The sequence below is a fragment of the Balaenoptera acutorostrata genome, chromosome 19, assembly GCF_949987535.1.
Source record: "Balaenoptera acutorostrata chromosome 19, mBalAcu1.1, whole genome shotgun sequence".
Classification (NCBI taxonomy): Eukaryota; Metazoa; Chordata; class Mammalia; order Artiodactyla; family Balaenopteridae; genus Balaenoptera; species Balaenoptera acutorostrata.
The window spans coordinates 10,827,735-10,971,913 of record NC_080082.1 but is presented as its reverse complement, the minus strand read 5'-3'; the positions used below and the strand labels follow the sequence as shown (position 1 = coordinate 10,971,913).

The 144,179-nt window shown below is 40.9% G+C and overlaps 1 protein-coding gene, 1 long non-coding RNA gene and 1 other non-coding gene across 3 annotated transcripts; 2 read left to right on the top strand and 1 right to left on the bottom strand.

The window, feature by feature from the left end:
* Nucleotides 1–27,708: 27,708 nt before the first annotated feature.
* LOC114237996 (U6 spliceosomal RNA) lies at nucleotides 27,709–27,815 on the top strand. The gene has a single exon (XR_003623441.1). It is a non-coding gene; the product is annotated as a U6 spliceosomal RNA (small nuclear RNA).
* A 31,337-nt stretch (nucleotides 27,816–59,152) lies between these two features.
* ADAMTS18 (ADAM metallopeptidase with thrombospondin type 1 motif 18) lies at nucleotides 59,153–140,243 on the bottom strand. The gene is made up of 20 exons (XM_028166621.2): nucleotides 140,089–140,243; nucleotides 137,322–137,515; nucleotides 136,965–137,048; nucleotides 135,260–135,419; nucleotides 132,520–132,625; nucleotides 129,024–129,161; nucleotides 126,824–126,977; nucleotides 121,636–121,731; nucleotides 117,478–117,626; nucleotides 111,312–111,484; nucleotides 107,343–107,473; nucleotides 106,395–106,518; nucleotides 105,418–105,662; nucleotides 87,712–87,853; nucleotides 84,963–85,089; nucleotides 81,543–81,747; nucleotides 78,980–79,165; nucleotides 72,843–73,055; nucleotides 67,017–67,164; nucleotides 59,153–61,669 (listed from the first exon to the last, which is right to left on the bottom strand). The coding sequence occupies exons 1-20, from the start codon at nucleotides 140,135–140,137 to the stop codon at nucleotides 61,554–61,556; spliced, it is 2,940 nt and encodes a 979-aa protein (XP_028022422.1). The 5' UTR covers nucleotides 140,138–140,243; the 3' UTR covers nucleotides 59,153–61,553.
* On the top strand, nucleotides 61,443–68,095 carry LOC114237993 (uncharacterized). The gene is made up of 3 exons (XR_003623440.2): nucleotides 61,443–61,514; nucleotides 67,029–67,153; nucleotides 67,912–68,095. It is a non-coding gene; the product is annotated as an uncharacterized LOC114237993 (long non-coding RNA).
* Nucleotides 140,244–144,179: the final 3,936 nt, after the last annotated feature.

The following is a 144,179-nucleotide window of genomic DNA, read 5'->3' as shown; positions in this document are numbered from 1 at the left end:
GCAGCTTCAGGAAGGAGCTTATGAGAAAGCTCTTTCAGCAGTACAGCTGTCAGGAGCCATCCAAGACATATAAAAGCATGTGTACACATAGAGCTGAAGGATTGGGGTTGGGAGTGGAGCTGGAGATGGGGGAAGAAGCAAAATAAAGTCCTTATGAATATGTAGTAGAAGCAAAATAAAGTACTTATGAATATGTAGTCTGGGAGATCCTTAGCAGGAGGATGTTAACAGCTAGCATTTGGAGAAAATTATTATCAGCAAAATGCTACATTTTTTTGCAAAGGGACATGCGGCCACTTAGAAAAACAATGACTAAGAATAAAATCTAAAGTCCTTACCAAGGCCTCAAAGACCCTGCAACATCCACTTCCTTCCTGCCTTCTGGACTCCTTTTCTAACCTCTCTGCCTCTGTCCACTCAGCTCCAATTACCTCATGGAGGCTGACAATGCTCTTGCCTCAGGGCCTTTGCACTTGCTCTTCCTGCTTCTTCCTTGATGACTAATGACATCTGCGCCAGCTTTATCCCTAAGTGTTACATATTTTTGATATTACAAATATTCTTTTTTTTAATATATTTTTAAATTTTTGGCTCCGTTGCGTCTTCGTTGCTGTGCGCAGGCTTCTCATTGCGGTGGCTTCTCTCGTTGTGGAGCACGGGCTCTAGGCGCGTGGGCTTCAGTAGTTGTGGCTCGTGAGCTCCAGAGCACAGGCTCAGTAGTTGTGGCGCACGGGCTTAGTTGCTTCGCGGCATGTGGGACCTTCCCAGACCAGGGCTCGAACCCGTGTCCCCTGCACTGGCAGGCGGATTCTTAACCACTGTGCTACCAGGGAAGCCTGATATTACAAATATTTTTATTAATTTCAATGTCAAATTGTTAGTTCCTAGAGACATAGAAATATATTTTTTGTATGTTGATCTTGTATCAGCTTACTAAACGTAGAGTTTTAAGAGTTTTTTGGTGGATTTCATAGAATCCTCTCTATAGACATGTGCATTTGAGACAATGTATATCATGCTATTTTTGGTGCAAGGTTCTATAAATGTCAATTAAGTCAAGTTGGTTAATGATGTTGTTTGAGTCTTATATCTTTCTTGGTTTTTCTGTGTGCTTTTTCTATGTATTATTGAGAGAGGAGTGTTTATGTTACTGAACCAGGTTCATTTTGTGTAAACCTGAGATGCAGGGGTTTGCAGCAAAGAGAGGGTTCATTCGCGAGACAGCCAAGTGGGGAGACAGGAGAGCAAATCTCAAATCTGCCGCCCTGAAGGCAAGGGGCTTGGGGTATTTATAGGATAAAGAATAGAGAAGCTGGGCAGTCTGAGGTGTGGGGTGAGTGAGGAAAGGTGATTAGAAAAAGGTGTGGCAGTCGTGGTTCTGCGCGCATGCAGCTAGGCTACAGGCCTCTGTATGTTCTGAGGGTGGAGTTTTCTGTCCTCTAAGGTTACTGAGAGGAGAGTTGCGCATGCCCAGTTGAAGGGTCAGCGGTCCTATCCAGTCTGAACCAGCTCAGCTTCAACTAGATGCAGCTGATTCCAAGTTCCTGGAAAACAACTTGGGCAAGCATTTTATTGTTGAGGCTGCTTGCTGCTTGAAGGACCTGCAAGTCTTAAAATGACCTTGATTAGTGAAGTCAGGTGAAATGGAGTTAACCCATGGTTTAAATATTTGACTGCAGTGGTGGGTTTGCCAATTCCTTTGCGGTTCTATTACTTTTATATTCATGCATTTTCAAGCTCTGTTATTAGTACGATGAAGGTTTAGGGTTGTGTGCATTTGGTGAATTTTTCATTGTAACTCTTTATCTTTATAAAATGACCCTCTTTGTCATTGGTATATTCTTTTCTCTAAAATCTACTTTGATATCTTTTCCCATACTTTTCATTTAAAATTATTTGTATCTCAGTATTTAGTGTGAATTTCTTGTAGGCACCCTAAAGTTGGGTCTCGCTTTTTTGTCCAATCTGATAGTCTCTGTCTTCAATAGCATGTTTAGACTATTTACGTTTACTGAGATTGTTTTTATGCTTGGATTTAAATTCACCATCTTGTTCTTTTTTCTTTTTTTATAAATTAGTCTCGTCTAGTTTTTGTTATTTTTTCCTTCTTTTTGTAACTTCTTCTGGATTGTGTATTTCTTTATTCCGTGTTATCTCCAATGTCAGTATATTAGTTATTTTAAGGATTGTTTAGGGTACATAATTGAAATCTTTAGGTTATCTCAATCTGTTCAAGTGGTATACTTTTTTTTTTTTAATATGGACATATTTTAGCTCTACATTTTAGAGAGAAAGAAAGCTGAGATTCAGAGAAGTGACTTGTCTGTGGCCAGAAAACTTGGTTAGGGGTAAAATAGGAATTCTAGTTTACTGACTTTAGATTCAGTGCTTTTTCCACAGTGTAATGCTAGGATGAGTGTCAATGCACTTTCTTTGGAGAATACCAAGTCACCATACTTACAAATTATACGTATTAGCACCAATGGGAAAAATTGGGGATTATTCTTTTCTTTATTGGGAAAATATAAGTTTTAAACATCCAATAGAAAAGCCCTAAAATTTCCCCTGTAGACCACTTGGATAGGCATCACACAAAGCATCAGGTAAATAATTAGAGATAAACCTGTGAGCCAGCTTTTAGTTGAGACCCTGGAGTGGAATTTGGCTTCCTTTGGCTTCTCACATTAGTCACTGTGGGAGAGTGATTCACATCCCATAAATCACATTCTGCCTGTGGCTGGTAGGGTTGTCTGAAATTGTATTTACTCATATTATTCTATGTGCCAGGATTAAGGAATATCAGACTGTCAGCATGATGGGTACCTCTGTCTAGGCCTGGTTATGTAAAAATTGAATGCAAGATGCATATTTACTTCTTGAATTTGTAACATTAGGATTGCACAGTTCATCTGTTAATATACTCAGTTTTGGGGAGATCAGATTTTATGTTCCCTGGATCATCACAGGAACAAAGAAAAGAGTCTATTAATAATACAAATACATTAATATTACTTTTAAACACAAGTGTGACATAAATAGGAAACAATATTTATTAAATTCAAAATAAATTTTTGAATTCCCACAATTCTCTCAGATAGGGTTTCCTTATTATAATTGCACTTACGTCCAGATTTATTTCAGGTATTATATATTTATACAAGATTCAAATGAAATGCTCTTCTGGGTATTTACACACAATTATTTTTTTAATAAATTTATTTTATTTATTTATTGGCTGTGTTAGGTCTTTGCTGCTGCATGCAGGCTTTCTCTAGCTGCGACAAACAGGGGCTACTCTTCATTGCGGTGCACGGGCTTCTCATTGTGGTGGCTTCTCTTTGTTGCAGAGCACGGGCTCTAGGCCCGCAGGCTCAGTAGTTGTGGCATGCAGGCTCAGTAGTTGTGGCGCATGGGCTTAGTTGCTCTGCGGCACGTGGGATCTTCCTGGACCAGGGCTCGAACCCGTGTCCCCTGCATTGGCAGGCGGATTCTTAACCACGGCGCCACCAGGGAAGTCCCCACACCATTATTTTTTGTTAAGATTCATGAGCTCTAAATAGCAGATACTTACTCTCTGAACCTAGAAGACAGGTCATAAATGTAATCAGCTGTTATCATTAGTTTGATTTCTGATTTTTCTCTGTTTGAAGAAAATAAAGAGTAGAATTCTTAGGTTGAAACAAAGTTTATCAAACCAGGAATTTATGTACGTGTGTGTGTGTATGTATGTATATAGTATGTATGTATTCATTTATTTTTCCAGAACTTGTTTTTAAAGAATATTAGTGATGCCAAAATGCCTGGATTTCTTTCCTATATTTATAAGAACGTTATATAGAAATATATATTTCTGAAAATAAAACTTTTGGACTAACATTTATATAACCAGAAGAATTTTTAGACTTAGTTATTAAGGCATTTGACAATATCTAATCAGCTTCTCCTAGAAGTTTACATTGTATTGGGGGGAAGAAAAAGGAATAACTGTCATCTGGTGGTTTCCACTGTAAATGCACAAAAACGACTGTGTGTGTGCAGGCAAATGATCGTCACAAATGTAGGCCTCTGAAGACAGTGTAAAGACGAGTTCCTGTGCTGGGTGTGTGATAGTGGAGAGTGGAGAGGTAAACAGTGAAAATGAGAGGACCGAAAAACGAGCCCACTTAGCCTAGTCCCATCACTCTTTGCTGTATAGCTGTGCAACTTCCAGACCAAATGCAGTTCTTTTCAGCCTTTCCCATATGGTTTAATAAAAAAAAGAAATTTCTCCAGCCTTCTGCAGTGCAAGCATCTATTGGAATAGATGTTTACCTGGCATTTTCACTCTCTTTTCTTTAAAAGAGATTTTTAGTGCTCCTTGCATTTCAGTTTCAGGAAATTGCTTTATTTCCGTGTGGCGGCTCTCTACCACACTAGACTCGATGATGGCGTGTTATTGCCCTGCACGTCCACTGCAGGTAACCATGATGAGTCCCATCCTGGGCATGGCTTGACTTCATTTCCTAAAATGTGCTTTAGGCAGGCCGATCATTTGGGTGAATGATAACACAAAAACTCTATAAAACTGAGTTAAAAATGTGTGCTCAAGAAAATCAAGATTGTAGGGTGAAATTTTGTAAAGGATTAGTAGTAAAAGATTGGGTTTGATTGAGATGTTCATTCATTTATTCAGAAATATTTCTGAATGCCCTCCATGTCCCAGGCACTGTATTATGCTTGGTTATAAGTTGGCAAATTAAAAAAAACAACATGACCCCTGGGAACTCAACATTTAATCTGGGAGGGAATCAATAAACAAGTGGACAAGTAAACATTTAAATTCTGTATTATAATGCAATTATAGTAGATGAGTGCTATGGTAGAGCATCATTTAGTTGGGCTCCTATTCAGAAATTAAGGTTATGAAAGTCCCTCAAGGAATTAGTATTTAAACCCAGACTCAATGATAGATATGACCAGTTTACCCTGTGAAAATTCGGTGATACCACTCTAGGGAAAGGAAATAACGTGAGCAGAAGTCTGAAGATGGACAAAACTGAGCATATTTGAGAAAGGGAACAGGGAGCCAGTGTGCTGAGGAGGAGACAGAACTGAAGTCAGGGAAGATGTCGTTTGGATCATTTAGGGCCTTTTAAATCATATAAGGTGTTCAGAGTACAGATAAAAAATAGTTCAATATTTTAATTCCGTTTCTTTACTAATTGGTATCCTGTTACTCAGTATAAATTATTGAACAAATACAAATTACTGAATAATATATTAACTACTTTATACCTACTTTAGTCCTGAAAACAAATGATCTCAGACCATCCAGTGGAAAAGTACAAGCATTGTGATAGGGCTGACATGCTGAGGGAAATGATAATGACTTTGAAATGACATAGACTAAGGTTAAGTGGTGGAAGCAGATTTAGAACTCAATTCATGTTTAACCTTTGACATGATTCTGTTAAGCATCAATGGATTGAAAAACCTGGATGTATTGATGTATCACGATAAAAGATGATGAAACACACTGTATGACAAGCAGGATTTAGGAATGGATAATGTAATGGAGGTGGAACAGTTTTCCAGTTTGGTTGTCTATACTTCCTAAAGAAGACGGAAATGAGTAGAAACTTAAAATATCATGAGATGTGGTAACCCATATATATGTCAAGAATGTTAAAATTAAGAGCTGGACCAAAATTGCCCCCAGTTATGTGAAGCATTTCCTTTACTACAGTAGCTTGTGGAAAGGCATGCAGGATAGGTCAATATTGTGGGTAGAGTTGTCACCTAAAGCATTTTTTATAATGATTTGTCTGCCCTACTTTCAACCTCAAAATGTATTTTTCTCTTTATGAGTTGCCTTTTCATGTCTTCCAACCCCTTGGGCTCTTCCCTCCTTTTGAGTTCTTTCGACAGAGTGCTGTCTAATATATCCCCCTTCATGCAGTAATTCACTATTTTAAAAATAATTTCTATGCAGAACATATAATAACATACTGCCTTTCAAATAGTGAAACTGTATCAGTAGAAAGAAGTATTTACATTAGTAACTACAATGCAGGAAAAAAGAGTTGTAGTTGGTGCTACAGAAATTAAAAACATCTGCAGGGCTTCCCTGGTGGCACAGTGGTTAAGAATCCGCCTGCCAATGCAGGGGACACGGGTTCGAGCCCTGGTCCAGGAAGATCCCACATGCTGCGGAGCAACTAAGCCCGTGCGCCACGACTACTGAGCCTGTGTTCTAGAGCCTGCGAGCCACAACTTCTGAAGCCCGCACGCCTAGAGCCCGTGCTCTGCAACAAGAGAAGACACCGCAGTGAGAAGCCTGTGCACTGCAATGAAGAGTAGCCTGCACTTGCCGCAACTAGAGAAAGCCCATGCACAGCAACGGAGACCCAGTGCAGCCAAAAATAAACAAATAAAAATAAATAAATAAATATATTATAAAAACATCTGCGGAGGGAATTCAGAAGAGAAAGTGCAACATTTAGTTGGGAGGAAGGATGAACACAATTACAGAAGCGGCGGAACTTGAAGTGATACTTGAAGAGTGGGCGTTATTGTGCAGGTCGGGAAAGGAGGTCCAGGTGAAGGAATACGGTGAGCGGAGGAGAGGCGGGCACGCGCACATCCTCAGGAGAACAGGGTGATGCCGCCGACTGATGGTTTGGACACAAGCCAGTGTTCTCCAGCTTGCTCACTTACTTGGTTCATCCTGCTTGGCACCAAGTGACTCTTGGTTATTATCAGAAATAACCCACCTAGTAAGATAAAAATATGTATCCTGATATGGCTCATTTATGTTTGTTTTACTGTGGGAGCCAGGTTTCCTGTGATTCACACTCTCGTGTAGTTCACTCCCACGTTGCACCAGGGTTGGTCTCCGGGTAAATATGATACAGAAGACAGGATGGAAAGCAGCTTCTGAGCTGAGGTTATAGGATACTGCTGCTTCTGGCTTGGTTGTTTGCTTGCTCCCTCTTGGGTCGCTTACTCAAGGGAGAGTCAGCTGCCATGTGATGAGTAGCCCTATGGAGCGGTCTGCATAGTGAGGAACTGAGGCCTGCAGCCAGTAGTCACCTGAGTGGTCTTTGTAGGAGATCCCGAAACCCCAGTGAAACCTTCAGACGAGCGAGTCCTGGCCGCCATCTTCAAGGCAACCCCATGGGAGACCCTGAGCCAGGACCACCAGCTAAAGCGCTTCTGGATTCTCGTCCTCAGAAACTGTTGGTGAATGGTTTTTGTATTAAGCTGCTGGGTTTCGGGGTAATTTTGTTAAGCATCATCAGTAGATAACTAATACTTTTCCCAACACCTAGAATAATGGCTTTTAAAAATTTTTAGTTCTAAATACATAATTTTTATATAGAACTCAAATTATCTTTAAAGAACTTTTAAAAATATTAATTTGCAGCTATTCAATGTACTGTTGACTTATTCCCTTCTCAAGTTAGTCCCTGACATTCAAATATCGATATGTTGGCTGCAGGTTAAGATTTAATTTTCAGCAGCTAGCTCCATTCCATATAAAAGGCTATGATTCTATTTTGTTTATTATATGTGACTTTTATTTTAGTCTCCAGAAGCAAATTAGAAAAAAATGTTCATGAAAGTGTTGATTCTTCAATGCAAAATTCGTAGATAGACACGTAAACATAATCAGGAGACTTAATTTTTAAAATTTTATCTTTAGTTTTTATTACATTTAAAAGCTCCTGTCATGAGGATATCTGATTTAAGAACTTAACATTTGTACAGGATCACAGTGAAATGGAGGCTTAAGGTATTATTTTGCATAAGTCTTGATCAATCCTTTAATTTTTAAAAAGGCATTATTTTCTGAGAGTTTAAGGTTCCCAGCAAAACTGAGGGGAAGGTACAGAGATTTTCCATATACCTCTACCCCCATGCATGCATAGCCTTCACCATTATCAACATCCACCCATTAGATGGTATATTTGTCTTAATTGATGAGCCTATATTGATACATCATAATTATCCAAATACATAATTTACATGAAGGTTCGTTCTTGGTGTTGTACAGTCTATGGATTTGGACAAGTGTATAAGGACATGTTTCCATCATTATGGTATCATACAGAGTATTTTCACTACCCTGTTAATCCCCTGTTCTCTGCCTCTTCATCCTTTCCCCACCCCCAACTCCTACAACCAGTGATGTCTCTGCTGTCTCCATAGTTTTGCCCTCGCCAGAATGCCATATAGTTGGAATCATACAGTATGTAGCATTCTCAGATTGGCTTCTTTCACTTAAGACTCTTGATATGTCGCGTTTTGTTTAGTGCTAAATAATGTTCTATTGTCTAGACACAGTTTATTTATCCACATCTACTGAAGGACATCTTGGTTATTTCCAAGTCTTGACCATTATGGATAAAGCTGCTATAAACATCCATGTTTATAGCAGGTTTTTGTGTGGTCTTAAGTTTTCAACTCCTTTGGAGGAAGACCAAAAAGTGTGACTGATGGATTGGATTGTAAGTGTATGTTCAGTTTTGTAAGAAGCTGCCACACTGTCTTCCTAAGTGGCGGTACCAGTTTATACTCCCGTCAGCAGTGAACGAGCGTTCCTGTTGCTTCAATCGTCACTGGCATCTGCTGTTGTCAATGTTCTGGATTTTCACCATTATAATAGATGTGTAGTTGTATTTTGTTGTTCTTGTAGTTTGCGTTTCCCTTACTACATATAATGTGGAACATCTTTTATATGCTTATTGACCACCTTTATGTCTTCTTTGGTGAGGTGTCTGTTAAGGTCTTTGGCCCATTTTTTAAAACACATTGTCATTAAGTTTTAAGAGTTCTTTGTGTAGTTTGGATAACAGTCTTTTATCAGCTGTATCTTTGATAAATATTTTCTTCTAGTCTGTGGCTTGCCTTCTCATTCTTTTGACATTGTCACAGAGCAGACATTTTTAACTTTAAGAAAGTCTAGCTTATCAGTTATTTCTTCCAACCCTTTAAGTATTGAGATAACGGATACAAATGTGTTTTTTATAAGTTACTCACATAACTTAATGTAGAAGACAGACCCTAAAGTGATCCCCAGTGATTCCCAACCTCTGATGTTCATGCCTTTGTGAAATCCCCACTCCTTGAGTGTAGGAGAGCCTGTGATGGTATTCTTACCAGTAGAATACAGCAAACATGATGGGCTGGCATTCCTGTGATTATATTAGGTTACATAAGACTCTGTCATATCCTACTGGAGCTACAGACTCCCCCTGTGAACCTGATGAAAAGAGTGGCCATTTAGAGAAGCCCCGTGGAAAGGACCTGCAGGAGGCTTCTAGGGCCCGTGGGCCCACATGACCTGCAGTCACCTCCAGCTAGCAGCCTGCAGGAAGCCGGGCCCTCACTTGTAAAGCTATATTCGCTATTTCAAAATAAAATTACTTCAAAATGAATAATTACAATGACAAATCAGAACAAATCTTTTTTTTCCTTCCCTGAAACTGGATGACAATCATTTCTCTAACTTATTGGCACCTGTTAAATTATTTTTACATGTAGGAAAATGAAAGGGAAGTGGGAAAGCAGGACCATTTGCTCTTGGTGGTCACTCATGCATTTTCTTGCAAACAGAAGTGGTCCTGCACGGTGATCAGTCCCCCTGTGGTAAACGCCTGGGCCCGTTTCAACGTGGGGCAGCCCGCTGGCTTCTGTTCTGCAGGGAGGATTGGCTGCCATCCGTGTACCAGTTTTCCTCCTGCGTTAGCTCCAGTCTCAATATATGGGCATACGAAGAACGGCTGCATTCAACAAAGTCACGACGTGTGATCATCTAATTCAGTATGATTTACACTGTGACGTGAACCTCAAACTTTTTTCAGTCTGTACCAGGTCATTCACTGACTTGTCCTGGCAAAAGTAGACAAGAAGCAACTTCAGATGCTTCAGTCCACATTCTCTGCTTTTGTGAAACATCCAACTTAAATATATCCTGAATGGGAAGACTTCTCTCATCTCTACGACATCTCTCTAATAATATTCTGCATGTTTTCTTGTTATTTTCTGTCTACATATTTCCCTGTCACATGACACAGCATATCCTTCAGGGCAGGAATATGTTTCCTTTTGCATTCTCAGCCTACAGTCTAAGCTTCTCCACCAATTATTCAGTTGCTACTGCCAGGTGCTAAATTTTTCATGCATTGTTTCATTTGGTTCCCCTCATAACTTTGTATTTTAGGTAATAATATTATCTCCAGTCTACAGATGAGGAAACAAGCTTAACATGTCGTTTAAAGCACCTGGCATTGGAAAGGCAGTTGGAAAAGATTTTTTAAAAAGGATAAACAGAAAGCAAATGAAAGATAAGTTATTTTTTAAAAAAAGAAAATAGAAATAATATGACACAGGAGAATTTTGAGGGGAAAATATTCAGTGAACAAAACATGTTTAGGGCCCTGACCTAGGCTCTGACAAGATTACAGATATATTAAGTGTGATCTGATAGTGAAGGAAGCACATTGCTTCCCCAGATACCCGATAGGGACAGAAGTGTGGACTGAGGGGAACAATGAGAGCTACTGGACCTCACAGAAGGGACGGCCATTGATGGTGACAGGGGCCACATGCTGAGATTTGATAGGTTAGTATAGTAGTAGTAGTATATATTTTGACTAGGCAGAGAGTGAGAAGAAAATTCTTCTAGACCTGGAAAACTGGGTGACCAAGAGTGGGAAAATGAGAAAATATATTGTGGCAGATTTCAAAAAAAATTTTTTTTTGGATGAAGTAGAAAAGAATACTTTTATTTGCCAGGCAAAGGGGGCCACAGCGGGCTCATGCCCTCAAAACTGTGTATCCCCCCCAAAATTTAAAAGTAAATAAAATAATGCAGAAATGAAGGCCGAATAGAGGAGGAAATCTCTGTGCCTTTCTCTCCTCTTGAAAGTCAGCCTCATGACCCTAATCTCCCCAGTCTGAAATCCAGCACCATTTTTACACCAAGTATGTTAATTTGCTTCATTTGTTGAGATGACTAAATAGCTGAGGTAAATACACACTTCCGAACTGAATGAGACCAAATTTCCAAAGTTCTCCTCATCCTTCTGAGTCATTTTATTTTAGTGACATACGTGCATGGTTCATTTGGCTGCTAAATATCCAAGTAGGGTTTATATGTGCATTTATCCAAGTGCCCACCACAGGCCACTCAGCACAGCGGGATCCTAGTAAGCGATTGTTGAGAGCCCTGGAGGTGAGGTTGGGGAAGGGGGATTAGGTGGGAGCGGCTGAATCGGTGGCTCCTTCTTGGTGGGAGCAGGAAGGGCTTGTTGAGAGCACAGCTGGGAAGCAGGGCACAGGAGTCCAGGTCGTCTGTGTTTTCTCATCTCGTCACGAGCAGCCACTGAAAGGTCTCTTGAGCAGTGGAGCAGTCATGAGCGGATCCACTGTTTGAAAAATTGAACTGAGCAGGAGATTGAAGGAGGAAAGATGGTACTGGAGTCTAATCTAATAGTTTAGGAGGAGGCAACAGGAATAGGAAGAGATGACAATACTGAGATCTGAAGAACAGGGGTAGAAGTTCAATTCTAATTCCTTCTTTGAGACGCTCTGGAGTGTGAAAATTGAGTCACTGTGTTCCTTTGATTGTTGGCCTCCAACAGGAACGTCCTGTTGCTCTATCTGGGTGGAAGGCGTGTTGGGTTGGTTATTGGCGTAGTGCCATCGGTCTGGTGGAGCTCAGCACCTGATTCCTCCTCACGTTAGGGAGAGTGTAGCGTACACAGAGGGAGGTGCTCAAGCTCTGCTCAGACCACCTGGGCTCAGATCCTTGCCTTCCCACCTGTACCTGCGAGTTCACTGCTGACCCTCCCTGGTCCCCCGATTCAAGTGCACACGAGGTTAGCAGGGCTGCGAGTGCAGCGTGGCCCCCGTGGGGATTCAGGGATTTCTGTGAAGCCCCGAGCGCAGTGTCTGACCCACAGGAAGCGCTCGTGCCCACTCGCTAGTGTGCAAACTTCTCAGGGCACGTGGTTCCTAAACTCTGATCACCACATTCAGTGAACAAACCAAGGAGTATACGTCCTGCTTGATAGGGTCTGCCTGTGTGTATCATGTTCTTCAATACTGGGCTCGCAATTATTTTTACAATGGGACCTATTAAGCTTATTTTCTTATGAACAAAATTGGTATGTTTTGCCCCTTTTCAGTGAACAAAATAGAAGATTCACTTTTGAACTGTCTTTTGAAGAAGAGGAAAATTTCCACACAATGGAACTATAAATTTGAGTGAAATACACTCTGGAATTTACAATAGATGGCAGACCATGTTCTTCGTCTTTCTGAAGGTGTAAAGTTGTAGTTAATTGCTTTGTTCTCAATTTTAAACAGCAAAGAGTTCATTAATAATACGCTTGAGTGGCAGTTTGCAAAGGCTCTAAAACCTCTCAATGTAGTTTCATTGCCAAAGAGGTAATTCTTCTGAATGCTCATTATTCCCATGCATTTTAAAATATTTAAAAATACCCTACAGAGACAGATAAAAATAATCTCTGAATTGCTTTTGAATAGAGCTGTATATTTCAATGAGAAGCCTACTATTTTGGTTTCCTATGACACTTGCATCCTTTATCTAGATATAGTTCTTAAAAATGCAGGGTTTTACTATGAAATTACTACATCCTAACTGTAAGAGGTAAATTTTCAAAAATTTTGGTTTACATACTATATGTGTGTTTATGTGTATGTTTGTATATATATATATATATATATGTATATACGTATATATGGATAGAGGGTCTATTTACTTCAGATCTGGCAGCTAGTTGTTCATTGCACATATCAATCATTAAATCTCTGCAAGATCTATTGGGTGGGCCAAAAAGTGCCTTCAGTTTTTTAAGTAAAAATAAAAGACACATTTTTCATTTTCACCAAGAACTTTATTGAACAACATATTCACCCTTTTGTTCCACTACCTTCTGCCATTTTTCAGGCAACTTCATAATTCCATCTTCCCGAAACTTTTTATCTTTTTGAGCAAACAACTTTTCCAGGTGCCTTTTATAGTCTTCCAGGGAATTGAAATTTTTTCCATTAAGAGAATTTTGTGAAGACCGAAATAAATGGAAATCCGAAGGTGCAATGTCTGGTGAATAAGACAGATGAAGCAGAACTTCCCAGCAAAACTGCAATAGTTTTTGCCTGGTCACCAAAGAAACATGTGGTCTTGTGTTATCCTGATGGAAGATCATGCATTTTCTGTTGACTAATTCTGGACACTTATCGTTGAGTTCCGTTTTCAGTGGTCTAGTTGGGAGCAGTACTTGTTGGAATTAATCATTTGGTTTTCTGGAAGGAGCTCATAATAAAGGACTCTCTTCCAATCCCACCATATACACAACATCACCTTCTTTGGATGAACACCTGCCTTTGGTGTGGTTGGTGGTGGTCCATTTCACTTGCCTCACGATCTCTTCCGTTCCACATTGTTGTATAGTATCCACTTTTCATCGCCCGTCACAATTTGTTTTAAAAAACGGAACGTTTTCATTACATTTCAGTAGAGAATCGCATGTGGAAATACGGTCAAGAAGGTTTTTTTTCGCTTAACTTATGTGGAACTCAAACATCAAAGCGATTAACATAACCAAGCTGGTGCAAATGATTTTCAACGCTTGATTTGGATATTTTGAGTATATCAGCTCTCTCCCACGTGGTATAATGTTGATTGTTCTCAATTATTGTTTTGATTTGATCGCTATCAACTTCAGCTGGTCTACCCGACTGTGGAGCATCGTCCAGCGAGAAATCTCAAGCACGAAACTTTGCAAACCACTTTTGACACATTTGATCAGTCACAGTACCTTCTCCATACACTGCACAAATCTTTTTGTGTATTTCAGTTGCTTTTTTACCTTTCTTCCAATAATATGCCGAAAATGTTGCTTTTTTCCTTCCATCTTCAATATTAAAATGTCTACACAAAAATGCACCAATTTTGATGTCTTTTTTAAAATGCATGCTGATATGACGGCTGTCACATACAATCTAACAAAATTGTTTCAAATGAAGTGAAAGACAACTAAGTGCTACTAGAGCCATCTTACGGAAAAAACCAAATGAACCTTTTGGCCCACCCAATACTTTAGTATCCTAAATTCTTTTGGATTACAAATTTCATCAAACATTTAAAAATACTTAAATGTGTATTTAGTATGCTACTATCGTTCAAGTAAAGATACAATAAATATACATCATTTCTCGCCCCCTCCTGTAGCCGAAATTCAGCTCTGTACCCCGATACTGAATTGAATCTTGGAAACAGAGTTTTTGGTTAAGTAGAAAAGAATAGCTTTATTGCTTTGCCAGGCAAAGGGGGCCACAGTGGGCTAATGCCCTCAAAACTGTGTGTCCCAACCTGGAGGTGGTAGTGAGGAGTTTTGTAGTAATGGTTCAAAGAGGAGGGCATGATCAGCTCGTGGATATTCTTCTGATTGGTCAGTGGTGAGGTAAGTGAGAGTCAGCATCATCAACCTTCTGGTTCCAATTGGTCTGCGGTCTACATGCTTGTGGGCAGCATACAGTTAACTCCTCCCAGCTGGTGGGCGTGTCAGTATCTGCAAAACAGCTCAAAGATATTATTTATATGCCTTAAGGGGGAACCAGGACCCTGCCTCAAGGCTGCACTATTGTTTCTTGACTGTTCCTCCCTTGTCTCCTCATCCCCTCGCTTCCCTGATTACCAACTGTTTGAACCTGCCCTTTGAAATTCAGGGAAGGTCATAGAGGCTGAAGCCCATTCCCTGAAAATAAGAAATGGGGGACACAGAAAGACTTTTATGCCTAGGAGCCCCACAGGGTCCTGCTCAGTTTCATTCCTACCAAAGCCAGCACAAATAACCCAATGAAAACCACAATCATCTGAGGTAAGTATAATTCTTTGGGACACCCCAGCACCAAATGATTGAGATTTTCAAGGCACTAACTCAACCTGGCCATGTTGTATTATCATTTTTTTTTAAAGGCAGGTTCTGTATACAAAGAACTTTCACATATAACAGGGTGATCAGAATCCTTATTTTAGTGGCCACAGGTTCAGCAGATAATAGTATGTATTGCTTATGTATTTATTTGCTGCAGATTTAAGCAGCAAATAAATACATAAGCAAAGCAAACAAATCAAGGCATGAAGAGAACAGCTGTTTTACTAACTCAGCCCCCCTGCCCTGGGAGTCCATAGAGGCAGCAGTAACTAAGGTTTGTTCCACTTAAGTTACCAAAAATCCCATTTTCCTCTGGGTTCTTCAAATCCTACAATTTCCCACCCAAGCAATTAGAAATCATACATGAAAGCACAATTCAGAGAGAAGAAACAATAAATCGCTTAGCTTGTTTCTGAAGTTGAATGTAATTTAATCTTATGGTTTGTCTTTGAGAAATTACACAATGGAAACATTTATTTTAGGTGACATTCCAATGTCCGTGCCATGAGAACCAGGATTTTGCACTGGGAAGTGGCCAGTACTTGAGTTCTTTTTTTTTTTGGCCACGCCGTGTGGCTTGTAGGATCTTAGTTCCCTGACCAGGGATTGAACCCTGGGCCCATGGCAGTGAAAGCACTGAGTCCTAACCACTGGACCACCAGGGAATTTCCAGTACTTGAGTTCTGAACATAGCATTTGAATTACAATTTGACCACTAAGAAATCTACCTTTCTGGGCTGCACTGTCTTCTTTTAATTAGGTTTCCTTGATGAGTAAATTGCTTGAGAAAATGGTTTGTAAATTTAAAACACTGTGCAAGGATTAGTCACTATTATTTCTCCTTTTTTTGTAATTTCAAACTCTTGGGGAGCCATCTTGTAAGCTCAACCTGAGTGTGATCTGTCATCACTTGAGATTTAAGTATCATGTCAGTACTAAAATTATTAACAGTGCCACTGGTATAGAAGTAAAAATTAACATTTCCATCAAAGAGCTGTCATATCTGAAAGTACAGCATGAGTCATCACTGTTTGATGAGATTCTTTTTAGAAGCCAGGCTTAGAGACGGCAGGTTTTCTTTTCACTCCTGTAACTCCTTTTGTTTGGTGTAAGGTAAATAACCATTTAGAGATACACTGTAGAGTATACAGGAAAATTAAAGGATGGTTGTACTACATAATCCCTAAAATCCGTAGAAAAGAAAGTTCTTTGCAAAAAATATCTTCCCCATCGGGGTGGGTGCTCCAGAGTTACCATTTGTAGTGATAGCATGACAATTAATTTTATAGAACAAAAACCGTGTTGTATTCTTTCTCTTCTTGGACTGGTATCATCTAACTGACGTTATTGCCTCCAAAATAATTGGACAGTTCACTGTTGGCACTTTCAGGGAATAGATGGTGGAAATGAGAGCCGTGCTCTTTTCTGATTTTCATCAGATTCTCAGCAAAAAATCTTTACCTTACTCCGTCCTCATGTTTTTATTCTTCCTGTCATCCAAAACAAAAACAACTACTTGAAAGAAAACTCCGTACTTTAAAGATTATACTCTTTTCCAGTATAATATCTATAGCTATTCCATTTCCCTAAATCATTACGTATATATGTAACATTTAGGATCTAGAAGGAGGAAAGAAGGATTGAGAAATAAATAGGTCTTCTCTCAGATTTCTCTGAAAACAGAGAACCTACTTTCCTTGCTAATTCACACAGATAGGCTTGGTCTGGCTTCATTTGCCACTCTGTACCCCATGGAGAAGGGATGCAGTTACAGCAGCACAGAGATGATTATGTGATCCTTCCAAAGAAGGAGAACTGGGACACACTGTGGTGTGCAGCATAAAGGGATGGGATTTTCTCCATACTGTAATAAGGTGTGAATGGTTTGTGACCTTTCCTCCTATTCCATAAAACCTCATGTTGAAACACTAAGGACATGGGAAAGGTATACCCTTTAAAATTAAGTAGAATTTAATACACACTTCATACATATTTACTTATTTATAAATATTTTAAAAAGTTAAATTAGAGAAGAGGAATTCTGTTTTACTAGCTGGGTTTCACCTATGTTGATCATATATTTATTCTCACTCAAAACATCGTGGTAGCTCTGTGCATGTGTGTGTGTGTCTGTGTCTGTCTGTCTTTCTCTGTCTGTCTCCATCTCCATCTCTGACTTGCAGAAGTTAGAAGCACATATGACACATGTAATCAGGTAATTTCTCAGTGACCTGGAACAGGTAATGGCACACGGCCCCCTGGGCTGCTTCTCTGCAACTCCATTCACTACGGTTATCGTGGGTTTCCTTTGTCAGTTGGGATGATTTGGGCTGTAGGTAAGACAATATCCTCACTACAGTAACACCCAATGCAGTGAGAAGGTTGTTTTCTGCCCTAACGATTGTCGGAGGGGTTGCCGGCTTCAGGCTAGGTGGTGACACCCTCACTGACGTCTTTGAGGACCTTGGTGCTTCCCGTGTCTCTCCTCTGTCTTTGCTTTTGCACACAGCCTCCCTTCCTGTGTTGCGTGATGGCTACAGGGATTCCAGGTACCACGTAGAAAAGACAAGAATGAGCAGAGAAGAAAGGAATATCCTCTCTTGCATCTTTTCAATTTAGGTTTTTTTTTGTTTTTTGTTTTTTGGTTTTTTTTTGGCTGTGTTGGGTCTTCGTTTCTGTGTGAGAGCTTTCCCTAGTTGCGGCAAGCGGGGGCCACTCTTCATCGCAGTGTGCGGGCCTCTCACTATCGCGGCCTCTCTTGTTGGGAGCACAGGCTCCAGATGCACAGGCTCAGTAGTTGTGGCTCACGGGCCTAGTTGCTCTGCAGCATGTGGGATCTTCCCAGACCAGGGCTCAAGCCTGTGTCCCCTGCATTGGCAGGCAGACTCTCAACCACTGTGCCACCGGGGAAGCCCTCAATTTAGGTTTCAATGACTCTTGCCAAAGTCAGCCCTGTACAGCCCTTGCCCGTGGCATCTTGCACTGCCTCTCGGGGCGCCTGAGAGACAGCATTTCACCTGCATCGTGTCAGCATCTGCCATCCCTGCTCTAAGCAGAGGGTTTGCAGCATTTCCAAACAACTGTTGCCTTTTACCGTGGCAGCGTTTGCCTGCCTGCCTGCCTGCCTGGTTTGACATTAAAAACTTATCTCCTCAGAAAAAATTTATTTTTGTTAGTATTCTGGCAACAAGGTTGTGTAGATATGGGGAAACTTATTTTTCACATAAACCCTATTACTTTTATTTTATTTATTTATTTTTAAAAATATATTTATTTATTTTTGGCTGCATTGGGTCTTTGTTGTTGTGTGCGGGCTTTCTCTAGTTGTGGTGAGCGGGCGCTACTCTTTGTTGTGGTGCGCGGGCTTCTCATTGCGGTGGCTTCTCTTGTTGCGGAGAATGGGCTCTAGCCGCGTGAGCTTCAGTAGTTGTGGTGCACGGACTCAGTAGTTGTGGCGCACAGGCTTCAGTAGTTGTGGCATGTGGGCTCAGTAGTTGTGGCTCGCAAGCTCTTGAGCACAGGCTCAGTAGTTGTGGAGCACGGGCTTAGCTGTTCCGCGGCACGTGTGCTCTTCCTGGACCAGGGCTCGAACCCGTGTCCCCTGCATTGGCAGGTGGATTCTTAATCACTGCACCACCAGGGAAGCCCAACCCTATTATTATTATTTTTTAACTTCAGAGAGAAGTTGCACCACGGTTATAATAATTATAGGCAACAGTCTTTGGTTGCTGTCAAGAATGACTGATGAATGCTAAAATTCAGAATGCTCTTTGATTCTGAGATGGAGTTTTTTTTAATGTGGTTTTCCCTGGTTTCCAGTGGTTCACAAGGGCCTCTGCTTAATTCTCCATGCTCATTTCTCCCCATTTTCTCTTCCCCTTTACGTTCTAAACCTTACAACCTGGATTTACCTTGTTAGCTGCTCAACACTCTCCATCCTCTGTGTATGTTTTTGGCTCTGCGTGGACTACATTCTCCCCATTTCTTACCTCATTGTCTTCTATGGTTGTTCAGATCTCAGCTGAGATGTCACTGCCTCTGTGAAGCTTTCCTGATTCCTTTAAGGTTTTTTTCCTCTTTCTCATTCTGGTACAGTCAGTCATTTTACTTTCCTTATCTACTTTTCATACACAGTTGTTTCATTTTACCTTTATTATTTCTAAGTAGTTTTAATGACAAATATTAATTAGAATTTTTTAGAATCCTTAATTCCTAGTTAAAACTAAGAAGTAAGCTATTGTGGACTGTTACACTAGCAGTCTGCAGATTGGGATATTTATAAAAACATTTCATGACTTCTAGAATCTGTCATTCCTCAGAGTAAATTTTTCAGTGTGGCACAAAACAATTTTTCAGTGTCTTTTCCAATAATCCCAAATATCTTTAGTTCTTCCGTAAAAGGAGGCCCAAAGGGGATAAACCTATGCTCAGTAATTAATGCTTCAGTATTTTATCTTATTTGGAAATGATCTAGATATTCAGTGAATGTGCATCATTTATCTCAGTGTAACCTTAAGGTTTCAAGTTACCAAAAATTTTTGGAAACTATTTTTAAGTAGACATACTATGAAGCAAAATTATTGTTGAACTGTTAACTTATAAACTTTTATCTTACATCTCTTTGATTCACTTGTTCTTAACAATTATGTTTATATTAGTCATTGAATTTTTATGAGACATTAAACAGGTAACCATCATCTTAAGCTATCTTTCTTGCTGACAAAGTTTGTAACAGAGATAACATGAACTTATATTACCAAACCCAGGTTTGGCTGCTCACTGCTCAAAAGCCAGTAATTGAGAAGCAAGTGTCAGTAAAAAGAAAAGCTGCTTTAATCGGCAGTCTGAGGGGAATGTGGACCCATGTCCTGAGACCAACTCTGAAGATCCTGCTCTGCCATGACAATTTTTAAAGGGGAAAGAATTCTCAGTGAATTGTCAAGGCAGGAGGTTGGATTCTGCATCATTCTCTATTGCTGGCTGATTCTTCAGATGTTATCTTGCCTGTGTGCTCTGCCTGCAAGATTATTAAGGGGGCTGTTGGGGGTAGAGAGCTAGACATTCTTTAACTACTTAATTCTTCATTCTTACTTCCTTTTATTTAGGAAAAGAATGAACAGGTCAGGCAAGGCATGGTGTGCATTCAGGAAAGCATAAGTCAGGAGTTAGGTTTAACTGCCTAGTGATCTCATTCCTATAATTAGGTTCTTTTAAGGTTAGAGGGAAACAGAAATTGGCAAACCGGAAAGGGGCAGAAGAGCTGCTTTCAGTTTCCCACTGTCAAACATCATTCCATTTCTATGGGATTAGGGACAAAGTTACACCCTCTGTAACTTTTTCTTGATGACATTGGGCACCATATTCTCAGAGTGGAAGATGTAGACATGACTGTGTAGCATCTCTTTGCTGATAATCTTAGTTGCCTGCTTACATATATGGGCAGAGCAAGCTACAATTATCTTGTTGCTCATGAAGATATAGATTATTATGAGCCCTAATGTTAATCCCATTCTTTTGAGGCCAGTTCTTGGAATTGTGCTAGCCATAGATTCAGTACTGCTCAAGATGGAGCAGCTTATGTCATGGCTATGGTCTGGTCATCATACAGTTAGCTTTTTTCCTCTGGTAGTAGTTATAGTATCTGTAAAACAACTCAGGAATGTGCATCAGACACTGAGCCTGTGAATCTATTGTCCTAATCATTAACTGCTCAAGTCTGCTCTTTTGTGACTCTGAGAGACCTGGGAGATCTTCAGGTTTTCTACAAACAAGAGGCAGGGGACGTAGAGGGGCTTTTGTATGTGTGGAGCCCTGCAAGGTTCTGCTCAGCTCTGTGACCAAATGCAAGTTTGTGTGCCCGATGCACAGTGAGGCCGAACAACTGAAACGTCAGAGTTTGGAGCAGAGAAATGTCTGTTGCAGTGCCCAGTAATGGGAATGGGTGGCTTGTGCTCAAAAAACCCGAACGCTCTAGTTTTGGGGGAGAAGTTTTTAATAGGCAAAATTTGGGGCAAGGGCTGCAGGGTGTGTGACTTGCTTCTGATTGGTTGGTGGTGAGGTAACAGGGTGGTGATCCAGGAATTTTGGGCTCAGCCTGAAGTTACCATCCTCCACCAGAGTGGGGAGCCTTAGTTCCTGCAGAAGAACTCAAAGATATTGTTATGTATATTCCTTGAGGAGGAACCAGGACCCTGCCGCAAGGCTGCACTATTGTTTCTTGACTGCTGCTCTTCCCTTGTTTCTGCACTCCCTCATGTCCCTGATTAGCAACTGTTTGAATCTGCCCTTTGGAACTCGGGGAAGGACAAGGAGGCTGAAGCCTTTTTCCTGCAAATAGGAAACAGGGCACATAGAAAAGATTTGTACCAGGGAGGGCCCCGCAGGGTCTTTTTTTTTTTTTTTTTTTTAACTTTTGGGTTTATTTATTTATTTATTTATTTATTTATGGCTGTGTTGGGTCTTCGTTTCTGTGCGAGGGCTTTCTCTAGTTGCGGCAAGTGGGGGCCACTTTTCATCGCGGTGCGTGGGCCTCTCACTATCGCGGCCTCTCTTGTTGCGAAGCACAGGCTCCAGACGCGCAGGCTCAGTAATTGTGGCTCACGGGCCTAGTTGCTCCGCGGCATGTGGGATCCTCCCAGACCAGGGCTCGAACCCGTGTCCCCTGCATTGGCAGGCAGATTCTCAACCACTGCGCCACCAGGGAAGCCCCCCCCCCCCGACCCCGCATGGTCTTGCTTCATTTCAGTTCCACTTATTTGACTTTTAGTAAACCTAGGTAGAATAAAAGTATTATATTTAATGCTGATAATTCTAAAGACATGCATGTTTTAATTCAATCAACAAACTAGCTTTTATTTACTGAAGATTATCCTAGATCATGTGAACTTCTAAAATATTTGGGTTAGTTTCTATATTTCTGAGGGTATACTTGATTTTTTTATAAACGCTTGTTTGTCTTTCAGCCAATTAAATTGAGCTGTTTACAAATTAATTTTAGTAATACCATCCAGAGGTACAAAAAAATCACAGATTTTGTAACATACATACATAAACACACAGACAAATGAAAACAGATATCTTATAGCTTTAGTTTTAAAATTTTAGCCATGAGACAGGTACAATAATGCAAAAACCACTAGTTTATAAAAAAAAAAAAAAAAAAGAAAGTTGGTTCTAAATTGTTTCTGGCAGAGGGAATGAGTTATCTGCTCAGATGGCTAAAGCTTTTTACTGATATATGTGGAACAGAAACTTAAGATTTTTCACTTGCTTAATTTCCAAATAGCCTTCCCCCCTTTTTTACCCTTCTGATAAGAATTACCTTCCTGAAGTTTGCATTTCAAAGAGATGGCCTAGATAAGAGTGCTTGGAGAAATGTGGTAGAACATTTACAACTCAAAGGCACAGAGAAAGAATGCAAGTTCCTCCAAGAAGGACTTTTCCCCCCTAAGGCCAGAATTTTTACAATATCTACAAGCCTTTGAGGTGAATAAGGGAGGTTTGGGGATTGGTAACAGGATAGGTGGGCATTGAATTGCTTTCAGAGCTGCATTTCTGTTATTGTAAAGTCTCAGTTTGTAAGACAAGGGGAGTTGTTTTTAATTCCTCAAAGAATTGGGTTGCAACCTGGATGAGTTCAAAAGCTCCCCCTCCTTCCCATTCTAACTACTTATATTTAAGTTGCTTCTTTATATCAGCGAGAGGATCTTCAGCTAAGATGGAAATCAAAAGATTGCCATGTTATAGATTTAGAGCTTTGTCTTTGGAATATTTGTTGTTGTTGTTTGTTTGTTTGTTTTTCCTTTGCATACATTTAGCTTAGGAGAGAAGACTTTTAAAAAAGTTCCTATCAGGCTCTTCTGCAAGTTTTCCCCGGATCACATCTGCAGGCTCCAGAGTGAGTGGGGTTTAAAGTAGACTATAGCTCTGATATCTTCCAGAATTTGGCAAGGTTTTCCATTAATTTTAATTTTCCCCTCTGGTAACAGTTTACCAGGGAATCCCTTGGAGTCCCATAAACTCTGAGCAGCTCATATGGGAGGATAGATATGGGCTTGTCTGTTAGGCCACTAACTTGGACACTTAGTTAGGCCGCTGACTTGGACTTTTGTTTATGGTCTTGTAGTTTCTTCAAAGTGGAAAAGCAATTCAGATAGAGGATTCGTAGACTCTGAATATTCAGGTAAAGGAGGATAGAGGAGTGTAGCAGGAGTCATGTAAGTCTGAGACTTTTGCTGTAGGTACCTCTTGTGTCTTTAGTTTTTTATTAGCCTTTTGCAGTGAATCTTTCAATGAAGCTACTTTGGAGTATTGAAGGCTTTTGGAGCTTTCTGCATGCCAGTTAAAGTAGGTATCCCATACTGTTTGTTTGATTTGGGAGCCATTCCTTTCAAGTGTCCTTTTTAGATGAAAGGTCTTGTCTAGTGAGAACATTCCCTATAACGGCAATTATAATCCTAGGTTGTCTCAGTAAGATTTTGCCATTTTTATAAATATCTACAGCTTCCAGGACCACAGTTCTTAGATATAAAAGAAGCAGTTGTGCCAGACACTGGCATGCTCAATTCTTTGAAACTTGAGGACCCTGTTTGTCTAGCTAAGACTTAAGTCTCTCCTAAGACAAATTAGTACCCAAGAGAAATGTGCCACTGAGTTGGGGATTGTGTGGTGTTTTGCACTGTGCCTCATGGCATGGACATTTTCATGAGGTTTGCCAGCAACCTATTGTCAATCCAACCTATTCCATGACCGACTTATTCTAGCTAGCACAGGAGCCTTAGAGTTTGGTGGCAAGTGCTATAATAGCTTTTATGTGCTCGCTCCATGCCCACCAATTTTGTGGCTTTGGCTTCCAAGATTCCCACTAACAATAGATTTATTATTCCTTTACCTCGTGTACCCATCAATAGAAATCGACAGTTAACAAGGAAACAGAACTGTGCACACCAGCAGTAGCCCAGGAGATGGTACTGTGGACTGGCCAAGAGAAGGCTTTAGGTGCTCACTACCAATAGTTCCCAAAGTGGAACTACGGACTAAAGGAGCAGCACCCAACAAATGGGGACTGTGGGCCAACCAAAGGCTGGGGACTCAGGTTCTGGCTGGAACTGTCTGCCAGCTGAAGCCCTGGAGTAGGATCACATGCTAACTAGTGGCTAAGGACTCATGCTGTGTTAGAGCCACCTGTCAGTCTAGACTGACTCGTTAACCGTGGACTGCAATGCCAGTTAAATCAGGAGCTCAACACACAGAGACCAGAGCTTAGTTCTAAGAGGAACTTACCCACGGCCCTTGGAGACAGCAAAAAAAAAACCAGAGCTCAAAAGGTTCACAGGTACCAATGCCTGCATTTCTTCTTGTCCTTAAAGCTGTCACAAGTCTCCAGATCCCATCAATGCCACTCAACTGTTTAAAAAAAGTTCAACTGAATACATTTAAAAATCTTATTGGCTTTATTTAATGATTCTTGAGTCAGGTAGCATCCAATCTAGCAGACAGAACGGAGCTCCGGGGAGCTGTATGAAATGAAAGACTTTTATAGGCAGAAGGGAATGGGAACAAGGAAGTTACACTAGACAAAAAAGCTGGTTATCGCAAGGTCAGTTTCCTTTGGGGGGTAGTAGGGGTCTATCAGGACGTTACCTAACTAGTGCTTATCAGGCGATTCCTGATTGACTGGTTTAAGAGTCCATTTCTGGGAGAGCCAAAACTGTAATTAAGTCTTAGTCTGGTGATGTGGAGCTTAGCATAAGCAACTCCATTTGAGCTTGTTGTTTTTACAGTCTGGTAGTGAGTAAAGATCACAATCCATCTGGCTTAATTCTTTCAAGTTCAGTGATTCAACTTGCATTTGTTGAGTCTCTGCCACATCCCTGGCACGTTATTAGTCATTGGGAAAATAACAGAAAGTGTTTTAGTCACAAGTTCTGCTCTCAAGGAACTTACAGACTCACTTGAGGGAGAAGACTTATACAGTTAACAGTAGCAAACATAAAACAGTATGCATCTGTGGGGCAGGAAGGATCGTTTTTCCTCTACCCTTGTAGGTTCTTGGCTGAGACACGCCCTGTAATAAAAGACAGATTAACAGGAGAAAAACAAGGAGAAGTTTAATAACATGTATACCTCCTGTATACATGGGAGATAAACTGAGTAACTCTTCTAAATGGCCCAAGTCACGGCCTTAAATACCATCTCCAGCTAAATACAAAAGAAGATGTTGGGGGAAGGGGAGGCCAGTTATTGGAGGGGATCAGGAAAAGCACAGGAAACAAAGGTGAAGTTGTGCGGATTTAAGTCATTGCCTTCTCCACTGATAAGAGTTTCTGGAGCTTGAGAGTCAGCCTTCTTTTCCTGGTACAGAGAGGGGTCTCTCACTTTTACAAATGGAGATGTCCCTTATAAATGTCAATGTCCCTTATGAAAGGATAAGCTCTCAGAGCATCTTCTATGGATGCCAAAACTCGGCTTCTTTGCACTGGTGGCATATCAAATCTCGGAGACAGAGTTTTGGGTGAAGTAGAAAAGAATAGCTTTATTGCTTTGCCAGGCAAAGGGGGACACAGTGGGCTTGTGCCCTCAAAAACTGTGTGTCTCAACCCGAGAGGATTTGGTGAGGAGTTTTATAGCAGTGGTTCAAGGGTGGGGTTGTTGATAAGGGTCAGGGTGCGTGCAGGGCCTGCACTCCTTTAATCTGGCCTCAGGTGGTCTCCTGATGAGCTTCTGTGGTTCTCAAGGTTATCAAACTGTGAACTTCTCTGGAATGAAGAATGCTTCATCAGCAAGTTAACATCTTCCATTTGTTGGGGGTATTAGTTCTGTAGAAGAGCTCAAAGATACTGTTATGTGTATCCCTTGAGGCAGGACCAGGACCCTGCCCCAAGGCTGCACTATTGTTTCTTGACCGCTCCTCCCTTGTTTCTGTATCCCTTCCCTTCCGTGATTAGCAACTGTTTGAACCTGCCCCTTGGAACTCAGGGAAGGACATGGAAGCTGAAGCCCATTCTGTACAAACAAGAAACGAGGGACACAGAAACGCTTCTGTGCCCAGGAGCCCCACTGGGTCCTGCTCAGTTTCACTATGTCTGCTCTTTCTTAAAAATAACCAGCTGAAAATAATCAGTATGCCAAAGAGGCATATTTTGAGGTGGTATGTTTTGCTCCCCTTCACTGTTAGGAGGAAGCGGGGCCAATGGAAAGAGTATCCAGCCAGGAATCAGGTGTTTCCTTTTCTAACTCACTCAGTCCTGGTTCATTGTGTGACCGTGCTGGGGAAAGATTACTAAAACAAGATCTTCTGCCAACCCACAAAACCTCTCTGCAAAAAGTAGAAGAGGAAGAAGACAGCTTTATTACTGAATAAGCATTAAACTAGAATGTGATGCACATCGCAGGCACTCCACTAAAGAACAGACCAAAAGCGGATAAACAATGACTCATCCTCAACCGGCAGGCTTGACAGCACCATTTGTCCCACATAGGTTATCCTAAATTCATCTGGTAATTGGAGTGACCATCTGTGTTAGCTAGTATGATTTATCCAAAGGAAAAATCAAATGACAGTAGGTCATTTTGGAACAAGGCACCTGCCAAATCAGGCTCTGACCCTTTCACAGAAAATGCGAGATAGAGGTGCTGTCTTCCTTAATGATGACATTTCAAAGAGATGGTTCCTAGGTCCTTGAGAAAGACACTCCTGGGTCATAAAGGTGGTAAGAGGCTTATTTAGCTGTTAGTAAGGTTTATATGCATTTCAAAGAAACAGAGATAGAGCCAACAAGTTTTCTAAAGTAGATGCTGAAAGAAGAGGCAGGTGAAGCCTCTTCCCTTATTTTCAACAGGAAGAACTGAGCCTCTTATTTTTAATTCATATTTGCTCTTACAACCTTTCATCGGTCACTTCATTTTTGGCCACTTTTTCCTCCAACGTAGAAAAAAGGGGGAGATCTATATCAGCATTCATAAACTACCTGCCCACCAAGTTTGAGAACTAGTGAAGTACCACAATGAAGAGCTTCTGAAGTCTTGTACTTTTTCATGTTTCTTCTTGCCATAGACTTAATGATAACAGCAACAATAATAATAATAAAAATGGCAGCCTTTGAAGGAAGAAAAATTTAGGTCCAAGCCTGAGATCCTCACAACTAAAAATGTGACCCAGGAAAAAATATTTTCCTGATTTCCAATTACCTCACCTGTAAGTAGAGATTGAGATACAGGTTTTCTTTTTTTCTTTGTTTTTTTTATTTTGAGATAGAGGTTTAAATAAAGTTACTGTAAGGATGAAATAAGGTAGTGTCAATTTACCTCCCTTCCTTATTAAGGGGATCACTATTTCATGATATGCAGTCTATATATTAATGGGAATGATAAGCATTTCTGTTTATTCACCCTGAATTGAAGCTTTGAATGCTAAATATGTCTGTCAGAATGTAATACTCCTTTTTTTTTTTTTTTTGACGTTTTGGGTAGTTCCTTTATTTATTTATTTTTAAATTTTTAATTGAAGTATAGTTGATTTACAATATCATGTAAGTTTCAGGTATACAGCACAGCGATTCAGATTCTTTTCCCTTATAGGTCAGAATGCAACACTCTTTATCCATGGCTGAGGTCAGTGTTTCACCAAAGTGTGGTACTCATATCACCTGTCATCCATATGTTCCAGGTGACCCATTTAATAACACTGAATCACATGGTGGGGTATTATTCATTGCTCAGAATTGTTCAGAATAGTTAAATATATTAAAAACTTACTTTGGTGCTTGCTTCAGCAGCACATATACTAAAATTGGAATGATACAGAGAAGATTAGCATGGCCCCTGCACAAGGATGACATGCAAATTTGTGAAGTGTTTCATATTTTTAGAAGATGTGGTGCGTATATACAATGGAATATTACTCAGCCATATAAAAGAATGAAATAATGCCATCTGCAGCAACATGGATGGACCCAGAGATTATCATACTGAGTGAAGTAAGTCAGACAGAGAAAGACAAATATCATATGATATCACTTATATGTGGAATCTAAAAATAGGGTACAAATGAACGTAGCTACAAAACAGAAATAGAGTTACAAATGTAGAAAACAAACTTATGGTTACCGGGGGTAAGGGGCGGGAGGGATAAATTGGGAGATTGGGATTGACATATACACACTACTATATATAAAATAGATAAGTAATAAGGACCTACTGTATGGCAGAGGGAACTCTACTCAATACTCTGTAATGACTTATATGGGAAAAGAATCTAAAAAAGAGTGGATATAGGTATATATATATGACTGATTCACTTTGCTGTACACCTGAAACTAATACAACATTGTAAATCAACTATACTCCAATAAAAATTTTTTTAAAAAACTCTTACTTTGGTTGAAAATGCCTAAAATACATCTCTAAAATGTCTAATGCCCCCTCCTCTTTCAGTAAAGCCTTTGACAAGCAACTATGTTTTTCTAGAACTTAATATTTGTTTAGTTTTTCCTCAATTTATTTTTGCACTTTCCTTCTAAAGACAAATGGTGCTAGGTTTTCAAGTATGATAGTAATAAAAAGATTCTTCTTAAGTATATTTAAGTTAAAAAAATGAGTTTATTTAAAGAAATATTTAAAATAGAATGAGTGGCTTCTACACAGTTATGACCACTGTAGACATGCCTGAAAATCAGCATTTCCCATACTTCAGGGATGGTAAACAGAAACCATAGCCTTAAACTCTCATAATCAAAGAGGAAGATGAGTAGATGGAAACTCTGAAAACAGAAGCCAGAACCAATCTTGTCATGGCATAAATGTGAATACTTTATATTCTGGCTGAAAGACCAGGGTCAGTATACAGAAAATTTAGTAGAAGTTTCTATGAAAGAGAGCTGGATGACATTGTATAAAAATGTTTATGAACCTTTTCAAAACACATGTATGCTTCTTTAAATGCATTGATACAACTCTGGTGTACAGAACAAGAAGATCATGGTTCTGCTGATAAACTCAGTTTGAGATGGATATTAACAAAATAAAGTGTATCCAAATAAGTAGGAGAAGTATGATAAAGATTTTGAAACCTGTGTCATGAGAGCTGAGGCTGAAGAACCTAAGAAAATTAACTCTGATGAACATGGATAGTGAAATCCTCTTTGTACTTCTCAATGTGGGTCACACGAAAAAGGAGCCAGACAGATGAGGACTTGCTAACAAATAATGTCCAACAGTAGAATCAGCATCCACTTTGGGTAGAGTGAGAGCTCCATCACCAGAGGTAATCAAACAGGTTAGGCAGTAGCTGATGAGTGTGCAGTCACAGATGTGTGCAGTTCTGGGGAGGTGAACATAACAGGCCTGTTTGGGGTGTGTTGTGTTGAGGGGCAGGGTTAGAAAGGGAGTTATTAAGTGAAAAATAACTGCTATGTTTAGGCTATCTACCAGTATTTTGGACCACATGTTTCAGCGTATGAAGAACTTCTCAAATTTACTCTTAAATGTGTAGAATCGCTTAATTCCCACTCCAAACAACAACAACAACAACAACAAAATCTTCATATAACGTTGATGCTTCAGAATCATGCCTCTCATCCAGGGTCTTCAAAGACCAGAAGGAAAGCTAGGAGCACAAGCCAGTTTGCAAAGTACAATGGCAGAGATATGTGTAGGGGAAGATGGACCCAGAGCATGTTTTGCGGTAATTATGGGCTCTGCTGACAGCCAGCTCGCTTTTCCTTCGTGTGTTCATGCCTTCCACAAGCCGAGTTTGGGGCTTCAGGTGAAAAACGCCCAGCCCCTGTAGCTTCCAGCCTAGAACTTTGAACATTTGAAGGTTGCAAAACGTGACTCTAACCAGGAGATGGCAGCATCTACCTAGAGATGCGCCAAACGGCGGCTGCTGCCTCACAGCACCGTGGAATGTGTTCAAGGAACACTAGAGGGCGCTACGTTCTCACCGCTGGTCAGAGAGGGGGCTGGTTCAGAGCACCTCCTTGTAGGGAACAGTCCTCCCCAAGTCTCCACCCTACACCTATTCGCAGAGAGGGTCCTGTGGCTGTCTGCATAGGTGTGACTATCACTCACTCACACACACACACACACACACACACACACTCAATTTCCAAGCTGACACAGGACCACTGAGCTACCAAATCTCAAGGTTCAGAGGGAGCTGTCATCTCTTCTTTACCTACTCTTTTACACTTTGGCAGTCACAGGAAGTGTTCTACATTAAATACCTGTTGCAGTGGCAGGATTTATTAGACTCCTAGGTCAACCAGGGCACCAGATGGACAGAAGTTGTATCCAGTAGGAAACAACAGCAAATAAGGAGCTAGGACTCTGCGTGCTTCTGTGCGGTGAATGTATGTATCCAATGAGATTTTAGACATATATACAGTTTAATTTTGTGAGAGAAGTAACTGTATCCCCCCCTTTAAACTTTGGGCAGCTGATTGTCAGTGTTGTTTCTTAGCCACTTCTGCATTGTCATAAACTACCTCGTGGTGGAAAAGAGGTTCAATCCCAAATTTACCTGATTGCAAACACTCTGTTCTTTCTACAGCCTCTTTCTACGGTTTCCCCTGCAACACGGGGACAACAAGAAATATTCAATTCCCTGAAAGGAATTTAGTGTCACTTGTGATTGTTTTCCCTTTTCCAAATAGAATGCAGTTGAATTAAACAAAGACTTTTGCCAAGTGCTAAATAGAGACTTTTCTACCAAAGGCAAGTTCTAGTTCAGTGGAATGTAATGTGGGCTTCTGCTTCACGTGAATTCACAGGAACGTTGCATAATACGCAATTTTCTGTGATCACAGTAGCATCTGAAAAGCCCAACTGCTATACAAATGTTAAGGCAAGGCTAAATGAAAATTGCTCTGCTTGTGTCCTAAAATGTTAATCAGTCAAATCAACTGCATATTCTCAAGTTAAGGTGAGATGTGAATGAACACTGACCCAAATGTCTTTTTCACGCAAGCTACTGAGCATGGCAAGGCTGTTATGATCTCCACAATGCATTCATCCAGTAAATCGATATGAGCCTAACATGGCATTAATAAAAGAATGACATTCTAAACAATAGAATGTGGTAATTTTCCTCTACTCTGCCTTGGTCAGACCACTCCTGGTGGTACCAAGTTCTTGTTGTAACATTTTGGCAAGAGGAAAATTGTCAAGAGAAGAGAGACTGGATGGTCAGATCCTACTCTAGGCCATACCTCTCCAGGGCCCTCAGCTATTTCTTAGTCTGTAGGCTGAAGAGGAGATGTTTAAGGGGAGCATAGCACCTGTATTCAAATATGCAAACATGCAGGGGATGTTTTGGGAGCTCTCAGTGAATCAGATGTAAGCCTATAAACAGAAGATAGAAATAGAGGCAGAGTGTATCTCATTTAAAGGAAAACACTGGCACACGTACCACTGTCCTGCAGTGGAATAGGTGACCTGGTGAGGGCATCAGTAAACACTTGATGGACTGATGAGACACACAAGCAGAAAATTCTTCCCACGCATGGCATGTGCTAAACCAAAGCTGGGAGCACAATAACGGCTGAGGCAGGCTCTGTGCTTGCTTTGTTGAGCCTTCAGTCAGATGGGAAAACAGGCATTACAGCCATAGGGGTGTGAAATGTACTATAATAGGAGAAAGAACAGAGTGCTAGGGAACCTGGCAGAGAAGCACCTAATCCCATCTCAGGGGAGTTGGAGAGGAATCCCCACAGAAAGGTTGTCTAATTAGAGACCTGAATAGCAAATAGGAGCTAGTTGGATAAAGAGAATGGGAGAAAGAGAGAAATTTCCTATGGAAATAACCCACCTTCCCCAAAACAAAGGTTCCTGTGACTTCCTATATGTATGTGAACCTTTCCAAAACACCTAGAAAAATGTCTTATTTCATCTGTTATCTACTGCTATCCAACAGACCACCTCAAAATGCTGTGTCTTGAAACCATGACTATTTGTTTGCTCATGGTTCTGCCGTTTAGGCTGGGCTCAGCTGGGTGGTTCTTCTCTTGGCTTGTCTGGGATCCGTCATGGGGCTGCTGTCACCTGTTAGCTCAGCCTGGGTGGGTTGGTGGCATTTGGTGTTAGCATTCTCTGGGGGCACTTTGGATCTTCTCCACATGGCTTTATATTCTCCAGTAGGAACGACTGAATTTTTTAATATTGTGGGCTCAGGCCAGCATTTCCAAAGAGCAAAAGAGGACATTTCAAGGCATCTTGGGAACTGGGTTGTAGAATTAACATAGCATCACTTCCACCACATTCTATTGTTCAAAGCAAATTTAAGGCTAAAGAATGAGGAACTAGAATCCTACTTTTGTTGGGAGGCATTGCAAAATACTGTGATCATGTTTTTCAACCGACCAGTATCATGCTGAGAAAACCCAAAGTAGAGTCGATTAAAGGTGAATCCGGAAACATGAAGTCTGAGCTCAGTCTTTAACGATAAGATTTTATTAAGCAGAACAGAAGAGAGCGCAGCATAGCAGGGGGAGGCTGGAGAGCATGGCTGGACTGTTGGGAGAAGTTCACAGGGTTGGGTATCAGAGTCGGGGGAGTAATTGCAGGAAAAGATACAGCAGGAGAAAAGCATCCTCACCTCTCAGCAGTGTCCCACAATGCAGTGGGGTGCCTATGGAGTGATCCATAAATATTGATCCTATTTTGAGAAGCATTAAGATCACGAAGGGCCCTGTATGATCAAGGTAGGAGCTCAGCAAGATAACAGTTACATAAGGAGATTTAGACCATAAGTCTTGTTTTTGTACATCTGAAGAGTCATTTCACAGACCCTGCATGAAGCAGCCTCAGAATTATTTCATTCCTATCGATTTGGTTGCAACCTTAATTACTAGGACTTGCTGTGTCTCCTAGTTTGATTATTTCTGTGAGCCCTGCTTGTTTTGGTCATGTTACTTCACTAGGAGTAGAGGAAAAATGCTGTTTTCTTAGCTGGCTGCAAAAACTCCACTGGGTTTCCTCGTGGACACAAACCAGTGAGTCTGAGGACCGTTAGGAAAGCACGTGGACTTCAGCACGTGAGGGCAGAAGCCATCTAAACCGACACACACCTGCTGACAGTTGGATCTCCGGGGGATTCCCGCACCCCCACCCCCCCCCATTTATCTTTAATTGGTAGGGAGAAAACATTTTATTGCTGAACAGCCAGTGAGAGGAAGAACTGAAGAGCAAGCAACTTTCTGGCAAAGCCGAGAGAGGGATGAATCAGATCACCGAAGGTCATACGATAGCCAAATGATCTAAGCCACTGCGGATGGATTGCAAACATTTCCTCACATTTTTGGTTGCTCTGTGGGCAGGAACAAAGCATGATTTAAAATTAAAACGCAAACTCTCTCTTTTGAGCAAATCCTTCTGTCATTTTGAGGTGGGCTGGCAACCACGTAGCCTATATGCTGAGAAAGTCTTTTGAGAATCAAGTAGAGACACGTTCTAGAAGCAGTGGCAGGCATAACAAGTGTCTTCCGCTTCCTAAACATCCCCCGTTGTTCCTTTCAACCCGAAGGAGCATCTTTCGAAATACAAACCAAGAATCCAGCCGTTCTTAATAGTTATCAGTTGGCATTCATGTTGTTTGGTCAGCCTTAATGCTGGCAAAAACTATTCCTTTGTTTTGCTTTGGGGAGAAGTGGAGGCTTTTAGAGGTGGCAGGAATAAAAACCTGTTGACTCAACGCATTTTGTGTTAGGTTAGCTCGAAATGAAGTGCCCCTGGGCCCTGGGTTGCCTATGTTTTGTTAAGATAGGAAGGATTCCCTCAGGGACAGACAGGCCTGGGGTTAATTATGCTGCTGGGTGAATTCATCACTAAATCTTTTTTTTTTTTTTTTTTTTTTTTTAACCAACAAAGACAAATTGCCTCATATGTTTTAAAAGGCCCTAAAAAAATTAGGTGAGTGAATCTAACATCCAGCCAACACATGAACCCAGAGTCAGCAAATGGCAGCCCGCCAGAGAGAGTCTTCATTGTTGGTTTGTATAGACAAAGATGAGAACAGGCAGCCATTCTCGGGCATGCAGTTCACGTGAGCTTTCACATACCGTGATCTTCGCTACAGGCATTGAGAGGAGGGGTATTATTATTGCCTTCGTGTGTAAGCGAGGAAATGGTGAACATCAGCATCGTGGATGCAAAAGCTTGGGTCTTGCAGACACACAGCTCTGAGCCCCGATTCTGTATCCACCAGTCATTTGCTGCGAGCATGACGTTGAGATGTAAAAATCTCTTTGATACTCAGTCTCCTCATGTTTATAGTGGGGATGATAATACCTACCTCCTAGGCTTGTGACAGCAGAATTCGTTCACGTTACACACTCACAACATACAGTACGTGCAAGTCAAAAGTGCTTGTTTTGGGGCTTCCCTGGTGGCGCAGTGGTTGAGAGTCTGCCTGCTGATGCAGGAGACGCGGGTTCGAGCCCTGGTCTGGGAAGATCCCACATGCCGCGGAGCAACTAGGCCCGTGAGCCACAATTACTGAGCCTGCGCATCTGGAGCCTGTGCTCCGCAACAAGAGAGGCCGCGATGGTGAGAGGCCCGCTCACCGCGATGAAGAGTGGCCCCCGCTTGCCGCAACTAGAGAAAGCCCTCGCACAGAAACGAAGACCCAACACAGCCATAAATAAATAAATAAATAAAATTAAAAAGACAAACCACTGTGAGCAGAGTATCCTTAAAAAACAAACAAACAAACAAACAAACCGACCTTGATAAAAAGTGCTTATTTTGCCAGGTGGTTAATAAGCAGTGGACCCAGACTATCTGTGTTCAAACTCTAGCTCTGCTCTCTACCGAAATCATCAACGGAAGAACTAGTTTAGCTTCTCTGTGCCACATTTCCTTGTTTAGAAAATGTGGGCAATTATAACAGCTGTCCCAGTGGTTTTCTGTGAAGCTTAAAGCTGATAATGATAGGAAAAGTCAATAATAGGCACTTAGATGATGAGGATGATGGTAGTGATTCTCTTATCCCTCAGATGATTTGTCCAGGGTCACATAGCATGTGACCCTGGTCCAGAGCCAGGGTCCAATCTTAGGAATTCTAGCTTTCAGTTGTAAGGTTTTTCTGTTGTGACACAGGGGCACAGAATTAAGCCCAAGGATGGGAAACAATTTGAAATCCCAAGAGATGAGATTTCTGTGGTGGTAGAAAAGACTTGAGCAACTTTCAAGAGATGACACAAGTGTGGGAAGGCTGGGCTAATGCCTTCCTTATGGCCAGGATGGGACCTCTCAGGCTCTGTTGTGGGAGGCTCAGGAATGAGGTTATACTGCAAGACCTACATCGTTTCTCTAGTCTGTGCACAAATTGCGTTGGACATGGGACTGAATTATGGAGCTGTTGGATCCGGATTGCAGTCTTCAGCTCAAGTTTGAGAGAGGGATCTCTGCAGTGGTCACAGGAAAACCATAATTCCTTTATTATTTCTCCCTTTGTCCCCATGGCTTCCTCTTTTTGGGGAAATATCTGGCGGTAGTCATTTATACCTGTAGTAAAAAGTATCTTATCCTGTATCCTTCAGTCATTCAGTCACTTTCTGTGTACTACTACTTGCCTGAGGTCAAAGGGCCAATATAGTACGTTTCAATGTCCTTATCTGTAAAACTGGTCATATGAGTATCTATCCCTTAAGATCTTGTTCAAGAGCATATAAGATAATATAGGTAAAACACTTAACTCTTATTGATGAGTTGCTATTTTACTACTTATTGAAAACTCTATTAGAAACACATTAGGGCTACAGCAGCAAGAGAGGGATTTGGTCTTCTGGTTATTGGCTGAAGGTCTGGGTTTCAGCCCTGACTCTGCCACTGATGACTAGTGTGACCTATTCAAAGTCACTTTTTCTCTCAGACTCTCTTCTTCTTATCTGTAAAATTAGGATATTGGAAAAGGTCAACCTTGAAAGGTTATTTTCCAAGAAACATTAGTCTCATGAGATTGTCCTTAGAATGAAAAGGGGTTCAGTGGGCATATAAGTTTGGGGGAGTTTGTATCTTAGATTCCTCTCCTAGAAATCATCAGTACACATTACCATAGTAAAGACCCTGCAGTGAAGGAGTCCGATAGTAAAGAAACCTGTCTGATTGGGTTTAAACTGAAGTTTCCCAAAGCCATTTGATCACCAGACCTTTTTCCCTTTATAAAAGCAAATTACTTTCCCATGGATTATTCTTTGGGACATACTGAACCAGGTAATCTCCTAAGAGCCTTTTCAACTTTGACGATCTTTTCCCTCTGCCAACATCACCTACGTTTGATGTTTCTTTCTTTAGCTGCAGCACCAGGTATAAGTCAGGATGCTTTCCTTGTTGATACACAGGTCACATCTGTCAATCCCAAACCATGTGGCATGGACAACTGACAAGTCTATATTTACACAGAGCTGCATGGGTAAAATACACACCCATCAGTGTGTCCACAAAGACGATGAGAATATGAAAAATCTAAAAATGCATTTCACAACTTTCTATTGCTGCCAAAACTGTTTGGTTTTTATTTAAAAAATTTTTTTTCACTGTTCTCTGGGCAGCCTTTTCTTTCAAATTGTGTCCCAGTTTTCTCACCCAAATGGAAAGAAAAGCTTGGACCCAGAGCCTTTCATTGCCTTCTGAGTAGCTGAGCCAAATCAGAGTGATGGCCTGGAAACCACAAAGTTCGGATTCCATTTCTGCCTGTGCCATGAACTTGGCCTTGATTTGGAGCAAGTCACCTGTCCAGTCAAATCCTGCATTTTTCCATGTAGAAGGTGGAGGGAACTGAGCTAGATTGGTCTCTGTGTTCTTGCCCAACACGAGATGCGGTTTCTTCTAGAGAAATGGTATCTGAAGGCAGCTTTTTGGTCCAGCAGTCCCAGTTTGTTCCTGCAGCCTCCTGTAGTAGCCATCTGATCTGTATGGTTTACATTAGCCTTCCTGCACCAATAAGCAATAGCAGGGGATGGGAAGAGTTCAAGTCCTTCTGGCTCTTTAATTTAAAAAAAATTTTCTTTTTAATTTTAAAATTTTTATTGGAATATAGTTGATTTACAATGTTGTGTTAGTTTCAGGTATACAGCAAAGTGAATCAGTTATACATATATCCACTCTTTTTTAGATTCTTTTCCCATAGAGGTCATTCCTCTGGCTCTTTTAAAAGGGGCTGTACTTCACCCGCTTCATGCCATTGCCTGTATGGTGTCCTCTTCATTCTTGGGGAAAATGCTCTGTCTATTAGGACAGCCTGTGTCCACTAGATCAATGGCCTGGATTGTAGGGATTTGGGTGTTTTTTTTCTTTTTTTATATTATAGCAAAAGAAATACTAATGCAAACCCTAAATTAAGTTATGTGAAGGATTTTACTTAAATCCACAAAAGCAATGAGAACCAGACCTGGGCTTGCAAGGAGGGCCAGACACAAAGGCTTAGGTTAAGGCACGAGGATCAGCTTCAGTTTTGAGGTTAAAGATTGTTCCTTCTTTTGCGGCTCTGTCAGGCTCTTGACATCACTTAAGCATAATTGATTCGGGGGGGACTGAATCCTGTGAATGTGCACGCTGGCTTCTGTTTCTCCAAAACTGTGCTTTCAAGGAGCTCAAATTCCCTGAACTACTGAGCACAGAGATCCTCTCCCCAGAAAAGGCCTGAAATGTTGGTTTTGTGCCCCTCTCCTTGCTCCGTAGGTGATCAGCTAATTAAGACCTAGTTGGGGCTTGTCTGGATCCCCCCAGGAACTTCCAGTGGGGGGATATTCATACAATTGCAGGTGGAGGAGCATCAAAGACCTGGGCTGTCTCTGGGTTGGCTCAGTGACTTTACTACCCTGTGATCGTGGACCAGGCATTGAACCCCTCCTGGCCCTGCTCAGCTTCCTTTTCTGGGCAGTGGGGTACATAATCCCTGCCATGAACCTCTCATGGGGCAGCTCTGCTGGGACCCTCTTCCTTCTTCCCCAGTTTGCTCTGTAATATCTGTGGAACATCTTGACTTTGTCTTGACCTTGTTGTCTGGTGTTGAACAGACTTGGCAAAGGCTGGCCCCTCTTCTGGCAACAACCTTCCTCTTTTGCTTGGTGACTGTGTACTCATTCTTCCAGACTCAAATCGAGTGTTTTCTCCCCAGGTAGTTTTTCTTGATGTTTCAGGATAGATTTTCCTTCTCTGTGCTCCCCTCTCACACCCTGTATTTACATTTGTCATAGCACTTAGGAAACCCGAAGTCCCCACCCCCAAGATGATCACAGACCTGTGCTTCTTCTACAATTGTATGTTTCCAGCATCCCATCCCCTTTAGGGTGGTTAATGCTATTCTAGGCATATGATAGTTGGTGAATGGAAGTGAAGAAGCTATCTCATTTTTACACACCGGTGGTGGAAAAGGTCTTTCTAGTGAGTTGAGTGAAGGAAAAAAATCTTGGTCTGTTATGAGCCAAGATACTTTACATATTGTACCTCATTTAACCTCTTCCAAATTCTGATGATGTATATGGTAACAGTGTAATTTGAAAGAGGAAAAAATGGGATCTCAGAGAGTTTAAGTAACTTACTCTGTTAGTTGGATCCTTTGGGAAGGAGCTACTGAGATGGAATTAGTAGTTCTAGTGGTTCTGTGTGTGTGTGTGTGTGTGTGTGTGTGTGTGTGTGTAGGGCTGGGGGATGGGGCAGGGGCTTTGACAAAGTGTGGGCCAATTCAACAGGGAGCTCCAGAGCAATGATTGCTCATTAGGGATGTCCCACGTTGAGCAGAAATAGTCATCCTCCAGTATCCCCACTGTGCTCAAAGGCTGATGTGAGTAATGAGGGTAGTGCAACTGAAAGTTCTCAGCTAACTGTACTCCCTGCCATATTGAATCTAGATGTCCCAACAAAGCCATAATTTGCAAGTGGGTCATTCTGACTTTAAAGCCCCCCCTTTTTTTTTTTTTACTACACTACACTTCTGAAATTTAAGGGGCCTCCTGTTACATATCCTGAAATAAAGTTTCATAAATCAACTGGATGACCAACATTAACACAATACCAACATAAATATGACACTTGAGTTTAAGCTCCTGTGTAAAACAAGAGAAAAGGTGACCTGCTCATTCACAATCTTGCTTCCATTACTTTATTTCCTCTCTCTTGAAACTGTGTCTTGGCAGGACCTACAGGGATTGTATAATATACTGAATGATTAAAAGTTATTAGAACTCCACATGATTGAACCTACTGATTAAGCAACTGTATGGACATCTAAATCACTTAACAGGCCTCTCATGGTCGCCAAGTGTTGTAACCCTGGGCTGGAAAGGCAAGGGATTTGTACAAGCTGGAATGCTTCTCATGCTTCCTCTACCAGGGCTTGGTCCGAGCCAAGTCTTGATTAACCATGACCTCATCTTCATCACAGACATCCTGGGACTGCAGCCTTCCCACCACCTTTTTCCATGGCCACAGGAGGGCCATCAGAGTGAGATGGCACATGATCTAGTACAGTGTGAACTCTCTGGAGTATTCAGAAAACTACAAACCAACGCAAAACCTCTTCTTTCAATCCAGTGCTTTAAAAGAGCTGCAGAATAAGTTATCAACAGGAGAGAGTGAGTTGGGTTCAGCTTTCCCTCAGATGATTCCTTTGCTCAGTTTGGTAAAGCCAGGTCTAGAAATGGTAGTATTGATAAAGTTTCGATCACTCTACTTGTCAGACCCCAACCTACAGTTAATGAGTACCTCTGGGGTTAGAGCTCAGAATCATTACTTTATTACTGATCTGTTTGAGCTCATCTCAAGAGAATGAGCAGACTAGTGGCAGGCCCTAGAGTCTTGAACCCCATCCAAGTCTTCACTGATCTTAAAAATTCTAGTCCCAAGGTTGACCAGTTGTTTAGTGGGAGAGACAAGCCTAACACCCAGTCCAGTAGTCCATTAGAGTTACAGGGAGTCATAGAGCTCTTCAAATCAACATGTAGGTTGCTGGCTCAGCTGGTGGTGAGCTTCCCATCCCTGGAGATAATCAAGCAGATGTAGGAAGGTTATCAGTTAAGTAGGCTGTAGATAAGAGTCTTGAAGAGGGAAGCAGGTGGGAATCCATAAATTCTCTTGCAACTTCTCTGAAAGTCAGCCTCTCATAAAGGTAGACACAGACAATCCAGTAGGAAAAAAAAAATCACTGTAATTCAAGGCTAATATCATATCTGCCAACACCTTTCTTCAGATCATGCTCTTGTGTCTAGGCATTCACCTTCTAACTCTCAAATCCAGTTGCATCAATTTTTTGCTAAAGTCAACAACAATCCCCTCTTACAGCTCTCTATGGTCCACCCTGACTACAAAATCTTTCCAATCTGATCATCCCCTTTCCTTCTGGACCCCATCCCTTACCAGTCCCCCTCTTATCTCAGAGCATGACATAAACTTGGATGCCACCTATATTAACTACATATTACAGTGTAACAAATTACCCCCAAATTTAGTGGTTTTCACTAAGAAACATGTATTATCTCACAGGAATTTAGAAGTGGTCAGCTGTGTGGTTCTGGTTTGAGGTCTCTCATGAGGTTTCAGGAAAGATGTTAGGCAGGTCTCAGTAATCTGAATGCTGGGCTGGGGAATCTGCTTCCAAGATGGCTCACTCACATGGTTCTGGTTGTTGTCAGGAGGCCTCAGGTCTTCTTCATGGGGTCACCTCCATGGTGCTGCTTGAGCATCATTACAACATGGTGACGGACTTCCCTCAGAGTGTGAACTCCGAGAGGGACCAAGACAGACAAAAAAATATTCTGTATGGCCTAGCCTTGGAAACACACACAATCATTTTGGCAATATTTTATAGGTTACACAGGTTGGCGTTTTTTTTTGTCCTTCAGTACAAGAAGGGACTACAGAAGGGCATGAATACCAGGTGACAGAGATCACTGGGGGCTTTCTTGGGGGCTGGCTGCCACACTCATAACTCTGAGCATGCTGTTCCTTTTGCCTTGATTTCCCTTGCCTCTTCTCTACCTATTACTCTTCTAGCCATCCTTCTAGATGCATCTCAAATCCCATCCCATTTGTGAAATCTTCTCTGAATCCATTAAACAGAACTAAAATTTTTCTTTTCTGTTTTCCCAAAGCACTTTGTACATACTGTTATGTTATCTCTTATAAAAAGATGTGTTTTATTGTAAAGTACAGTTTTATCTCTCCACTAAGAGATATATAAAAGATGAGGCCAAGAGGTATGTAAAAGAAAGGGCCATATCTTATCTAGCGTTTCTAATATTGAGTTAAGTTTTGGCAAATAACAGGTATTTATGGAACATATCAATGAATTAGTATCATTTTCTTCATCTTATCATCTCTAACCTACTTTCAGGGGCCAAAATTAATACAAATGAATTAAAGTATAAAATACTACCTAAGGCAAAGTAAAAGGCACCAAGTGTTATTTTTTTACTTAAACCCTAAACCTAAGTATAATTTTAATAGGCAACAACTTTCTGTAGGGAAAAGTTGAGACAAAATGGAAATTAACTGTTACAGCAGGAAAAAGCCTTTAAAGTTATGTTGTCCAAATTTCTCCTTTTGCAAATTGGAAAAATTGAGGCCTGATTTTAACACATATTTTTCCACACGCATTTTTACACACATTTTAACTAGAAAAGAGGGTTAACTAACCTTGATAAAAAGAGAATTAAATCTCTTGAGTAGATCTGGTTTTTATTCTTTTATCTGTTTCATAATCCAAATTCTCTAATTTCATCCCCATAAGTCACCTTAAAGAACAGAAACAGAGTGAATTAAATTGAATGAGTCAAAAAGGATAGATAAAGCAGATATTAACTCCAAAATATTAAGAGAAAACTCAGGCATTTGGTGCCAGGCATAGGTAGAAAAGAACTCTTTAAAAAGAGAAAAAAAAAAAAAAAAAAGAAAGAGAAAGCTTGGTGGAGGCCCCATTCACCTCTGTCTGAGCTCCAATATTCTCTGTTCTTGATATAGACTCCTAACTCCCAGAATGGGGTGGTTCTTCTCTGGAGAAAGAAAAATAAATACAATGGCAGAGGCTAAGTACTGAAGATCAGTATTCAACAATAGAGGCAGATTCAAGATGGCAGTGTTGGAAGATGTGGAGTTAGTGTCTCCCCACAACTAGGGCGCCTGCCGGCCACTGGTGGGGGACTCTAACCTCCAAGGAGACAGGAGGAACCCCAGAGTGAACCGGTAGGACGTAGAGTGACCGAGGGGGGAGGAGAAGTGGAGACCAGACAAGAGCGGCACCCCTGAGGCCGGGGAGATCAGGAGAGGCAGGTGGGAGGGGGCCTCCAGACCCCAGACCAGAGGAGTAGGAGAAGAGAGGAGAGGAGGGTGTTTGCTCTGCCCACTCAAGCCCAGGAAGCCTGCTGGGCTCCCAGGTGAGGTCCCCTGCCCTCTGAGACCAGGGGTGGGGGTCACGCCTGGGCCCCTTCTGTTCCTTGAGCCTAAGCCCCACCCCGCACAACCCCCAGGGCCTTTTCCAGCCCTGTAGGTCCTGAGCATTGGCCCCACCCACCACCCAAACCTCGCTCTTGCTTAGGCTGGCCCTCCACAGCCAAGGCCTCCCTCCCCACTTTTTTTTTTTCTTTTCCCTCCTCCTCTTTTTTACTATTGTGGTACTGATGTAACTTCCAGTTGTTTATTCCTCTATATTTTTATTTTTACATTCTTTCTAACATATCTGTTAGTTTCCTAGTCTAATTTTATTTTTTGTTTATTGTTCTTTTTCTTTTTTTTTTTTTTTTGCCACCCCACAACGCTTGTGGGATCTTGGTTTGAGAGCCCGGGGTCGGGCGGAAGCTCCTGCGGTCGGAGCTCCAAGTCTGAACCACTGGACTAACAGAGAACCTCAGACCCCAGGGAATATTCATTGGAGTGAGGTCTCACAGAGGTCCTCATTTCAGCACCAAGACCCAGCTCTACCCAATAGCCTACAAACTCCAGTGTTGGAAGCCTCAGACGAAACAACCAGTAAAACAGGAACACAATCCCACTCATTAAAAAAAAGAAAATGAGATGGCAAAAAATATGTCACAGATGAAGGAACAAGGTAAAATCCTACAAGACCAAATAAATGAAGAGGAAATAGGCAATCTACCTGAAAAAGAATTCAGAGTAATGATAGTGAAGATGATCCAGAATCTCGGAAATAGAATGGAAGCATGGATTGAGAAAATACAAGAAATGTTTAACAAAGATCTAGAAGAACTAAAGAACAAACATACAGAGATGAACAACACAATAACTGAAATGAGAAATACACTAGAAGGAATCAATAACAGAATAACTGAGGCAGAAGAATGAATAAGTGAGCTGGAAGACAAAATGGTGGAAATAACTCCTGAGGAGCAGAATAAAGAAAAAAGAGTTAAAAGAATTGAAGACAATATCAGAGACCTCTGGGACAACACTAAATGCACCAACATTCGAATTATAGGGGTCCCAGAAGAAGAAGAGAAAAAGAAAGGGTCTGTGAAAAAAAGAGATTATAGTTGAAAACTTCCCTAACATGGGAAAGGAAATAGTCACCCAATTCCAGGAAGCACAGAGAGTCCCATACAGGATAAACCCTAGGAAAAACACACCAAGACACATATTAATCAAACTAACAAAAATTAAATTCAAAGAAAAAATATTAAAAGCAGCAAGGGGAAAAGAAAAAATAACATATAAAGGAATCCCCATAAGGTTATCAGCTGATTTTTTTTAAAGGATTTGTTTATTTATTTATTTATTTATTTTTGGCTGTGTTGGGTCTTCGTTTCTGTGCGAGGGCTTTCTATAGTTGCGGCAAGCGGGGGCCACTCTTCATCGTGATGCACGGACCTCTCACTGTCGTGGCCTCTCTTGTTGCGGAGCACAGGCTCCAGATGCGCAGGCTCAGTAGTTGTGGCTCACGGGCCTAGTTGCTCTGTGGCATGTGGGATCTTCCCAGACCAGGGCTCGAACCCGTGTCCCCTGCATTGGCAGGCAGATTCTCAACCGCTGCACCACCAGGGAAGCCCCTATCAGCTGATTTTTAAGTGGAAACTCTGCAGGCCAGAAGGGAGTGGCAGGATATACTTACAGTGATGAAAGAGAAACACTTACAACCAAGATTACTCTACCCAGCAAGGATCTCATTCAGATTCGATAGAGAAGTCAAAAGCTTTTCAGACAAGCACAAGCTAAGAGAATTCAGCACCACCAAACCAGCTTTACAACAAATGCTAAAGAAACTTCTCTAAGCAGGAAACACAAGAGAAGAAAAAGACCCACAAAAACAAACCCAAAACAATTAAGAAAATGGTAATAGTAATAATTGGTAAATGGTAATAATTTGACATTAACAAATTAAGGAATAAAAACCATATGATCATCTCAATAGATGCAGAAAAAGCTTTTCACAAAATTCAACACCCATTTATGATAAAAAACTTTCCAGAAAATGGGCATAGAGGGAACCTACCTCAACATAATAAAGGCCATATATGACAAACCCACAGCAAGCATCATACTCAATGGTGAAAAACTGAAAGCATTTCCAGTAAGATCAGGAACAACACAAGGATGTCCACTCTCACCACTCTTATTCAACATAGTTTTGGAAGTCCTAGCCATGGCAATCAGAAGAAAAAGAAATAAAAGGAATACAAATTGGAAAAGAAAAAGTAAAACTGTCACTGTTTGCCGATGACATTATACTATACATAGAAAATCCTAAAGATGCCACCAGCAAACTACTAGAACTAATCAATGAATTTGGTAAGGTTGCAGGATACAAAATTAATGCACAGAAATCTCTGGCATTCCTATACACCAACAGTGAAAAATCAGAAAGAGAAATTAAGGAAACACTCCCATTTACCATTGCAACAAAAAGAATAAAATACCTAGGAATAAACCTGCCTAAGGAGGCAAAAGACTTGTACTCAGAAAACTATAAAACACTGAGGAAAGAAATCAAAGATGACATAAACAGATGGAGAAAGATGCCATCTTCTTGGATTGGAAGAATCAATATTGTGAAAATGACTATACTACCCAAAGCAATCTACAGATTCAGTGCAATCCCTATCAAATTGCCAATGGCATTTTTCACAGTACTAGAACAAAAAGTTTCACAATTTGTATGGAAACACAAAAGGCCCCGATTAGCCAAAGCAATCTTGAGAAAGAAAAATGGAGCTGGAAGAATCAGGCTCCCTGACTTCAGACTCTACTACAAAGCTACAGTAATCAAGACAGTATGGTACTGGCACAAAAACAGAAATATAGATCAATGGTACAGGATAGAATGCCCAGAGATAAACCCATGCACATATGGGCACCTACTTCATGACAAAGGAGGCAAGAGTATACAATGGAGAAAAGACAGCCTCTTCAATAAGTGGTGCTGGGAAAACTGGACAGCTACATGTAAAAGAATGAAATTAGAACACTCCCTAACACCATACACAAAAATAAACTCAAAATGGATTAAAGACCTAAATGTAAGGCCAGACACCATCAAACTCTTAGAGGAAAACATAGGCAGAACACTGTATGACATAAATCACAGCAAGATCGTTTTTGATCCACCTCCTAGAGAAATGGAAATAAAAACAAAAACAAACAAATGGGACCTAATCAAACTTAAAAGCTTTTGCACAGCAAAGGAAACCATAAACAAGACCAAAAGACAACCCTCAGAATGGGAGAAAATATTTGCAAACGAATCAATGGACAAAGGATTAATCTCCAAAATATATAAACAGCTCATGCAGCTCAATATTAAAAAAACAAACAACCCAATCCAAAAATGGGCAGAAGACCTACACATTTCTCCAAAGAAGACATACAGATGGCCAAAAGGCACATGAAAAGGTGCTCAACATCACTAATTATTAGAGAAATGCAAATCAAATCTACAATGAGGTATCACCTCATGCCGGTCAGAATGGCCATTATCAAAAAACTAGAAACAATAAATGCTGGAAAGGGTGTGGTGAAAAGGGAACCCTCCTACACTGTTGGTGCAGCCACTGTGGAAAACAGTATGGAGGTTCCTTAAAAAACTAAAAATAGAACTACCATATGACCCAGCAATCCCACTACTGGACATATACCCTGAGAAAGCCATAATTCAAAAAGAGACATGTACCACAGTGTTCACTGTAGCACTATTTACAATAGCGAGGACATGGAAGCAACCTAAATGTCCACCGACAGATGAATGGATAAAGAAGATGTGGCACATATATACAATGGAATATTACTCAGCCATAAAAAGAAACGAAATTGAGTTATTTGTAGCGAGGTGGATGGACCTAGAGTGTGTCCTACAGAGTGAAGTAAGTCAGAAAGAGAAAAACAAATACCGTATGCTAACACATATATATGGAATCTAAAAAAAAAAATGGTACTGATGAACCTATTTGCAGGGCAGGAATAAAGAGGTAGACATAGAGAATGGACTTGATGACATGGGGTGGGAGGGTGAAGCTGGGGCCAAGTGAGAGTAGCATCGACATATATACACTACCGAATGTAAGATAGTTGGCTGGTGGGAAACAGTAGGATAGCACAGGGAGATCAGCTCGGTGCTTTGCAATGACTTAGAGAGGTAGGATATGGAGGATGGAAGGGAGGCTCAAGAGGAAGGGGATATGGGGACATGTGTATGCATATGGCTGATTCGCTTTGTTGTGCAACAGAAACTAACACGGTATTGAGAAGCAATTATACTCCAGTAAAGATCTATTTAAAACAAAAAATTCAACAGTAAAACTGACTTCCTTTTAGGAGTAGGGAATCTAGGGAATTGGAAAGAGGACAGAGAGAGAACACTAACTTTTCAAATTCAATCTTGAATTTAAGCTGTATTTTTTTTTTTTTCTCAGTAGAGCAGGGCTCATTTATGCCCCTGTCTCATTCCTCTGTGACCTTCACCAACCAAAAGTGGTTTGAGTAGTTCTATTGTCAAGAGTTACGCCAATATCAGTGTGAGTTTTCAGATGTTCTTGGGTGAGAAGGAAAGTAGGTAATTGTGGAGCCAGAGAACTCTACTGCCTGTTGCACCAAACCCACCAATAGGGTGTAGGCAGGATGTTTGCTGCTAGCATCATAGCAACAGTGACATACATCTAAAAAGGTTTGATTTGAGTTTTCCAACAAGTTCCCTGAGGACCATCTTCCCCCATCCTCATTGTGTCCCATGTCACTGAGGCAACTAATAACTCAGCACAGATGTTTTCAATCTTTGCTTTTTGAGCCCACGCAGGGCAGATAAATAAATTTCTTCAGCAATTGCACTTTTGGGCCACTTACACAATAGGCTGAAGTCATTCTTAGATTTTCAGTGAGACTGGAAACCATTGTAAAATTATGGAAGATTCAAGGGCTTGGAAGAGCCCTTAAATGTCTCATCTACAATGTTGTTGGAATTGGATCAATGGTTCCAAGTCCTGCTGAATATAAAAATAATCTGGGGAACTTGCAGGCTCTATCCCAAATCAGTGGAATCAGAATCTCTGGAGGTGAGGCATGGGCATAATCTTTTTTACATTCTCTCCACATTGCTGTAATGTACATTCAGGGTTGAGAATCACAAGACCGAATGATATCCTGGGTTCAATAAGGGTATGAGAATAAATGAAGTTCATGCAGAGAATTAATGCAGAGTAAAACCTAAACCCCAGATTTTCTGGCTTCCAATGTGGTCTTCTTTTCAGTGCACCATAGCAATGCACTTAGTAATTAATGCACTTAGTAATGTCTGCTTAATCAATTCAGGGAAGAGAGACAGTAAATCTTAAGATCTCTGTCTTTAAGTAATGAAACTCAGGGCTTCAGGATCCTCAGTCACTAGAATATTGGGTTCCATTACTTGTTGTTGAGAATTGGGCTGAATTTATTATTTTTGAGAGGCAGCAGAGCTCTTAGAAAGCATGTTGGGACTGCAAGTCAGGTAAAATCAGTTTCTAGTATTGGCCTTGTCAGTCTTGTTTGTTTTCAGTGACAGTTACTCCATGTGTAGGTGTATTTTTGATGTGTTTGTGTGGAGAAGTGAGCTCAGCGTCCCCCTACTTTACCACCTTGATCTCTCCTCACAAGGTCAAGTTAGTTGTGCTTCTCTACTATCAACAAACTACCAGAAAAAGAAATTTAAAAAACAATTCTATATTCACAATAGCATCAAAAGCAATAAAATACTTTGGAATAAATTTAACCAAGGAGTTAAAATATCTATGTACTGAAAACGGTAAGAAATTGATCAAAGAAATTGAAGACACAAATAGAAAGATATCCCATGTTCATGGATTCAAAGAATTAATATTGTTACAAATGTCTGTGCTACCCAAAGTGATCTATAGATTCATTGCAATCCCTATCCAAACTCCAATGGCATTTTTTCCCCACAGAAATAGAAAAAAAATCCTAATATTCATATGGAACCACAAAAAACCTGAAAGAGCCAAACCAATCTTGACAAAAAAGAACAAAGCTGGAGTCATCAGTTTCTGATTTCAAATTGTATCACAAAACCATAATAATCTCAACTGGTTCGTGTTCAGGTTTGCTGCTTCTTCCTTTTGCCTTGTCAAACTTGCTTCTTAGCCCCTCTAGTAAATTTTTTTTTGTTTCAGTTAGTGGACTTTTTAAACTCCAGAATTTTTGTTTCTTTTGTTTGTTTTTTAATAATTTCAACCTCTTTATTGACATTCTCTATTTGGACCATTGTTCTCATACTTTACCATCACTCTTACACTTTTGTTTAGTTCTTCAGGCATGATTTTCTTTCATTTTTGAAATATTTGAAATAGCTGATTTATAGCCTTTTTAAAAATTAAGGCTAATATCTGAGCTTCCTCATGGAAAGGAAAGGAAAGAAAGGAAAAGAAAAGAAACTTCTTTGCTATTTGCTTCTCCACACTTGTCTCCCTTCAACAATGTGCCTGTTTATGTTTACTCTCAAGATCGTTAGGCAAGTGCTTTTCCTATTTTATCCAAAAGTTTTTTGATTGAGACTTGGTCTCTAGAAGACTTAAACCATCATCCTGTAAGTGGAAGTCACAGGGCAATTTTTAAACAAATCTTATTATTGGCTTGTATTTTTAAAAAATTGGCCCCTCTCTTTCCTAAGTGGAAAGATTTTACTACCTGAGACAGACTTACATTCTAAACCCAGCAATATCATGTTTTGCTCTGTGACCTTAAGAGAATTATTTACCTTTATCGAACCTCAGTTTCCTCATCCTTAAAAGGGAGGAAATGAGAATAAGGGATTTGATGTGAGAATTAAAGGAGAGAATGCAGAAACAGAGCATAGGACAATATCTGGCACATGATTGGGGTTTGGTAATTATCAGCCCACTTTTCTCTGTGCGGCAGTAAAGGCTTTGGAGAGGAATTGAACTAGCTGGTGATGATTATCTGGCTACTGCATTTGAAGGCAGTAAAACCAACATCTGAATTATCTGAGTTGATAAGATTATCTAGATCACTGCTAAATCTCTCTGCCACTTTGTACTGGGGATACCGAGACACCTAACTCCCGAACGTAATCTTCTGAAAAGCAGTTTTTTTACAGGGTAACTCTGAAAGACGCTTTGTGCTAGGAACAATACCCGGAGTGTGCCTTCCAGATAGACAATATGGTACAGAAACACATTAATCTTCCCCCCAATCCTATTTCATGTCTTCCGGACCTTGCAGAGGGGAGATGGGTGGAAACAATTGATCCATTGAGAATCGCAGGCCGACCTCCAACTCAGACCTCTACCTGGGTGAGTAAGTTTGGATGGAGAACAAGTGCCCTGGCCCCAGCCAAAGGTGGTTTCCTGCTCCTTGACTGAGGCTGGCTGCAGTTCAGTTATGAGATCTTGCTAGCAAGGCTCCCCCTGGAAAAGACGTTAAAAGTGCCCACCCAGTCAGGATTTAATTAATAATCACACAGGAACCAACTTCCTCCCACTCTGGGAAAAGGAGGAGTTGGGCAGCTGGCCATTCCCAGGCTGCCAGCTCTCAGACTTTTGAGATCCTCAGCCGTGCACCTGTGCCAGGATGCTGTCAGCTGAGGGTCAGATGATCCAGGGCCTCAAGAAATCTTGGCCATGAATAAACCTGCTTCTCAAGTTATTTCCTGGAAAGCTTCAAAATCACAGAACTCTTCTTTTACCCTTTAAATCTCCTTTGCTGTTGCAAGAGCATCTGTTGCCTTCTTCACGATTCTGTCTTCTTTTTCTTGATTGTCATTTTTATAGGTACCATTTGTTGGGTATTACGATGGGTCAGGATCTCCCATTTAGTGAACAGTACCTTACTGAGCATTCAAACAATTCCAGTTATTGTAGTTACTCCTGACTAGGTTAGTCACCAATGAATGAATGACATATGGGTTGAGGGTTTGTGCAGGGTTGAGTCAGGGAATACATTTCCAGTGGTTTTCTGTGCTTGCAGGCAAAGTGGGTGCTGGCAGTGACAGCATGATCTTAAGAAAAATAAATGCAGGTGCTGGCTTTGGGAGTAAAATCACACCACAGACCGGTGTGCAAGAAATTGATTAAGGGTTCCAAGCACATATGGCTAGAATACCATGTAGTTTCTGCTACAACTATATGCTTGTTCTGCTTAGTGCTTATCATGATTGTAATTTTATGTTTGTCTATGAGATGGCTTGGTTAATTAATTTATTAAAAAAAATTTTTTTTTTGCCTGCGTTGGGTCTTCATTGCTGAGTGTGGGCTTTTTCTCTAGTTATAGCAAGCAGGAGCTACTCTTCGTTGAGGCGTGCGGGTTTCTCATTGCAGTGGCTTCTCTTGTTGCAGAGCACAGGCTCTAGGCGCACGGGCTTCAGTAGTTGCAGCAGGTGGGCCCCTAGAGTGCGTGAGCTTCAGTAGTTGTGGCTCGCGGGCTCTAGAGCGCAGGCTCACTAGTTGTGCACGGACTTAGTTGCTCTGCACCATGTGGGATCTTCCCAGACCAGGGCTTGAACCCATGTCTCCTGCATTGGCAGGTGAATTCTTAACTACTGCACCACCAGGGGAGTCCCGATGCCTTGGTTAATAGCTGTACTCATCCATGAATATAAACCCAAAGAGGGCAGAACTCTGTCTATTTTTCCTCAACCTTGTAGTATCCAGCACAAGTGGTGCTAACTTTTGTTGAATAAATGATTCAGTGTCTGTTCCTAGATGATGAAATTAAGGATCAAAGAAATGAAGTGATATTGCCACTAACGAGATGGGTTCTCAGAGGGGATTCAGGATATGAATTTGAGGTTTGTGTAGATGCAAATTTCTTGCTCTCAATCAACATAATAGTGTCTCCATGAATCTAATGCCATCGTATAAAATGTCTGTGAGCCTTATATCTTATGAAAAACTAGGGGAGTTAATAATAATTATTTTACATTGTTGTTTTAAGATTCAGATAACTACAGAAATTGACATTACTATATGGAAAATACCAAGTACATTCCTTGCACATAGCAGATGTGCATTAATGTTAGTTATTATTATTATCATCATCACATCATCTTTGCCTCTCCCTGCTGTTCCCACTCTAGTATCTTATTACATTGTTATTTTTGGTTTTCCAAGTAGGTCCTAGGAAAATTTTATGAAAATAAGTGAAACGTTTACATTTCATCAAACCACTCTTAAAACATTAAAAAAAATCTGTTTCATAGAATGCACATGATATTAAAGAATACTGGGTCCAAAACACCTTCCCTCAGGTATACCTCTTTTCCTCTTTTAATGTGTGGGATAGGAAGAAGGGAGTAAGATCAAATTAGGTTTTTCTTCCTTCCACCCTCTCCAACTCCAACCTTATCATAATTTTGGGGGGATGGAAGTGGCTAGAAATGCCAGATGTAGCTGCTCCTGCCAAAGTCTTAAAGAGTAGATTGAATGAGTAAGGCATAATGCCAAGGGTAGCCCCTATCCTCCCAACTGTTTTCTACAACTGGATTTCAGAACTTTAAAAATGCTTCCCACCTTACTCTTATCCAGCAGAAACAGACTAGCTCCTGACAGGTCCTTATCCTTCAGTGACATCCCAATAAAAATGAAGGGTTGACTTCCAAGCTGCTTAATTTCCTCATACTATCCAAGCAGGGGCAGGAGGTTTTAACTATGATTGCTTCAATTGTTCTATGTTTATTAACAGATCAAATACAGTAAATCAAACTACTCTTTTAACTTAGCATATGTGGCCATTTTAAACATAATTGATTCATGATAACATTTGGGTCAAAACATGCTTACTATCTGTGTCCTAAATATTGATACTGTGAATGTTTCTCCTTTTTGAAAGAGTATAAGGGAATCCATTTAGAAAATGTTTAAAACAAGCGCTAACATTGAGCTTTTCATCTCAGTCATCAAGTGAAATAACCACAAAAAAGAACTTTAGAAACAATATGATTTAGTGCTCTTTTTTCTGGCCCTGCAGAGTTGTCTTTCATAGATAATTTCAATTCTATAGTAAAAACGCTATTTAATTTTCTGAATCCCTAACACCTAGACTACAAGTTTGAAGAGGCAGAGACTATGTCTGTCTTGTTACCCTGTGTATCATCCATTCAAGAAATGGTAGGTAATGACAATACCATACTAAACAAGATAGAAAAATCCCCTACCCTCATGGACCTTACATTCTAATTATATCTTCAGTACCAAGGACAGTGGCTGAAAGTTACCCTGGTCTGGTTGAGTGAAACAGCAAATAGATGAAGTTGCCCCTTCTGTAAACAAAATTGGTTTGGGGCACTCTTTTTTTTTTTTTTTTTTTATTATTAATTTTTTTTGGCTGTGTTGGGTCTTCGTTTCTGCGCAAGGGCTTCCTCTAGTTGTGGCAAGTGGGGGCCACTCTTCATCGCGGTGCGTGGGCCTCTCACTATCGCGGCCTCTCTTGTTGCGGAGCACAGGCTCCAGATGCGCAGGCTCAGTAGTTGTGGCTCACGGGCCCAGTTGCTCCGTGGCATGTGGGATCTTCCCAGACCAGGGCTCGAACCCGTGTCCCCTGCACTAGCAGGCAGATTCTCAACCACTGCGCCACCAGGGAAGCCCCTGGGGCACTCTTGAACCAAGTAAATGGGGTATGAACAGTACAGGAAGAATTAGTGCTACACAGCAAAATTCCTATGTGATCATAAGCGTGAGCAAAGACGGTCCTCATTTCAAGCATATTCTTATTTAAACAGAATTTTATATCTCAATAAAGAGGTATAATCTACATGCCATAAAATCGCCCATTTAAAGTGTCCAATCCAATGTACTTTAGTATATTTACAAAGTTTTGTCACCTGCAACATCCTTAGTAATTCATGGCTCAAAGCAAAGCAGTAGTTCAGTTCCCTGAAGATACCAGCCTTTTGGAAAGAAAATGGGTCAGATATTTTAAAAAATTTGTTCTTTCATGAAGTCCCCTTTGCCCTGCAGAGAGGAAGTATGACAACATCTTTATGCTTCTTATGGTCTCAGAGTATTTCTTTTGAGGAAGGGGAACTTAATACCACAGATATCATATGAACTCAGCAGTTTTTCTTACTAGGTTTCTATTTGAAACTCACTACTCATTACAATTCCCTGAAGTCTCCAGAGTAATTGTCAATAAAAGCATTTACTTATCAAGTGAAAAATCAAATATTTTATAATACAGTGAAAAGGATACTTGTATGAAAATTATTGTATCTGATTTTACTCTTGGACTTACCATTAACTCACTGGGTAATTTTAGGAAAGGCCCTCAAATATTTGGGTCTCAGTTTCTACATTTGTGAGGGAGAGAGAATGAAATGATAACTAAATTCTCTTCCAGTTCATAAATATTATACATTAATTTGCAAGTGGGCCACTGCTTAATTATAATTGGGTGATTTTATTATTTTAGAAGAGGACCCCGCCTTCTACATCTGCATGATCCTGATTTGCATTATGTGATATTGACAATAATACAGGCTGAAAACAAGCATTTTCAAATGCTGAGTGGGGTGAATGTAAAAGTGAGGAATTTAAAAAAAATCTTAGGACTATATGACCTTGGACCATTGCCTGATTTCTGTGTGGATGAGCATCTCATATTTTTAAGAATCCGTCCCTTTGGGTCAGGAACAAGATCTGTTTCTATGCTTGGATCTTGCATTGCAGTAAATGCTCAATAAATGCTTGTTGAAGGATGAATATGTTTTAGATAGCAAAAATGCATGAGAAAACGTTAGTTTAGGTAGAGCGAACTACAAGAGAGTACATGTGATTTAAATATAGATGCCAAATAATGGCATCCATTCTTTTTAAAAATTAATTAATTAATTAATTAACTTATGGCTGTGTTGGGTCTTTGTTTCTGTGCGAGGGCTTTCTCTAGTTGCGGCAAGCGGGGGCCACTCTTCATCGCGGTGCGCGGGCCTCTCACTTTCGCGGCCTCTCTTGTTGCGGAGCACAGGCTCCAGACGCGCAGGCTCAGTAGTTGTGGCTCACGGGCCTAGTTGCTCCGCGGCATGTGGGATCTTCCCAGACCAGGGCTCGAACCCGTGTCCCCTGCATTGGCAGGCAGATTCTCAACCACTACGCCACCAGGGAAGCCCAGTACATGTGATTTTATGTCAGAGAGATTTTAGTGTGAAAACAAATACTAACTTCCGCGAAAATGTGAAGTCTGCCGACCTATCTGCATGTAATAAAAGCTCTGGATAATGTGGGCATCATAACAAAGGCAGAAATTCACTGTATACAGTAACAATGACTCTTTTATTGCTTTAAAATGATGCAGATATATAAATAGACAGACATGTTCATTTTAAATATCTGGAACCAATCTTAAAAATAAAAACCCATAAATTAATAAAATTAGCCATTAAACAAGAAAAATAAGAGGCCCAGAAAAGCACAAACCGTGGAATTAAAATGTTTATTCTTTAGCATGGCCCCAAACCATCCTCCTAGCAGCTCTTCCCTATATTATGAAAGATGTTGTTTCTTTTGTCTTCTGTTGGACAAAAGCTGAAGTTACCATTTTCACTCAGTCGAGTCAGCCAATGCATTTTTTGCAGTTTGTAAGGAAGTGACAGTTGGCCTAATTCCTAAAAACGATTGATTCACCTCTTGGCACCTAATGACCGGGCAGGAAACAGAACGGAAGCCTTCGTTCTGCCTTGACTCTGGATCTCAGGAGTACAACTGTTTTCATGCACTGTGTGTTTCTTCACACACACACACAAGAGCGCTGGGAGTGATTTGCCAAAAGACACTTTCCGATGGGGATTTCACTGGCTTCTCTATGGTAGGCCCTCCCTCCCCCACCATTTTTAAGAAAATAAACGACAGTACACTAGCTCTTGCATGTGGGTGCTTGACTGAGAGAAATGGCTAATTTCCCTCAATACTGTTCCACTGCCCGCCAAACCCCTCTGTAGGCTACTGACATGTTTGGGAATGAGAAGAGAGAAAAAGGTGAGCAGGTGGTCCCTGCCTGCAAATCCTTTTCTTGACACACGATTTACCGCACAAGAGTTTTCCAGGTGAAACATACATGCGAAGAATGAGAATAGGCCAAAGGCCCTCCATTCTCAGCTGAGTTTGGCCCAGACCACTGCAGAGCTGCACTGCAGGGCCTGGTACCTAGGGGACTTCCTTGCCTGCATAAGGCAGACAGACCCAAGGCACTTCTTTATTTGCCCTAGACCAGTGGTTCCAAACCCAGCTGTTCCTCAAAGAAACCTCAATGCCTTTTTAAAAATATTAATTAATTAGTTAATTTATGGCTGCGTTGGGTCTTCGTTGCTGCGCGCAGGCTTTCTCTAGTCGCAGCGAGTGGGGGCTACTCTTCATTGTGGTGCGTGGGCTTCTCACTGCGGTCGCTTCTCTTGTTGCAGAGCACGGGCTGTAGGCGTGCGGGCTTCAGTAGTTGTGGCATGTGGGCTCAGTAGTTGTGGTGCACAGGCTTAGTTGCTCCACAGCATGTGGGATTATCCCGGACCAGGGCTCGAACCCATGTCCCCTGCATTGGCAGGCAGATTCTTAACCACTGCACCACCAGGGAAGTCCAACCTGAATGCCTTTTAAAATGTAAATGCCCAGGTCTTACCCCCAGGTTACTTAATTAAATTTCTGGAATGAGGCCTGGGAAGTTCTATGTAAAACATCCTTAGGTGATGGTAATGTAGCTAATGATTTAGAAATTATTGTCCTGAGACTTATTCTAGATACAACTTGGCTTTCAAAGGGGATGGGGCAGGGGAGAGAGGACCCTCTTTCCAAGAAATGGGAGATACTATGCCCCTTGGTATATGAAATGGAAATCTGCAAGAATGGTAGACTACCTAGACCTTCTGCCAAGTGGGGGGCTGCCCCATCCTTCTTCCTGTGTTCCGGCCACATGAAAGAAGAGAGAGGAGAAGTCAGAGAGAGAAACAGGTCTGGGCCTTGTCTCTGGCAGGAACAGCTCCTGGCCCTGGTTCACCTTGAAAGGCCATTTCCTCCAGGGCTCTGATTGTTAACACAGAGAAAGGGCTACCCTTTGTACTGCACACCAGTTTTAGTTAAGTCTGTTAGCCACGGGGATGGAGGATTCAGGCGTACCAAGTGTTCATTTAGAGTAGTGCTTTCCAACATGGCGTATGGACCTTCTGGTGCAACACCAGGTAATGTCAGGTGATGTCCTAACCTGTATGAGGCAGAGGCGGCCTAAATCAAGATGCCAAGGCGATGGAAGGAAGAAGAGAAGAGGGGAATAAGGAAACGGGGGGGGGGGGGGGTGGGGGGGGGAGAAATGGCCTACAGGATTTCCTTTTCCTAGACCTTGGTGCCCTTTCTCATCCCAGTTAGCATGCTGGGAACAATCCAGGAACATCATTTGTCCATTTTACCAACCAACAATTGTATAAATTATTTTTTGTTATTGAATGACCTGGTTATGAACTCAGCTGTGTCCCTTATGAAACAGAGTTTAGGAAAACACTTAGAAATACTTTGCAAGTATCTCTTCATAGTGTTCAGAGAGGATGCTGGCTGTGTACACGGGCAAGGCAGTTTGCCATTGTTTTGCAGAAACTAAGAAATAACTGGATACATTTAGAAAAATACATTCTGGATATTTCTCCTAATGACTTCTTTGTGCACAAAAATTTGTTGAACAAAAGTCAAGTATGATTCTCAATGTCTAATTCTATCTGCATAGGCACAGTTAAATGGATAGAATTTGCCTTTTCTATGTACGAATATGAGTTGGCATTCAAGACCAAAATAAACAGAGAACTTTATCTTAAGCTTAATGATGCTAAACTGAATATTCCTGAGGAACTAGGAACAGTCACTTGTTCTCAGTGAGAAATTTTTCTTAGATATGAATTGTGTGAGCCAGTTGTAGTGACTATATTTTGTTTTTAATTAAAATAAATTTAAATGTTACTATTCAGTGGGCTTTTATTTGTCTTCATTTATGGGAAATAATATAAATTTTCCATTTACAGGAGTTATAAAAAGTTTACTTCTTTTTTTTTTTTTTTAAATATTTATTTATTTATTTATTTTATTTATGGCTGTGTTGGGTCTTCGTTACTGTGCGAGGGCTTTCTCCAGCTGTGGCAAACGGGGACCACTCCTCATCGCGGTGCGCGGGCCTCTCACCATCGCGGCCTCTCCTGTTGTGGAGCACAGGCTCCAGACGCGCAGGCTCAGTAATTGTGGCTCACGGGCGTAGTTGCTCCGCGGCATGTGGGATCTTCCCAGACCAGGGCTCGAACCCGTGTCCCCTGCATTGGCAGGCAGATTCTCAACCACTGCGCCACCAGGGAAGCCCAAAAGTTTACTTCTTAAACAGTATTTTCTTTAGATCACATCACTTTTAATTAAATAGATAAATTTAAATAACACATTTAGTAGAGGTGTTCTGTGCTTACAGGGAAACTCAAGATTATAGTAAATGAATGACAGCAGTTCAAGAATCACTTCCTCCTGTGGTACGTTCCGGAGGACGAAGGTAAAAATCACCCAGATACAGGGGTGACTGAGGAGGTATTCAGAGCCTCAGCAGCAGTGGCGACCACAGAGGAGCTGAGGACTTAAGATCTTACGGGAAAGATAAGGTAAGGCAGACGATACATGGAATCTGCATACAAATTTTTAGTTTCCAAAATAACCCCACATAGGACATACGTAAGTGGCCTTTTCTATCAGTATATCACGTTTTGCAGTAATGGGTTCTATGCAGTTAATTCCATAAACTACCTCTTGCATGATGCACACTGCTGGGACAGCATCCTTCCCCACAGTTGGCACATAGAATCCATGCCAAGGGCACTGCTCCTCACTCTCTCTCTCCATCCTAATGGACTTGGCATATTGCAGGCTCCCGACACTGAGGTCCTGTTGCCCAGGAAACACTACCATCCCAGAGGGAAACAGTTATTAAAGAATAAAGACTTATGCAACAAGTCTTAAGGTATCTTTTTTTGGCCACTCTGCACGGCATGTGGGATCTTAGTTCCCCGACCAGGGTTTGAACCTGCGCCCCCTGCAGTAGAAGCGCGGAGTCTTAACCACTGGACCGCCAGGGAAGTCCCAACAAGTCTTTAAGCATCCTTTATTGAAAAGACAGGCTAAGTGGGAATGTATTGCCTCCCATCTCCAATTCCCCACCTTAAGTCATCCCAGCTCTCCCCATAATTCTTCATTGTTAAATCATTTATTGTCAAACCCTCTTCACGTGTGTCTCAAGGGCCATAACAGAATTCTAAGGCCTAGATGGACTTCTCTTTTTCTTTCTCTCTCTCTCTCTTTTTAAAAATCTTTCCCAGGGTGATGCAGCACAGTGACAAAATAATAACCTTTTAAGTCTGACAGACCTGGATTTGAATCCTGACCCATCACTCACTGACCATGTGCCCTTGGGCCAAATATGTGATCTCTGTGAATCTCAGAGTCCCCATCTGCAAAGGGAAGATAATAGTATCTTCCTAACTAGGCTGTTGTGAGGAATAAATAAGATAACATATGGTTGCTTTTATTAATAATATTTTATTAACAAAAGGTAGTAGAAGGGTAACTTATCTGCCATCTATTCCATTTTTCATTATCAACCATAATTTTTATGTCTGCCAAATAGCAATAATTCACTTAAAAATCCTCTTAAATATATTTTAAAAATAGCATGCATAAGTTTTATACATACATATATATATATATATATATATATATATATATATATATATATATATATATATATATATATATATAATTGTATCTCACACATGTAGGAAAATACTGTTTATTCAGGTCATTTGGACTTACTTTGCCCAGATAGTTTTATTTTTCTCTGGTCTGAAGATTCAAAATTTCAAAAACCTGAGAGCAATTTGCTTTTTAATTTATTACTTAGTTTTTTTTTCTTTGCCCCCTCCTTTCCCTTCCCTCTCTTTCTTTCTGCAAAAAGATTTTCAAGTAGGGAAAAAAAAAAGAGATGCAACTACATTTATGGTTTATCTAACTTGGATGATTTCCATAAATAAATGATTACATGACTATTAAGAGTAGAAAAAAAATAATTCAGTATCTCCATAAGATGGTAAATGTCATGTATTTCATCCCAGCATTTGATGGTTTGTAATTTTCTCATACACAAACAAGAAAAATGATTAATTAATATCTTACCCCCAAACTTTTCTCAACTTTTTGAGAAATTACTCTGAATTCTTAATCAACATTTATACACTTATATCACCTTGGTAATCACTGGCTTCTCACTAATTTATTCAAGAACTTAACAAGTTTCAAAGACAAAGAAACAGAACACTTTATTATAAAACTTATAAAATAATTAAATATTACACATATATTTTGACTTTTCTCTATAACCCATGTTTGTTTATTCAACATTTTTCCTCAGAATTAATATCACTTAGCGAAGCAAGTGAGAACACATAAGAATAGGCTATTAATTAATAAATTAATTTTCCATAAAATAATAAAATGATAATTATATAAAGAAACAACTTGCAGTTTTTCAGAGGGCAAGGGGGTGGTGATGTGGCACTATATATATATATTTTAATGATAAAATGGCCATTATTCTCGGCCAAGCCAAGGAGATTGAGAGAATATTCTAATCATTATTTCTCTGAGATCTGAGAATGCATGAGTCTAATTAGAACGGAACAAAGGATGCTCTCAATTTAACGAACCACTGTCTAGTTGGTTGTGCTGAGCTGGCAAATCCCTGTTTGAATTGAGACTTTTTAAAGCAGTAAAATTGGGTTACATTCATCAAAGACATTGAGGAATAGAGTAGAATTATATAAATATGCCCTTAATAACCACATCTCAAAAAATTACAGAAGGACACAGTCTTGTAAGTTACTTTGGTTTTGGCAAAATAGTGTGGTATTTTTCCAGTTGAGCACAATTTTAAGCTCATTAGTGCCTACCAACAGCTGGCTTCTGAATACTGAAAATATGATCTGAAAGATTATAAAACACTCTTATTCGTTGAAGGGTCTTGGCATATCATGATTTATTAATATTCACATAGCAAGAAGACAGATGGATTTTTCTATTGCTACTGTGACTTTTTTCTTGTTAACTAAATCCTAGGGCAAATTTAAACATGTCAGTTGGTAGGAAAAAAACCACAAGTGGCCTTTAATTTTCCAAGCATCTCTGATAATATGTAGGGAGCATTATAAATGATGTTTTCCTCTCCTTCAAAACAGGGCTGTTTTGCTATTTAGCTCCTCTTAGATTTTTACCAGAAATGAACATCTCACCAATTGTGATTCCCAAAGAGCAGACTTGAGGCTCCTGAGTACTTGTTCGACTAGCACCAAAAATTATGAGGTTGATACAGTGTGTAGGGCAACAGTGTTTTGTGTGTTTTTTTTTTTCCTTTTTTTCAGAGTGTGAATTTCAATTAAGTGGCGATCTTAACTATAGTTCATGTTGCCCTGTTTTCAGAATATTCCTTTTCAAGTTGTGAATTTTAGTCTTGGAGACTCTCTATAAGCAGAATATACTTTAAACAAAATAATAAAAAACAACACACACACACACACACACACACACACACACCAAATAAACAGGACATGAAGCTTGCTAGTCCAGCAGCAAGCACAATCACGAGCACCATTTGGCGTTTGTATAACTTCTGGTTTGGGGTGTCCACAGTTCGGTCAAACTGTGAGCTCCAAGGAAGTTAGGCAGCGTGTTCCGTCCACGTTTGATTGCTCCAAGTCTTAGTCTTTGACTTGAAGTCTTAAAGGGCCTTTTCAAAACTGAAGTCTCGGTCATGGAACCCTCTGAGGTTCACAGGGGGGTCTGTCCCAAAGTTAACAAGAGTCTCACTTTGTCAAAATTTGTCCTATCTCATTGTAAGTCATCACTTCTTGCGTGTAACAGTGCAAATCAAAGCTGTTCTATCTTTGTTTTATGTTTTTGTAAATCAGATTTGTCATCGCTTCCCATGTTCAAGTGCTTCTGAGTACCATGTGCGTTGGGGAACTGAAAAAGGAGCCTGTCTGTACTTGAGAGAGGGCCCCTCCAACACTGCGGTCAGCTCACACGTGGTCTGCAGTGTTCAGCTTTCGATGGAAATGTGGCTGGTCTCTCCGGAGGTTGGGAGGTAAGACCCTGGCCCTTCCGGGCTGGAAGGGTGTCAAGATCAGCTCTTCCTTGTGCATGACTTGCAGCATTGTTTGCCGTAAAATTTGTGGTTGCAGACACCATGCTGAGGAACAAGATGACACCAGCCGAAGAAATCTACACAGGATGGATCCTCTAAGGCGAGAGAACACATTCAGCACGTTAGGATAGGTTCTTAGCCTTTTTCTTAAGGTCAGGGCCTAGAGAACAAAGACTTGGGGTTGACTTGCCTTGTGCCCCTGAGTGGTTCTTACATTATACATTAGGACTTTGGTGGGAGGGTGGGGAAAGCAGGATTAAGACACCTAAAGGGACCATAGCCATTAACAAAATGTAAACAGGTGGGGGGAAAGTGGGTGTTTAAAAAAAGTCATGTCCAGCCTGAGATTAATGTCAGATCCTCCCAAATAACCCGGGGACTACCATTTTGCCTCCAAGGGACGTACCCTAGAACAGCGCATTAGGGATACCCTGAGGATGTTGTTAAACCACTAGTTCTGCTTCAGAAGGTCTGGGGTGAAGACTGAGATTTTTTATTTCTAACAAGCACCCCAGGGTTGCTGCTGCTAATCCAGGCATGTTACTTTGGGGAGCAATGAACCTAATATATTGGGAGTCAGGAAACCTGGATTTAAGGCCCAGCTGCGACATTCTGTGTGGGTGTAAATAAAATCTCATGGCCAATTTGCAAATAAGTGAATTTAAGTCAGCATCAATCTTTTCAAACTTCTTTAGTTCTTTAAGAGAACAGACGTGATTATCTATTGGAAGCAGAACAGTGGGCATCAAAGGGTTTTACCCAAAAGGGCCTCAGGAGATACAGAAAGCACAGGAAGGTGTATGTAAATTTTTCTTTATATAAACATAAATGCATGTTTTAGGAGTTAGGGTTCAGCCATTCTACTGGATTCTCAAGGATTTTTGACTTCAGAAATATTTAGGGTCTACCCTATGCTCTCATTCATAGCTGGAATTTTTTTCTCTATGAAAGCCTTAAGTCACCCTCAACTCACCCCAAACCACCCTCTGCCCACAGGCACCCAATCATGTCCCTTCCCAATTCATCCTTCAGTGGCTCCCGAGTGCCTTCAGACATGGCATGAAAGGTTGCCGCTCTTCTGTGTTTCCTGCTGCTCCCAATTTGTATCCTGTCTTCCTGCGATTCAGAACTGCCTACACTTCCTTCTTGCCTTCCTTAAGACTTGGTTCCTCTGCCTAAAACTCCCTTTTACACACACACTTCACCCCTGTCTCATAGTAGCTCCAGTGATCCTTTTAAAACAGAAATCCATTCATGTCATGTCTCTGCCCCCTAACTCTGCCACTGGATCCCATCCACCCAGAGCGAAAGGTACGGTCCTTACAATGACTGATGAGGCCCTAGGATCTGGTTCGCCTAAGACACCTGAGACACTTCCCCTCCATTTCCCTTAAGTCTTTGCTCAGAGGTCACTGATCAGTAAGGCCTTCTCTGACCACCCTATAAAAATAGCAAGCCCTTTGGCCTCCCTGGAAGGACTCTCTATTCCCTCCCTTGCTTTATTTTTCTACACTGGATTTACTGGCATTTATCATATTATGTTTACTAACTATCTGGGTCCTCTCTAGAGTGCAAGAACCTTGAGCAGAGATTTTATCTACTTTTTTTCACTTTGTTCCCAACATCTAGTGTCTTCTGAGTAGCTACTCAAAAAATATTTGTTGAAAAAATAAATTCCCTGTACCTCTCATGGCTGAAACAACCAATTGAAACCATACTAAGTGTCAACTTGGGTGTAAGGATGAAATGGAGTTGTTATTTTCTTTCCAATAAGTCCTGGATATATTTTGGAGGTAGAGTCTAAAGGATTTACTGAAAGGTTGGTAAAGGGTATGAGAAAAAGAAGAATCAAGAATGACTCTAGGATTTTGACCTGAGCATGTAGAAGAATGGGATCATGTTTACTGAAATGGGGACCTCTATAGGGGTGGAGGTAGGGCACCAGGAGACTGGTTTAGGATGTATTGTTAGAGATATAAGCTAGACATGAGATGAAGACTTTGCCTATGTGTCTATTTATACATCTTCAAGTTCAATTATTTTTTAATATATACTTGTACAGTGTCTTATACCCCATTAGCATGTATCCTAATCAATCAGAATGTGTGTCTGGATCAGTTTCTATTTAGATGGTAGAGATTATCTTCTTGATGCAGTGGAAATACTGGAGGATAAGAACAGACCACTAAAAGCATGGTCCTAACTGCACTGTTTATTATCACTTACCCCTCTCGAGATAAGAATGGAATTTTGACAGGTATCTGCAGCTTGTGCTATAAGCTAAACGTAAGTCCCGAAGCAGACGTGAGGGTCCTCACTATGCTATCAGTCAGTATAAGTGCTGTGTTGGGTTATAGTTATCATGATCATTACTAGTAGCTTGTTATTCGAGCTTCTATGATGAGTCAGGTATTTTATTTACACTATTAAGGACGACCCTAGAGTGAGCTTCACATCTTACATGCAAACAACTGACAAATATTTTTGGCTTCGTCTTCAAAATACACCCAGCATCCAGCCACTCCCACTCCTGCGACTGCCCCAGTGGAAACTCGTCCCCTCGCTGGACTGTTGGAGCTGCCTTCTGCAAAGAGCAGACAAGCCCTCGTTCTGTTCTCGGTCCCCTCCCCTCTTCTCAGTATAAGTGCCAGTGATCCTCCAAGTCAGATCCTCCTGCACCTCTGCTCTAAGTTCTCTGTTGCCTTCCATCTAACTCACAGTTTTATCTGAGGTCCTTATAATAACTTACAAGGCCTCCAGGACCACTTTTAGCTCATGGCTTAACCCCCCTTCACTGTATTCATCCTACTCCAGGTGTCTTGCTGTCCTGCCTTGATCAGATTTACATATTCCTGCCTCAGGGCCTTTGCATTTGCTGTTCCCTCTGCCAGGAACACTCTCCTTCTAGATGCATACATAGCTCACCTTCCTTTAGGTCATCTTTAGGTCTCTGTTTAAATATCGCATCATCAAAATTGAAACCTCTTCCCTGTGTCACCACGGGAATGCTTACTGCCCACTCACAGTTCCTGAAAACTCAGGGCCGAAAATACACTCAAATCACTTCCCCCAGTGCGCATCCAGCCAGCAACATAAGAAGGAAGACTTCTGGGCAGTAGTGTATGCATGCCACCCTCCCTACCTTGGGGACAGGAATGGGAGAACTGAGAGGAAATCTCCAACTTAGTAAGACTATAGCCCACGTTTTTGGCCAGGAAGAAACACCTGGGCTTGTGTCCTTCCTATTTGCCTTCGCATTTTACTCCTCTTTCTAAAAGGAGACCTGACTCAGTCAAGAGGCATGGAGAGAAGTCCCTCTTCTAGGAAGCCTTTTCCCACATCCTCCCTTTTCACTTCGCACCATCCCTGCAAACCAGCTAGAGCTCACCGCCGTCACAACGCTACGGATGTTCCACCTGTTTTATTTGCTGTGGTGTCTTTCTCCTCTTTTGAGACACTGAGCTCCCTGTGGCTTAAGAACAAGACCCTGCCATGTTCTTTTATCCCTAGAAGAGTGCTAAAGGTAAAACAATAGTACTTAACACACAGTCTTTTATTTATACATTCCTGCATTTGTTCATTTAACACATGTTGAGCACCTCCCGTGTGCCATGGGGTGATGGGTGCACAAAATAATAAACATCAATAGCCTTCCCACCGCCTTGCCCCTAGCGTGCCTCTCGACTCTCCCCACCTCACAGCCCTGCCTAGGAAATACGTACTCTTGAGTATTTTCAGGATTGGCCTTTGGCCTTTCTTGAAAGTACTGAGGGGGCATGCCCTTTATTTGTGGCCTTCCAGACTGAGTCTCTGTATGTGTGGCTTTGTCTGTGGCCAACTGACTAAAGCGTGAAAGTGAAAAATCACCGATGATGAGGAAAGGAGTCGTCAGTCTGGGAGTATATGACCACTTGCTTCTTCCCCTATAAGCTTTCTGCTGAGAAAGGCTGCAGGTCTGTAGAATTCTGGCATTGCCTTAGAGGTGATCTGGCTCTGAACAAGTGCTATATTATTGGTTTTCTTATCTTGTGCAAACCTCAGATAAGAAAGGAGAAAGAGCAGAGGAGAGAAAATTGATGCCTGGAGCTAAGGCTATAAGAAGGAGATAAACAACAACATCAATTTAGAGACGGGAAGTGGTCTGGACAGTGAAGAGGAAGTGAGTAACAGGCCTGAACCTGATTCACCACAAATTGGAAAACCTGGGGTAAAAAAACTGGACAGTTTTCAAAACGCTGTGATTGGATAAAGAGAAAACTCAGCAGGTACACGATGGAAAATGATTCTTGGGCACAAGGAAATCTGATTAGGCTGAAGAAATATTTCCTGGTGTTTGTCAGGTTACTTTAAAATAAGATGAACTAGTGAAGAACAATATGGTTCACTCAGACAAGTGAATTTCCCATGTTTCCATCAGCACTCACTGTACTTCATTTGACCTAACTTGAACGAAAAAAAACCATTCAAGGTGTAGTGCTAGGATAATGCATATTCACTGCAATTGTAATTTATCTGTCGCCTCAATTAAAATGTAAGCTCCTAGAGGGCAATTCTTGTTCACTCTTGCATTCCCGTGGATCAGTATAATCTCCGGCATATGGTGGTTACTTTGTTCAACTTTCTTTTTCTTTTTTTAAAGGTAATTTTTATTTGATATTGGAGTATAGTTGATTGATTTACTATGTTGTGTTAGTTTCAGGTGTACAGCAAAGTGATTCAGTTATACATATATCCATGCTTTTTCAGATTCTTTTCCCATATAGGATATTACAGAATATTGAGTAGAGGTCCCTGTGCTATACAGTATGTCCTTATTGGTTATCTATTTTACATATAGTCGTGTGTACATGTTCATCCCAAACTCCTAATTTATCCCTCCCTCCCCACGTTTCCCCTTTGGTAACCATAAGTTTGTTTTCAAAGTCTGCGAGTCTGTTTCTGTTTTGTAAATAAGTTCATTTGTCTCATTTTTAAGATTCCACATATAAGTGATATCATATGATACTTCTCTTTCTCTGTCTGACTTACTTTACTTATTATGATGAGCTCTAGGTCCATCCAGGTTGCTGCAAATGGCATTATTTTATTCTTTTTTATGGCTCTGGCACATGGTGGTTACTTTTTTCAACTTCAATTTAGTTTAAGAAAAGGGCCTTGCAACATTACCATTCCGTCCTTTCAAAGTAAAAATTAATGGCTAAAAAAGCCATTAATTGTAGAATTAAATGTTCCTTGCACACGCATGCAAACAAGATCATTCTGAGCAGGAACTTTCCCGGATTTGTGCCGTGCACACCTCTCAGGAGTGCTCTTCACATAGACTTTGATGTGAGTGGACCCCCTAGAGTTGTGCAGTGCATAAGCCGCACAATCAAATATGGTAGGCTTGTGAAAAATATTCCAAAGAGCAGTAAAACTGACTGGCACGTGGGGGTCCTTTACCTCTCTTTCCAGGAGCTGGACAAAAGTTTGTATTACAGGCTCGTAGCACTGGAGGTTTCTGCCGGAGCAGACAACTGGAGGAAGGCCGGCCCTGCTGAACACAGTGGACTGATCGGGTCTGGACCCCTCCTCCACAGGTCACCGTGCACTGCAGAAAAGGGAAAAGAGGAAGGAGTCAGGAACAATCGGGATGGTGTCCTGTCTGATGTCAGTGACATCAAATAAAAGGAATCCCCATGCTTCATGACATTGCCAAGACGCCTGTCCATAAAATAGGGATTGTCCAGAGCCAGGCACAATGTGCTCGTGGCCCACTGAGTCTCTTCTAACACGTGGGAGCCATGTGATCTGATTAGAAGGCTCTTAAGCAAATGCTATCTATCTCCCCCAAGAGTGTGTGTCTCCTAGTTAAGTGACTCATAAAGAAGAGAGCTTCCAGAAATACAGAAGCTGCTGTAAGAATGCAGAAACAAATAGAGACACATCTAGGCAATTCATCACAGTATTTAAAGAATTCCAGGCAATCTCTGCAGCTACGATAGTGGAGGGGATAGTTCAAAACTTGGACGGCAAGAGAAATAACTCTCTGGGACAGCTTTGGAATCATGCCCTCTGTGCCCAGCCGAATTCTGAGTTAGCATGGTGGATATGGTGCTTCCTAGAAGTCAATTATTTCACTGTCCAACTAAAGTTAAAAAAAAAAAAAAAAAAAAAGACTAATAAGGACTGTCAAGTTATTTTTTTCCAGGCACACATATAAAGATATTTGTGCCTGGAAAACAAGAAAATATTATCAGGGAAAAAGATAGCCCTTTAAATAGATTTTTATATGTATTTTGCTTTTTAAAAATTCACTACATTATCCTTATTATTTTTCTTATTTTATTGTGGACAGGTGAGGACTTCATCTCGGACAAGCATCACTATATGGATTGGCATATGAGAGGAAAAACTATGCTGAGGTAAAAAGAGTATGAGTTTCGGAATTAGCCCCAAATTCAAATATAGCTGTATTATCGTTATCAAATCATTTAAACCAGAAGTTGGCAAACTTTTTTTGTAAAGAGCAAGATAGTAAATATTTTTATTTGATTTACAATATTATATTAGTCTCAGGTGTACAACAGAGTGATGCAAAATTTTTATAGATTATATTCCGTTTATAGTTATTATAAAATATTGGTTATATCCCCTGTGCTGTAAACTATGTCATTGTAGCTTATTTATTATATATACAGTAGTTTGTACCTTTTAATGCCCCTCCCACTCTGTTACTGGTTTGTTCTCTCTATATGTTTTACATTCCACATATAAGTGATAACAAACAGTATTTGTCCTTCTCTATCTGACTTCCTTCACTAAGCATAATACCTTCCTGGTCCATTGATGTTGCTGCAAATGGCATTATTTCCTTCTTTTTTATGGCTGAGTAGTAGTCCATTATATACATGTACCACATCTTCTTTATCCACTCATCTGTTGATAGGTACTTAGTTTGCTTTCATATCTTGGTTATTGTAAATAATGCTGTTATGAAAATTAGGGTGCATCTATCTTTTTGAATTAGTGTTTTCATTTTCTTTGGTTACATACCCAGGAGTTGAACTGCTGGGTCATATGGTAGTTCTATTTTTAGTGTTTTGAGGAATGTCCATACTGTTTTCCACAGTGTCTGTACCAATTTACATTCCCACCAACAGTGTATAGGGGTTCACTTTTCTCCACATCCTTGCCAAGATTTGTTATTTGTGTTCTTTTTGATGATAGCCATACTAAGAGGTGTGAGGTAACATCTCACTGTGGTTTTTTTTTTTTTTTAATAAATTTATTTATTTTTGGCTGCATTGGGTCTTCATTGCTGTGCGTGGCCGGGCTTTCTCTAGTTGCGGGGCGAGCGGGGGCTACTCTTCAGTGTGGGCTTCTCATCACAGTGGCTTCTCTTGTTGCAGAGCATGGGCTCTAGGCACGCGGGCTCAGTAGTTGTGGCACGCGGGCTCTAGAGCGCAGGCTCAGTAGTTGTGGTGCATGGGCTTAGTTGCTCTGCGGCATGTGGGATCTGCCCGGACCAGGGCTTGAACCCATGTCCCCTGCATTGGCAGGCAGATTCTTAACCACTGTGCCACCAGGGAAGCCCCTCACTGTGGTTTTGATTTGCATTTCTCTGATGATCAGTGATGTTGAGCATCTTTTCATGTACTCTTTGGCCATCTGCATGTCCTCTTTGGAAAAATGTTTATTCAGTTCTTCTGCCCATTTTTGATTGGGTTGTTTTGGTTTTTGATATTGATTTGTATGAGTTGTTTATATGTTTTGGATATTATCGCCTTATTAGTCACATCATTTGCAAATATTTCCTCCCAGTCAGTAGGTTGTCATTTCATTTTGTCTATGGTTTCCTTTTATGTGAAAAGTTTTTAAGTTTAATTAGATCCTACGTGTTTATTTTTGCTTTAGTTTCCTTTGCCTGAGGAGGCAGATCCAAAAAAACATTGCTACAATTTATGTAAAAGAATGTTCTGCCTATGTTTTCTTCTAGGAGTTTTATGGTTTCTGGTCTTACATTTAGGTCTTTAATCCATTTTGAGTTTATTTTTGTATATGGTATGAGAAAATGTACTAATTTCATTCTTTTACATGCAGTGGTACCGTTTTCCCAGTACCACTAATTGAAGAGACTGTTTTCTCCACTGTATAGTCTTGCCTCCTTCATTGTAGATTAATTGACCTTAAGTGCATGGGTTTAATTCTGGGCTCTCTATTCAGTCCCATTAATCCATGTGTCTGTTTTTGTGCCAGTATCATACTGTTTAGATTACCATAGTTTTTTAGTATAGTCTGAAGTCAGGGAGCATGATACCTCCACTTCTGTTCTTCTTTCTCAAGATTGTTTTGGGTCTTTTGTGTTTCCAAACAAATTTTAAGATTATTTGTTCCAGTTCTGTGAAAAATGCTATTGGTATTTTGATAGGGATTGCACTGAATATGTAGATTGCCTTGGGTAGTATGATCATTTTAACAATATTAATTATATTAATTCTTCCAATCCACAAACACAGTATATCTTTCCATCTGTTTGTGACCTCTTCAATTTCTTTGATCAGTGTCTTATAGTTTTATGAGTACAGGTCTTTTACCTCCTCGGGTAGGTTTATTCCTAGGTATTTTATTCTTTTTGATGTAATTGTAAATGGGATTGTTTAATTTCTCTGACAGGTTGTTATTAGTGTGTGGATATATAACAGATTTCTGTACCTTAATTTTGTATCTTACAGCTTTACCAAATCCGTTGATGAGCTGCAGTAGTTTTTTGGTGGTGCATCTTTAGGATTCTCTATATATTAGTATCATGTCACCCACAAACAGTGACAGCTTTACTTCTTCTTTTCCAATTTGGATTCCTTTTATTGCCCTGCCTTGTGCAGAGGCTGCTGACCGCTGGTTGGTGAGGCTGTGTCACAAGGTGGCTGGCTGCAGAACCCTGGGGTTAGTGCTGGCTGGCTGGCGAGCAGGATCAGGGTCCAGGAGATCCCAGGGCTGACGCCCACCTACTGGTGCATTCAGCCAGGTCCTGGGGCTAGTGCCAGCCCAGTGGCAGGCAAAGTCAGGTCCTGGGGTCTGGCTGCAGAGTCCAGCAGTCCCAGAGGCAGTGTCTAAATATTGGTGGGTAAAGCCATTTTCTGACACAGCTGCTGTGGGTCTGGCATGTCTCACAGCTTGTGTTGGCCTACTGATGAGTTGGGCTGGATCCCAGGGCAGCCGGCAGCCAAGGTATCTCAGAGCTGGTGTTGGCCTGCTGGTGGGTGGGCTGGGTCCTGCCATGGCTGCCGTTGTCCTGAGGCTGCTGTCCACCCGCTGGTGGGTGAGGCTGGTTCTGAGGCTAGAGCAGGCTCACTGGTAGGCTGGACTTGGGCCCAGGGAGTCTTAAGGCAGCCTCTTTGCTGGTGGGTGGGGCAGTATCTGCACCCAGTTAAATTGCTTGGCCTGAGGCGTCCCAGTACTGGTGCCTTTAGGCTGGTAGGCAGGGCTGGATCCCTAGGCTAATCAGCTAGAGGGAGGTTACAAAATGGCGCTTGCCAGCACTAGTGTCCATGTGGTAGAATGAGCTCCCCAAATGCCTGATGCCAGTGTCTGTATCCAGGGTTTGTTCCAGTTGCTTCCTTCTTCTCCAGGAGACTCTCCAAGATCAGCAGGTAGGTCTGACTCAAGCTCCTTTCTAAGCATTGCTTATGCCCTAGGTCTCAGAGCATGTGAGATTCTGTGTGCACCCTTTAAGAGCGGTGTCTCTGTTTCCCACAGTGCTCCGGAACTCCTGAAAGTAGGCTCCACTGGCCTCCAAGGCCAAACGTTCTGAAGGCTCACCTTCCTGGTGCAGATCCCTCGCTCCCTGGGGACAAGCTCTGCAACTGTAACTATTCTCCCATTTGTGAATCACCCACCTTGGGGTATACTGGGATTCTGCCTCTCCTACTCATCTTCACTGTGGCTCCTTCTTTATATCTTTAGTTGTAGAAGATCTTTTCTGGTAGGTTCCGGTCTTTGTCGTCAATTGTCGTTCTGTAAATAGTTGTTATTTTGGTGTGCCCATGAGAGGGGGTGAACTCCTACTCTTTCATCTGGTGAACTTGCCTCTCACAGTAGTAAATATTTTAGGCTTTATGGGCCATACGATTTTTGTTGCAGTTACTCAACTCTGCCTTTGTAGCACTAAAGCAGCCATGAACAACACAAACAAACAAATGAATATGGCTGTGTGCTAATAAAAGTTTATTCAGGCAGCAGTTGGGGGAGATAATTTGCCCACTGGCAATTATTTGCTGATCCCTGATCTAAATGATTTTACATGAATCAATTTCCAAATCTGTTAAAAGAGTAAAATAATGATAAAAATTTTAAAAAGGAATTCATAGCAATAGGCATAGCACCTAGTATGAGCCTAGCCAATTAGAGATATGCACTCATGCTAATTTCCTGATCCTTCCTCCATGTTTTAGTTCCCAGAGCCTCCCAAATACATACCCAAACCTACCTGGCTCCTGTGTTGCATGATGAGGTGGGTAGCACCTCTCAAGCCAGTGGGGTCTCTGAAGAGCTATGTAACTCCCATTGGTTGTAACAACGCACAGACCAAAACACAGCTTTGGATTCCTGAGGGCATATTATGCTCTAAGACTTAGCATCACATACCAATCCTAGCCCAAAGCAATGTGTCTAAAGTTGCTTCCAAGTCTTTCGAGGAAAAGGGTGTCTCTAACATCTGAGTTTAAAAGCTGGGTGTCTTTGGCTGAAATGCCTAAGTCACTGAGCTGTACCTGCCTCAAAATAGGGACAATAATACCCACTGATAAGACTGTTTCCAGGATGAAGGGAGGGAGTACAGGATGCGTGTACAGTCCGTAGCATAGAAAGGGCTTGACAAATGTTAGCTATTATATTATTCAGAAACATGACATAAAAACCAAATGAGTCAAGACTCTGAGCAGCATTTTGAAAATATAGAAGACTCTAGTGATGGTTTTAACATCACCAATAACTGTGAACATTAGCACTAAGTGACAGCCCTGGGACTAAGTACTTTATATTATTTACTCATTAAAAAACTAAAAGAGAAAACAAAAACCCCAGCTCTGCAAGATATTATTATCTCAATTTTCTAGATGTGAAATGGAGGCTCACAGATGATGGAATCTGCCCAGGGCCGCACGGGCAGTAGAGCTGGCCAAGGAGCTCAGGTTGTTTGGACAGGTCTGTAACAGCAGCAGTTGTAAACTGCCTCCTTTTTTTGAATCTCTCCTAAATGTAGACCCCCCTCAATCTGTGTGCGCTCACCTGTTGCCATGGCGATGAATACCACCCAGCTGCCATACTGTACACTGGACGGGCTGGACACGCCCCTCGGTTGCAGGTTTCTTCCAAGTCCAGGTTTGGTTTCTTAATATTGCGGCACCGTCGCTCAGGGAGGGTTATCAGCTTGCCCTGGAAGGCCTTCTCGCTGCATTTCATTTCCCTCTTCCTCACCCCCAAACCACAGCTAGCGGAACACTAGGGGCCAAGAAAAGAGGCGTCAGTGTGCAGGCTCCACCGTTACGTCTGCTGAGCGGATGCGTTCTGACCTAAGGATGCACCATCCACGTGTAATCAGAGGGATGGGACTGCGGCAGGTCAACCACGCCACACCAGGATCCCGAAAGCACTGCACCCGGTCCCTCATGCTACAGAGGCCAGAGAATCGGAGTCCCTTTCCCAAGGTCACAGAATTCATCAGTACCATAAAACGAAATGAGGCCCTGCCCAGCAGGACCACGAGATGCCACATGGAGGGAGTGAGACCAAGTCCGCGAGAAAGACAAGATTGGCAGAGGATGTGATCAGGGTCTCTGTGTAGTGACTGGATGTCCAGGAATACCTGAGGCCTCTCTGCAGAGTCAGGGGGTCTGTGTGCCAAGGAAGCAGGGCAGGGAGACTGGGGTTGGAGGCAGTGCAGGGGAAGAACCATCAGGTAACAAGTAACTTCCCTTCATTTTTACCCTGCCTCTCTCTTGGCTGAGATACAACCTGCAGCTGTGGTATGGCAGGAAAAACAAAAAGAGAAGGAGGGAGGCTGATGAAAAGTATGAGAAAACCTGTTTTTGTTTTAAACAGTATTATGGAAGACTGTATGAAGCCTTGATGAACTGAATAAATCAGTAAGAATTGGCATCAGTGTAACCATCATAAATAATGAAGGATAGGGATCGGATCAAGATGGCAGAGGAGCAGGGTGTGGAGTTCACCTTCTGCCACAAATACATCAAAGATACACCTGCACGTGGAATGATTCTCACAGAACATCTACTGAACCCTGGTAGGAGACCTCAGACTTTCAAAAGGGTAAGAAAATCTCCACATAACTGGGTAGGACAAAAGAAAAAAGGAAAAAAAAAAAAAAGAGAGAAAGGAACTGGGACAGGATCTGTGCCCCTGGGAGGAAACTGTGCAAGGGGAAAGCTTTATTGCACCCTGGGAAGTCCCCTCACTGGCAGGGAGATCAACCCGGACAGAGGGGAAGCTTTGGAGCCTTGGAGGAGCACAGCAACCAGTCTGTAGAGGGCAAAGAGGAGAGAGACCTGCATGGAGGGTTGGCACCACTGCCCGGCACCCCCTAGCCTGAGATGCTTCTCCGCTGAGGCAGGCAGGGGCTGGGTGCTGAGGCTCGGGGTTTGGAGGTCAGACCCAGGGAGACGACTGGGGTTGGCTGCTTGGAGACACCCTGAGGGGGCTAGGGCATGGTATGCCCCAGTTGAGGGAGTACAGAAAGAAGCCTGGGCCCATCAGAGAGGCAAGGCACTATTGTTGGGGGGGGGCGTGTGCTAGGAGAGGGGCAGGACTGCCATAGGAGCCTCTTTCTCTGTGAGTGCACTCTCCAGCAGCAAAGTCCTGGAGGGGAAAGTCTGCAACCTAGGTTACTCTACCCAGCAAGATTATCACTTCGAATAGAAGGGGAGAGAAAGAATTTCTCAGACAAGCAAAAACTAAAAGAATACAGCAGTACTAAACCTATCCTAAAAGAAATACTGAAAGGTCTTTTCTAAATAGGAAGGAAGATATAGGAAGGAGGAAATCACAAATGGAAAGTAAATCACTTAAATAATTCAATATACAGATCAAAAGGAAAAAAAAACTATCTGTGAAAGCAACGATAAACACAAGGAACAGCAAAAGGATAAACATGAAGATGTAAAAAAGGACATTAAAATCATAAAATGTGGGGAAAGAGTAAGAAAATGTAGATGCTTTTTTTTTTTTAGAATGTGTTAGAGCCTATTTGACGATCAGTCTAAAGCAAGCAGATATAGGAAGGGGTTAACATACTTGAAAAACAGGGCAACCACAAATCAAAAACATACAATAGATTCACAAAAACCAAAAAGAAGAAAACACAAGCATAAAATAAAAGGAAATCATTAAATCACAAAAAGAAAAACAACAAAGAAGAAACAGAATTAACTGGAAAACAAGGTTTAAAATGGCAATAAATACGTATGTATCAATAATTACCTTAAATGTCAATGGACTGAATGCTCCAATCAAAAGACATAGAGTGGCAGACTGGATTGAAATACAAGAGACCCACCTTAGGGCAAAGGACACAAATAGATTGAAAATGAGGGGATGGAAGAAGATACTTCAAACAAACAGCAACGACAAGAAAGCGGGAGTCACAATACTTGTATCAGACGAAATAGACTTTTTCTTTATGGCCTCTGTTTTAAAGAAGGACACTATATAATGATAAGAGGATCAATACAAGAAGAGGATTTTACACTCCTCAACATATATGCACCTAATACAGGAGCACCAAAATACATAAATACTAACAGACATAAAGTCTCCAACTATTATTGTATTCCTGTCAATCTCTCCCTTTAACACCCAACTCACATCAATGGACATATTTTCTAGACAGAAAATCAATAAGACAACAGAGATCCTAAATGATACAATAGAACAGTTACACTTAATTGATATTTTCGGGACATTACATCCAAAAAAAAAAACACCAAAAAACCAGAATACACATTCTTTTCAAGTGCACATGGAACATTCTCTAGGATTGACCACATACTAGGGCACAAAACTAACCTCAACACATTTAACAGTATAGAAATTATTTCAAGCATCTTCTCTGACGACTGCAGTGGCATGAAACTAGAAATCAACCATAGGAAAGGAAATGAGAAAAAAACCGATTACATGGAGACTAAACTATGTGCTACTAGAAAAACCAATGGGTCAAACAAGGAAGTCAAAAAGAAACTAAAAAATACCTTGAAACAAATGAAATGAAAACACAACCATACAATATCTATGGGATGCAGCAAAATCAGTTCTTACAGGGAAGTTCCAAGCAATACATGCCTTCCTCAAAACAACAAGAAAAATCTCAAACAACCTAACCTACTACCTGAAATAATTAGAAAAAGGAGAGTAAATTAGAAAAAGGAGAGTAAACCTAAAGGCAGCAGAAGGAAGGAAACAATACAGATCAGAGGAAATAAAACAGAGATTAAAAAACAATAGAAAAAAATCAATAAAATCAAGAGCTGGTTCTTTGAAAGGGTAAACAAAATTGACAAACCTCTGACCAGACTCACCAAGAAGAAAAAGAGAACCCAAATAAACAAAATAAGAAATGAAAAATGCCTTAAAGACTTAAACATAAAACATGACACTGTAAAACTCCTATTAGAGAGCATAGGCAAAACATTCTCTGACATAAATCGTACCAGTGTTTTCTTAGGTCAGCTTCCCAAGGCAATAGAAATAAAAACAAAAATAAACAAATGGGACCTAATCAAACTTACAAGGTTTTTCACAGCAAAGGAAACCATAAAACAACCGAAAAGACAGCCTGTGGAACAGGAGAAAACTTTTGCAAATGATGCAACCAACACGGGCTTAATCTCCAAAATATACAAACAGCTCATACAACTTAACAACAGAAAAAACAAACAACCCAATTGAAAAATGGGCAGAAGACCTAAACAAACATTTCTCCAAAGAAGACGTACAAATGGCCAATAGGCACAGGAAGAGATGCTCAACATCACTAATTATTAGAGAAATGCAAATCAAAACTACAGTGAGGTACCACCTCACACTGGTCAGATGGCCATTATTAAAAAGTCTACAAATAACAAATGCTGGAGAGGGTGTGGAGAAAAGGGAACCCTCCTGCACTGTTGGTGGGAATGTAAGTTGGTGCAGACACTGTGGAAAACCGTATGGAGGTTCCTCAGAAAACTAAAAATAGAATTGCCACATGATCCAGTATATAACCAGACAAAAAACTTTAATTAAAAATGATACATGCACCCCTATGTTCATAGCAGTACTATTCACAATAGCCAAGACATGGAAGCAACCTAAATGTCTACTGACAGATGAATGGATAAAGAAAATGCGGTACATATATGCAATGGAATATTACTCAGCCATAAAAAAGAATGAAATTATGCCATTTGCAGCAACATGGATGGATCTAGAGATTATCATACTAAGTGAAATAAGTCAGAAAGAGAAAGACAAATACCATATGATATCACTTAAATGTGGAGTCTAAGATATGACACAAATGAACATATCTATGAAACAAACAGACACACAGATATAGAGAACAAACTTGTGGTTGCCAAAACAGAGGGGTGGAGGGAGAGGGATGGAGTGGGAGTTCGGGGTTAGTAGATGCAAATTATTACATTTAGAATGGATAAACTACAAGGTCCTGCTGTATAGTATGGGGAACTATATCCAATCTCCAGGGATAAACCATAATGGAAAAGAATATAGAAAAGAATGTATATATGTGTATAACTGAGTCACTTTGCTGTACAGCAGAAATTAGCACAACATTGTAAATCAACTCTACTTCAATAAAGATAAAATAAATAAATAATGAAGGATAACACTGAGCTTATACGTACAGCAGCTCTATGAGGGAGGTAGGTGCAAGTGTTGGCTCCAAGGTGCCAAGGAGGAAAGTGAGGCTTAGCCCAAGGTCACACCTGTAGTAATCACTGAAGGCTGCTTTTTAATGGGCTAAGTCTTATCCAAGCCCATGCCTTTAGCCATTAGGTTATAATGTCTCTTAAAGAAAATGAGCGAGGAGGAGAGAGGCGGACGTGTTGCTCTATACTTGTCATCTACATAGAATGAAAGGGCATTGATGGAGAAGACCCAGAGGCTGTTGGGATAGAAGCCCCTCCGCTACTGGACCTCACCATCCCCACTAGTGACCTTTTCTCTTTCTTGGCATCTGCCTTGCTCGCCAGACTGTGGACTCCATAAGGGCAGAGACCTCGCCTTATGTGTTTCTGATGTACACTTCCGGTTTGGCGTCTTTTCTCATGTTTCCTATGCCTGTGAACTCAAAGGATTTTCCCAAGCTAGAAGTCTGGGCGGCATCTTTAAATCTTCCCTCTCCCCTACCCAACATATGCCTGAAGGTACCAGCCGGCCTCTTTAGGAACTCTCAAAGACCCTGCTTCCCGCCATCCCTGGAAAACTTTCATCTTTTGTTTTCATCACTGCAATATCCAGGCAAGCGCCTTTCCTGCCTCTGGCTTTGGGTTCCCCTCTGTCTGAAATGAAAACCTGATTGTTCGTTCCACTGCTTTATTTAAGATTTTAAATAGCTCCCCAGCGTTTATAGGATATATCTGTAGTCCGCCACCCCTGGCCCTCACGATCTGTGCCTGATGAAACCTCTAGCTTCCACCCCGACCGCCTGCCCAGTTCCACCCTGACTGCGTTATATTCTCCGGTCTCTCCCTTGCGTAGGGCGCACCCTCTGTCTGAACAGCCCTGGCCCTGTCTTTGCCTGATTCCTGCTCATCCCTCAGGCTCACACTCCCTGGAAAGTCTCTTCTGCCAAGGTTTCCTCCTGACACGGGGGCTGGGTGGACCTCAGGCTCTCCCGTGGAATCACAGAGCTCTACCACAGCACTCCGCTTACCTCACCTGTATCTTTTCTTTTAAAAATTTATTTAATTTTGGCTGCGTTGGGTCTTCGTTGCTGTGCGTGGGCTTTCTCTAGTTGTGGCTCACGGGCTCTAGAGCGCAGGCTCGGTAGTTGTGGTGCACGGGCTTAGTTGCTCCGCGGCATGTGGGATCTTCCCGGGCCAGGGCTCGAACCCGCGTCCCCTGCACTGGCAGGTGGATTCCCAACCACTGCGCCACCAGGGAAGTCCCACCTGTATTTTTATACACATGCTTTATGCGGTTTGGTACCTCCACCGCCCAGGCACTGCCCAATCAGTGTGATGGGTGCTTTATTAATATGTGAGGAAGAAATCAGCAGGGAAGAATGAATAATAAGTAGCCACTGGGTATACATGTGTGGAACAGAAAGGAGCATTGAGTGTTTCGATGCTGGGGGATGAGCTGAGCATTCCCCAAAAAACCCAGCACTACATCTCAACTCATACCTCACTCCACGAAGAGACGACCCACTGGAGCCGACTGTTCTTGGGACATCGTCCTAGGACGCAGCCCTCCTGCGATTCTGGTCTCGGGCTGCTGGCACACAAGCTCTCAGGGACGCCCTCTACTGTCGCAGAACTTTTACACAGGACTTCACGTTTCCTCACCCCTCGCCCACAGGTCTTAGAACACTTGAGATTTAAAAAAAGGCATGTAACATGTTAGTTTCAAAAGACTGTCTTCCAGGTGAATTCCAGGTGAATGCATTAATGAAGGGTTTACAAAGCAATTTTTAAGCACTAGAACCAAATGCCCAATAAAATTCCTTGCAGCCAGCAGAATAAATCTTTCCTCCATCCAGAGCCTCTAAGTACAGATTAGTGTTCCCTTTCAACATTCTGAATGCCCAGGGGTTGCTGTGTTGCCCCAGGTCTGAAGACAAGTTTTATTCTTAATGGAGAAGAGAGGGATTCTGTGCACAGCACACATGATAACAATTTGGAAAATGGTACAGGGCCTCTTCATTGATGTAACTGTATCTCTCTCTGGCACAAGGCAGAGTCAATCTGGGCATTGGTGAAAGAGGACTGTCAGTGCTTCGGACAAGGAGAATAATAGCAAAGTATAATATGTACAACAGGGATGGCAACAGACCGTGACATTTATAAAAATGGGGCGGGAGTGTCCAATTCTTGCCCCTAACATCTGCTATTTCTAGGCGGGGCATTGTGCTAACTCTTGGGGAAAAATTAAGTCGACACTCATCAAATATTTGGAGTTAACTGTGCACGGTGGGCTCATACTCTTCTACTCTTACTGTCTTGACCTTCACAAGGACTGTGAAATATGTAAGGCGGCAAATAATCTCCTGGCTTTCAGATGTGTAGTGCAAAAGTTGCCAAGATCACTTAGAAGACTTTGGCCCCAGGCTGGGGTGTGCCCTCAAAGGACGTGTCCCCTCCCTGGCCTTTACAGTCTTCTTGTTCGCCTCTCAGAAGGGCCGCACGAGATGGGATCCCATTTGTCTTGGCTCTTTGTGAGTTTGCAAACATCTGGGGCACCGTTCCAAGCCTGCTCAGAGGACCAATGGGAATTCTCATTCTTCATATTTTTAAGGGAGATGGAGACAGGATGATGATGATATCATAATAATCATCTCTCTGCAAACCACAGCAGAGAACATTTATTTAATGCCTTCTGCACATGATGATATACCTTAGTGTATACCAGGGCCTATATCACATGACCCTCTAACCAGCCCATGAGATAATTGCTATTATCCCATTTTACAAAGGAGGTGTCTGAGAGTCACAGAGCTTAGGTACCTTGACCACGATGAATCGACCGTCTGCCAAGTTGTGGAGATGGGCAAATTCGTCTGATATCAGACCAGGGCTCTGCACCCCTAAACGTCTCTCATTCATGTTCATAACATCCAAGTAGTTAAATTCTTATTCAATAGAATTCTTATTTATCGCGATTTTTTTCCAGCATGATAACATGTTTAAATTGCTTCCCAAATGGTTTCCAGAGCCATGGTCTCTAATGGAAGAACTGGCTGCTATCACAGTTCTGAAGGACCCCTTTCGTATTGAGTAAGTTCTCAAAAGGACATATTTGGTTTTAGTTGTCAAATAAAAGGGGGTGTGAGGGTGCAAGGCTAAACTTCATCTGAAATCAATACTCTCCAGGATGTAATGCACCCTATGGGGAAACTCGGTAGAAATGTGGTCAGGGGCTCCTACCTGTCTTCATAGTTCAGGTGATGAAACCTCTGCATTTTCTTTGCATTAATCCCTAAAACTGGCTTGCCATCCATGGTTTGGCAGAGGCTGGGCTCTCACCTGCAAGGATGCTCTGTACCAGGGTTCTTGGCACATTTTGGACCAGATAATTTTCGGGGGGCTAGACATTTTTTACAATGCCCTGTGCGTTGTAGGATGTTTCCCTCTACCAACCAGATGGCAGTAGCACCATCCTCCAGAGCTGCGACGATCAAATTGTCTCCACGGCCAAATTCCCCTGGGGGGCAAACTGCCTCCAGCTGACACCCTCTGAGTTGTGAATGTCAAGGTAGTTCTAGGGCTCTTCCAACTTCATGAGTTTGTACCTTTCATTGGGAGTTTGTGGCAAGAGCCAACTTCATGCCCAACTCCTCTCTGTAGTCTAATAACTGCACCTCTTGCCATTGAAGCAAGAGTTAAATACCCTTTCTATGCCTAGTTCTTGCTATTTTCCATTTGCTTTGGAGAATTCAGTAGCCAGTTTCATCTGCCAATCCTCCAACACTCACTAGTCTAGCCTAAATGGCCTCCATATTCTAATTTTTTAGGAGATTACACTTTGAAGTATTCTAAGCTGTTGTACAGGGGCTCTCACACTTCCGGCTGCATAAGCATCCCTACAAATGCTAATTAAAATGCCCCATTTCACATTAACTCAGTGTGATTCCCACAAAGGTATAAACAGCTGAGACACTCTTAGGGGAAAAAAGATACCACCCGTATTTTTGTCACCTCCCTTTTCCATGGGGAACGAGACCAATGACTCCAAGCCTTTCTCACTTACCTGAGACCAGGGCCCAGGGCTCCATTCTGGAGGGCAGCCATGGCTGTTGCAGACTTGAACCTGAGTGGGTGTGCTCACTGGGCAGAGAGAATGCAATACCGCTTCCTCCTTCTGGAAGGGCTTCTTCTGGACACACTGGACCCTCCGGCTCTGCTGGCCCCCCGCACATGACCTGCTGCACGCGCTCCATTCACCTGGCTTCCAGCTTTCGGTGAAAGACAAAATCACTTCTGGTGAAGCTACGACTATGGGTCATCAATTCCAAAGCAGTTACTGTGAAAGATTAACCACCTGATGAAAGCCTAAGGTCAACTGTAGAACCAAGACGGCCAATTCATACTGATTCTGCTTTTATAGATTTTCAAGCCTATGTGAATGTGGTCCATTTGTAGGGAATCACATTTAATCACCACATAATTCTGGGGAAAAATACGTTCCTGTCCTCTGCAGGCAAAGAAACATGTGCCATTTGGAAATGTGAGCGATTCATTCATTCAGCCAATTGGGATCTTAAACCCTGTGCCACGGGATCTCCTAGGCATTAGGGTTGGAAAAAATGAATGAAGCAATGCTTTTCCCATTAAGAAGCCTATGGAAGAGGTGGCTATGTGAACAAATAAAGAAGATACTTTCTGATAATTACTACAAAGAAGTTAATAAAAGTACAATAATGAGACTAATGAAACAAGGGGTCAGTGAGGGGGAGAGAGGGGTGTGTGTGCGTGTGTGTGTGTGGGTGTGGGTGTGCGCGCATCTGAAAGAGAGAGGGGCACATTCAGAGAGGGTCTTACAAAGAATATTTCTAAGTAGGTGGTTCCCCGACTACTTTTTCTGGTTAGCCTTAAACTTTACTGATGGGTTAGAGAGATAATCTCGAGTTCTTTATTTAAAGATTGCCAGGTCACTGTTTTTTTTTTTCACAGCTGTCTGAGACTTGGTGTACACTGAAGAATGATCAACTGAAACCATGAATCCTTGTCAACAACTGCCTGTGATTAATTGAAATTCTCTGATTTGAAGGCCTAGCATTAAAAAGATCCACCAGATAGGATCATGATACATTTCAAAGCATCAATGTCTAAAACTGCTCTTGGTTTACAAATATTCTAAGTATCATTGGAAAGCATAAAAACATCACTGAGGCCAAATATGTTTTTGTTACACCTCTGCATTTCTGCATCTTCCTAGTCCTATGATTTTTGCTCTGGTTTCCCCTGCCCCTCCCCAAGCCTGAGGGGTGAGGTTAAAGACCTTTCTGTTAGTCCAGAGAATTTAGTACATGAGTTCTAGGATTTTAAGTATTCTAAAACATTGCATAAGCCATGTTATCTTAGTTAAAGAGAGATGATACCAAATAAAAGAATTCCTTATATTTGTACAATCATTTTATCTTACAGTAAGATGCAAAGAAAAGATATATATTATCGTGAAATTATTAGTTTTAATCAACCCCGACCTCACAGACCTGATTCCTCCACTGTCCTTTTTTTTTTGGCCGTGTCTTGTGCCTTGCACAGAGTCCTAACCGCTGGACCACCAGGGAAGTCCCCTTACTGGTTTTTTATATTTATCATTTTTATAGCACATATCTCATTGCATCTCAATTATCTGTTTACACATCCACCTCTTCCATTCGATGGTGGGTTCATTGATGGCAGGAACTACAGGCTATTCGTCTCCAGTCCTCAGCTGAGGACCTGGCATACCGTAGGGCATATAACATGGTCATAACATGGGAAAATAATGGAGTTAGATCAGATGAACTCCTTTGTCCTTAGAACTCTAATTGTCTAAGCCCTTATTTCTAGTATATCTCTGCGGAAGAATAGTCCCTAAAAGGTCTCATTATTCAACAGGAAATACTGAGATAAATAATAGGGTTGCAGGGAATTCCCTGGAAGTCCAGTGGTTAGGACTTCGCAGGTTTGATCCCCGGTCAGGGAACTAAGATCCTGCATGCCTCTCACTGCAAGGCCAAAAGAAAAAAAAAAAAAAAATAGGGTGGCATAAAAGGGAAAAGAAGCAAAAGATACTGCCCATTTCACTCCAACTCTGTAGAGTCACTGCAGGGGCTGTTCTGCTTTTAAAGAGCCAGCAAACTTGTTACTGCACAGAATATCATTTCTACGTGGAGCCATCAGGAAAGTTCTGGGAGTTAAGCATGACCCATGCTCTCTCTCCCTTTTCAAGGATGTACATACAAATGGGGTTCCTTTCTTTTCTTGGTGGAGATAAACAATGATGGAAAGGAGGCTTAAAATAAGAAAATATTAGCTTGCCATTCAAGTGTACTGACAATCCCTACATGTACCTAAACGTACACACACATGCGTGCGCACACGCGCACACACACACACACACACACACCCATCTAAGGGAGAGGTTATTCCACAAGGATCAATAACACTGTCCGGTTATCACGTCTTAGAGCCACGGGATATTTTTAGAGCCAGACACTTCTTAGCAAGAGAGAAAATTCCATGGAAGCCCCTCACATGTCTTTCTCCTTTTTGTGTTCAGGATACAGCTGGTTCCAAACTCTAAGGGAAAAACTGAGTTGACAATTGGGCCTAGGGGATTGGTGGGGAGCTGAAGCCCCGAACGATTATGACAAATACACTATTTACAAGGAAAAAAATATGTATGTATATAAAAAGAGTGTGCAATATAATCGCATCACCACAAAGCAAACACTACTTATTAAGATGATCGGAAACAGCAGGGAACACAACAGTGCCGTAGAAGAAACCCTGTCAACTCTATATAAATACATTTGGCAGAAGATAAATCAAACAAGAAGAGACTCCATTTGGCTGGGAACATTACTTAAAATTAGTGCTCAAATAGTAGTGTGGCTAAAATCAATCCAAAAGCAAACCCACTGAGTTCCCCACAGTGTCTCTTCATCAAAAATGGGGTTACCACTTGGGCTCTACTCCTTTCTTTTTACTCTGTGTCATGCTACTGTGTAATTTGCATTTGGGCTTTCATGGGTTGCAGAGTAATATGATTTTTAAATTCTTGGATGACTCTATAAAAGTTAAGCATACAACCACACAGAAATTTAACTAACATAGGATTCTATGTTAGTTAAATATCTGTTTTAGTTCAGAGAAGAGGGGTCTCTATGAAAAGGTTGAAAAAAGATGCCTTTATGCCTTTCTTTACCCCAAGGTTATGTTGGCATAGCCACAGTCTGAGTGTCTGAAGCAAATTTGTGTTTTTCAAGATATATATTTTAACTGCAACTCTCGTCTCCTTTCTTACATTGCCTTTTTTGGGGGGTGGGGCAGGGGGTATTCTGTCTATCTTTGAATCACTTTTGATCAGAGGCATCGACAGTGGCTTCAACCATCTCCTATCAACAATAAAGGCACACAAGTACAGATGCAACCAGAATGACATTTCCAGATGACTTACTAGGCAGGGCAGGAGAAGGCATTGCACATTTTGGGTTCAGTTGCTGGCTTGGCTCTTGCATTGCAGAATGAGGAATTGACTTGAGTGTTTTGATCCCGTAAGCAAATGGCCTTGACACTTATGTAACCTAATAAGACATGAGAAGTTACAAAGTGAAAACTGCAGATAACCAATTCCATTTAGTTTCCAAGTTTAGCTTCGGGTTTACCAGGGTTCTGATATTTTACTGAAGATACAGAACCTAAATATTGTATGAAAACACTTCCTTCTGATAAAATCTACAACTCATGTGAATTCCACCCTAATGCCACGCCCCCCCAAGATAATAGTTTTCATATTTTAATACTTTTTAACATGTAGCGTCATAGTTTTCAAGACTGCCATGGATTCTAGAACGATATAGTAATAAAGGCAGCCTTTTGAAAACAGGGCAATATCTGTTTGAGGGAAATACCCCACAAGCTTTAACTCACACTGCACATATCTAATGGAAAATGTTCTTCAAAGAAAAATCTTGGGGGAATTATGTGTGGAAACTCTTAAGATTTTGCTTTTTCATGAAGCATCTTCTATACTTCCCTGAGAGTATGTGCATATATAAACAAAAAGTTGAACTCACTGAATATGTGTTCATACTTGTCCGCAAGGACTCTGGTTTTTTGTTTCTGTCTGTTCACCCCACTGCCTTGTTTTCAATATTCATTTCAGGACCTCTCATCAAGATACACTTTATTTTGTGTGTGATTAACTGTATGTGTCAGCTCCCCCCATAGGAACGCTGCCTCCTCTTTCAATTGTCTTTATTCACATGGACTTTTCCTTAAAGTGGAATCTGAGCAACAGTGAAAAGTCACTCCCACTAGAATGATTAGGTTGAAGGGGGTTTACTTTCAGGAGGAACCGATCAAAATACTGGGACTCCCTAAAGTTAAGAGTTTGCTTCTGGAGAACGTATTCATTTGGACTTGTCTTCTCTTAGACTTCCGACATGCTACGGTCTGTGAGTCACACGAAGGTGTTGCTAGCTCAAGGCAAAGGAGAATCCCATAATGCACTTGTCCAGCATCCTCCCCTTGGTTGTATTTATTCCCTGTAAATGGAAAATGGACTGAACCTCTCTCTTTCCCAAGGAACCTGTGCTCTCTCCGGAATACCAGGAAGTTATTGCGAATGATCTCAAAGAGCATTTCATACATGAACTGCTCATGCTCGAAGACTACGTGAAAAAGAACATAAAGATTATGGTTTCTGTTCTGTTAAAAAAAAAAAAACCATAAAATGATACATGTGTGGCATGTGTCTGAGTATGTGAAACACATGTGTTTTTATGTTTGCTTAAGAAAAAGAATACAATGATATAGACCAAAGTATTAACATTGGCTATTGCTGATTAAAAGATTATGGGAGATTATTTTCTTCTTTATAGCATATTGCTTTTAAAATGTGTATTAATAAAAAATATATTCCCTTTTAATTATTGAATATATATTTTTAAAAAGAAGTATTTCCTCATATTTTGTTAACTAGCATGGGCAGCTGAAGACAGAATTTCTTCACTTTCTGTATTTCTGCTCTGTCTCTGGTCCCAAGATGTCCCAGTTTGCTCAGTGGGATGGACACAGTAGGGAGACCCGCTGTCACCAGGTGCTCTGAGCATGAGGAAATGAGCTTCATGCTTTGGTTTCATGGACTTATTTATGGACTCATTCTTCTTCCCAAAGGGCAAGTGTGACAAAGATTGACTTACCAACCAATATGTGATATTTTGGGACCTAATAAAATGCCTCCCTTCTACGCACTGAGAGGATGGCTGTTGTTCTTCCTTCCTTACAAGGGCTGTTTCTCAGATTTAATCCATTTCCCTGTGGGGCTGGAACGCCACTGCTCCCACGTGTCAGAATGCTGTCTTAAGTCTGCCTTGCGTGTGCTTTCACTGTCTTGCCCCTACCTTCTCTAAGTCCCACTGGGAGGCTGACAACAACAGAAAAGTCAGGACAGAAAGACACGAAGCTGTGAGCTGAAAAATCCATCAATGACTCAATCCTTACATTTATAAGAAATGGACACATGTTTTATATTTCCCCCCCCCCCTTGTAAGTTTCAGATGCGTAACTTTTGAGTCCTGGTTGTGGCTGACTTGAGATTTGTGTGAGTTGGTTCCTTTCTACATAGGAAAATCCCCGAAGAGTACAAATAATATTTGCTTTTTTTTTTTTTTTTCTTACAGTGACAGTTCCCATAAAGATAGTTCTTTTGTTGCTTATTTAAACCATACAATGGAAAGACGTCTGGAGTGAAAGAACCTGGTTTTTTTTTTTTTTTTTTTTTTAAACAGGGCAGGTGGGGGGGTTCTACAAAAGGAAACTGAGGCGGCAAGTGGGGGCCAGACCATGCGGGGTCCGGTGGGCCACGACGAGGAGCGTGGGTTTCATCCAAGTGCAAAGAGGAGCCATGGATGACTTTGAAGCAGAAGAACATAATTTCATTTTTTTTTTCTGTTGCTGTAATATTTTTTTTGAATTATTTTTTTATACAGCAGGTTCTTATTAGTTATCTATTTTATACATATTAGTGTATATATGTCAATCCCAATCTCCCAATTCATCCCACCACCCATCCCCTGCCCGCCACTATTCCCCCCTTGGTGTCCATGTTTGTGCTCTACATCTGTGTCTCTATTTCTGCCCTGCAAACCGGTGAAAGACCCTGTTTAAGGAGAGACGTGGAAGACAGTGAGGAAATCAACTACCTCCACCACAGGAGAAGGAGCAATCTGACTGCACTGTACTCCAGGTGTGGCTGTGTCTTTCTGAGGCTGGCTGAGTTCCATTCACGACCTGGGGAAGTGCATACTTCCAAGATATCCCCGGATTTTTGCCTTGCATCAGAATCTGGACAGTGTAAGATACAAATCAGAGATCAAGAGACAGGTCAGACCCTGGAATTCCAGAAATCTCACTGAACATTTTAGAGATATTTGCATGCCATTTTGACCTCCAAGCTGGTTCACATCATTGTTCCCAAGTATGTTTTATGTTGATTTAAAGTTTGCCCATGACACTTTAAAATGTGTACCTCTAGAGCACCAGACCTGTGATTTAGAAAGACAGTAGGGAAACAGGACATTTGCTATAAGCCCATAGCCCTCAGTTCTAGGCATATCCAATGAATAAGGCAAGAAAATAGATTTTTACCTTATGTTGAAGGAGAGGTTATACTATGAGGTCTCAATCTTCACTTTAAACTTGAAAGCCTAGCATGATACTAACACATACTGGTGCTCCACAGATAACGGTTGAAATTGAATCAGCGTATATAGATTTTTATGATTTATCCTGGGCCACAACTTATAATCCCTCTCCTGGATGCCAGTAGATGCTAGACACAAGGGAAGCACTCAGAAAACCTTAGAATACCCCACTTGGCGTCCCTATCATCAACCTTAGAATCCAGGCAGATTCCCAATAGGATTTCCAAAGAGAATCTGCCCAAACAGTAGGTGTCTGTTAACTGTGTACCAGGATGAGCAGATAAGACAAAAAGAAATATGATCAGAAGCAGTGGTTGGTAATATATATACTGGAATGGATTTGACCTCAAAAGGGCAAGGACTTGGGATAAATCTGATACTATCAGGTCTGACTACTAAAATAAGAGCAATCATTTACTGGCACTTTCCAGGTGTCAGACACTCTGCCGGGCTTTTCCTATGCATTATTTCAAGAGTCCTCTAACAACTCTATAATGTAGGTGTCTATTTTTTCATCAAAAAAAACCCCAAAAACTGAGAAGAATGAACTTGTGCAAGATCACACAGGTGACCGGTGAATGAGATTAAAATAGAATTTAGGCCCTCCAACAAAATGTGCCTAAAGACTGTAAGATATCACCTTTTTATTTTTTTTCTTGGAGTATAGTTGATTTACAATGTTGTGTTACTTTCAGGTGTAGCAAAGTGCTTCTGTTATATGTGTGTGTGTATATATATGTGTGTGTGTGTGCACATATGTGTGTATGTATATATATTCTTTTTCAAATTCTTTTCCATTATAGGTATTACAAGGTATTGAATAGAGTTCCCTGTGCTATACAGTAGGGCCTTGTTGTTCATCTATTTTATATATAGTACTGTGTATCTGGTTCATCCCAAGTTCCTGATTTATCCCTCCCCCCCACCCCTTTCCCCTTTGGTAACTGTAAGTTTGTTTCCTATGTCTGGATATCACCTTGTTTTTGGTGTAGGCAAACACATTATTTGCCTCCCTTCCTGATCCTCTCTTTTCTTAACTACTTCTCTTTGTTTTTTCTTTCAAGCTCAAAGCAAGAATACAAACAGCTGGTTTTCTCCCAACCCGTGTCTTGTGAAAAACGTGTGTTACCACCAGAGCTGGGCATTCATGGCCAAGAAGCCATGAATGAATTTTAACAGGTTTCCAGTTAAAAATAGGAACTCCTGGCTCTATCTCTGTCTGGTGGGATCCCACCTCAATTAAAGTTGGGTGGGTGGCAGCAGTTCAAGGACCTCCTTACACCAGACCACTCCTTAGGATACTACAAAATGGTTTCCACTTTGCTATTAGCTTAAATGTCTCCAGAAGTATTATGGCTTGCTCTGAAGATTCCATGGTGTAGTCATCATTTGTCATCCAACAAAACAAATCCTGGTGGCCCCCAGAAACAACCAAATTGTTAATAGATGGGTCTTTCTTTCCCTCACCCCCATCCAAAACAAAAAGCAAACAAAACACAACAGGTAGTACCATTAAAATCAACAAATGCCGAATTCTCATTAGTCACCAATGAAAACCTTCTCAAAATCAAGGTGTTAGGAGTCTTTGAATTCCGAGGATCTTTCTAGTCTTTGCTTTTCTTATTTTTGCAGCTAAGTGATACAAACTGTTCTTGGAATCATGTGTTCAGTTATGTTATAACATTTCATATATTTTGGATAAATAGAATGCTTTCCTTATTTGAGATTTTTTTGCAGTGTTTTTGTTAATGTCTTCATGTGATATTATGTAAACAGAGACACTATAGAGCTTTGTTCACAATCAAGCTAGAATTTTGAGAGGAATTTCACATTCAGAAGGTAATACTGATGCTTATGGATATTTCAACTCAATTTCTCCTTGAGTTAAAGTGATATCTCAAATGTGACACTTTTGGTTGCTATTTTCTTTATGCAATAGTAATGCAGAGTTCTTGTAGGGAAGAAAATAACGCAGCACACCAAGTGTGCAAGCATGGCAGTAAAATACAGGTGAAATGTATCAGAGTTAGACTGAGCTAAGGCTCAAGATCAGGATGATATTACAATAGAATGGAGTTGCATCACACATGCACATAAGATAGACAAATTCAAGGGCAAGCGTGATAGAGACAGAAATCCACTCACTTAGCTCCACTTCCTAGTACCACCCCACCCCACATTCAGACTAGATCCTGACTTCCACTGCCGCAGGGGAAAGGGATCCCCAGTAGAAATGCAAAGAAAAGAAAAAATAACTTTAGTTCTTGCCTTTGCAATGTCAAGGACTTATGTTCTGGTGATTTAAGAGTGGTTTAGCACATTTTCAATGAGCATTTGAAATATATTCTACTTTTACCTTTTAGACAGATTCTAGAACCTAGGCCATACATGGCATGTGGTTTCACTGTAAAAATTTTAAAATGTTGCTGTGAACAGCAGGATGCATTTAAGAGAGGGAGAAAAAAAAGGGCTGTGAAGGTCAAAGTGTCATCGCTATTAAACAAACAAAAACAACCAAGATGTCAAGTTTCCCTAGGCTTCCAGTAAAGCAATCCATAAAATATTATTGATGCTACCATCAAGAAGAGAACGTAGGCACTCTCTCCCATCAAATGTGTCTCTGCGTCTGGACCCATACATTCCTCTCCTTCTGTTACCCAGGATGTCCTGTCCTGGCTCCTCCCAGGATGCTCAGCCCGGGTTGTCCACTATTGCCCTGGATCCCATCTTCCCTCACCTACTTAAGGGCGTCACTGCTAGTGTCGTCCCCTCTCTCTTGAGCCTTATTGAAATGTCCCCGTCTATTGGATCATTCGATAAGCACATGAACATGCTATTATATCCCTCATCTCAAGAGGAAAAAAATGATCTCACCTCTACATACACTTCCAGCTCACATTCACTGTTTCCCTTTATAGCAAAAATCCCCTCTAAGAGTTGCCTTGACTTTGGATCTCTGCATATTCCTCATTCTCCCGTGGTCCCTCTTTCTCAGGCATCCCTCCGCACCACATCACTGAAACCTCTCTTTCAAGAGCACCTTGTCATTTCCAACAGTCAACGGCTTTGTCTTACTCAACCAATCACAAGCACTGGACATAGCTGATCACTTCCTCCTGTTTTTGCTATTAGAAACCCATCATTTCAGTTCTTTTCCTCCCTTACTGACCGACCGACCTTCACTCCTAGTTTCTTTTGCTGAATCCTTATTTCCTAATGACTCAATGTCAAATTGACTTCCAACCTCTCGACCTCTTGTTTTTCTATACTCACCCCTCTAGGTGATCTCATCCAGTCCTGTAGTTTAAGTGCAATCTACAGGTTGACCACTCCCAAATTCATAACTCTACACCAGCGCTTTCCAATAGAACTTTCTGCAATGATGACAAGTATTATACTATAAACCTGTGTTGTTCCACCTGGCAGCCACAAGCCACATGTGGCTCTTGAGCACTAGTATACATTGTGATTGAAGAATAAGACGTTATGTTTAATTTAATCTAAATCTAAACTTAAAGAACCACATGTGAGTAGTGGCTACCATATGGGACAGCACAGCTGTAAATGAAACCCATCCTCTGACCTCCACATTCACATAGTTAACTGTCTATTGAGCATCTCTACTTGGATGTTTAAAAGGTAAACAAAGTCCAACAATGAACTCGGGATTTTCCTCCCTGTTCTCTGAAAGGCTGTTCTTCCCAGTCTCACAAAATGGCAACCCAATCCTTCTAATTGTTCAGGCTAAAATAGAAAGTTGATCTCCTCTCTTTTACTCACACCCCACACCTAATCGACCAAGAAATGGTGTTATCTTTACTTTCAATATTACTCAAATCTGACCACGTCTCACTTTATCTATTGCTATTGCTGCTTCCTTGGTCTAAGCCGCCATCATCTCTTTGGATTTCCATGATCATGGCTCTCTAGGGATGAGGAGAAGCCATATTCTCTAGCGGAGGAGATGGACACATCCACGCTCAGGAATAATATGGTTACTTAAGAGGTTAAAAACAAAGTGCCATATAACCTGCCAAGGGAAATCAAATGTTACTGTGAACTTGGGGGGAGGGGATCACATGACTACCTAAGGAAACTGTGTAGCTGTTACTTAATTAATGAAGTATTTTGGTGATGATTCCCGCCAAGAATCCACAAAAGAACAAAAGAATTTGTTTTCTTTGAGGATTTCTATTCCCCCCAAAAGGACAAACTTTTATATTGAGTTTCCCACCGTCCTTCCCTTAGGTGAAGCAAAAATATGTAAAGATCCTTTGAAAAGTAAAACGTCTGAGCTAAAAGTAGTTAATAGCAAGAAGGCAACTAATCCATTTCATACTATCAAGGTAATAAAAGAAGCTTACTTATGCAGCCATGGCAAGAAGAGAAATAACTCCCACGATTTACTGTAAATGTGCACAAAATTATGCAACTTTAAATTACTAACTCATAACATATGTCGTAGCTGGTTATTGCCATATTACTAGTATAGTTCTATAGCCAATGGCCTACAGGACATATTGTTTATATTTTGTTTGTTGGACATATTAATGCATTCATTGAATGCACAAATGAATAAGACTCTCAACTTTAAAAAAAATCAAATGACTCACGGCTTCACTATAATGTGTGTGTATCTGTAAGGTCACAGGAGAGTTCTATGTGTAATCACGTAGGCTGAAGGACAATATTTGTGTAAACCAGCAGAAAGCTGACTTTAGAATTTACTTTAACATCAGCTCATAAAGCCTTCTTAAAGAAAGTAATTATTTAAACAAATAGACAACAAGATCAAATATATAAAAGATGAGTATTTGCCAATTACATTATTTGCTTCTCTATGATAATTCAGGCATTCTCTGCCCTTTTCCTAATCCTGTATGAGGAACAAAGTAACCAAGAATGGAATTCACAGCAGTTGTCTTATCTTTTACTGTTTGATGCTTGCCATAGCGAATCCTTTGGAAATAGACTGATCATCTGGCTGAAAGAATCTCTAAGTCCCTTCTTTACCCCATTCTGAAAAAAGACTGGACTTTGTTAAAAAAAGAAAAAAAAAAAGCCAATCCCACCCTCAGGAATGGCTACATAATTTGCGAGGCCCAGAGCAAAATGGAAATGCAAGGCCCCTTGTTTAAAAAAATGATTAAGGATTTCAAGCTGGTGACAACAGAACAGTAAACCAAACATAAGGCACTTCTGGGTCCAAGGTCCCCTGTGACTTTGCGGGTTCCACGTCCATGAAGCCACCTCTGCCCAACCTTAAGGCTGAGGTTTTCTCACCTGCATCAGTTTTAAGACACAATGAAAAATGTTCCAAATTCTAAATGGTCCTGCGGTCTAACAATGACTCTGCCCACTCCTCTTAGTGGAGATGACACCCACTAACTTGGCAGGCTTGGCTATACCTAAGTACCTCAGTGAGACCATGACCATCACCTTGACCACAGACAGTGCGACCCACCCGAAGCTCGGAAGCAGGACCGTGGGACGACGTGTGAGAACCGCATACCTAAGATTCTAACTGCCTCTGCGGATGCCGAGGAACGAACACATCTGAAACAATACGTCATTTGAAAATGCTAATTCCCATCACTCACATCTATTTAGAAATATTTTCAGTGACCCTGTCAAGCGCAGTCAATAACTTTTTTCAGCACTAGTGGAGAACACAAAGGCCCTCCAGGTCACATGGATGCCACAACCCTCCCCCCGCCCCCATCATTGCACAACATCACAATAACGCCCCGTGCTGCCTGTCGGACTGTATAGCCCAGCTGTGAAATGCACAAGTTTGGAAAGACCGCCAGCAATTCAGTCTACTTAACTGGACTTAGTCCAGAGGATTTTCCAGCCAACTGGCACTGGGTCTCTAACTTACAGTTGGCAAGCAACCTCCTTAAATGCTTCCAGGTCCTCAGTAGAACTGTGCAGTGTCTACCTTTAACACACCAACCACCTGACTTCAGACACAGCACTCAGTGGCTCTGACCGCAGGGTGCGGAGCTATAAAATTTACAGCTTCTTAAGTTGGAAAACCACAGACGACGAGGCTGGACTCTACCAACTGCCCTCCGAAGGAAGGGGGATGCAGGTTCCGCTTGGGGCACACAAAGTTAAAACAAAGGACACATTGAGTAGTCTTGGGTAAACAGCTTGCTTTCTGTCGCTCCCACTTTTAATTTGTAATGTGCAAACTATAAATGCCTTCAATCAGCTTCATTTTTGTTTCATTACTTAAGGCCTATTTTTCCTTTTAAGGAAGTTGTCCTAATTCTCCCATGGAAACTAAAGAGTTATGCATAGGTTCTGAAGACCGACTTTTTATTTAGTGCATGCTTGGAAGCTTATTTCTTGTCTTCAGTAATGTACTGGATCGCTTTAAAAAATAACAGCAGCAATACTTAGTGCGTTATGCCAGGCAAAGCACTGTACAAGCATTATCTCATTTAAAGCTGACAACACCACTCGGGACTTCCCTGGTGGCACAGTGGATAAGACTCTGCGCTGCCAAAGCAGGGGGCCCGGGTTTGATCCCTGGTCCAGGAACTAGATCCCACATGCATGCCACAACTAAGGAGCCAGCGAGCCTCAACTAAGGAGCCCTCGAGCCACAACTAAGGAGCCTGCCTGCCGCAACGAAGACCTGAGGCAACCAAATAAATAAATATTAAAAAAAATAATAAAGCAGATAACAATACTATGAGGAAGGCGCAGTGCTGTTAATATCTTAGTACTGTAGATGAATGCACCAATACACAAGGCCACGTAGCTAGTAAGTAGCAACACTGGGAACTCAAGTCTCTGATATTGTCCGACTCCCAAACTTGACATCTTAACTCTTGGGACACTGCATCTCCAGGTCTGAAATGTCACATCTAGGATTCTAATTTAAAGTTCTAAAGACTGGATGAACCGTTGAAAAGACGTTGTCACCGGGATCCAAGAGCATGCTATAACATTTACATTGTGCTATCGGGTTCCAACCTGAAAATGTTGTTTCTTGAACACGCTAATATCTGACTTAAGGATACATGATTTTTAATCTCCTCAATCCATTTTCCCCTGCATTTATAGAACTGTTGGATTTCACCATTGTTTTAACAGCTGAAATACAACCTACTTTATAGATTGACCCCTTCCGATAAATGATGAATTTCGCCGTACATTACGTGTTGACTAAGTCAGGGAAGGGATAGTTTTGTAGTGTAAATTCCTGTTTTTGTATAATCCTGTGATTTTTTGGAAGCCTCGTGATGTGAAAAATCAGCCAGTTGTCTTTGTCTTCTTATTTGCTTCAAAGCCTGAAAAACATGACCAGGTATCACCACTGCTATTAGGTGTGAGTGAGTTGGATTTGACAAGACACAGCACCACAAAGACCCCGATCGGGGCCTTGGAAGTACATCTGTGAGGCAGCTTCAAAGGTGTGGGCTGACACATTGAACCCCGACTACAGTTCTAATTCAACTCATCAACATTCCTCAGAGTTTAGTGAAGAGAAATAGTGTTCTCCGACCTGTCACAGAAGTATTTGCCATGAATTAACTGGAGGCCTGCACTTCAAATAGCAAATGGCAATCTCTAGACAAATGACGTGGCATCATGACAGCACATATGAATCGTCCTCTGGAGTCTGGAGTTTCCTATCATCTGTTCCGAATTTATTCTCCATTACTTCTTTGCCTCTTTTGTGTTTTGTGTCTTCACTCCATCCCTGCTCCTTGGATAATCTTTCCCTTACACTGATTTTATCGTGAGGCACATCTTTACTCATTTCAGCTCCTTCCCCTTGCGGGGGGGCGGGGGATGCAGACAGCAGGGTCACAAGGAAGGAGCCGGATGAGAAGGTAAGTCTCTGTCAGCGATGCTTGCACACCGTCAACTCAGTGATCAACGTGCCTGTCCGCCTGGTCCCCCGCCACCCCATCATCTCCTTTTGCCAAAGAGTGGAGGAAGTTGTTTATTATAGTAATTTTCTTTAGATGTCTTTTTCTGCCTTGAAACTGGCCTGTGGTTAACCTATTTGTCACTTACTGTCATTACAAAGGCTGCTGTATTTGTCAGCTGCAGGATTCTCTCTTGGTACACGATTAATTGGGAAAGGGTTTTCAAGGAGTTAAACACCCCCTTTTGCCCCTTAACAGAGACAGAAAAAAAAATCCTTAACATAAAGGAGAGCTTTCATTTTTAAGACCTTTTTTTTTTAAAAAAAAGGAATGCTGTAAAAACACAGGTGATCATATTTCAGTCCTAGACTAGCAACCTGTGTTATCGTGTCGTCCTGACTCACTGATTATCAGACGGAGATGAAGTTACTTTATAAATGAAACACTCATGATGAATTTCCTCACCTACCCTCCAACTGCATGACAGTTTGATGGAGAATATGACTCATTCACTGTTGTGTGTGAGAGAGAGACAGATAGAGAGAAACAGAGACAGAGAAAGAGAATAAAGGAGAGGAAGGAGAAAAGGGAGGGAGGGACACGAGAGGGGGAAGGGGGAGGCGGGGAGGTGGGGAGAAGGGGGGAGCGAGAGAGAGGGAGAGAGTGTGAGAGTGTGCATCAGCTAGCAAAAAAGCTGATCTTCAGTCACTTCTACAGAATGTATCATCTCTAAGTGGACACTTTCACTAATCATGAAAAAAAAAGAGAATTTTTGTGTTTTTCATTCTTATTGCCAAGGCTCCCTAAAATTATATCTTAAACGGGCCTTTTGCACTGCACTTATACAGAGGACAAAACCAGTGACCTTATGTTACCTATAGCTCAATCTCAAAACGGAAAAACATTAAATTTTCAGCCACACTCAAAACGTCCAGCATATAGACGTCTACTTCAGATTAAATGATTATTTTTCCACGAAGGCATGTGTAAATTTCAACTCTGAACTTCAGTTTTCACATTTCTACCACTTCAAAATTTAATTCCTTGTACAAGACACACACACACACACACACACACACACACACACAATTTAGCTATGTGATGTGCAGAAGATTTAGTTTTTCTTGTGTTCCCAAACCCAGTAAAATAAATATGGTAGGTCTATGCATAGTATCCTGAAGACTATTGAAATATAAGCTGACTTTTAAATCTTTCAGATGACTAATGAGTGCACTAGTTCAATGAGAAATTCCTTAGACTCTATGCCAGACTCATGTTGTAGGGGATAAGCTGAAATAAAGAAAGATGTGGAAATTATCTAGTTTATAATAACTGTGTCTGTAGTGATCTCAGAAAGTATATGGTTGCCAAATCAATATTGATTTCTTTCTGTGCTGGGGTGTGCACGTGTGTGTCATTTTCCCCTGGGCAATGCAGAAATATGATACAGGGTCATGAACATTAGCTCCATTTCTCCAAGTCATTTACATGTATATGGATGTCTGTACTTCAAAATAAAAACTTGATTGATGGACTTAAATAATGCCTAAAAATTTAAGACCTCAGACAATCATATAAATCCTTGATTACCCTTAGGAATTTCCTCTTGGCCACTGAGGAAATTAAGGGGCCAGCTCAGTCTAAATTGACATCCACCTGTTGCTAATGTTGGACCATGTAGAATCCGGGTTCCGAGAAGAATGAAGGTTTGTAACAGAGACAGTATTTGAAAATTGGGCAGGCACATGACTTGGTGATAAAAGTGAAAATCTGTTTTCCATTTAAACTGAGCTTCCCTATGAAGACATTCTGTAAAGTTTTGACATTAAAAATAACCAGAAGCAGAAGACACTTTTGTGTCAGGCCATGCACTTATTTCTTGAGGTTAACTGACAGCAGTCAATCTGTCCCAGGACTGCATTACCCCTGCCTTGCACTAGAAAACACCCAGAAATAAGTGAAAAGATCTGTTAAACCCACCACCCTGGGAGGGCAAGTTGCTGTTCTCCCAGATTAAGGTAAGTCAGCTGTGAACTAACTGGTCAGCAAGTTCTTATGTGTAAATTATTCACTTTGGGAAAGGCAAGCCTTTTAGAAAGCAGATCGATTCCTCAAATGCAATTGAGGAGATCAAATTTCAATATTTAAATGCCCTTCACTGTACTTAACTTTCAACTGTACAATTCTAGGACTAGTCCTAAGAGATGATGAAATCCAGTGGTTTTTAAAATGTGTACCGCAGAAGTCTAAGCCTTTCAGAGAACTTCAGATTACGACTGTGGTTTGGGACAGAAGGGCAGAAATGGGGAGGAGAGGCTGGCCTCTGGGCCCTGTCACTCTTGACTTTGGTCAGAGAAAGTCTCCTTTCACTTGATTTATTGTCTCCATGTATGATTTTTCAACTTGGAAAGAAGATTCTACTATTTTTTTTTTATTTTTAATATTTATTTATTTATTTGGTTGCACCAGGTCTTAGTTGCAGGAGGTGGGTTCCTTAGTTGCAGGAGGTGGGCTCCTTAGTTGCGGCAGGCAGGCTCCTTAGTTGCGGCTCGTGGGCTCCTTAGTTGTGGCATGTGAACTCTTAGTTGCGGCATGCATGTGGGATCTAGTTCCCTGACCAGGGATCGAACCTGGGCTCCCTACATTGTGAACGCGGAGCCTTATCCACTGTGCCACCAGGGAAGTCTTTCTACTCTTTAAATGAATGAATGAATTTTATCATCAGATGTCATTCATTCAGTAAATTTTTGTTTTTGAGTGACCACGATGTTCCAGACACTATGCCAATTGTGGAATCTACGAAGAGGAGTTAAGTCATCTTTTGGCAATACAGGGTTTCAGGTGCTTAGAAGAGCTTCAAGACAGTGTTACAGGACAGAGTAGAAGATATTAGTTTAGTCTGGGGAAATCATTTACCAAATGAGAAGATTGGGCCTCAGATAGTGTAAGTGACTCATGCAAAGTGACAGAGTAGTATCTGAGTGACCTGTATCACCAACTATTTATAGAGATGTTCCCTGTTCAGACTCACGTTGCTTCCAAAAAGAATGGGATCAACATACCAAAACTCGCTCTTCACATTTCTTAAAGACCTGAGACTATAATGATTTGGTGACATAATTTATGTCTTAACCATTGGTCTATCTCCAATGTCTATATAGGGCTGGGCACAAATGGGCACTCAACAAAAGTTTAGTTTTCTTTTATCAGACGTCAAGAGGAAATAAACAGAGGAATACTGCTTTGAAGGTAGCTACCTAAATCAATACATGCCAAAGTAGTTGAAGATAAGACTTAGCTAAGATATTGGGAGGATCTGATTAAAATAAATGAATGAGATATAAAAAGGGACATTCTCCTTACACTGCCATCCTCATGTGTTCTGGCAAACACACCCTTCTGCTGAATTTTACACTATAATACGAGCTCAGTGAACGTGCAGTCATTTTAAGCGGCCAAGAGAGAAAGTGCTTTCTTTCACAGACTTATACTTTCTGTGGATAGAACAGCACTTTCCATTTTGGTAGGTTCCCACTTTCATCATCCCACAGGATTGTGAAACACATTCAACATTTCGTATTGGACTGAACATATTTTTGGCTCCAAAAGTATTCATTTTGGTTCAATTCATAGTTGCACAGAAAGGCATATGAACTTTATTTAACTTCCTTTAAAGAAGAAGGCCATGGATTACTTGGATGTTGATATATAGCCTAGTTTTGGAAAATGTAATTTATCGCTTATTGTGATTTTCAGTTTTTAAAGTCACTGTGTTCTCTCGATTTTGGAAAGGCATGAGCATGCGATAAACACTGACCTGAAATTTGATGATGTTCTCCTGAGAGCAATAAAGTACAATTTAAATATTAAAGTCATTAGACCAAATTCTTTGAAAAGATAAAATAGACATAATACTAGGTTACTGGATTGGATTTTTAAAAATCTCCTAAAATAGTTGCAAGTTTTGAATGAAACCATAACTCCTTTAAAAAATACAAGCGGGGCATGACCAATTAATCATACATGTTTCCCTCTGGAATACTTTCAGACAAGTCACATTCTTAGGACATCAATTGAAGCTTTCATGGAATCTGTAAGTAGAATGTATACATAAAGTAAGACTTTGTAAAAACAATAGCTAAGCAAATGTGACCTTACTGCATTGTGGTAAAACTACAATTTTGTATTTATAGAGATCTTATTATAGTTTTTACCCTATTTATATAGTAGTGAAAATTATTTTATAAAACCGTACATATCCAGTTGAACCTGGGGAAGACTTTATGTTTTTATAATTTTACTAGATCTATCCAATAATTTATCCTTACATTTTGATTGTTTGTGTGTTTGTTTTTTTCCCCCAAGGAGCTGTCTGTATTTGTAAGGACAATCCAGCTGTTTTTGTTTCTTAGTTTGTTTTCTGGCTGTGCCCCACAGCTTGTGGGATCTTAGTTCCCCGACCAGGGATTGAACCCAGGCCCTCGGCAAAGAGAAAGAGGAGTCCTAACCACTGGACCACCTGGGAATTCCCTGTATTTGCAAGAAAATCGATGACGAACCTGACCGATTTTGCAGAACTCCATCACCAATTGAGGCCACCCTTCCATTTCTCAAAAATAGCTCCTAATCATCAGGAAAATGTTTGGACCCGGTGAACAGTCCAAGGATTTAGTTTTAATCAGCACTAAATAATGGAGATGAGTGAGATAAGGAGTTACACTTCAATTAAGCAAAGCCCAGATAAAAATTCTCAGCTTCAGGCTGGCATAGCGTTCGGTGACAATGTGGCCATTATCTGGTCAATTTGATCAACACAGACAATGACAGGGGACATTCAGGTTCTAAACATGAAAGTCAGAAGGAACTCTGTGATTCTGCTTTGCACTTTCCATCACTTCTTGTCTCATTCTTTGTTGTGGTTTTCCTGCAGATAACGTATGTTTAACAGCAAACCTTAAATTACACACAGAACTGTGAAAGCCTACCGGAATGGCTTTGTGATTATGAAGAAAATTGGACAGAGAAACAGCAACAACAAAAAATGGCTGCTTGTCATCAAGTAGTAAAATGCATATTTCTCATGAGGAATCATTTGGGCTTAGTTCTGGTTGCCCAGGGCAGAAGCCCTGAGAGACACCCACCTTCCAATTTGGTAATTTTCTAGCCACAAAACTTGGTTTGTGTACATCTGCTTAGAGATGGATCAAAGGCCTCGTGGCAAAACTAATGAAACCATGTTGCTCTAAAACTAATCCCTTGCAAGCTAAATATACCTCTCTAAAGAAAATATACCTTTTCTAAAGAAATGGAAAAGATGTTTGCTGCTCAAATGCTTGATAGAAAAGAAATAAACATATCCATCTAAAAAATTAGGACTGAATAAAAAGTCTCAAAATCTTTAACCAGAAAGTTCAATTCCTATGCCTTAGGTGTAATTACAGGGTGATTTTAGGGCCTTGATTCACTGTTGAGCTCCAAACTACCCTAACAATAGTCCAATTTGATTTGGGGTTCCTAATCTCATCTTCTGAAATAAAAGAAACAACCCAATCAAAAAATGGGCAGATGATCTAAATAGACATTTCTCCAAAGAAGACATACAGATGGCCGAAAAGATGCTCAACATCATGAATTATGGGAGAAATACAAATCAAAACTACAATGAGGTATCAGCTCGCACTTGTCAGAATGGCCATCATCAAAAAGTCTACAAACAATAAATGCTGGAGAGGATGTGGAGAACAGGGAACCCTCCTACACTGTTGGTGGGAATGTAAATTGGTGCAGCCACTATGGTGAACGGTATGGAGGTTCCTTAAAAAACTAAAAATAGAACTACCATATGATCCAGCATTCCCACTCCTGGGCATTTATCCAGAGAAAACCATGGTTCAAAAAGATACACGGACCCCCAATATTCATTGCAGCATTATTTACAACAGCCAAGACATGGAAGCAACCTAAATGTCCATCAATAGAGGAATGGATAAAGAAGATGTGGTACGTATATACAATGGAATACTATTCAGCCATAAAAACGAATGAAATAATGCTATTTGCAGCAACATGGATGGACCTAGAGATTACCATACTAAGTGAAGTAAGTCAGACAGAGAAAGACAAATATTATATGATATCACTCATATAGGGAATCTAATTTTTAAAAAATTATACAAATGAACTTATTTATAAAACAATCATGCAGATTTAGAAAACAAACTTACGGTTACCAAAGGGGAAATGTGGCAGGGAGGGATAAATTAGAAGCTTGGCGGTGCTTTGTGTCCACCTTGAGGGGTGGGATAGGGAGGGTGGGAGGGAGACGCAAGAGGAAGGAGATATGGCTGATTCACTGTTATAAAGCAGAAACTAACACACCATTGTAAAGCAATTATACTCCAATAAAGATGTTAAAAAAAAAATGTAAACATGCACACACAAAAATTAGGAGCTTGGGATTTACACACACACACTACTATATATAAAGTAGATAACCAACAAAGGCCTACTGTATAGCACAAGGAACTCTACTCAATACTCTGTAATAACCTATACGGGTAAACAATCTGAAAAAGAATAGATACAGGTATATGTATAATTGAATCACTTTGCTGTACACCTGAAACTAACACAACATTGTAAATCAACTCTACTCCAATATAAAAAAAAGACCTGAGAGGGTTGGAAGAATATTTCCTAAAGACAGCTGCTCTCAATTGTGAAATCTTTGCGGGACCTTCTATCACACTGACAGAGATGACAGGACCTAGTATCTCAAGTTCACAAGATAATGGGAAATTAACTCACGGTCAAGACCTAGGGCCAGGGTTGCAAACTCAAATATCTACTGGGACCAGAAGCTCCTTTTTCGTAAAAGATGTCAAAATCTATATTTTTATAAGAAATCACCTGATATTAAACCTCTGATCCATTTTTTTTAAATTATGAAGACGTGGGAGCTGGATTTGGCCTGTGGTTGCCAGTTTGCTCATCATGGTCTGAGGTTTAGGTTTTTTTAAAAATATATCTGTTATATGCTCAGAAGGCAGAAGTATGGTAACAGTTAGAAACGTTATGTGCCAAGCACTCTGTAAGCACTGAAGTTATCTTAAATTCTTCTTATGCTAGCACTGACAGTTACCTGGTATTGTTTGCCCATTTTTACAAATGTGGACATTAAGTGACACAGAGGTGAAGATACTTGTCCAAGTTACATAGTTAATTACAAGTCTGTACTCTTAACCATACAATGGGTACAACATCTGACTTAGAATCCAAAGTTATGTTTAGTCTATATACAATGGAATATTACTCAGCCATTAAAAAGAATGAAATAATGCCATTTGCAGCAACACGGATGGACCTAGAGATTATCATACTAAGTGAAGTAAGTCAAAAGTAAGACAGATAAAAACAAATATCATATGATATCGCTTATATGGAGAATCTAAAAAAAAAGATGCAAATGAACTTATTTACAAAACAGAAATAGACTCATAGTCTTAAAGAATGAACTTATGGTTGCCAGGGGGAAGGGTGGGGGGAAGAGATAGATTGGTAGTTTGGGATTGACATGTACACACTGTTATATTTAAAATAGATAACCAACAAAGACCTACTGTATAGCACAGGGAACTCTGCTCAATACTCTGTATTAACCTAAATGGGAAAATAATTTGAAAAAGAATAGATACATGTATATGTACAACCGAATCATTTTGCTGTACACCTGAAACTAACACAACATTGTTAATCAAATATACTCTAATATAAAATAAAAATTAAAAAAAAACCGCAGTGGTTAAGAATCCGCCTGCCAATGCAGGGCACACAGGTTCAATCCCTGGTCGGGGAAGATCCCACATGTCGTGGAGCAACTAAGCCCATGTGCCACAACTACTGAGCCTGAGCTCTAGAGCCCACAAGCCACAACTACTGAGCCCATGCACCACAACTACTGAAGCCCGTGCACCCTACAGCCCACGCACCGCAACTACCGAAGCCCGTGCGCTCTAGGGCCTGCATACCACAACTACTGAGCCCACGTGCTGCAACTACTGAAGCCCGTACACCTAGAGCCCGTGCTCCACAACAAGAGAAGCCACTGCAATGAGAAGCCTGCACACCAGAATGAAGAGTAGCCCCTGCTCGCTGCAAATAGAGAAAGCCCGCGTGCAGCAACAAAGACCTAACACAGCCAAAAAAAAAAAAAATGTATTTCATAGCAAAAATTAAAATAAAATAAAATAGGTCCCTTCAAGGGGGAAAAAAGTTATATGTAGTCATACTTTTAAACTATCTTTTTTTATTCATCTTCCTTAGTAAATGTTGAAGACTAGTACCTTATATAATAATAATAGTTGAATTAAGCTTATGTTTCCTTGATTCCAGAAGAGCATAGCAGTATGACTGGACTGAGGGCAGATATCATACTCGTAGATGGAAAAGATTTGGACTCCAATTCAACTCTGCTTTTTTCCTAGCTATGTGAGTTAGGCAAATCTTTTAACATTTCTTCACATTTCATTGCTTATTTTTCTGGCAAGTCAGTGAGGTAGGTTTTCTCTCCCAATTTTGCAAGTGAGAAATTGAAACTCCACGTGACTAGAAGGAGCACCTGGTTACACGAGTCCTCAGTACATGCTGGCCACGACTTCTACACAACCTCAAGCAAATCACGTGCCTCTGAAAGCGCACGATCAGCCCCATTTTACAAACCGGAAAAAGCAAACCCAGAGACGTGACGAGGACCAAAGAAAATGTACCCATGATAATTGCGTTACAGAGTCATTTGCAGACATGGTGGCTGTTTTTATTAACCTCATCATTACCCACTTATTATTTTTTTTCTTTTCTCACCTCTAAAGAAATGATAGCTTACAAAAGTAAGGTGGTTTGCTATGACTAAAACTTTCTTGACATCAAGCAAGTGTGCTCTCTGTTACATCACTCTGCCTCCTAGGCCAGTGGATCTATGTGACGAACAGCCACAACGGATGAGCCCAACAGCAGACACAGACACACTGGAATCATGTAAAGACGATTCCTTGTATATTCCTCAGCATTCAGAACAGCCAAGTGTACCCGTGAAAGGTTGGCATCTGCATGTGAAAATCAACACATTCTCTCCGGGACCCATTGGATCCCTGCCCTCTTCCCCCAAATGGAGGTGCTGTCTTTTCCCCTTTGCATTTTGAGATTTAGTCTATTAGGAAACAGGTTTGAACTAGGATTTTTTTTAAGCTAGCTCAAATCGGGGTCATCACTATAAATTCCACAAGAGGCACTGAGAACTGAATAAAGAGAAGGGGCTTACTTCAAAGACCAGGGTCTCATTGGTGGGTCCCAGCGCGGACAGGCGTTCGGGGTGGTTGAAGGTGCGCTGGTACTCAAACACAGTCCCCGCGAAGGCGAACTCCCCTGGCCAGTCGATGCTCCAGCCCCCTGTGAGGTAATACCTGTGACTGAGGCTTCGGACGGCGAGGTAACTGGAGGATATCTGAAGCTCCTGGACCTCGATGCTGCGGGCGCCCGGTGGGATGGTGACAACCGGATAATATTCTAAGTGGAAAAGAACAGAGTATTTCTGACATCCACATCGTGCATTGGAGATGGGCTCAGAGACAGGTAGTGACCATTTTTACAGAGTGGGGTGTTTGATCATCAGCTGACATTCATTTCTACTCTTATGAAGTGAAAACACTCAGTTATTTCATTTTCCAAGTGGTAGGAACACCAGAGAGAGAAAATGGATGAACTTTTCCCAAGCACATGTGTGTGGACAGAAAACACTCTTCCCTTTTCCAGAACCACAAAGGCCATGCAACTCAAGGATGCTTTTTATTTTTAATCTACCTGGAAAAAACTTGGAGCCACCTATTCTCAACAGTGATGTGCAGAAGACAGGGCTCAAAGTTCAATTCTACTCAAGATAGTGAGAGAATTGCTTCAAATATTCATCTAACATTGTAAGTGTGGACCATCTAAGTTCCATAATACATTCTTTGTTTAACAAATGCACGTGGGGCATATGGTGGCTTGGTCAGAATATTGAAATTGCTAAGCAGAAAGGCGTTTGTTGAACACCTCTCTGGGATGTATGTATTGATGAAACTACTCACATGAAAAACCCACCAATCCTCCCCTGCTCTTGCATAAGCACCAAAAGCCATCATCTACTGTGTGTCAGGTGAGTTAGTAAAAGGCTCAAGCGTACTTAGCATGACTTAAGTTTGCTCAGCAGCAAAGGGTGTGTCCCACCAATGACAGCACTGAATTTGCCGCATCACTTACCATTCGCTTTGTGCTGGTTGAGGTACAGGCCTTTATAAAACTTGCAAGTTGAATTGTCACCTTTGCAAACACCACAGGCATCTGAAACTGCTTTAGAGCCAAGTTCATGATCGCATCCCACTGGCTGTAACCAAAAAAAAAAAAAAAAAAAAAGGGAGAAAAATCAAAGATTAGAGAAGCCAGTAGCTTAGAATAACCAAGAGGTACATGGTTTTCCATATTTACTGAACATTAGGAAGGTAGGGCAGCTTTATGGTTAAAAGCAGAGTTTCAAGTTTGACTAGGCATTCAAATCCTTCCTCTGTCATTACTGGATGTAAGATTAGGTAAGTTACATAACTTACAGACATCTGTAAAACTGGAATGAAACGTCACCATTGCTACTAATGGGAGGGGAATTTATTCAGGCCAGCTCTACCAGTGACACATAAAAATGCTGGGACACCACCCCCTTCCCCACCATGAACACACACACAACCCTTAAAAGATCACAGAGCTCACAATCAAATTAAGACGAAAGAGAAAGTGGATACCGGAAGAAAAAGAAGAACTAATCTGAAATAAACAGAAGTGCTATTTCCAAACACACTTATGAGGTTCTAATCACATAGTGAAAATACTTAGTGAACACGAAAGAAAAGTCTACTACTACTATGATTTACATTCTAATTGAACTTTTACAACTACTGTGTAAAGTAGGATATATCATCATCTCCATATGCAGAAAGAGTGAAAAGGAAACTCAAAACACTGGACAGGGGTCACGCAGAAACTAAGAGGGAATTTGGAGATAAAACTCACATCCAACTTGAAAATGTCACCCTCTTCCCCTACACCACCTGCTTTTATCCAGACACAAGAATCTCTTGGAACGCTTCTCACGCTATGCATTTGATAGGAGGCAACACAAGCATGACCATACACCCCAAAGCAGAAATGTTCTCTTACTTCACAAATCCCATCAATGCAAACATCATTTTTGTGTGAGGAGCAAGGAGTTCCGTCTTTCACCTTGCTGGACATGGCAAAAAAGAATTCAAAGTTCTCAGCCTTGCAGTATAGCTTACATCGATCTTCCTCTAGAAGCAAAGAGATCAAAAGAGGTCATGGTCAAGAGGAAATCATAGGAAAATGACACGAGTAGCAAAAAGATGAGTTAAATTTAATTAGAAAGCTATTATGATCAAGATGGAAAATGTTACACACAGTTTTCTGGGGGGGGTGTGTGTGCACGGGCGTGCCCGAGGGCAGATGTGTGTGGCTTTTAAAAATATGAATTCCTTTTAGTAATCCATATAAAGTCTGCTTTAACATTGATACATGAGAATTTTATTTTTCTAATCCTGAGTAAGAGCCATAATACACGTGATTGGTGGGTTGTGTCACTACCCTCCTTGGATAGTAGATATTTAAGGCTTTATAGGCCCTGAGGTCAGCCATTAACAATATGTAAATGAAGGACTATTGCTGTGTCCCAGTAAAACGTTATTTTTAAAAAATGGGCCAGATTTGGCCCACAAGTCATAGTCTGCTGACTGTGATTTAGGACACAGATTATTTTACATATTTATTCAGTCTGTTAAGAGGGAAAATTCTAGGCACTTTGGAAAAAAGGCATATGGTCAATAATGTTTAGAAAACATATAGAAAAGAATCATATCATGAAAAGGAGGAGGAAGCAAACGAACTAAACATTAAGGCTAAAAAAATGTAATTTTTATTGATCATTAAGTCCCTGAGAAGTTTCTGGTATCACAGGCAAAAACAAAGAAGTATTATCTCTATAGAGCACTTGTTATCAAAAAGGAGTTATTGTGCCTATTTCTCCAACAGAAAGAGTTCTTTTTTGGCCAGGAATTCCAGATGACATTTCTCCCATGAGACCTGATGTGCGACTGTGTGATATCCCTGATAACAGTTTTACAACAAACATGTAAACAGTTTGCAAACGGTTGTGCTTCATAAAACCTCTCAATAAAAGACAAAGTCAAAAATATGAAGGCAGTGAAATTATTATGGTCCAAATATGCAGCCATGTGGATGGATTCTATTTTTTTTTCTCACCTAGGAATTCTTTCTAATAGAAGTTTTATCTCACGCCTCCTACCCCGTGCATATGAGATTAGGGAGCTGGAAGACATGTTACCCTCTTTTTTCTCCCTCATTCCCAGGAATTAACAAGTTCTAGAAAGTTCAGTTTTTCCAGTACAGGTTCCTGGGAAAGTTTAGGAACTAGTCTATTAGAAAGAAACACAGAAGCTGGGGCGGGGGATAAATTAGGAGTTTGGGATTAACAGATACACACTACTATATATAAACAGATAAATAGCAAGGTCCTATTCCATAGCACAGGGAAGTATACTCAATATCTTGTAACAACCTGTAATGGAAAAGAATCTGAAAAAGAATATATACATACATATATATATATACACACACACACACACACACACACACACACACGCACACAACTGAATCACTCTCCTGTACACCTGAAACTAACACAACACTGTAAATCAACTATACTTCAATTAAAAAAAAGAAACAAGAAGAAGAAAACTCATCACTGGAAGACAAAGACTGTCTACGTTTATGAATAAATTCTTCCCCTGATTTTTCCCAAACTGCATGAACGGCACAGACCTTCAAATCATGGTCAGTCTTTTCGATTTTAAATAAGTATCAAAAGGAGAAGAGGGAAGGATGAGAAGGCCTTAACTTTTCTGTCTCCCACTCTAGGATGTGCGACCCTAAGGCTGGGGTGTCTGTTTTTTATTCTTTATTTTTATTTTTTGGCCAAGCGGCATGTGGGATCTTAGTTCCCTGACCAGGGATAGAACCCATGCCCCCTGCAGTGGAAGCGTGGAGTCTTAACCACTGGACCGCCAGGGAAGTCCCTGGGGTCTCTGTTTTATTCAATGTACTCGCCTCTGTATCTAGCAGAGTGTCTCCCAGGCAGTAAGTACTCAGTCAACATCTGTTGAGTGAATGAATGAAATGCCAGGCTCCCTACCTGGTAAAAACTGCAATAATATTAGTGAAAGAAATTTGAAATCAAAAACCATTTTATAAGTCACAAAGTTTATCTGCTTCACTTTCTCTTTATGTATTCAACCCACAACTTACCTAAAGAATGATAACAACAGATTCTGTGCACACTATATTTAAAGGAAGATGTGGGAAAGACCACGGATTATCCAAGAAGACAAAGCAAAGGAAGGGCAAGAGAGTCTTGGAGGAAGAACCATAGATGAGAAACATGGAATTAGGGGCAGATACAGCCAAGAGAAAATAAGTCTTCAAGTGTCAGAACTGAGAGCAACTGCGGCTATTCTAAATGGCCATGGGAACCTGCTGCATGGTACCCTTCCTACATAATTTCTTAGTTCCTGATAGAATGTCTCTAGTGATAGAGCACTCACTGCTCAGGATGGGACACGCTTCCATTTAGGACAGTTGATATTTATTTATTCATTTGTTCCAAAAGTTGTAAGTATGTTCCAAGTGCTGTTCTTAGATAAGGGAGATACAAGCATACTCAAAACGGACAAAGGTTTCAACCCTGGGGAACCTAATAATTCTTGTGGGGAGAAAGATAATGAATAAATGCCAATACAATATCAGTTCTCGCACCAAGAGCAATGAAGAATAAAGCAGGGCACAGGATTCAGAAAATGACAGGAAGGAAGGTCTCTCTGAGGACACGGCCATAGGAATCATAGGAATTTCTGTGCACGTGAATTAATTCTGTTTTCAGAAGCAATTTCCAATAAATTGAAATCTCCCTCCGTTCAATCTCTCTTTGAATTTTTGAAGGTAACTAGTTTCTCTCCTACAGTCAACATCTGTCAGTCCCTCACTGCTTTCTCCTAAAACACAGATTTCAGAATTTTCATGTTGGTCCCAATTTGTACTTTTAGACAAGCAGCTTTTGGACCCAGAACTAGATTCACACTCCTGCAACGGCTGGGCTGGTGTTGAGCAAAGCTGTAGTACCATCCCCTTTGATTTGGAGATGTTACTTGTTATAACGATGTCTCTGATTACATTAGCTTCTTTTTAGTCACTGATTATATAGGTTCATTCTGAGCTTTCACGCAGAAGCAGCCCTCCACCTTATTTCCCATGAATTATCGTTAAATTTGGTCTCTTCCCATTCTACATATGTACAATTGGGATTCACGTTTATCCCTTTTCCAAAGGAAGAGTGGATGAGTTTTGATAAAGCAAGTGAATGGAAAAAATGGAAAGGAAACAACCAGAATGGTGACAGCTTATTCTGCACAGGTAACACAAAGTACGTTAAATTTGGTACTTGTACTTTGTACATAGGGTAACTAAAATAAATTGTGATGCTGAACCAAAATCAAATCAAATCAACATAAAAGGTCAAATACAAGCCATTACTTTAAGGTATAATAAGTACCAAGAACTTAATACAGAGACATTTTTTATTCATGATGCGTGTGTGTGTGTGTGTACACTCTGCAAATAGGCCTTTCCATGCCTGTAATCATCTACCACCTCAGTTACCAAGTTTGGTGTCTCTATGGGGCATATATGGTTTCATGAGTTTTTCGTCTGGACAATTCATACCAATTTCAATTAACATCCCTGGGAGACTTAATTGCTGAAATGTCAAAGGTAAGTTTAGAAACATAAGTACATTCCAAACACATGAACTCTTCGACTTATACATATGGGAGGAAAGGGGTGTCTTGTGGAAAAAAAAAAAAAGTGTGGAAAAATAAACAAAACCTAAAGAAGTGAATGAAAAACTGGGCCAGGACAGGTCTGGGGAATGAAAGGTAAACATGGATACTTTTTTACACAGGCAGCAATTTCTTCTGTGTCGTTCATTCACGTTACTGTTCACATAGAGACATATTTGTTTGAGGTTCGTAGAGACCAAATTACCTGCCACTTTCGTATAGGGTTTCCACTGGTAGAACCATCCACGGAAAGGTTTGCTGTTATATTCTGCACACTGCTGGGCTCGAAAATCCAAGCTATTTTCATTACAAGGGTTAATACTGCACAGCTGATATACACGGCTGGAGCCATGACAGAACTTGCCACCGTACTGAGGCCTAAAAAGAAAATTAAAGATCTTCAATACTAGCAATCAAAAGGCTATTAGTCACAGGCAGGAATTTAAGGAGGGACAATCAAGATGATCATGGTCACAGTGTATGCAGTGTATACCGTCCATTACAAAAATGCAAATACGTAGCCTACTACCCTTATGTCCCAACCCTTCTTATACCCATGGCAGACATAACTAATCAATCAAGGATTTTTCTTTTTCTTTGCTTTCTTTTCTCGACATAGCCCTTGGGTAGCCACTACCACTGCTCATCAATTGCCATGTTAGACCAAACTTACTTGCCACCGCTGAGCCAATTTTTACATTCTGGCGATTTCCATAAAGACTGATGAAGGCATATTCTTGACACTCATCCTATCACCTCATGTGTTAGGGCAATCTGTAAACACACCTAAATGTTCTTGTGAATGTAGATGTGTGCTTGTGTGCTACACATGCAAACACACACGCCCCCTTTGTTGGCATCAAAGCTCTTCCGACGCAGACCCAACTCCTCCCCAGCTCGTCTCCCATCTCTGAACACTCCCATAATCTTCCTACAACTTGCCATGCACCTGCTGTGATGTAGAACAGCGGTCCCCAACCTTTTTGGCACCAGGGACCAGTTTCGTGGAAGACAATTTTTCCAGGAACCAGGGTGGGGGGTGGACGGCAGGGGATGGTTCAGGAGGCAATGCGAGCCATGGGGAGAAGCAGATGAAGCTTCGCGCCCTCACCCGCCACTCACCTCTTGCTGTGCGGCCCGATTCCTAACAGGCCGGGGACCGGTACCAGTCTGCAGCCCGGGGGCTGGGGACCCCTGATGTAGAAGGTCAGTCAGGACACTGAGGATATTACATGCCATATTTTCCAATCCAGCTTTGTCAGTCACTGAGCTGATAGTTTGATGACTGTCAGACTCACGTGTGCTTTATTCTAACTGATTCTAAACTCTGGGGGAAAAACATGTCCTTGTTTTCATCTGCATAATCACTTTTTAACGTTGCAGGTGGCCTGCTCCTTTCCTGCCAAGCACAATGGGAAATGGATTTCCAGAGTGGGGAATCCCATTAGAACATAAATAATTATGACCTAATGGCAAGCTCTTTAAGATCTTGCTAGGCAGACTGCAAAAACCAGAAAGCAAAATAAAAAGGAGCGTCACCACACTGAAAGTTACCAGTGACATCTTACCCAGCTTACTCCTGGCACAAAGCAATTGCTTCTTTTCACTCCCACTTTTTTTGTAGTTCTCTCCTAAGGCTAAAACCCAACTACGGATCACCTTGTACAAAAGCTCAAGGCAAACATGTAACATGAAAGAAGGCTCCAAGTTAATAAATTTCTGTGATTAAAATTCCTTGTCTCTTTAGGAAGCACAAGAATGCTATAAAACACCCCTGGATTTGCTTCAGCATATTTTATCAAATTCTCCTATGCTAAAATGGATTCAACAGAAACGGGAAGTGTCACACCGCCAGAATGAGATTTTTAAGCTATTTCAAAACATTCTGGAACAACTACTAAAACACTCAGCAGTCACTGTGCTAGATTAAATCCCTGAAGACTTCTTAAATCATTATCCGAAAAGCATTTAGAAAAACCTTAAAGTGCCTTATGAGAGCCTTACTCTATTCCTGGTCATCTTTATAAGTCATAATTAAAATTTTCTCAGTGTAAGCCTTTCTGGTCGGAGATTTTACAAATAAGCTTCATTTAGACTACTCAAATTCAATAAAGTGAAAGAGGACCACGTGTGACTTCTTCAACTCAGGAACTGTAACATGGGAAAGACCTCAAAACTCATATAGCCACCCCCTTATTTTATAGATGAAGTGAAAAACGGCTAATAGAGCTTCCAAAATGTGCTCAGTGAAGGTCACATGTCTAGAAAGAGACAGAACAGAGCTCAACCTCATACCTTTGGGCTCTCCTGGATGCTGGTCCTGCTCTGCCATGCATGCATTTAACTGAGTTAGGCTAGAGGGGTGGGGCATGAGAAGACCAAGAGGGAGACAGTGACGTCCGGTGGTTAGGGAGCTGGCCTTGGACACTGAAGCAGACCTGAATTGAAACAGTCTCTGCTCTTTCCCAGCTTAACTTTAGGCAATTTTAGTTAACCACCTAATCTGTAAAATAAGGACAGCTGTGATGATTACCTGAAATAATGTTGGTAAAGAATTTAGGGCAGAGTCTACAGCCTACCTAGCACAAATAAATTGTAACTATTTTAAAGTGCTTTCTACTTTTAATGACTAGCAAGAATTTGGACTTTGCCATCAAATCCTCAATTACAGATACATTTTTTTCTGCAGCTTTGAACATGAATATTAGGATAAATTAACAGAAAATTCTACCATGATGTTCCTTGGTACAATGAGTTCTTTACCATTAAAAACAAAAACAAAAACAGAAAACAAATATCTAGGCACCTGATTTTTTCTTTGTATTAAGCTACTATAAAGTATACCCATATTTGCTTCTGCATAATTTACCAAGTCCTGACTACAAATGGTTATTGTTGGCTGACTGGCTGATCATTAATATCAGTTGGGAAGCTCTGTTTTAAAAAAAAAAAAAAAAAAAAAATATATATATATATATATATATATAAATATATATATAACACATACATATACACACATATATATTTATACACACATTTATTTACATATATATGATTTACATACACACACGGACACATATACATAAATAATATTCCTGGGCCCTCTGCAGGCTTTCTCAATAAAAATACATGATGAGGAATATCAAGAAATCAGTGTTTTTTAAAGCACACTTGGTGATTCTGATAATCAGCTGAGCCCGGAATTTACTGGTTGAAAAATGGGCCAGAGATACGATTCAATGATTATCCTGGCACTGTGACTCCAGTGGTATGATATTCTTTCTCAAATCGACTCATGTTTTAGGAGAGTTCTAGAATGCCTTAGCAAGTTTACTTATCACTATTTCAATTTTACTATTTGAATTTTCACTATTAATTTTCTTGAACAGAGTGTACAGGCATTTCACGAGGCTCTCTTCCAGGGACCCAGAAAAAATGTTCGCTGTAAGGATTAAGACAGTGGGATCTTGGTCTGACTCTCCCATGTCCAGCTTGGTGACCCGAGCAAGAGCTGCTCCTCTGAATGGGACCGTCTGTCTCCCCTGGCTACCCATTTGCAAAAGAACTAGATGAAACAACAGGTTTCAGCTCACGTATCTGTTCTAACCTGATTGGGAGCAAACGCCTGGAGAAGTCTTTCGAGAAGGCTCCTGAGGCATAGTGGGGACCAGCGGAAAATAGGGGGCCTTTGATCAATTAAAAAGGTCTGTCACAGACATGGGACGAGGAAGAAGGACCATATGTGCCAGGTACTGGCCATTCCAGAACCAGATAACCTTTCAGTTCTTTTGAAGCTGAGAAGTTGGATAAATCCATGACCCAACCAGAAATAATTCATTTTTTATGAAACAAACTATGTTCTGAGAAAACCATCATTACTGTGCAATGAAAAGCTCACATTGCTTTTCATGTGAAAAAATGAAATGGTTAGGCTTATCTGAACAGACCAAATGTTTAAACTGAAGCAAGCGAGAAATAAGTAACTTGAAAGAGGGAGAAAAAAACAGCTTTATGACAACAATGTGAAATAATGGAGAACTCATTCAATTGTCTTGAAGCAGCCGATCACTGACTTGTTTTATTTGTGACTTCGTGCATAATTAAACAGAATCCTGATGAGCCTTAATCTTGTTTAAAATGATAAAACTGCACCAAGTGGAACTACTCGAGTGATTAATTCTTTTATAGGCATCTCTAAAGTTACAGTATGCTATTTCCATGAACAATGCCCTATTATAATGAGTGTTCTCAATCCCACAGATATGAGAGAGGTTTTAATTTAAATCTCAGGGGCGTCATTCATGCACTTCACCAGCAGAGTTATTAAATTAGGTAATCTCTTTCTTTCTTGGGAAAGTAGCGAGATTGTAAAATGCTGCGATGTATGAAAACCAGACCCATGAAATATGCTGCAAAAATGAAAAGTAATACAATGATTTTAACAATTCTAACCAAGACACGGGCTACATTCAAAGTATGAGGGGGGTGTTTTTAATAATCTGGTATAAACTGCAAATGTATCACAAGCCTCCCTACCATTAGACCTAGTTCTTGGGTCTGATTAGAGCAGATCATCTCAGCTGGGAATGACTTTGCCCCCTACAGGATGCTTGGCCAAGTCTGGAGATATTTTCATTGCCATAACTTGGAGGTTGGGGGGAGGAGGAGTCATCCTACTGGCATCGAGTGGGTAGAGGTCAGGATTGCTACTCAACACCCTGCCACATACAGGACAAACCCCCAAAACAAAAAATGTTCAGCCTAAAATGTTAAGAGTGCCAAAGCTGAGCGATCCTAGATCAGCCTGAGATATTGCAAGCACCTAACAAACCATGGTCAAAGCATCTCCAAACCTTCCCTTACATTTTGGAACAAACTGGCCTCTTGATCCAGCTCAGATGAAGTACTATTTGTCTTTTCAAAAATTTCCTTTTGCTCTCATTTCATTATTTATTTAAATTTGCAATCCACCAAACATGTATGCAATGCTTGCCATGTGCCAGGCAATTCTGAAAAGCCCTTTACAGGTACCAGCTCAGTTGAGGTAGGTCCTATCATTATCTCCTTTTTTATAAATGAGGGACCCAGAGCAGGGAGGGTTAGCTGTCCAAGGCCGCCTAGCAAGGAAGGGGTGGACCAGGAGGCCCACTTGGGTTCCTGGGCTTGAGAGTCTCTGTTCTCAACCTCCATGCTATGCCACCAACCGAATCGTGTGGTAAAATTAAATCCACTAGTTTTTCAGGGTCCCATCAGTTCCTTCTCACCCCCATAGCCTTCTCCAAAGCCCAATTTCATCAGGAAGGCCTCTGCCCGCTGCTTCTGAGGACTGACCCTCTGTTACCCGTGTTCCTGGCGAGCTTAGGATGAGGATGAAGAAAACCACATGGACCCCAGAACCTTTTGCCGAACGCCCACTGGATGCTCCCCAGTGTGCCGGGAATTCTACAGACACAATCTCTAATCCCCCCAAACCATGTGAGGTGGGCGCTGTCATCTCCATTTTATACATAAACCCAACCTCCAAGTTCAAGCCATCTTCCCAAAACCACACAATTAATAAGTGACAGATCCACTTATGTGGAGTCATATCTTTCCATCTCCAAGTTCTGAGCTCTTTCGACATCACCACTCCAGTCAGGAAATGTACATCTCACACTTGTTTCACATGCGAATTAGAGCAGATAAAAGCAACCTAAAACCACCTTCATTTCACAGAGCACAGAGGGCAGCTCAGAATCCCAGGACCACCAGATCAGATGGTGTCCACAAGCCAATCTCAACCCAGGGATGTTTTGATTAGCCCTCCCAGCATTTTATTTTTCTAAAGAAAATTGAATTTGTTGTCAATATTTTAAAAATTGGGAAATTTCACACAACACTTTTTCGGATTTCTGGTTTCTCTCGAAAAGTCAGGCTGATCTGTCAACACATGTTGATGTACATTCCTGTAAGGCAAAAATCAGCATACTTTCTCCAGTTCATCAGTTTGCAAAACACACACACACACACACACACACACACACACACACACACACAGAGTCTACCAGCCAAGCTTCTCTGTTCTACAACATCCCAGGCATGCAGCTCTAACTTAGATGCAGAAAGTAATTCACACCATTACTGGAGTCCGTGATAACAGAGTCACACAGAGAATAACTCCTTTGCTGTTTTGAGGTTTCTGCCCATCATACCTCCCCCAGTGCATACAGCCTTTATATACAAGCAGTAAAACCCTCATTCGTTGACTGCTATTAAGCAGATGGAAGAAAACTACACTTAAAAACAGGTATAAACAAGACAGACAAATATGCAATAGGTAACAGGCTGAAGGTTCATGCCTTAGAAATACTGACTTTGCGTCGGAGCCTTACTTGGGGTTATTGCAGTGTCTCTCCTGATACTTCACGCCTCCACCACACGTTCGGGAACACTCTGACCACTTCGACCAGGCGGACCACTGGCCATGGATGGGCCGAGGCCCGTGCTCCCCAAACTTGACACACTGGCCTTGCCGACACCACTGTGAAAAGAACGTGTGACTTTCAGAGACCACCTGGGAAAGCACGTGCAGATGCCTTGATAGTATCCCTTTCGCTGGCTGTGCTTACACACCGGTACCCTGCCTTCGCCACGTTCATTTTGAAAGGCTGACATCTAGGGAGAAGGGGCATTTGTCACCAAAAGGCTGAGTATGACAGGCTTTGTGAACTGTCCAGGTGACATGTTCAGATAAGGATCCACCCTACCGCCTACGGAGGCAGCACAGACACGAAGGCGAGCCTCCCTTGACATTTGGAAACAATGGGGCTCAAAGAACCCTTGGGCTCATTTTTCTTCCAGGAGAATCAGGTTTTCAGATATGAACACAGAATTTATCACGATTATCACATCCGAAAGACAGATATAAGTATGCATATGTTTTTGTTTCAAATCATCCCTATAGAGCATTTCTGTTGAAACCGAGTAGCTTTCAGGCTACACAGATTGTGTTTTTAGGTAACACCTTTGCCCTTCTGTGTGAAAGGTCCCTGTGTCAGACCCTCTGATGACTTTGAGCTGAGTGTCTTTTCTGAATCAGCTCTGGGTCTCTCATGTGCTGGTGATCTGCTCAGTCCGAGAACTGTTTTCTGTGCTGACCTTTCCATTTGAGTTCTCCTTTGCCATCCGGTCCAGTTCTGCGGGTCACCTCTGTCCTCTGGGGTTGCACCCACCGCTGGGAGTGCTTTCTTTTTTCCCCCTGTGGCGCTTTTATTACGAGCAAGTTCTGCATGACTTAGAGCATAATTGCACAGTTGCCTAAAAGCCTCTGCAATTAGATCCAAAGGGTTGGGGTTTGGATCGTGCCAAGTTCTGCCAAGGAGTGGGGATCGGTTACAGAATTACGGGGAGTTGGTTTTGCGTTCAAATCTCCACTTTTCCCCCGTGATACACTTGGCTTCATGGCGGTTTGTTGTGAGGCTTGGTTGCTAGTGCGCTTTGACTAGGTCAAGAGACGGCTTCCTTCCTTCAGCTTCTTGCCATGTGCTGATGAATTCTTCTGTTTTCCATTTTTCTTTTCCCTAGATTAATTGCTACTTCAGAGTTTGCATTAAATCATATAACGTTGTTGAGAACTTTGACGGGGGAAGCAATGGGTCATTTGAGGATTTTGTCAACCCTAAGCATGAACCTGAATCTTCCCCACCAAGAATGGCTGCATCTCTCAGGCACTGAGCTCAGTGGCTGGGACAAAATAACAACAAGAGCCAATAATAACAACAACAGCAGCTACAGTTTGTTAGGTTGCTTCTCTGTGTGCACACAGTGGTGCTGGGGGGAAGATGGGGGAAAACTTCATATGCAGTATCTAACATAACCTTCACAAAGCACGTCGCAGTTAATAACTATTTTCTGAGTGAGAGAAATATAGCAAAGAAATACTAACTTGCTCAGAGTCAAACTACACAACTAGCTACACAACCAGCTGAGACCAGATTTAAACTCAGTAGCCTAAGGACATATTTACTACTCACCTCGGAGGCAAATGACTGACCAATGCATCTTAACTCGAATTTTTTTTATTTTTTAGAAATATGGTTTTGAGATCTGTTCCAATCCTTCAATTAATTTGTCTTTCTTTTATTTCAGTATTCATCCTAGTATCAAGTTAAGCTGCTCAGAGATTTGTCTCCTCTGGCGTTTTTAATCAATAGAGAAATCAGGGATACATAGGAATATACACACATACATGCACGATCTGCGTGTTTATTACATATAAAATGTAATACATAAGATATATACATATATAGTTATATGGATCTATTCATATATACTTCTATCACTGCTTCTAATTTCAAATTAAATGGCCATGACTTGGGCAAATACCTTTTATAATAGACAGCAAGCACAAACCTTTCTTTCCTCGTACACATAACCTAGATAGAAGTATGAGACTTTCATATCCTCACATGTTTACCCAGTATTCGTGGCACAAATACCACTGAAGGACCAGCGAGAAGGGGGCAGGGAGGATTCGGGTGGGTTTCAGTTACAATGAAAGAAAGAAACAAAACATGGGGTGACTGCTACTCTACAAGACGTGGCCCTGGCCTCATGGAGTTTACAGTCTAATGAAGAGCCAATTACATCCCCTAGGGAAAGAAGACTCCAAGAACCATATCTATGAGTGCAGTATAATTATACTAGAGTGAAGCTGGGTGGAAGTTACCAGAATGCTCTCAACTGAGGGTGACCTTACAGGTAAGGGCTTTTCCGCAGTTTATTATATAACCATAGTCTGGTGTTTCAAAATAGTGAGATGGGGGGAGTGGTCTAAGGACATCTATTTTCTCATTTCTGGCTTGATTAATCTCATGCTATATTAACTTAAGTCTAATCCAGAAGCAGTTTAGCCCCTGTTGAACTAGATCCTGGGTGCATTTACATAACAGACCTTAGATCTATGCCATTTATCACTTATTTTCCTCATTTACTATATAAATCTTTTCTCGTACATCCCTCCCATGTTTAATGCTGTTGCTTTCTTAATGAAAGAATGCCCACTAATCCTCAAGTTGCAAGTTCTAAACTTTGACACTCCAAAAATAAAAATGATGTGAGCAGTACTTACATATTCAATTAATTCATTGTTTTGTATCATCACAGCTAAAACACCCTTCTGCACATTTTCACTGAGAATCCTTACTGAGATTTCCTAAGACCAGGACATCTGATTAAAAATCGCATATGACGCTTCAATTTTTTAAATGTTTATTTTCTTTAAAATAAAAAGAGTTAAAAAATAAAATCTTTTTAGAGGTATTGAAGAAATGCCTTAACAAATAGCAGAAAGCATCTTCTGAATATTCATTTATTTCGTGTGTCTGTGTCTTTGCCTTTATTGCTGGTCTCTTCCAAAAAGTCTCTCTTTCACCCAACTGAAGAACTTCAAATTCAAATTCCAACAGCCATCTTGGGGCACCCATTCATCGTAGTTTATTCTAAGTGCACACCTATTTCCAAGCAGGATTCATTTCTTATTCACTTGGGCTTCGATAGCAGCTACGTGCTTCAAGAAGATGTGTTTAAAAAGAACCAAAGTTATTGGCTCCTGTGCAGTTTCCCCCACTGGACTGTAAATGTTTGAAGAGATAAAATGGAGTTTTATTTATCTCTGTAGATATTTCACCGATATCTAGTGGTCAAGAAATTATGATGGAATTGAATTCAATTTAAGTGGCCAATTCTTTTCTACAGGCTTGGCTGTCTCAAGAGAGCCAATGGCAGAGACTGAAAAACCTGCAATATCTCCAGCTCTCTCATTGTTCACAGCTTCTCTGTCATGGTCTTGCAAAGTTACGCCCCAAATCTGGATCATTTTACTGGGACCTCAAGTGTATCTTCCCCTCCAGACTCTACTGGGAGAGGGGAAGGAAAATAGAAACTCATATATGAGAGTCCTTCCTTCAAAACACAGAAATCTCCCATAATCTTCCGTAATAGAAATGGTTCTTAGGGTTGAAGATAATTGCAAGCGAAAAGACTTTCTGTACAACCTAGATGGAGATGCAGCTTGCCCCTCAAGAGATGTTGCTGTAAGGGACAGGATGTTGCGATCGGGCATGTCAGAAGCTCAATGACTGGTCCTGTGAGGTGCATCACAGAGGCTTTATATGGAGGCAGAGTCCTTCCTTTGCTACTAAAGGAAATATCTGCTTCCCAAGGCTTGTCTACACTGAATCAAGTTTAAAAAGCAAACAGTAAACAATGAAACCCTCCAGCTCATTGAACTAGAAACATGTGAACCCAAGCCTCCATCTAAAAATGGAAAACAAAGGCAAAAGGAAAGAAACCTTCTTAAAAGATGGAGCCAACTTGGTTATATTCACATTGAGTTTTAGAATAGCTGCTAAAGAATGCTGGTTAATTGAAAGCAAAGTCAGAAAATACATGAAGCCAAAGCGTTCCAGTCTGAGGTAACAGTACAAATAGTTTGGGTTCTACACTTTATTAAGTTTCTAGAACTAAAAACTAACAAGTATGCAGTTTACCATACTCAAGCCACAAACGGTCCCTTCCGCGGCAGGCATGAACTTGGTCTCACACCTGTGGCCCACTCGGTGGCACCAAAGTGATTTGCAAATGTCCTGAAAGGAAAGAAAGAGATGGCAAGGGTGATGATACAATAAAAACAAAAAAATCCAAAGCTGTTGTATACAACATTCTATTTTCAGGTGGCCGAAATGGGACATTATCCAGAAAGTAGAGTCAAGTGAAGTTAGTAGTAGCAAGGTAACCAGTAATATGTCCTAGCAAATACGTAAGCAGGAAATTTCTACACTACCCATATATTCATGTGTGTTTAGTAATGACTGGGAGGTAACAATAATTAATTTGGAGACTATTTGCCTTTTAACTAAGAGATCTGGTTTCTAACCATCATCACCACCATCATCACCACCATCATCATCACCATCATCATCACCACCATCATCATCACCATCATCATCACCACCATCACCATCATCATCATCATCATCATCATCATCATTTAAGTAGAATAGACCAAGACTGGAATAATGCATGTCTGATTCAAATCCTTGTCCTGCATTTCCAGGTTGCAGGACCTATGGACATGTTATAGAAGCCCTTTAAACCGCAGTTTCCTCACCTGTGAATAAGTGATAAAATTAGCACATGCCTCAACAGGGTTGTTCTCAAGGATAAATGGTGTAAATGATCATCATCATTCCTTCTTCATCTTTACAATAATTTTCAAGCATTTGGACAATTTAATTCTTACACTAGGCCTATGAAATAATTTAACTCTCATGCTGGATTGTAGTAGGCAGAATGATGGCCCCCCAAAACAACCATGTCCTAATTCTTGGAACCTGTGACTATATTATGTTATACAGCAAAGGAGAATTAAAGTTGCAGATAAAATTAATGTTGCTAATCCGTTGACCTTGAGATGGGGAAGTGCTTAGATTTTCCAGATGGGCCCAAGGTAATCACAAGGGTCCTTAAACAGGGAAGAGGAAGACAGAAGAGAACCAGAGAGGTGGCAGTGCAGGGAGGACTCAGGGAGGTGTTGCTGATTTTGAAGACGGAGGAAGAGGCCATGACCCAAGAATGCCAGCCACTTTGGGAAGCTGGAGAAGGCAAGAGAATGGCCTCTCTTCTAGAGCTTCCAGAAGGAACACGACCTCGCCAACACTTGATTTTAGCCCAGTGTGATGCATTTCAGATGTCTACCTCCAGAACTGCAAGAAAATAAATTTGAGTTGTTTTAAGTCACTACGTTCGTGGAAATTTATTACAGCAGGCATAGGAAATAAATACTGTCGTTAACACCATTTAGTGGTGGACACTAATTCCCCTTATAAACTCATTTAGATGAGGAAACTGAGCAAGATACTGACAGTTTCAAGCTGTAAAGTCCCCCAGCTGGTAAGTGGCAAAGGCAGGACTCAAACTGGCCTGATTTCAGAGTCCGGATCCTTGACCACTGCTCTGGACCTGGATGTGCCGTCAATGGATGCTAGAAAGCTCTCAACTTCTCCAGGCCTTGGCTGCCTATCTATAAAGGGGGGGGGGGGACTTCCCTGGTGGCGCAGTGGTTGAGGATCCGCCTGCCAATGCAGGGGACATGGGTTCGAACCCTGGTCTAGGAAGATGCCACATGCCGCGGAGCAACTAAGCCTGTGCGCCACAACTATTAAGCCTGCACTCTAGAGCCTGCGAGTCACAACTACTGAGCCCCCATGCCACAACTACTGAGCCCATGCACCTAGGGCCTGTGCTCCGCAACAAGAGAACCCACCGCAATGAGAAGCCTGCGCACCGCAACGAAGAGTAGCCCCCACTCGCTGCAACTAGAGAAAGCCCGCGCACAGCAATGAAGACCCAATGCAGCCAAAAATAAAAAAATAATTAAAAAAAAAGAAAAAAATAAAGGAAGGGGACTGAACCAGATTCCTTCCAGCTCAAAAGGTAGAGTTGCTTTTCAGAATGACATCATTAATGGAATGTCAAAATCATGAATCGCCGAAGTCATTCCATTTTGTTCACCACATTCTATTGACTAAGGTAGAAAGTGAACACATCCATTTTTGGGAAAATAGTAATGATGAGGGAGGATACAAAGTGCTTTTTGTGGTCACTTGTTGTACTCCTGAAAATTCAATGAACCAGGCAGGCACCTGATTCTCCAAGCATTCCAGTTAATAGAGATTTCATGGTTAGAAAATATGGCAAAGAACATACTTAGAAATATTTCACAAAAAAAGTGTTCCACAGGACTGAGAAAAGAAAACACAGGGAAACGAGAGATACAGGCAGTGAGCCTGGTCTTAGGGACCATAAAATTCTTCTCCCAAAAAGAGAAGGGAAGGACCTCCAGGACACTGCTTGGAAACACCACCACCAGCAGCAGCCCCAGATAGGCACCACACATACTATTTCCAAAGCTCAACACAGCTCAGAAGACACAATATGGAAACATTTCCCATGGAAATGGACCTGCTACTGACATTGGTAGAGAGCCTGAGGCAGCCTTCCAACAAAATGAATGAGGTTCATCATCTCCGTGTGCTCCCATATTGGGTCATAGGGGGGACAAGTTAAGTTGGGAAAAGGACAATCTACATCAAAATGGAGGAAAGGGAGGTAACCATTGAAACAAAGCCGCAGTTCGAAAGGCTTTCAGAATTAAATTGTTTTCCCTCTTACAGCCAGGGGAAAGCCATAACCCACACCCAGAGCTTATATGGCAGCCACCAAAATGACCCCAGGGTGGACCAAAGCAGAGGAGACCCCCCCCATTCCACAGCCAACGCCAAGCCACAGGGCTAAGGAAAGGGGGCAGCTGGAGAAGACCAGGAAAATAAAGCAAAACACAAAAACACAGGGATTCCAGAGTGAAATACGACAGGCTGTATGAACATGTTATTTCTTTTGTGGTGAAGTACAGAAGTCAAGCGTAATTATAGCCAACGACGTGCTCTGACGGCCCGAGAGCCATCTGAGAAGGCTTCCTTCCAAAGTAAACAGAAATGAGAGTTTGCACTTTTTTGCTTATTCTTCCCTCTTTTTTCCCCCAGCCTATTCATCTAACTTTTCCTTATCTATATAATTCCCTAGACTTAAGTCATAATTTCAGGGAAAGGAAAATAACCACGGAGACTCCAAAGGTCTCATGTTGCCTGGATGTGACTCTTTAAGGAAAGAGTCTCAATGCTGTATGTTGTTCTGTCCTGTCCCTGGTTGGCCACCTTCTCCTGTTGTATTCTAAAGATTGGATGCCCCTTCAGGGGAAGCGTGACATACTCAAAATGTTAATGGTCCTTGCATATCAAACTCTATCAAGCATCTCAAACTTAACATGTCCAAAACAAAATTCCCCAGCTGTCCCCCCAAATCTGTCCCGTGTTCAGCCTTCTCCAGCTCGCTAGTATTTGCCAAATTAAGATCCATATACCATGGAGGATACACCAAAAAAATGTGGATGGTGTATGCATACACTTTTCTAATGGTTACGCATTTAAATGGCACTAGAAAAATATGCAGTCCCATGTCAAACCGGCGATATGGTGGTTATTATTTCTTAGGACTGGACTTTTATTTTTTTAAAGTGAGTTGATTCATAGCAAAGCAACAAGTGAAAAATAATACAGAGATGTGGCACAACTAATAAAGGTAATTGTTAAGGACTGAATGTTACTGCTGAAGTTTAGGAAACACTGGTGTTAACTAATGAAGAGGAGGAAGCTTAACATCAATGTGGGTGATGCGATTTGTTTAACTTCAACCAAGGAAGCTTTTTTTTGTGGCTCTGGGCAAACGGAATACATTCTCTGAGCTCCACTTAAAAAGTGGGTGATAATTCTCACTTCAAAAGGTTGTTGTGAAGATTGAGGGAAAGTAAAATAAGTCTCTAAGTGGAATGCCTTATGTGGAGCAGAGCCTCACTTAGCAATTGCTGGAGGGTGATGGTGGATGGTGGTGATGGAGGACATTAGTGATGGCGATAGTGATGGCGGTGGTGCTGCTGATGATGGTGGTAATGGTAGTGGTGATGGTGGTGGAGAAAAAGGAAGAGGGAGAAGAAAGGAGGAGAAGAAGGAATAGGAATAGAGAGGGGAAGAGGAGCTATAAATCTCCAAAATTTCCATGTATCCAGATACCTAGAATTTCCACGTTTCTCTTTGGATACTAGGAATTAACCAACTTAAAAATGATTCTACTTTTTAGGGATGTTGAGATGGTCAGTGATGTAGTTGTCAACCAGTTGGAACCATGTTTCTCCCATTTCTACGTCCTGGACTTTTGTGTTTTCCCATATATCTTTTTCACAGAAAGGTAAGTCTTTCTTTTTTTTTTAATTTTTAATTTTATATTGGAGTATAGTTGATTAACAATGTTGTGTTACTTTCAGGTGTAGAGCAAAGATGAATGGATAAAGAAGATGTGGTATATATACACAATGGAATATTACTCAGCCATAATAAAGAATGAAATAATGCCATTTGTGGCAACATGAATGGACCTGGAGACTATCATACTAAGAGAAGTAAATCAGACAGAGGAAGACAATTATCATATCATATCGCTTATATGCGGAATCTAAAAGAAATTATACAAATCAACTTATTTACAAAACATGTAAGTCTTTCTTGAATGAAAGGTGACACAAAAATTGTGTTAAGATTACTCAAGATACACCTTGATACTCAAAAAACAAAAGATAATTCAACATACATACAAAAAAAGTGTTAAGATTACTCAAGACACATACAAAAAAAAGTTAGCTGCCAATGATCGTGTTCACATTACTGTAAAAGGCATATGTATGTCTTCTCAGGTGGTGATGATCTTATATGAATTACATTAAAAGGGAATATGAAACAATGATAACAAAAACAGTTACGAGCAGTAGGTAAAAGCTATTGTATCTAGATTTACTACTTGTGATAAAATCTTTGTCTACAGAGGAGGAATTTTCTTCCAAGGACTCAGTCAGATGGTATTTAAACCAGGCATGGTCTACAGGGGATAAGCCTGGATAATTCACTGACAGTAAAATTGCCACTTAATTATCACGCCAAACAGATGACATTTTAGAGATAACCCAGACTCTAACCCTTGGCCTTAGCAAACCAAATGTTTATTCTTCTGGTAGATACACAGACACACGATAGAATCTTAATGTAAGTTTCAAATCACAAGCAAACATACCTTCACAAAGCCAAGGCTGCATAACTTGGCTTTTGCTCCAAATTGCCACTTGCACTGTGTGTCAGCATCATAAATCTGTCCTGGTAGTTGGTCCGGATATTTATACTGTCCTGTTTGCTTGGGCTCATCCACCAGACACCCAGCCTGAGGTGTACTGCAGTGATAACACATCCTTATTAGTTACCAAGTCTATCTGTGATCTGGCCACACAAAACAACATACCTCTGAATGCATTCATGTGAAGAAAAATGTAACATGGCAAAGAAATAGGTACAGGCTTAAAGTGAAAAGAGTGAGTCCTGTCCCGTCTAAGAAGATGAAATTTACACAACTGCAAAGGGTTGTACATGGTACTGGAAGTTATAGCCATCCAACTTGTGAGGCTTGACCTACTAGGAGATGGGAGAAGTCAGTATATTTGAAAACTTTCCCCAATAGTCTCATTCAACAATATGCAACAAATTTGTCTGAGTGCCTACTCTGTGGTGAGTATTAAAGTTACAAAATAAACTAGTTAGAGACAGTTACTTGTCTTCATAGAGTTGAAAGTCATGCTGTGTCTTTTTTACAGACAATGGGGCAGTGGTCAAAGATGTATTTTACCTCAAATAATCTTTATGAGCAAAAAACGAAAAAGATTTTGAAACAAATCAGGGAATCAGGAGAAAGGATGTGTTGAGAAAAAAAGAAGTCAGTCTTAATGGGATGGATTTTCATAGAAAGCACCTTATCTCCACTACTTAAATAATTAAACTAGGATGTCACTGAGAGGTAAAATAGTATGGTGGTTATGTGTGATTTTGGAGTCAGACAGATGGGGGTCCTAGTCAACCATGCAATCAAGATCAACTCTTATACATCTCATTACTGACATAATTTGACTTCCGTAAGAGTTGTTAACACATCAAGCAAGACAATGTAACATGATGACCACAGCGTAGGAAGAATTCAAAGTTAGCTTCTGTTGCTGTTATTATTATTGTACGCAAAAAAGCATTTAACTATATCATAAAAATGATGGAAGTTCAATCTATACTAAATTGACCTTGATTTATAATATTTATTGATTCCATTCTCACATGAGATAGAAGAGAAAACTTCAGGCCCCGGATCATAAATTTAAAATGAATTAGAAAATCTTCTATGTGAGAAAGTCACACAGTGAGAGGCTTGTCAATTTTTTACCATCCTTTGGGGCATCATTTGGTTACACACCCTTCCATTTAATCAGCCTTGCCTGTGTGTATGGCTAATTCTGTAAACATCTGCAAATGATAGGCACTGGCACAGGTTCAAAACAATAAGTATCAGGGGAATAATAATTCTCAAAGAAACTTGGTTAGTTTCCCTAATATCTGGTCAAAGGGAGATGCGATAAGAACCTGAGTGTTCCTGCGAGCCCACATAGATTAACAAGCTGTATCTACATACATATAAAATGATACAATACACGTATGTTTAACCAGAACTCTAGTGTTGTAAAATAGTCAAATATATATAATATTTAAGAAAATCAAAGGAAATGTCAAAGAGTTTCAAGTCTGTGTTCATCACTTACTATGAATCAAATAGTGCTACCTTCCTAACTCTCATTTTACTAATGAAATCTAGGAGTTTTGAGTTACTGAAGGGATTTTACATAGCTCTCATCATGCCCTTTGGATGTCTCTTGGACACTGAGCTAGCTCGTGGCCATTTCAAACAAAATAGCCAATCAACACAAGGCTCCATTCACTGTGACACAAGCACACCATTTTAGCACTTTTAATACTCTTACGACCGAGTTGATTGATTAGATTAAAATAATTAGTTATAGTAAAAAGGCAATATATCCAGCAACCTCTGGACATCATAGAGGAGAGAGAGTTCTAAGCACAGACCGTGGAGTCATAACAGACCTAAGTGTGAGTCTTATGTTGACAACTTACCAGCTATAGACCCTTAAGCACAATTAACCTCCCTAAGGCTCAATTTCCTCAACTCTAGAATGAGGATAATAATAGGATCGATGTGAGGATTGAATGGGGCAATATATGAGGAGCATTTAGCACAATATTAGACCTTCACTGTATTTCTTCAACAATAATCATGACAATATCATCATCATCAAGCCACCAAGTATTTGTTTTCATGTCTGTTGAGCACCGTTCACGGTCACTACTCCAAACCTGGGAACGCCCCTGGCTCTGGCCTGTCTTACCTGAGGAATTTCTTCAGATACTGCCGACTGCACGAGGACCATGAGAATACCCCGTTGTTTCCGGTCAGCGTGGGGGACATGATGTTGCCTTCCGCCTTCCTGCAGGGGTTGCCTTCCCCATCGTGAACCATGCCGAAACTAAAACAGAAAGAAGAAAACAGAAAGCCTTCTGGGAACCCATTTCCCAAACTATAAGCAGAGGAAGAAAAAGATGTCTTGAGAATCAGGGAACCCAAGTGAGGGACAGAGTCATTGAAATTGTAAGAAAAGGGAAAGACAAAATGAGGTACTATCTAGTGTTGTAAAATTCATGTAGAAAATTCTAAAGAATGCTAAGGGCTTTTTTATATTATATCTTGGCCACAAAATCAAAGAATGGTATACGTGCTACAGATTTTAAGGGCAAGAAAATTTTGGTCAAGATTTCCAAGTTAAACTAAAATGATGAAACAGCCAAATTCTTTTATTCCAAACAGCAAAAAATTTTTTCTTGCCACCCATATGGAACTGTGGTAAGAAATTTCAGAATGAGTAGGAGGTAAGTACAGACAGAAGCTGATTATATTTGTTTATTGACTCTTTATGCATAAGGATAGTGTGACATATAAACTTCTAATGATGATCACTTTATTGCTGAAATCACAGGCTCTTTATATAATTAAATACCCCTACCTACAGTCATAAACATCTTTGAAAATTAATGGTTGAATCCATCTACTGAAGACGCATGATGGACTTCTTTTGAATGCATTTTTTGAGAAGACTTTAATTTGGCCTATTTCACCAAAGAAGGTTCTAGCAATAACAGAGTAAAAATAATTTTAGGTGGTTTATCTAGAAATCGTATACATTACACCTCAATGACTCAATGACTCCCAAATCTCCTAACTGGTAGCATAAATGTGACATTAAAGTTTATATGCACATAGAATACACACACCACAAAGACAGAGCTTACTTCAGGCCATATTAAACTGGAAGGGGATGGGGAAATAAGCTTCTTTGGTCATCTCCAAAAAATTCAGTACCCAAAAAAGCTTTTTCTGACTTTTCTCTGGAGGTAGAGAATGGAGAGATACCAATTTATCACTGATTTAGATTGTTCTTAGCATAATTATTTAGAGGAGTAAAATGTGTCTCTTAAGAACATATTTTTAAGAGGCAGGTAGGATTTCTGTGGAAATAAGCATGCTACTCTGATATAATAATTTATCAATATAGCCATCCTTCGAAGGTAGCCTATTCCAAATAAACAACTGTATTATAACCATAGATATGATCCTATTGTGACCCATGTCTGCAAACTAGCTATTTGCCCATCATTCCTCCCAATTTATCAGGCAAGGAATGGCAGGATGGTGGTATACTGTGGTCTTATCAGTGAGTACCCCAGTGCTTTAGAGGTGACGGATTCACACATAGGTATTAATTAAGCTCAATACACACTCGGGGGAAAGCATTTTCCCATCCTCCACTTTGCCCAATTCAGTTCATCGTTGTACCTAACCAGGAAACTAAGGGGGTTTGTTTGAGAGACACTCTTTCTAAATATATTTGTGAAAGTCAAAAGCAGAAGGAAATTTACATGTAAAGCACCACAGGAAAGAGTAAGAATCACAGAAATGGGGATAAGGTGGGGAGAGATCAAAGCCATTACTCTAAGAGGAGAAGGTCATTAAATAAGCATTTCACTGTAGTTTTACGGACATAAGAAAACCAAGTTTGAATTGAATTTTGAACTTGAAATTTCTTAATTTTCTAATTTACTTTGATTTAATACCCTTTTAGAAGATAACATGCGTTTTCTTTAGCACATGTCAAAAGTCTTGTCAAAATCTCATGAATTGTCTGTTTCAAAATTTAACTCTGTTAGGCCATGTTATTTAGAATTTGAGTATGTACTTTCCATTGTATCTGTTCTTCCTCCTATCTCTGACTCTCCTCACCCCACCTGGAGAATGTCTTTGGTTTTCCTTACTAAGGTGTTGGATTTTGCTTTTGGTAACTAACTCATGACCAAGGATGATTACATTTTTTAAAGGCCAATACGTTTTTTTTAAAAATTTATTTATTTTTAATTTATTTATTTTTGACTGCATTCGGTCTTTGTTACTGTGCGCAGGCTTTCTCTAGTTGTGGCGAGTGGGGGCTACTCTTTGTTGTGGTGCGCGGGCTTCTCATTGCGGTGGCTTCTCTTGTTGTGGAGCATGGGCTCTAGGCACGCGGGCTTCAGTAGTTGTGGCACATGGGCTCAGTAGTTGTGGCTTGCAGACTCTAGAGCGCAGGCTCAGTAGTTGTGGCGCACGGGCTTAGTTGCTCCGCGGCATGTGGGCTCTTCCCGGACCAGGGATCGAACCCATGTCCCCTGCGTTGGCAGGTGGATTCCCAACCACTGTGTCACCAGGGAAGTCCCTAAAGGCCAATACTTTTTTAAAAGTGAGAAGACTGGTTCATGTGGACCTCATGCTGGTGAAACAAATTGCGACATATATTTGACATTCAGAGATATTTTATTTCCTGCACTTATCAAAGGGACCTTGTGCCTAACGGGCATTTTTGCACCATTGTTCCAATAAAACTGGTTCATTCATATCTTGCTATGAAAGCAGTTGTGCATAGATATAAAATGCTGGGTGACTGTTGGATAACAGTAATGGTCAAGATTCAAATTTTCTGAAGATAATAAATAGCTTACAAGACACACTAATACCAAAATACCAAAATATAAATTATAGTTGCAAAATAGATTGCATGTGCTTTTATTTTTAAGTCAGAAATTAACTGATGCTCTGAAAACAAGCATTCAATATAAATGCTGAACACAAGACCCACATACATACACTCCTAAACTCATACACCCTCTGAAACAGTCATTTTGTGAAGCAGTATGCTTATTCCAATATAGATGCTACTGCTTAAATAATGTTTGAAAATTCTCTGTAGAACTGTATGTGTACCAGGTTATATGCTTCATAAAATACATTCATCTCATTACTCTTAGGTTTCTTATTCCTCCTTTCTAACCCTATTCTCACAGAAGAATTAAATTAAAAGAATATTAATGACATGCAATGACACCGAGGAAAAGAATATCCAGCATACACAAAAGTTTTTAAACAATTAACATGTCATTACATTCTGCGAATTGACATGTCCCCATGATTATTTCTGTAGTATAATGAACTAAAAGTATCTTTACTGCCGCAAAACTTGGAAGAAAATAAACACATGCCTAAATGACCAGAGGATCCATTAGATAACTTGCAGTCCGTTTATGCACACAATGTAACACTGAGTAGCTATCAAATGTTCTTTAACAAAAGCCTCAACAATGACTGGCCTTTGATTGAGCCCTTCTTATAGTCAAGTACTATTCTAAGCTTTATACAAGATTTATCCTATTTATTCTACCCAGATCAATAATAATCATTAGAGGAATGTCAATGAATCACCCAACTGGTTTTCATATAAAGTGGTGTATCAAGGGGTCACTTACTTGTGCCCTGACTCATGAGCGATGGTGAAGGCCAGGCCAAGTCCCGTGTCCTCATTGATGGTACAACTTCGGTACTTACTGCACATCCCACTGATGGGGGCAAACCCTGTTGAAAGAGCAATTTCAAACCCAAAGTCAAAAGGAACACACACAGATACCTGATCATTTCTGATGCCCTCAAAATGTTCTGCACAGTTTTAGTTTTAAGGATTAATGTATTTCCTTTTTTTGGTAGAAAAACACTAAAGGTATACACCTCTCTGTCCTCTCTAAATAGATAAGAGTAGGACTTAATACTTTCTTGCTTTCAAAAGATATTGTCATCAACTGACCCTCCTAACAACTGTATGAAGGCAGTATGAGTATTGTAATTCCCATTTTATATATAGGATGGATAGTAAGTCACAGGATATTTATATGCCTGATCTAAGCTCATTATTTGGGTCAGAACAATTGCTAAAATGATAGCTAAACCAATGTAAAATAGTCACTTAATGGGAGTATTAGCATCAAAGCTCAAGGTGTATTTTCTAAGAGAAAACAAGGTATATTTTCTAAGAGATGCATCCTCATTTTTCTCCAAAGCAGATAACATGAAAAGGCCTAAAGAGTGTTAACAGATTAACTTTATTTTTCTCCTATTCATTATAATGTGATAAATGTTCCTGTTCCCCAAAACTACCTCCTTCCAAGAGCAGTTATAAAATCATTCCGGCCTGTTCTCGAATTTATCTTGAACTACATTATAGTGTTGAATGCCTTTCTTCCCAAGTGTAGGTCTTCATAACTAGTAGAACAAGGATATGTACCCAAGAGTATGAAATATATGCTTGTGAATTGACTGCATCCACCTTGCTGCCATGATGCAAGTGAGGTCATCTGGTAAACCTAATGTATAGGCACACATCGTGGATAGCACCATCATCATCAATGCTAAATAAATGGCAGCTAAATACCACACACTGTCCTATATGCCTCATATACATCTACGTGTGTATAATTATATATTAGAAACTGAGGCTCAGAAAGGTGAATTAATTTGCTCAAGATCTCACAGTCATAAATTCTAGACTGAGGATTTAAGTGCAGACATATTCGAAGTCAACACCCATGTTCTTTGCATTAGGACATGCTGCTTTAAATAAGTGACTTATAGACCAGTTGTTAGGGTTATGTCCTAACATAACTGTACTTGTTTCTCCAAGCCTTTCCGTATATTTTGGTCTCTGACTGACTGATAAAACTACCTCTTCAAAACAGCAACAATGCACTGGGCTATCAAATGTCACTTTGCAAATTCCAAGCTCAGAATATGACTGAATGTATACCACCCCCATCATAAAAACCCAGCCTATGGAACAATACCCCAAATGGTTGATTCTCAGTCATGCATCGTGTTTTGAAGACTGTGATTAATGGTGAACTATTAAAATAAACTTATTTTATAGGACATAATACAGGCATTACAGAGAATTTGAAAAATACAAAAAATAAAAAAATCTGAAAGTCCAATCTACTTTTTTTTAAACAAATTTATTTTATTTATTTATTTTTGGCTGTGTTGGGTCTTCGTTGCTGTGCGTGGGCTTTCTCTAGTTGCGGTGTGCAGGCTTCTCATTGAGGGGGCTTCTCTTGTTGCAGAGTATGGGCTCTAGGCACTCGGGCTTCAGTAGTCGTGGCTCGCTGGCTCAGTCGTCGTGGCTCGCGGGCTCTAGAGCACAGGCTCAGTAGTTGTGGCGCACGGGCTTAGTTGCTCCGCGGCATGTGGGATCTTCCCGGACCAGGGTTCGAACCCGTGTCCCTTGCATTGGCAGGTGGATTCTTAACCACTGTGCCACCAGGGAAGCCCACAGAAGTCCAATCTACTTTTATCTTTAATATATTATGAAGGATTATAAAGCACTTCAAGGAAAAATATATTTTGAGGAAAAAATGGGAGTAAATCATGTAAAATTTTCTCAGTTCCCCCAAATTTTTACCATCAATCTGGACTATCAGTTGTGTATGAAAAATATGGCTCCCACTGCCTGTTTTAGTAAAGGAAGTTTTATTGGAACACAGCCATACTCACTTGTTTACATATTGTCTTTTTCACTAATACAGCTGAAGTGAGTAGTTTCAACAGAGCTTGGATGACACACGCAAAGCCTAACATATTTACTGTCTTGCCCTTTGCAGAAAACATTTGCCCACCCCGATCTAGATGAGCATCAATTCATTTAAAAATACTGTTGAATTCCTGCTGTGTGCAATAGACTATAGTAGAAAATATAATATAGATGTGAACGATAGAGTTCTTATTCACTGTCTTGTACAAATATGGAAGAGCTGAGTCCTTCAAAGTTCAAGTAACTTTCTAAAAGAAGCGTGCTATCTAGGGGCATAGTTGAATGCCACGGAGACCAGTCAAGTTCTTTTCAGCTATCCAGTTCTGCAGTCAAGATGCTTCTGAAATAACCTACAACTTGTGTAGTTAAATGACAATTTATCTCATGCCTGAAGGATCATCAAAAGGTTTAATAAAGAAAAACACAACAGGAATAAAGTAAAGGGGTCCCCATTCCACACTGAGTTCAGTTAAAAAGAACAATATTCAGCAGACGGTACAATGAAGATACTCCACAATTTGCAGATTAAGTCTCCTTATTAAGAATCCTAAGGGCCACCCACCCAATAGAAAGTTTCCAGACTGTGTTTTTAGCTAACATGGGTGTGCATGAAGCATTTGCTCGTATCATACCTAGAGTATCACATGGTTCGTTCTTCCAGGAACAGATATCAAATCCCGTGAGTAAGATGGCGTGGTCATGCCTCTTGCCATTCTTTCCAATGAGGGCAGACTGCCACTGACAAAAACTATTCAGAGATTGGTCTGCATGATGGTTGATCAATAATCCTCCCTATGGGAAACCCACACAAATTAAAGTGTGAATTTGTCACAGAGATGAGAATGCTGCATCATTCCATTTGTACAGGCAAACACAGAAGCATCTTGTTTCTGGGGGAAGGCTCAGCAGAGGAAAACATCTGAGCTAAGGCTGGACATATTGGTATTAAAAAAAAAAACTAAAAATATTTTGGGTAAATGCTCACAATATTGATAGTTACTACAGAGTTTCAGTAGTGTGCTTTATGACCAACTGTGTTTCTACAACAAATAAACTGGTATCAGTTAGAAACACCTTTGTTCATCTCACGCTGGTAGCATCTTTATAGAACTGTTATTAATTTTAGAACATAATTATTAATTAATGGGGATAAAGTTCCATGACTTCTTCAGCAAAGCATGAGGACGGTACTGACCGTAGCTTATTTACCCCTACGTCAAAATTTCCAGTCAAGGGCTCGGCATATCATAGGTTACAATCCATCAATCAATAAAACGAAAGCTCACTGAATGGATGAAGAAACAAATAGCCACAATATTCTAAAGGGTAAGAAGGGACCTAGTCTTCAAATAATTTTTATCAAAATGTTTTCTCAGAACTATTGACTTAGGTCGATTTGAGGGTTTTCAGGCAAAATCTTTCATTATCAGTGAATTAGGATGTTGCTGACTTTGAGTCCTTGGGCAAAGTGTGAGTGGTAAGTTAGACAAAAGGGTCTCCCGAACAACACACACCTTTTCTGCCCTTCCAAAATTCTAAGAATAATTTGATACGTTGTTAACCTCTGTAGCGCTACAGACCTGGGCAATTAGGATCGTTTTTGTCTGGTCTCTGACTCTCTGCTTTGTCCATTCATTACTGGAGTTACAGATGGAGAGGAAAAGCCTCAGGGGACTTAAAAATAGTTGGATTGGTAATCCCCACCTCAGAAAATACAGTTTCAACATCAAAACACTACAAAGCAGTACGTGACGTGCAACTTAACACTTTATTATATGTTCTGTCTTGCATCCCACTGTAAGCAAGTCAAGGGCAGTTAAATATTCCTTGTTTAGTTTCTGTAGTACCTAAGGTGGTTGGTTTTGGGAGACAGTAGGCTTACCACCAGAATTTTCAGATGACCTATTTTCAGTATATTTTCAAGATATCCTTTGTACCTACCCAGCACCTCCAACTTGCAAAATCCAGCTAACTTTTAAATCTCTTACCAAATGCACTTTCCTTGTGAAGCTTCCATAATATTTATATAACGTAATATCTATATTTTACTTTTGTATTCATATTATATATGCACATTTAATCCTATTTGCTATCACTGTATATTGAAAAATATATATTGCATATATATTTTGTATGTTTATATATAAATAATTATTTTGTGATGTTTTAGTATTTAAATGCACAACCCTATTAGATTGTACTTTCCTTGAGGGTAATTTGAAATTTTCAAATTTGAATTTCTAATGACAATGGCATGGGTTGGCACACAGTAGGTGTTCAGTAAGTGTATCCTGAAGGGCAGGATGAATGATGAAGCAAATGAAGTTTGGCACTTACAGGTTCTTGTTCCAGAAGAATAAGGCTGACTACAACAATGTTTATATCACTTCCAATGGTCCCATCTTTAAAGAGGCTGGAAACCTGTTGCAACAAAAATTGAAATCAAACGAAAGTAAAAGAAACAAAATTTGAAAATTTCCAAAACTGCCAGGGGAGATCAATCAGACATATATATAAGCATGTATGTTTTGATTTTACCAAATACATGTATGTATGAAGCCAATTTCCTCCAAACTTAATTTTTTTCAATAGAATCATGTGGCTACACCTGCTATTCAACCCATGCGAGGGAATTCCATGATTTTTAGCTATCTTGGAGAGGCAGGGGGTTGGGGTCCTGACAATCTCCCTTACCATGTTCATGACCGTGAGAATGTACGTGGTGACATTGGCCTTGCCATGCTTTTCCACCATTTTCTTATCTGCTACCACAAGGGTTTCCACGTTTAGGCCTTTTTGTGACTTTCCAGCTGATCTTCTGGGCCGCCCGGAGCTCCCGTATTCATCAAACCTGAGATAGGTATCCTCTGTGGGAGGCTTAGGGGCATCTACAAGGAACAGAAGAGCATTTGGAGGGCTATCAGCAGAGATCATCCAGGGGAGACAGACAGAAATCTAAACAAGGGGAGGAGAGAGACCATGTAACCAACACTTCACTCACCTCCTGATAAATGATGCCACTGGTACCTGTCCTGGGGCTATGGACCTAATTTATGGTCAAGAGAGATTCTTTCAAAAGAAGGTTGGATGGATGGATGGATGGATGGATGGATGGACGGACAGACAAATGGATTCAGTAACTCAAAAATGTTCTTCTAAAGAGTCAAAGAAAACAAGCTACAATTCTAGTTGGAAGAGCAGGTCAAGAAAAATCAGTATTGCGGGAAGGAAATGCTCATTTTATTTTATTGCTAAGAAACTGCAGAAACAAGACATTATCCTTTGCTTCTGAATTCATTATCACACTTTGTATATTATTTTCTAAATAAAATTTAGAAATATGTATCTTGTAGAACACTGCCCATGTTCTTGTTTCATCAACACAAACTTGAATGTAGCACAAAATAAGTGGTCAATAAGGGCTCTTTGACCTGATATTAATTTAGTTGCTAGGGAGACAGCATAGTCAGAAGTGATATTTAAAATTAAATACTTTGTAATAGATAAGGTGCAGGCATGGATATTGGCCACAGTCTCTGAGCAGAGACCCGGAAGTACCCGCTGGATTAAGCACGACCCCTTTAGTTATTGGACTGTGACAGATCCAAGGGTTGCTGGGAAGGAAAATGCATTTGAAAAGCTCAGGACAGTATGTACTATTAATATAGATATATTTTAATACTTCAACAACTGGTATAGTCATTATAGTGAACTCAACGCTCCACAGAGAGAAAGTAAAAAATCAAATCATTGAGAGTTAGATTTAAAACCTCAAGTAGGCCATTTTGATAAATGACTCTGAGTTTCAGTTTCCTCATCAATGAAAAGAGTGTAATATCCAACCATAAGGTTGCTCTAAAGATTAGCTCTTATATCTCATATCAAACACATATCATTGGAGGTTTCCCTGGTGGCGCAGTGGTTGAGAATCTGCCTGCCAATGCAGGGGACACGGGTTCGAGCCCTGGTCTGGGAAGATCCCACATGCTGTGGAGCAACTGAGCCCGTGAGCCACAACTACCGAGCCTGCGCGTCTGGAGCCTGTGCTCCGCAACAAGAGAGGCCGCGATAGTGAGAGGCACGCGCACCGCGATGAAGAGTGGCCCCCGCTCGCCGCAACTGGAGAAAGCCCTCGCACAGAAACGAAGACCCAACACAGCCAAAAATTAATTAATTAATTAATTAATTATAAAAAAATACATATCATTGCCACTATAAATATCATTACTATCATTAATTAATACCACTACTATTATAAATTCATGCCAAACAGATGTTCTTTAAAAAGGATATTTCAGTTACACCCAAATCCCCAAAACCAATTAAAACGGTAGAAACTGTCTTGCATTTTGCTCCTGATCAGCACAGCAGGGGTACCACTTCCTCTTCTCCGTGGGTATCACCTCGCTGCTCTGTCCAACTAGCTAGTCATGTGCTGCTCATGGCTCCTGAGATTTGAAATGGGGCTGGTGCCACTGAAGGAACCAAATTTTTAATTTTATTTAATTTTTATTAATTTTAGTTTACACTTAAAAAGTAATATTTGTTTCAGCTATTGAAAACCTTAAGCATATTTGGAACAGTTTGACTATGTAAGTCTACTTTTAAACTTGAACTTTAAATTTTATGAAATCTAGATACAGATTAAGTATTTCTGGTGAGAATTGATTGTCTGATTTGAAATTGTTCTCGAAGTGTTAAATAAATAGATTTCCAAAACTTAATTTGTAAAAAGAATATAAAATACTTCATTTTAATTTGTTTTCATTGGTTATATTGATGACATGTTGAGATATTTTGTATATAGTGTGTTAAATATATTATTAATATTAATTTACCCATTTAAACATTTTTTAATGTGGCATTTAAAAAAAATGTAAAATTAAAAAAAAATAAAATAAAATAAAAATAAAAATAAATAAAAAATAAAAAAAATAAAAAATGTAAAATTACATTTGGGGCAGGTGTTATATTTCTATGGGACACTGCTGGTCTGAAAAATGCAGACGGTTGGGCCCGGGTCACAAACCAAGTCCAAGGGTCCTTATGTTCCATCGCCACCTCCAATCAGGTGCCAATATTCTTATTAACTGGGAAGTCATTCCCTCAAATCCTCAAAAGGAACGCCCAACCACACCTGGGAATTCACCTCTGATTTCTTTCATCATTTGGAAGACTGGGTCCTTTTCTCACGGGTACAGAAACTAAAATAATATTGGGACCTTCGACTAAAAAGTAAAAGATGTTAAAAGAGGAAAATAAATCTTTCCAGTTTAACTTAGAAAAAATGATCGCCCAGTTTTTGTCTGACAGGGATGATTTCTGGTTCATCTCCAAGATTAATTTCAGTGGGGGCTTCGTGTAGCCCAATTTTAACCTGCAAAGTCAGCACACCCAAATGGCACTTGGGAAAACCTGTCGAGGGCCCAGAGAGGAACACAACAAGAAAAAGTTTCCTTACATACATTTCTTGCGTCGTCCACAAAAATGCTGCTTTTGCAACCTTCCATGGTGATGTTTTCTTTCTGGACTCCAAGTTGTGTGGGGAGTGCGACTTGGGGGGTGACCAGCAGAGTTCCCGCTGGAGCTCAGGTAGCCATGGCAACGCTGGACCTTCTCCTCGGCAGTCCTTTTGTATAGCACGTGAGGATGGTGGCCTGCAGGGGAGCTGTAGTTGTGTTCCTGGGCCAGGAGCTGAGGTAATGGCGAGATGAGGAATTCATTTTTTCGTGTCCTTATGAGACCTGACTAAAAAGCCAAACACAAAGAAAACATTAAGGATACCACGCATCCCTTTTTTGATGTGTTGGTTTTCAGCAATTGTTTATCGGCTTCTTCCCATGTGCAGGCACTGTGCTAAATGCTTGGAGTGTATCATGTCGTTTTATCTGCACCATGAGCAGTGGCAACTGTTATTACCCCCATTTTACAGATGAGAACACTTAGGCTAAGAGAGTAAGTATGAAAGCTAGGACTGGCACCCAGAATTCTCCACCTACTGGGGCAGTACTGTTAATTCCTATTCTAGGCTGCCAGTCTTGATGTTTGGGACTCAAGGGCTAAGCCATGTGACATCCTGGGAGTCTCCACATCTAGGACATGGCAGACACTGTGGTAAACACAGGACAGAGTGATGAATTGAAAAACAGCCTCGCCCTGAAAGAGCTTATAGTGTAGACAGTAAAAACAAAGACATTCCATCTTGATTTCATAAGCTCTCGATAAAAGAAGTAGCAAGGATTGCAAAGTGAGCGATTATCACTTATATCCAAGCAGAGGTCTGGGGAATCCAATGGGTTGCACCATCACGAAGAGACATATCTGCTAAACTGAGACGAAAGAGGGGACTGGGGCGAGCCCATCCAATCACAACGTCACTTTCAAGTTCATGGCACAATACGTCTATCTTTGTACCTGATATTTCGGCCACAATACACCCCTGCCTTTTTCCCTGCACGCTTCGCGCTCTCTCTTCTCTGCTCCAGCCTCAGCCGGGGGTCTGGTTAGAAATGCAGACTCTTAGGTCTCTCCCCAGACCTGCGGACTCAGATTCTACATTTTACGTAGATCCCGGGTGATTTATCTGCCCGTTAAGGTTTGCAAAGCACTGACACAGGCCAGCAATTCTTAAACTTTGCTGAACATAGGAAACGCCTGCAGATCTAAATACACACACACACACACACCACACACACACACAGTCACTCACTCCCAGACAGAATCCCATACCATCAAAAACCGAATCTCTTGTGACTCAGGTATCACAAATTTTTTTAACTGCTCCAAGGATTACACCAAAGTACAGAGTTTGTGACTCAGTGCTTCAGGTCCCACCTGCTTCATGTGCAAAATGGGGAGAATTCTTCCTGCCCTGACCACCTTTCAAGGGGAGATAAAATAACCATTGCAGAAGCCCTTTACACACTCTCAATCCCAGCAGTTTGGATGACTGACGATGATGAGTGAGTGAATCAACCCACATTCACTGAGCGCCAGCGAGGAGCCAGGCATGCAGGTAACTGCGAGCACGTACCTGTGCAGGAAATACGCACACACAGCATGCAGTTCACTGGGGAGCCAGACACATAAATATTCAAGGATGTAAGGGGGTGTCAGGGTGAGGGCAGGTTACCAAGGGAACACAGAGGCGTGTGTGGGGTGGATGGGTGGCATCAGACGGGCTGTCCCCAGACCTTATTTTAAGCCTCTGTCACGATTCAGTTTCTCACTCCTAAAAGGAGTCCCAGAATGTGTGATGTGGTCCTGATTTTCCTTCCACTTCAGAAGTCTGCTGCCGTCTTAAAGACTGTCTTATGAGGACTTCCCTGGCGGTCCAGTAGTTAAGATGTCACGCTTCCACTGCAGGGGTCGTGGGTTTGACCCCTGGTCGGGGAACTAAGACCCTGCATGCCTTGTGGCGTGGCCAAAAACACCCCCCCAAAACCAAGCCAAGACAAAACGAACAAACAAAAAAACAAAGACTGTCTTATGGTCTGTAGCACCAGCATGATGCTTTCCTTCGTTCAGCAAACACCCTGAGCATCTAATTCACAGCCCTGTTCTAGACACTGGCACAAAGAGGCACAAAGTCATGAAGCAGTTCGCATTCCTGCTGTCATAGAGATGATGGGAGAATCAACTGGCAACAAAAATTTAAAGAAGTAAAATCTCACGATCCCAGAAATCCTGCCCACCCACCATACCTTAGGCTGTATCTCAGAGCAGCCTGTCCCCGCCACCAGCCCCGTGCCAGGCTGGCAGATACTTTCATCCTCATTTGGACACTTTCTATTGAACCTTCCAAATCCCCCATCTTCTCCAATATGGTCTCCTGACATTGGCCGGTGTCCTCGGCCAACGTGAATCAGCTCACTTCACGCGCCCTGGTATTCATCTCAAATCTGAATCCCTTTTCCTGGCCCACGAATCTCTCCACCATCTGCTTCCTTTGGAGCCTGGCAGCTGTGTCTGTCCCGTCTCCTTCATACCATCCTGAATAGGACACGTCTTTGACTTTTTCTTTTTTTTTTTTGGCTGCACTGAGTCTTCGTTGCTGCGCTCAGGCTTCCTCTAGTTGTGGCGAGCGGGGCCTAGAGTACAGGCTCAGTAGTTGTGGTGCACGGGCTTAGTTGCTCCATGGCATGTGGGATCTTCCCGGACCAGGGCTTGAACCCGTGTCTCCCGCATTGGCAGGCGGATTCTTAACCACTGCGCCACCAGGGAAGCCCCAGAGCATTTACTTTTATAAGGGAAAACTCCATGTGTCGGGGGCCTCCCTCTTTTACCAGGAAGGAGAGGTTGACTAAAACTCTAGAAATTCTTATCAACTGAGAAGTTTCCGCCTTAAATCTGCGTAACAGCCATACCCTTGTTTACTGGGCTTTGCCTAATAGGCTCCCGTAACTGCCATCCCCTACCCCAACCTTTCTATTGTCTTCAGCTGGAGATGGTATTTAAGGGGGCGGGGGATGGCTTGGGCCTTTTGGGGGAGTTATTCAGCTCGCCTGGGCATCTCCCATGCACACAGGAGGTATACTTGTTATTAAACGTCTATTTGTTTTCTCCTGTTAATCTCTCCTTTATTACAGTTGGGGGCGTGGTCTCAGCCAAGAACCTAAAAGGGTAAAGGGAAATTTCCTTTCCTTGCCTACACATTCTTTTTATTTTTTTCCCTTAACATCTTTATTGGAGTATAATTGCTTGACAATGGTGTGTTAGTTTCTGCTGTATAACAAAGTGAATCAGCTATACATATACATATGTCCCCATATCCCCTCCCTCTTGCATCTCCCTCCCACCCTCCCTATCCCACCCCTCTAGGTGGTCACAAAGCACCGAGCTGATCTCCCTGTGCTATGCGGCTGCTTCCCACTAGCTATCTATTTTACATTTGGTAGTGTATATATGTCCATGCCACTCTCTCACTTCGTCCCAGCTTACCCTTCCCCCTCCCCGTGTCCTCAAGTCCATTCTCTACGTCTGCATCTTTATTCCTTGCCTACAAACTCTTAACCGAGTTCGCACACACTTTTCCTTTCCCCTGCCGTCTTCTTCCTCCACAGACTCACTTGCTTGGCCTTCTGATGCTCTTTGCTTTGTCTTAGATTCAGTACCATCTTCCCAGAGAGACAGGATTCAGGACGCTGTCGAAAACTACCCTCCCCACTTCCCGTATTTCGGGTCACAGTTTATTTGCTGTGTGTCCTAATTCAATGAAGGAAACAAAGAAAATGCAACCTTCCCACCACCTCTGATGTCCAGTTTAAACGTCCAGTCGTACCCTGGCATCCCTGGTGTATGCCACACATCACCAACCAATACATAATAGGCTATTAGCCTACATACATCTGTGGAATAAGTGAACTGAAGAATCTCAGAGCGGAGGGGATGCTGAGGGTGGCCATGCCAGCACCCTGCTCCCTTTCCAGCCAGGGAAACCAGAGCTGGGAAGCGACAAGTTCAAATTCATTAAAACCTTGAACTCTTTCTATATTACAGATTTTGTAAGCAGATCGGTTATGGGGTCCCTGGAGAAAGAGAACCAGGCATGGC

Coding starts and splice junctions, on each gene's coding strand:
- ADAMTS18 (XM_028166621.2), bottom strand. CDS start 140,137: ATGGAAGGTTGCAAAAGCAGCATTTTTGTGGACGACGCAAGAAATGTA. Junction 137,516..140,088: donor GGACGACGCAAGAAATGTAT/GTAAGGAAACTT, acceptor TGTTCCTTGTAG/ATGCCCCTAAGCCTCCCACA. Junction 61,670..67,016: donor TCCAGCTCCTGGAAAGAGAG/GTAAAGGACCCC, acceptor CTCTCGCCTTAG/AGGATCCATCCTGTGTAGAT.